Source organism: Malania oleifera, chromosome 2, assembly GCF_029873635.1.
Source record: "Malania oleifera isolate guangnan ecotype guangnan chromosome 2, ASM2987363v1, whole genome shotgun sequence".
NCBI lineage: Eukaryota > Viridiplantae > Streptophyta > Magnoliopsida > Santalales > Ximeniaceae > Malania > Malania oleifera.
Window position 1 is genome coordinate 129,229,666 of NC_080418.1, and position 144,179 is coordinate 129,373,844.

A 144,179-nucleotide genomic window follows, 5' to 3' on the forward strand; every position below is an offset into this window, starting at 1 on the left:
TGGTCGAGATCAGCGCATCATTTCTTCGAACTGTGCTTGCCTGTTCAAAATTGCGGCGAGCATGGCATCAACGGTGGAGACCTTGTCTTTCAAACTATGGTTCTTTGTCAAGACGTTAGACAACATGTATTTCAAACTCTAGTTGTCCACTGTGACATTAGACACCGTGTCTTTCAATTGCTGGTTCTCCATTTCCATCGTATGCATCCGCTGAACCATCTCATCCACTTGAGATTCGGCGTCTTGACGCGCTCGTTCCATCTCAGCACGAGTTGCCGCACCCATCGAAGATGATGCTATTGAGGCGATGTATCCACTTCCAAGACCTTTCACCCAAGCCCCCGCTCGTTCTCCAAGCACTTGAGCGGTTATTTGGTAATTTGTCATTTGCTGGCTCCTCTCTGCAATAGGTGCATCCCTCAACTCGACCATCCTCGCTTATTTTCAGTCATGAAAATGATAAAAAAGAAGAAATAAGAATAGAATTTTGATGTTTTGAATCAAATTATAAATTAAATATTTTCTTTGACTTACATGCTTGCCCTACGCACCGTCGCACCACTCCCCCAATCGCCTTTGGTGCGTTCTCTGATAAAGATCCGAAAGCGGCTCCTCTATGCCAGTCTAGGGATCACGCTACATTATCATGTAAAACATCATTAATATTAATTCAGGTAATGGTCAGATAGTCTAATTTATAACAATTACCTTTCAATGATTTACGAATAATTTTGACCCACCGCAATGCGTCATAGGGAGTTTGCTGCGGTTGCAACATTTTTTTTTTCACATATAGCCTACAAAAAAGATGTAATCACTTCTTATTAGCCATATCAAAGCTTAAAGTAGTTATTATAATACAAACACATCACCTGATAGTGTGGATCGCGGAAATGGTAACACACCACCTCCCAATCCTCTTGAGATATCTTAACATATGGGTGGGTTTTTGCTTGATCTCCCTTCGCAGGAAAATGTTCGCGCATTTTCGCACGATAGGTCTTAAATTTATTGCACAGTTGGACACCCACCTCCCTCCTCACTTGGTTTGCATGGAGAATGTCCATATTGAACTTATCCTGCATAGGCAATACAGTTAGTATGTTAGACAGTTATTTGGATAATATATAAAGTAAAAAAAAAAGGTTTAGGATTACTTACCAAGATGTGTATGTAAAGAACCATGCATTGCACCTCAGTCACCTGCGGCTAGGTGAAGGCGGTGACTGGAGCATATTATCGGTATATAATGCCGAGCTCTCATGTCCACGCTGGGCACCAATCATCACGTGGGGCCGTGAAGTCCGGAGGAATGTCGATCCAAATGCGTTGCCCTGTTCTCTCCAGGTGTTTCTTAAGCGTTGTGTTCTTCGCTACACCACGACCTGACCTGACCGTGGATGTCGATGCTAAAAGAAAAGTTAAATTAAAAATAATATTTTAATCATACACGTGAATAACCATCAATAGTTTACATCGAAATAAATTAATTGTAACCTTACCAACGCTGCTCATCATGGTAGGCAACTCACCTTGTGTGTCATCCCGAGCTGAGCTATCCATGTCTGGTCGAGGTGCCGATGACTCAGACAATGATGGTGCTGCATCAGGACTGACGGTCTCCACCGGTCTTGAGGACATCGGATCATCTTCATGCGATATAGTCGAGAGTCTGGAAGGAAGTCGGTCACGACGTCCTCTTAGTGTCATGTCTTCAAAATATTAGACAAGTAAATATAAGAAGTACGAATATTATATGGATGCATAATAAAGTAAATGGTGTTAATTACATTCTCATAATGGTGTTGATTACATTCTTATAATGTTTACGACGCATGCATCGTGAATCCTAAAATCAACAACCTTCCGTCTAAAGGGTACGAATCTTATCCCATTCTGGAATGTTGCATTTACATTGCAATCAATTGTTCAAATTCCTTCATCATAGTCATTAAAAATTTCCAAAGCATCTTCGTATGGCTCTCAAAGTACACGAGATGGGGGAGGTGAAAATGTTGCTAGTTTTTCATCACTAACAAATTGTCACGACGCCCCACTATGCACCTAGAGAGCACAAGTAGAGACGCACTCGAAATATATAATGACAATGAACAAAGGGTGAACAATGACAACAATGTAAATACAACTTTCTAAACTGTTCACATTGGACAATTCAAGAATGGTTGAAATACAAACATTACTAATCATAAATAAAACAAATAATTAACACGTTTAATTGATTATTAGTCTCCATAGTATGACTAATAATCTATTGAATTTTAACAATTGATTTGTCTCACATGTACGATTAGGCATGAATGTATAATAACCATTACTGAACGGGTCTAAGCTTCAATGAACACATGAAATGACAGTAATTAATTTGGCATTTTACTTCACATGACATTTAATTCTTATCTTTTCACTAGTCTTTTATACATTGTCGTTCTGAAGATTTATTGCAATCAATTTTAAAATAAATTATTGTCATTAAATATAACAACCTACAACAAAAGAACAGCACTACAACTTGTTTAGCTCATCTCATACACAAACATCAGCTCAGATACATCTTTACCATTTAAATTTTGCAATGATTGTTTTTCAAAATAACCTTAAATGAGATTGCATTTCTTATATCGCATCATTTCTTATCACACTAAATGGGCAATTTTTCAAAATTATGGACATAGTTTCATCTTTTGACCTTGATTTCCAACAAGTAATAGCTATTTGTGGTTCTGAGAACATTACTCATCTCTTTTGGTGCTTATACAGTTATATACTTCAACATCTACTATCTCATATTTTGGAAAAGTTTTTAACAAAATTTGGGCAGCATACTGACTGTAAAGTGAACATTTCCAAAAAAAAATTCACCTAAAAAAGAGTTTATATATAAGAGCATGCGAGAATCCTGAATTTACTATTAGCATGCAATACACAAATCTGCATCAACCATGTAGAAGACATATTCACAACCAGTATGACAAATCAATCCAATATTTCACAAAAGATGCAATATAATTTCAATAAGAGCATAAAGTCTTAACACAACACTTATATGGTAAGCAATACACTAATAAGAAAAGAATATACATTCAAATGGTGAAATTTAAGATTAGTTATTCCTTCCCAAAGGTGTCTCAGAATTAACATTTCTTAACTAAAATATAAAAATAATTTGTATTCTTTTATTTTAATTTCACTTCATCTAACCTAATAGCAACTTTTCAAAGGGTAGAATCAAATAATCAAGGGCTGCCAAAATTGTTGTGAAATTTCAAATATCATTTCTGCATACTGTCTATTAAATGCATTAATTCATATAAATAAATAAAAATGTATTTCTTTAATAAAGTTTTTTTGAATAGTACAATGTAATTTCATAAGACATATATTATGTGAATAGGTAAAAATTGTAACATATAGTTACATAAAATCTAGGTAGGGTTGGGTAGTCAGCATGTTGAAAAGTTGTAAGATCTTCAACATGCCAAAATATATAATATTGAAACTTACATGATTACAGTATTGGGTTGAACTCAAAATCAAGAAGTGTAGAAAAGAATAAACTAATGAAACCATTTCCTTTTTTATGTTTAATCCAAATCCAAACAATAAGAAGATTTGAAACTCTCGAGCTATTGTAAGATCTTAATAGTCATGGTAGCTCCAAAAAATAATAATGATATAATCTAACAACTCACCGAAGTTATCACAAACCTTAATTCAATGAAACAAAAAGGTTTTCTATAAAATCTATACGAAATGACAAGAGAGCATTGATTCTTTACTTAATTTAAAGCAAGTCAAGTTTCCAAACATTTCCAAGTGCCATTGGCAAATAAAAATAATAGCATACAAAATTGTTGTGCAAATATGTGCTAAATTCCTTGTTGTGCTAGCTGGTTTTCCTACGAGCAAAGGCATAAAATTGGTGCACCATGTGTTGATCAAGGTTTTAAAATTTTGATTTAGACTAAAATTTGATGGGTGGAGAGGAACGCTCAGTCACGGGTTGTGATTGAAACTCAGTGAGAAACAGTTGCAGGATAAACACTATCAATTTATTTCAAAACTGAATTACAGAGGAATCAAAACACTTGCTCACTGGCTATTACTCTCTCTACACACCACATATAATACATTACATACACACGCACACCTATTTATAGCAAATTGTGAATCAAATAATCCACAATTGTGGGAGTAAATCTTCAACGGAGTTGGGCTGGTAGGTGGAGTAGGTTGCCTACCGACTCTAGAAAAATTAACAGTGGTGGGTTGCTGGCCATCTCCAGTCAAGTTTACTATTTCAACATCCCCCCTTAAAATTAACTCTCCTAACTTCGTCATTCTAAGCATTGTCTTCAGTCTTGCAAAAATATCATGCTTGAGTGGCTTCGTGAAAATATCAGCAATCTGATCATACGTTGTCACGACCTGCTCATTTTCCACATATTTTTTTTTTTGATAATATCAATAGCACATTTCCCATATTCCAGTTCAACAGGTCACCATCCACCAGGACCCGTGGGTACCGGGGATATATCAAAACATACAGCAGAAGCCCTAGCAGCAAAAAACATACAATAATGTACATCTCAATACCATATAATACAATAAACTAGAGTTGCTATAGTCCACAGTATTTCCATATATACATCCCAAAAATAAGACCTAGGGACATTTCCCCAAAACTCTAACTATCCCTACAAAACTTACCCTTCAAAAAGGGTAGATACACAACACTAGCTCAGCGGGGCTTTTCCCGCTCTTCTATCTGGGGCTCTTGAAAAGTTTATAGGATTTAAGGGTGAGACACCTCTCAGTAAGGGAAATAAACTAATACTAGTGTGTGGCAACATGCATATTCTGTGTTCTACATATATCATATATCACTTATTCAGTATTGTTTATCAAATCTGGGAAAAACATATGTATATCAAAACATGGCAGAACATACTGCATTTCATAAGCATATCTCATCTCATATCATAATAATAATAACATAAAAACAATCCTGGTAGGTTAGTTGGCTGTTGTCATGTATTACCCCCACATAACTGGGTTGTGTGGTCCGAAAGCGGGACCTGATAATGGTTGGCCAACCACTGCCAAGTCAAACAGTAGTTTGTAGGTCCGATGGGTCTGCTAGACCTAGTTCGTACACCAGGGGCGATCAACACACTTCTTATAAATCATATCGACCATCCAATCTCACACCACTCCGTACAGCGGCGTTAACACAAATATCATGATCATGAAGACCATGGACACATAGCAACGGTACCATGCAAGTGCTAGCCTAGACCAAGCCAACCAAGTTATGATATTATATAACATATTCTAAAACGGTGATACATGGATAACTCATATCATTAATTTTCACATCAATCATATCATTTTGCATATATACGTGTATCATGAAAATCATCGGCCCGTACGCTGGTATTACACATTTTATCATAGCTTGGCTCGTATGCCTGCAAAACATAGCACGACCTGTACGCTGGAAAATCACAGTCACATAGCACGGCCCATACGCCGAAAAACATAGCACAGCTCGTACGCTAGAAAATCACAGTCACATAGCACGGCCCGTACGCCGGCAAACATAACACAGCCCTTACGCTGGCAAATCAAATCACATAACACGGCTCGTACGCTGGCAAACATAGCACAACCCGTATTCTGGCAAATCAAATCACATAGCACGGTCCGTACGCCGGCAAACATACCATAAAAATCTCAGCCTGTACGCCAGTTTTCCATCATAAAATCCATATCATCCACATTCCCAGAAAACAGTATTTCACAACATTTTTACTCATGCCACACAAATGTATTTTCACATATTCAACATACGATTATTTTCACAGTATTTTGCAAATATAAATCATATATATAAATATTTTTATTTTTCCTGAAACCAGATGCTATATATACCTATACATGCATTTTCTCAAAACGAAACTAGCTTAATTTATCCCCTTACCTGACTATTGAGAAAGCCCCTAAAACAATCTGGTCTACCCACCGTAGGATTTCCTGACCAATACCCTGAAAACAAAAACTGCCAGTATTAAACTTTAGTATTTTCATGCGTACATCATTTCTTATAACTATCAAGAGGCCAAATTTGGCTTAAAAAGCCTTACCTCAACTCTGGGATGATTCCCAACTTCGTTTTCCCAACAATCTGCTCTGGCAAACTCGTAAAGAACTTCACCAGGAGCATCGTGGTAGCTTCAAATCTTTGATCCGGCGAGAAATGAGCCCAAAATCGAAGAGAGAGAGAGGGAGAAAACCGAAGAGGAGAGAGAGGGAGAAGAGTTGGCTTCTTAGAGAAGCTTAAAAATCCGGATTTCCATATTTATAAAACAGGGGATTTCGTCGACGAGACACGTCACCTCGTCGACGAGTCCTTCATTAAATTCATCGACAAGACCCTCTATTCGTCGACGAAATTCAGGCTGCCCCATAACCTCTCTCGGTATTTTCTCGTCGACGAAGCCCTGTATTCGTCGATGAATTTTCTTATGCACTCGTCAACGAGGCCCTGTATTCATCGACGAGTCCTGGCAATTTCCTCGTAATTATGGTTATCCCCCAAAATGCATTGTCGTTGACGAACACTTCGCGTTCGTCGACAAAGTCGACTGTCTCCTTCTGTTTTTGTTCCTATTTTCTCTCCCTCTTAATTATTCAAATTCCATTTTTATTCGGGTTGTCACATTCTCCCCTCATAAAATTTCATTCTCGAAATTTACTATTCACGTAATTTATCATCCCTTAGGCCAAATGGTCTACTCATTTTATTACTTACCCTCACTTATGGCGGAGGAATACCGCGGTTACATTTTGAGTCTAGGGAGATTACATATACAAAAGAAAACCATTCTCCCAAAACTAAAATACTACACTAATTATACCATTACATGTACCTGCAAAAGAAAAACTACCTAACTACTTACATATTATCCAATCAAACTTCTTGAAATAAATGTGGATACCTCTGTCTCATCTGCTCCTTGGACACCCACGAAGCCTCCTCTACCGCATAACTCCTCCATAAGAATTTTACTTGAGGAATTTTCTTGTTACGTAAGTCTTGTACTTTCCTATCCAGAATCTGTACTGGTACCTCCTCATACACCAGTGAATCATTAAGCTCTAACTCATCATAACTGATGACATGAGAAGGGTTGGGGACGTATTTCCTCAACATAGCAACATGGAATACGTCGTGGATCCTGGACAACACAGGCGACAAAGCTAGCCTGTAGGCTATCGGCCCCACTTTATCTAGAATCTCAAATGGACCGATAAACCTAGGACTAAGTTTACCCTTCTTCCCAAATCGTATAACCTCTTTCATCGGAGCTATCTTCAGAAATACGTGATCACCCACGTCAAACTCTAAATTTCTGCGGCGATGGTTGGCATAACTCTTCTGTCGACTCTGAGCTACACTGATCCTGTCTCTGATGAGCCGAACCTTATCACGCGCCTGTTGTACCAACTTTGGCCCCATAACTCGCCGCTCACCCACTTCATCCCAAAATAAAGGAGATCGACATCTCCTACCATACAAAGCCTCAAATGGTGTCATGCCAATGCTGGACTGATAACTGTTATTATACGCAAAATCTACTAGTGGTATGAACTGAGTCCAACTACCCCCAAAATCTAGTACATATGCTCGGAGCATATCCTCTAGTATCTGTATCGTCCTCTCAGTATGCCCGTATGATTAAGGATGGAATGCCGTACTAAATGATAATTGAGACCCCATAGCCTCCTGCAAGCTCCTCCAAAATTGTGACGTGAATCATGGGTTTCGATCTGACACAATAGATACAGGCACCCCATGAGAACGAACTATCTCCTGAATGTAAATCTCAACTAAACGGCTGAGGGAGTAGTTGATCTTGATAGGAATCAAGTGGGCAGTCTTCATCAAATGGTCAACAATCACCCAGATGATATTCTGGCCATGTAATGCCGTCGGCAGTCCTGACACAAAGTCCATAGATATATAATCCCACTTCCACTCTAGGATAAATAAAGGCTGCAACTGCCCTGCCGGCCTCTGGTGCTCAGCTTTTACCTGCTGGCACGTCAAACACTGGGCTACATACTCGGCGATCTCTCTTTTCATACCACTCCACCAGTACGACTCTCGCAGATCTCTGTACATCTTTGTACTACCAGGATGAACTGTATACAAAGATCTGTGAGCTTCCTCTAAAATAGTCTTCCTGATCTCAGTATTAGCAGGAACGCATAATCTAGAATAGAACCACAAAGCTCCGTCGTCTGCAATACTGAAATCCTCCCCCTGACCCATATGTACCCTGTCTATCACCTCTACTAATTCTGGGTCTTCCTTCTTGTGGCTTTAATTCTTTCTTGCAGGGTAGGCTGTACTACTAGGCTGGCAATACACACTGGGAGATCACTTTCCACCAACTCTATGCCGAGTCTCTCCAGATCCATCATGATTGGATGCTGGATCTCCATAGCCGCCAACACTAGTTCCTTGAATTTCCTGCTTAAAGCATCAGCTACCACGTTTGCTTTTCCCGGGTGATAACTGATGGTACAATCAAAATCCTTAATCAGCTCCAACCATCTTTTCTGCCTCATATTCAGTTCCTTTTGCGTGAAGAAATACTTTAAGCTCTTGTGGTCAGAGAAAATCTCACACTGCTCGCCGTACAGGTAATGCCTCCAAATCGTTAGTGCGTGTACCACTGCAGCCAATTCAAGATCATGTGTACGGTAGTTCTTTTCATATTCTTTCAACTACCTGGATGCATATGCCACTACCCTGCCATGCTGCATCAATACACAGCCAAGTCCTTTCAAGGATGCATCACTGTAGATAGTATAACCTTCACCCCCAGATGGGATGATCAATACAGGCGCTGTGACTAATCTCTACTTCGGCTCCTGAAAACTCTGCTCATAGCTGTTGTCCCACTCAAATTTAGAATTCTTCTTCGTCAGTCATGTCAAAGGTCCGGACAAAGCTGAGAATCCCTCAACGAAACGGCGGTAATATCCAGCTAGCCCTAAGAAAATCCTGATCTCCTAGACATTTCTCGGTTTAGCCCAATTCACTACTGCCTCAATCTTGCTAGGATCCACAGAAATACCATCTCCATATATAACATGCCCCAAGAACACGACCTTCTCAAGCCAAAATTCACATTTACTGAACTTGGCGTACAACTTCTTTTCATGAAGTATTTGCAAAACCTGCCTCAAGTACGTCTCATGCTCCTCATAGTTTCTCGAATAGACCAGTACATCATCAATAAAAACAACAACAAACTGGTTTAGGTATCAGTGGAAGACTTTGTTCATCAAGTCCATAAATATTGCAGGAACATTCGTCAGACCAAATGGCATAACAAGAAACTCGTAATGCCCGTACCTGGTCCTGAAGGCCGTCTTCGAGACGTCTTCTGCTTTCACTTTCACCTAATGGTATCCGAATCTGAGGTCAATCTTCGAATACACCTGTGTATCTTGGAGCTGGTCAAACAAATCGTCAATATGGGGTAGAGGATACTTGTTCTTGATTGTCACTTTATTAATCTCTCTATAGTCTATACACATCCTCATAGTCTCGTCTTTCTTCTTCACAAATAAAACTGAAGCTCCCCACAGAGATACACTGGATCGTATGAAGCCCTTATCAAGTAGATCTTGCAACTGATTCTTCAATTCTGCCAATTCTATTGGTGCCATCCGATAAGGTACTTTAGAAATCGGCGTCATACCGGAAGGTAGATCAATAGAAAAATCTACCTCACGGTCGGGTGGCAAGCCTGGTAACTCATCCGAAAAAACATCTGCAAACTCCTTTACTACAGGCATGCTAGCAAGCTTCAGTTCATTCTCTAACATCTCCTTCACAACAGCCACAAACCTTTGACACCCACTCAGCAGTAGTCTCCTAGCCTGAATAACTGAAACTAGTTGAGGCGGGGATTGCACTCGCGACCTTACAAACTTGAATTTTGCTTCCCCCAGAGATCTGAATATCACCTCTCGTGCTCGGCAATCTATGCTGGCAAAATTAGTTGCTAGCAAATCCATGCCAGATATAACATCAAACTCGTGCATGTCTAGCACTATCAGATTAGCAGACAAAATCTTTCCTTGAATATCAACTGGACAATCCCAAAGTACCCTACTACATCTCACTATCGACCCAGTCGGTGTAGATACCAACAATTCAACATCTAATAATCGCGTTTCAGCCCCATATAATTTAACACACCCTGATGACATGAACGAGTGTGTAGCTCTAGAATCAAACAAAGCAATAACTTTAAAAGAAAGCATAATAACCATACCTGTCACCATGTCACCTGACGTCTTAGCCTCACCCGGCGTCAGAGTAAACACCCTGGCTGGAACCGTATTCCTCTGTTGGCCCCCACGTGGTGCCTGATAACCTTCTTGATATGGTCTAGGAGCGGGAACTGCATTTGATGGGGTAGGGCAGTCTCGTACCATGTGCCCCGATCTACTGCAGCGATAGCACACCGGAGCTGCATTTGGTGGGGTAGGACAATCTCGCACTATATGCCCCGATCTACCGCAGCGATAGCACACTACACCACCAGCTCGACACTCTCCCCAGTGCCTCCTACCATAAGTTTGACAGACTGGAGGACCCTGCCCTGTCTGCACCTCACGTCCTCCCGTATCCTATTTTCGTCCTCTACCATAATTTCCTCTCCTCCATTGGCCTGGTCTATGACCCTGCTGGTAGCCCGTAGATGCAGATCTCTTCCTCTATCCCTACTCCTCTGCATCAAGAAGCTCACCAATCTCTGCCAAAGCCGCCCTATCCACTAACTTAGCAAAGTCCTGAATCCGCAGCACCACCACCTGCTTGAATATATTCCGTCTTAAACCTCTCTCAAACTGCCTCGCCTTCTTTACTTCATTAGGAACAATATAAGGGGCGAAATGAGAGAGCTCGATAAAACGTGCTGCATACTACTGGACGGATAACTGTCTCTGCTTCAGACTCAGAAACTCTTCTACTTTAGCCTCCCTGACAGTAGCTGGAAAATACCTATCAAAGAACAAATTTTTAAACTAATCCCATGTCATGGCTATCGGAGTCACCCTTTGCTGCTCCAGCAGTCTCACTGCAGTCCACCACCTCTTAGCCTCTCCTGTCAGTCTATAGGTGGCAAAGAGAACCCTTTGTTCCTCAGTACACTGTAGTACAACCAAGATCTTCTCAATCTCCTGCATCCAGTTCTCAGCGGCTACAAGATCAACTCCACCTGAGAACGCTGGAGGATTCATCTTTGTGAACTTTTCTATGGTGCACCCATGGCCTACAGATGGTCCACTCAGCTCCCTCGAACTCCTAGCGATCTTAGCCATAACTTGCTGAGCCACGCTACGTACTATCGCGTTAGAGTCGGTCCCAGCTGCACCTGATGGTCTTGCCCCATCACTGCCACTCACATGGGCACTATTTCCTTCTGGATCCATCCTGGAAAATAGCAGTTGCAACTCAGTAATCCTATCCTCATAATTTACTCACCTATCCTCACCACTTATCTCAACACTTCTAACTCATTTCTAATCCCCAGTTCTACATTCTAGGAACACATCCCGACAATAGCTTACTATGGTTTTCCTGAAATCGTCACCCCAAGAAAAACACAGAAACTACCACGGAAGTCCTGCCTCTAGACTGTAGAACAAAACCTCAAATCATTTCCTAAACTCTGGTATTGTTTCCACTGCATTCTAAAGTCTACAGAACCTAGCAACCTAGGCTTTGATACCAAATTGTCACGACCTGCTCATTTTCCACATATTTTTTTTTTGATAATATCAATAGCACATTTCCCATATTCTAGTTCAGCAGGTCACCATACACCTGGACCCATGGGTACCAGGGATATATCAGAACATACAGCAGAAGCCCTAGCAGCAGAAAACATACAATAATGTACATCTCAATATCATATAATACAATAAACCAGAGTTGCTATAGTCCATAGTATTTCCATATATACATCCCAAAAATAAGAGCTAGGGACATTTCCCTAAAACTCTAACTGTCCCTACAAAACTTACCCTTCAAAAAGGGTAGATATATAGCACTAGCTCAGCGGGGCTTTTCCCGCTCTTCTATCTGGGGCTCCTGAAAAGTTTATAAGATTTAGGGGTGAGACACCTCTCAGTAAGAAAAATAAACTAATACTAGTGTGTGGCAACATGAGTATTCTGTGTTCTACATATATCATATATCACTTATTCAGTACTGTTTATCAAATCTGGGAAAAACATATGTATATCAAAACATGACAGAATATACTGCATTTCATAAGCATATCTCATCTCATATCATAATAATAATAATATAAAAACAATCCTAGTAGGTTAGTTGGCTGTTGTCATGTATTACCCTCACATGATTGGGTTGTGTGACCCGAAGGCGGGACCTAACAATGATTGGCCGACCACTGCCAAGTCAAACAGTAGTCTGTAGGTCCGATGGGTCTGCCAGACCAGGTTCGTACACTAGGGGCGATCAACACACTTCTTATAAACCACATCGACCATCCAATCTCACACCACTCCGTACAGCGGCGTTAACACAAATATCATGATCACGAAGACCATGGACACATAGCAACGGTACCGTGCAAGTGCTAGCCTAGACCAAGCCAACTAGGTTCTGATATCATATAACATATTCTAAAACGATATAATATGGGTATCTCATATAATTAATTTTCACATCAATCATATCATTTTGCATATATACATGTATCATGAAAATCATTGGCCCGTACGCCGGTATTACACATTTTATCATAGCTTGGCTCGTACGCCGGCAAAACATAGCACAGCCTGTACGCTGGCAAATCACAGTCACATAACACGGCCCGTACGCCGGTAAACATAGCACAACCCGTATGTTGGAAAATCACAGTCACATAGCACGGCTCGTACGCCGGCAAACATAGCACAGCCCGTACGCTAGCAAATCAAATCACATAGCATGACCTATACGCCGGCAAATATAGCATAAAAATCTCGACCCGTATGCCGGTTTTCCATCATAAAATCCATATCATCCACATTCCCAGAAAATAGCATTTCATAACATTTTTACTCATGGCACACAAATGTATTTTCACATATTCAACATACGATTATTTTCACAGTATTTTGCAAATATAAATCATATATATAAATATATTTATTTTTGCTAAAACCAAATGCTATATATACCTATACATGCATTTTCTCAAAATGAAACTAGCTTAATTTATCCCCTTACCTGACTACTGAGAAAGCCCCCAAAACAATCTGGTCTACCCCCCCGTAGGATTTCCTGATCAATACCCTGAAAATGAAAACTGCCTGTATTAAACTTTAGTATTTTCATGCATACATAATTTCTTATAACTACCCTGAGGTCAAATTTGGCTTAAAAAGCCTTACCTCAACTCTGGGATGATTCCTAACTTCGTTTTCCCAATGATCCGCTTAGGCAAACTCGTAGAGAACTTTACCAGAAGCGTCGTGGTAGCTTCAAATCTTCGATCCGGCGAGAAACGAGCCTAAAATCGAAGAGAGAGAGGGAGAAAACCGAAGAGGAGAGAGAGGGAGAAGAGTTGGCTTCTTAAAGAAGCTTAAAAATTTGGATTTCCATATTTATAAAACAAGGGATTTCGTTGATGAGACATGTCACCTCGTCGACGAGTCCTTCATTAAATTCGTCGACGAGACCCTGTATTCGTCAACGAAATTCAGGCTACCCCAGAACCTCTCTCGGTATTTTCTCATCGACGAAGCCCTGTGTTCATCGATGAATTTTCTTATGCACTCATCGACAAGGCCTTGTATTCGTTGATGAGTCTTGGCAATTTCCTCGTAATTATGGTTATCCCCCAAAATGCATTGTCGTTGACGAACGCTTTGCGTTCGTCGACGAAGTCGATTGTTTCCTTCTCTTTTTGTTCTTATTTTCTCTTCCTCTTAATTATTCAAATTCCATTTTTATTTGGGTTGTCACATACGTTCTACTAGATATCAACTCCACTTCTTTATTTTTGACATGCTTCCTGATAAAATAATATCGAGTATCAATATGTTTGCTTCTTTCATGGTAAACTGGATTTTTCACAAGTGCAATCGCTGATTGGTTGTCGATGTAGAATTCTGTGGGGTTATCTTGAAGAAATCCCAGATACTTCAATACATTCCTAATCCATATACCATGACAAATAGCTGATCTGGCAGCAACATACTCAGCTTCACATGATGACAACGTTACGATGGGTTGCTTCTTTGAAGACCATGTAAACGCTGTATCTCCCATGAAAAATGTGAATCCCGTCGTGCTTTTTCTTTCATCAAGATCTTTTCCCCAATCGCTATCTGAATAGCCGATAAGTTTGCAATCACCTCTTGATGAATAGAACATACCATCAGTGATGGTACCCTTGACATATCGGAGTATCCTTTTCACTGCATTCAGGTGGGACTAGTTAGGAGTCTCCATGTATCTGCTGACAAGTCCAACTCCATAGAGTATATCTGGTTTGGTGCACGTCATATACCTCAAGCTTCCAACCAGACTCTTGAAATAGATGGGGTCAACATCTCCTTCCTCATTCTTTCTTAATTCCAATCCCGTTTCAACCGAAGTTGTCACAGGGTTGCATTTGTCCATCCCAAACTTCTTTAGTACTTCTTTTGCATAGTGGCTCTGGGAGATGAAAATTCTCTTCTCGCTTTGCACAACTTCTATGCCAAGGAAGTGAGCCATCTGGCCAATATCTGTAATTTCGAATTCTTTGACCATGCTCCTCTTGAAAGAGGCAAACATTTCTGGATTATTGCCGGTAAAGATAAGATCATCAACATATAGGCAGGCAATTAGCATGCTTCCATCTGTCTCCATCTTCATGTATAACGCATGCTCGTAGGGACACTTCTCAAATCCATTTTTCTAGAAGTAGTCATCAATCCTCATATTCCACGCACGAGGTGCCTGCTTCAAGCCATAGAGTGCTTTCTTCAACTTGTACACTTTATCTTCTTTTTCCTTCTTTACATATCCAGGTGGTTGATCGATATAAATCTCTTCTTCCAGAAAACTGTTCAAAAATGCTGATTTCACGTCCAGCTGGTAAATCTTCCATCCATTTTGTGCTGAAAGTGAAATTAGTAATTTGATGGTTTCAAGCCTGGAAACTGGGGCAAAGATTTCTCCATAATCAATCACTTCTTTCTGCTTGTAACCTTTGGCGACAAGTCTTGCTTTGTATCTCTGAACTTCTCCTTGTGGCCCTTTGGGAGATTTGTCAATTCCCAAGTCTTGTTCTTCTCGATGGATTGCATCTTCTCATCCATCGCTTTTCTCCATTTGTCTTCTTCATTAGCTTCCTCAAAACTAACCGGGTCGCTGGTCAATAACAGACAGTATAGAGTAACATACTCTTCTATTGGTTCTGTAGTTTCATACAGGTCAGCTAGATTTCGAGCTCCTCTAGGTCTCATGTCTGAGATTTCATGCTCTATTGGTAATGGAGCTTCATTCCTCTGTGATGAATTATGTGGAGGTGTCTGCAGATCCGGAACTTGTGACTTGATAACCACTTCTCTTGTCTATGTAGGTTATTCTCCTTCAAGTGTCAATTCCGCATCTTTGGAACATTCAGCCTGGTCCCATTTTCAGGATTCATTTTCTTCAAAAATGACATCCTAACTGTGAAATACTTTCTTGTTGATGTGATTGTAGAGTTGATATCCCATGGTGCTATCTCCGTATCTAACAAGGATACACTTATCTCCTTTATCATCTTGCTTTGTACTTCTTGCTTCTGAGATCTTGTCGTAGGCTGTGGAGCCAAACACCCTAAGATGACTCACACTGGGCTTGTGAGTACTCCAGGCTTCATATGGTGTTTTGTATCAAGACTCTTTGTAGGACACTGATTGAGCATATATACTGCTCATGACACTGCTTCTGCCCAAAAACTCTTAGGCACATTCTTATCCTTTAACATGCTTCTGGCTATGTTAAGGATTGTGCAGTTCTTCCTTTCGGCTACACCATTCAACAGGGGAGTGTAAGTCGGTGTCAACTGTATTTGAATCCCTTGTTGCCTAAGGAATTTCAGGAAAGTTTCGTCTTTGTACTCTCCTCCTTAGTCTGACCGGAGTGACTTGATGCGGTAGCCACTCTATTTCTCCATAAGAGCTTTGAACTCTTTGAACTTGTCGAACACCTCTGACTTCCTTTTCAGGAAGTAGACTCAGGTCTTCCTGCTATAGTTGTCGATGAAGGTGAGGAAGTATCGATTCTGTCCATTTGAAAATGGTCTTAGTGGACCACACACGTCTGTGTGTATTAGCTGAAGTGGCACGGTAGATCTCTAGTCGGCTTGTTTTCCAAAGCTGTTTCTGTGTTGCTTGCTCAGAATACAACTTTCACATATTACATTTGGATGGTGGATATTGGGTAAGCCTTTCACCATCTTCTTGCTTCCCAATTGTTTCAAACATTCAAAATTTAGATGTCTATACCTTAGATGCCATAGCTAGTCTTTGTTTCTGTTGATAGCGCTTAAACACCTTGGTGTATCAAGTTGGATGGTGAGCGGAAACATTTGATTTTTTGCCATTTGAACTCGAGTAACAAGCTTTACGCAAGCGTCTATTATCACCGTCTGCTTATAACTAAGGTTAATTCGGTAGCCTCTCTCCACAAGCTATCCGAGACTCAAGATGTTAGTCTTCATATTTGGTACATAATAGACGTTGGAGATGTAAGCATGATCTTCGGACTTCTGTTTGATCAAAACATCTCCTCTCCCTTGGACTGGGATTTTAGAATTATCGCCAAAAGTGATCTCCCCTTGAACTTTCTCATCAAGTTCAAAGAATAGGTTCTTTCTGCCAGTCATATGTTTGCTGGCTCTAGAATCAAGGTACCAAACTCTTTGGTCCTGGGGAGTTAAATTGTGTGCCATCAACATTAACGACTCTCTATCTGTATGTTCAGTTTCGACAAGGTTAGCCTCCTCGCTAACCTTTTCTTGTTGTCATCCCTAACACTCATTGTTATAGTGTCCGTACTTATAACAGTTGTAGCATTGAATGTTTCTTTTGTCTACGTTTCAGCGGTTATTGTATCCCTCTCTTCTTCCTTGTCCTCTACCTCGTGGGACGTAGTTTTGTTGATTGCGTCCTTCTTTAGTGGGATCTCTTCCGGCTTTGCCACCTCCTCTAGAGTTAAAATTTCCATAATTTCTTCCATGGGTAATTTCTTCCATGGGTTCCTCGATCTTGTCCTCTTCCTTGTTGTGACGTCCCCCCTTTGTTATATCTATCTGTAGTGAGGGACAACTTCATTTGGAGGGCTTGCTCCAGTGCTTTATCATCACTTCTTTTGTTGACTTTCTGCTCATGGGCTTGGAGTGAGCCCACAAGTTCTTCTACGGACATGGTTTCCGAATCTTTTGTTTCTTCCAAGGTCACAGCTATATAATCATATTTGGATCTAGAGATCGCACAATTTTCTCACAAATTCTCTCGTCATTGAGAGTCTCTCCATTTTTTCTCAATTGATTTGATACTACCATAACTCGTGTATAGTAGTCAGCAATAGATTAAGTAGATTTCATTTTTAGAGATTCGAACTCACCTTGCAATGTTTGAAGACGAATCTTCTTCACTTTGTTTGCACCTTTGTATGTTCGATGGAGAGAGTTCCAAACTTCTTTGGATGTCTTGGCAGAGGCGATGATTTTGAACGTGGCCTCATCAAGGCCTTGGTAGATTATGGACTTCGCCTTACAATCCTTCTTTCGATTGGCTTGCAAGGTCGTTCTTTGAGCATCCGACATAGTTATTTCGACTTCTTTTGATGGGCTTCTGTACCCATCTTCAACAATATCCATAACATCTTGAGCACCTAGAAGGACTCTCATTTGAATAGACCAATTGTCATAATTCTCCCGGGTCAATTTTGAAATGATCACTTGGGTAGCACCGTTCGCCATTGATTTTAATATATAAAGCAGAGAGATGGGGATTGATTTTGGCAAATTCCACCAATGTGTTCAGAAGGTTGAAAAATTTTAGGAACTGGTTTTGGGTTGCAAAGAACCGGTCCAAAAATCACTGAATTGGCTATAGGAATTTCAGGTGGTTTTTAAACAAGCTGGTTTAACTTAACGACCGTGTTAATGACGTTAATTCTCACCTTAGGACCACGTGGCAGCTTCTGCGCATGCCGCCTGTCAGCGGCTGGACGCGAGTCGGAATACGGGTTGGGTCGCGTGGACAGAGCCGGTTGCGGGTCACTGAGCCAGGTCACCGATTGAGTTTCAGGTCGGGTCTGCCAACCGGGCGAGGAAGACGCGTGCGGGGCACGTGTCACCGGCACCAGAGTTTTCGTCGGGGCGTGCGGCGTGTGGTAAAAACGTTGAAACCGTCGTGGGCACGTGTGGGTGCGTGTAGTGTTTTCCAGAGTCCATTTGAGACGTGGTTTTCACCGTTGGAATCGTCTCGACGTGAATTTCACAATGGTAGGCTCAATTTTGGACTTTGAGCAACTTCAATTCTAAGAGAAAAATTAATTTTTTTCTTTGTTCATCTCTATTTGGCAGATTTCAGTGTTCCTAAACGCTCTGATACCACTAATGGGTGGAGAAGAACGCTGAGTCATTGGTTGTGACTGAAACTCAGTGAGAAACAGTTGCAGGATAAACAATATCAATTTATTTCAAAACTGAATTACAGAGGAATCAAAACACTCGCTCACTGGCTATTACTCTCTTTACACACCACATATAATACATTACATACACACTTATTTATAGCAAATTGTAAATCAAATAATCAATAATTGTGGGACTAAATCTTCAACGGAGTTGGGTTGGTAGGTGGAGTAGGTTGCCTACCGACTCCAGAAAAATCAACAGCGGTGTTCTATCGACCATCTCCAGTTAAGTTTACTATTTCAACAAAATTTGGAGTCTTCAAAAGTAACTCCTACCTATACATTTATATTAGTGTATTCTATTCTTTGCATGCTACAAAAAGCCAAATGCAATGTGAGATCTTCATATCCACCTTGTTTTGCTACGGCCGGTAAGCATAATCAACATGCTGGGGAAATTGTTATTTTGCTCTTACTAACTCAAGTAAGCACACCATCATTAGAATTTACATTCAAATTTATGCTTTTGGTAATTCATAGTGATCATTACTCATAAAGTTACGAGCCGGTTTTCTATTTTTTCTCTCTCTCTTTTTTTTTTTTCAAATTGGGAACGATAAAAAAAAATGGTACAAGTAAAATAAAAATCATGAGAATTTAAAATATAAATGAAATGAATCACATGATTTTATGATCATGTGAATGAGGAGGCTTCAAAATGCCAATCCTTAATTCTAAAAAATTTTCACATTTTAAAAATTTAAAGTCGGTTTATCGTTGGTTAAGATTTCAAATTCTACAATTCTATTGTTCTATTATTATTAAGTTGTATTTTTAAAAAAATAATAAAAGAAATCTTATACTTCTTTGAATTGTGGAATTTTCTAAATTTAAAATTTCTTAACTAAATTTAGATTCATTGAAGACTTAAATCTCTAAATCCAATTGATTGTTTAGATATACATACTTATTTTAATAAAAATTAATTTCAATATATAGAAATTTAGTTTTTAAATGTTTAATTAAACATTGGTTATGGAAACTAAATCTTAAATGCTTAAAATTTAAGTTAATTGTAATTCAAAATCTTAATAGATTTAAAATTTAAATATTTTAGTTGTATTTATCACAAAATTTAATTATGAAAATTTTAAATTTTGAAAGTTTTAAAATTTAAATATCTTAATCGTATTTATTCAAAAAACAAATTTATGGATATTTTAGAATTCGAAACATTTACCCCTCCAAATCTTTTAAAATTTAAATCTTTAATTGTATTTATTTATAAATTATTATGAAAACTTTTAAATCTTGAAATTTAAACCGCAGAAAATCAACACTTCAAAGAATCTCGAGCCTCCATCATGGGAACCAATTTTGATCCTCATCAGCTACAGACATTGCAGCAACAAGAGTGGGCCTTCAAAACTGCATGAACCAGCATGCAGTAATGGTGACCAGCTTCAGATATTGCAGCAGCCCCCAAGAAATCCAACCCAAAAACACACCACCGCTACTGCCACTTAGAGAACTGGGAAAACCTCAAGATTAACCAGCATCAAGCTGCAGGAAAAGCAGCAAAGAGTGAGAAACTTCAGGTCTGACAGAACCAGCACACTGCTCATAACACCAGCTTCAGAAACCTTAACACCTCCAAGCACTCTAACCCATTATCAGAATATAACAATACAGCATCTCACAACTTCAGATCTGACAGAACCAGCACACTGCTCATAACACCAGCTTCAGAAACCTTAACCCCTCCAAGCACTCTAACCCATTATCAGAATATTACAATACAGCATCTTACAACTTCAGATCTGACAGAACCAGCACACTGCTCATAACACCAGCTTCAGAAACCTTAACACCTCCAAGCACTCTGACCCATTATCAGAATATAACAATACAGCATCTTACAACTTCAGTTGAGAAGTTAAAAGATAAACTGCACCATCAAAAGCATCACTGCATCTTCAGAACTGCACGAGGAAACTCCGACATCACAGGAAAAAGCACACTGCACTACAGCTTCAGACAACTGACTTCAATCTTGCAAATTTTGCTTAGTCTAACAAAGGTTGACTGATTTTTTGTGTTTGTGCTAATTTATCTTCTTTTTTTTCTTTCTTTTTTTTTCCTTTTTTTTTTATTACATAAAAACTCCAGCTACCAACAAGCCTTTCGGATCCTCTGATGCAGCATCAAACCTACAGATTAGCATCCTCCCCCTGAGTCTCGTTGATCAGGAAAGTCCGAAATGCGGACACGACTTTCGTGCATCAGTTGGACATTCGGCCAACCTGATCCCGAGACACATTTTCATTATCATCAATGGTCTCCGTTGGCTCACAGAGTAAATTCTCACCATCTAAAGGTACCGCTGGTTCTGTGAGTGTATCTACTTGAAATTAAACCTTCGATGCTCCTTCTTACGTGCTAATGTCTTTCCACTGTACCATGCTTGTGGGGGCAATTTATCTTTTTCTTTTCATTGGGTTTTGCAACTTTATTTTGACTAGTTTGTAGTTATAACAAAAGTTTTTCATGTTGTGCTTATTAGGTGTTCCTTAAAATGCTAATTTAAGTTTGCAACTCTATAATTAAATCACAAAATGTAATTATATAATTAGATATGTCTTAAAATTTTTTTATTATATTTTTTGTACATTTCAGAAACTTTCCTTAATCCCAAATTCGATTTAAATCTTAAGGAGATATTTGGTCCGTGACATCTTTTAAGATTTCTAGAAATGTGTTTATGTCATCTTATTTTCTCATTTGTTTGAACATGAGAATTTAACATGATGGGCATCTCCACATTCCTTAGAATGAAATGATTCCCATGAAGCATGTGGGTTGTATTCTCACCTAAGTTTCATGAGAATCCCATTCCAATTGAAATCCTACTTTTTTTACTAAATTATCATCACTATATTGACTTTCAGACGACAATGCCCTTTCAATCTAATATAATCACATTTTATTATTATGTTTGATATATTTAAAATTAGCTAGTATAAAGGTTAATTATTATCAATTAGAAAAAACAAATATAAATATTAATTAAAGATATAATTTAAAAAAAAATGCTTATTAAAAGTGTGAATATTTATGTTAATTAACATTTTAATTGACATTTGCAATTTATTAAATAAAAGCACATATTTATGATCTTAACAAAATTTAGTATAATTGTTAATATTTAGATAATATAGTAGTCCTCAATTATTTCGGTTTATAAATTATTAATTGTTAAATGTTTTAAATTTATAATTGCTAAAAATTTTAAGATATGAATTTAATTATGTACATATTTTTAGGAGCTTTTGGGTTGAAAAATATAAATTTTCTTCATATATTAATTATACATGTGTTAAGGATATAATAATCATTTTCTTAAAATATTTGTCACGATTATCTTATTAAACCAAACATAAAAATGAAATCCTATGTACATCCCTCGAAATCTTGCAACATGAATTAGACAAAAAGATTTTCATAAGTCAATCTTCCTATTTTCAAAAATAAGATTCCAAAGAATGTTTTTTCATGAGAATATTTTTGATATCGTGAACTATTAGAAAAATATATGTTTTTTCATAAGAATATTTTATATATCGTGAATTATTAGAGAAAGATACACTTTCCATCTTAACAAAATATACTTTTCATTTTTCTCTTTTCATTTTTTCTATTTTCTTATGTATATAAATATGTAATATTCAATCATGGAAAAGTCCTTCATTCATAATTTAACATGGTATCATAGCTCTAGGTTTTTTAATGTATTTTTCCTCTTTTTCTTTGCAGCCGTCGCCGTCCACTCAAGCCCTACGTACGTCTAGTTGTTTCCGGCAGCAGCAGACTGCAGCAACGGCCGTCGCCACCCCGAACTCCATTGCCAGTAGCCAATCTGTGAGCTCCTGCTTTCGGGTCGTCTTCCCCGATGAAGAGCAGCAGCAGGAGTTCTCTCTTCCAAACCCGACGACATCTTAGACACCAATCTCCCACTCAGTTTTCCATATTCTTCGGCATAGCTCAATTCATCCTCTCCGGCGTTAGTCGTCTTCGGCTGTCCCGTTTTCGGCATCAGCAGCGTTCATCTTCTCCGGCGCGTCTTCGGCGATTGTCTGACTGTCTGTTAGTTTATCCTGCAGCTCTTAGATTTCTCTCTCTTTATCTCAGTCGTCTCCTGCACATCTTAGATTTGAAGGCACGCAGTTCGCTTTCATTCGTCCGTCTGCCTCTCTTATTCTCTCTCAGTCTCTCTCCGTCTAGACCGTCTCTCAACTCTCACTCTCTGTCTTCACGAGATCGCCGAGAAGTTCGCTAGTCGCCTTCTCAGTTCTCGTCTCTGCCCTCTGCGCAGGCAACGCGCGGCTGTGCCAACCTCTGTGGCTCTGCCTCCCACTCCTGTCCGACTCTACCTCTTCGGTTAAAAAGAAAAAAAAAAATCTTCGCCGAACCGTCAAATATTCGGTTCTCCATGGATATCACATTTGGTTTGGGTTTGGGGAGCCCAAAAATCGCACTTTACGACTTCTAAGTTTCCAGCATCTCCGGTGTTCATTGGTTCATCATCTCTTAGTCTTTCGGCTATTCTCAATTCCCGACGTCGTCTTCGTCCTCTGCAACCAGCTACTCCGGCCGTCTTCTCCGACAATCCCGTATTAGTTTAGTTCTCCGGCGTCATCATCTCAATCCAGCAAAGTCTCATCTCAGTTGACTCTCTCAGTCCGGCGAAGCAATAGTCAGTGCAGCAGATCTCTAGCCTTTGGCTCTCTCTCATCTCTCGGCTACAAGTTCTTCCGATGAGGTTTTCAAATGAAGGTTTACTTTTGGCCACCGATCAGATTTCAAAAGTGGCATGGTTGGCCGAAGTCAGTAACGTGGTTAACCAAATCTCTCGAGTTGGCGAGATTTTTTACCGAGGCTGAGTTATTTTTTATTAAACTTAATTTAACATTTTCAAAAATACCCATTGAATCCTAAACGGTTATAGTATATATATATATATACTACTTTATTTGTTCTGATTAGAAAGAGATTAGCAAACATCATTAGTAAAAATCATCTGAATTTTAAAACACCTATTTTTCCCATACAAGTTTAAAAATCCTACTCTTACACATTCCTCTTGCAAAATATTTTTGGTGAGAGTATCTAGAGATCATCCATACTATAAGCTTACATTCTCATTTGATATTCTTTGATTGATATTGATTTTTATTGAAAGTAAGCTTGAGTTTTCTTTTGTGATTTAATTCATAAGTCTTCTTCTTTGAGAAAACTCTCTAGGACTTATGAGTCTTGCATTCTTGTTGCAAGATTTAAGGGCTTGTATTGTGCTATTGTGAAAAACATTTTTTTTAACAAGCTAAATCCAAATATCTCTCTTGTTAGGAATATACGAACAAATTCCCGAAACCTCGCAGAGTGGCAAAGATGCAGAGAGAGAGAGAGAGAGAGAGCTCCACGGTCCAACTCTTCACGGAGAAGTGACTCTGAGAGAGAGAGAGAGGAGGAGGAAGATGAGGGTTTGAAAGCCACGGCCGGCCTCTCTAGAACAGCAGAAGTGACTCCAGAAGAGTTGGACCGTGGAGCTCTCTCTCTCTCTCTCTCTCTCTCGGATACAACCACTCCAACCCTAATCACCCAAAAGCACCCTTTTTATATGTTGCGCCTAGGGTTTCGTTCCGAATGGGACTAAGCCTTAGGATAGAAATCTCTAATTAAACAGAGGTCAGGTCGTCATCCAAATTAAGACACAACTAGGCTCCACAAAAGCCCAACAAATCTCCCACTTGGAGATTAGTTCAATCACCAATATCAACTGCAATCCTCCTGAAAAATAATCCCTCATCCTTGCAACTCAACCTCCTCTCCTTAAGCTAGAAGACCAACTGAAGCTGCACACAGCTTCAGTTTCTCAATAGTAACACCCTTAGTCAACATGTCTGCTGGGTTCTTAGATCCACATATCTTTTCAAGTATTACCAGCTTATCTTCAACAAGGTAACGGATAAAGTGGTATTTTGTTTGTATGTGTTTCGACTTTGAATGAAAAGCCGAATTTTTGGCAAGAAAAATTGCACTCTGACTGTCACTGTGTAGAATGCCCGTCTTCTGCTTCTTACCTAGTTCCTCTAAGAAACCATGTAGCCAAATCATCTCCTTTCCAGCTTCAGTTGCTGCAACATACTCAGCTTCTGTAGTAGACAAAGTAACAATCTTTTGCAAATTAGAAGCCCAAGATATAGCTGTACCACCCAAAGTAAATACAAATCTAATAGTACTCTTTCTACTATCATTATCACCAGCAAAATCAGCGTCTACATAACCCTGCAGTTTCAAACTTGCACCAGTAAAGTAAAGACATGTATCTGATGAACTCCTCAAATATCTCAGAATCCACTTTACTGCCTCCCAATGCTACTTTCCTGGCCTACTCATGAATCTACTCACGACTCCCACTGCATGTGCAATGTCTGGCCTTGTACACACCATAGCATACATCAAGCTGCCAATAGCTGAAGCATAGGGCACCTTGCTCATATGGTCCCTTTCTTTTTCTGTCTTCGGTGACTGTTCCTTGCTTAGTTTGAAATGACTCCCCAAGGGTGTGCTCACTGGTTTAGATTCATTCATGTTGAATCTGCTGAGAATTTTCTTCACATACTCTGACTGTGAAAGCTTCAATGTACCAGTAGCCTTGTCTCTAATAATTTTCATTCCAAGGATTTGCTTTGCAGCTCTCAAATCCTTCATTGCAAACTGTTCTGACAATTGCTTCTTCAGATTATTAATCTCCTCAATGCTAGACTCTGCAATAAGCATATCATCTACATATAGCAGTAAAATGATATAAGAATTATCAAAGAACTTAACATAACAACAGTGATCAGCTTCACATCTCTTGAACTCAATTTTATGCATAAAGCTATCAAACTTCTTATACCACTGTCTTGGAGCTTGTTTTAGACCATACAAGCTCTTTTTCAGTTTGCAAACTAAATTCTCTTGTCCCTTTACAATGAACCCTTCTGGCTGAATCATGTAGATGTCTTCCTCCAAGTCACCGTGAAGGAATGCCGTTTTCACATCTAACTGCTCAAGATGTAGATTTTCTGCAGCCACCATTTCCAGTACAGTCTAATTGTTGATATCTTCACAACTAGAGAAAATATTTCTGTAAAGTCAATGCCTTCCTTTTGCTGAAACCCTTTGACAACTAATCTGGCTTTGTAGCGCTTGCTACCATCATGTTCGTTCTTTATTCTGTATACCCACTTGTTATGCAGAGCCTTCTTCCCTACTGGCAATTCAGTTAGTTCCCATGTCTGATTCCCTAACAAGGAGTCCATCTCACCCTTCATGGCTAACTCCCACTTGCTTGAACTCTTGTCCTGCAAGGCTTCATCATAACACTCTAACTCACCACCATCAGTTAGCAGAAGATAATTTAAAGCAGGTGAATAACGCTGTGGAGGTCTAGTGGTCCTGGAAGATCTACGGACCGCAGCTACAGGTGTAATTTGAATTTCCTGCAATTCTACATTCTCCCTATTATCTTCACCCCTTTCCTGGACAGTATTTTCAGTCAACTCATCTAAGTTAATAAACTCAGAATTTTTCTGATCTATCGCTGTGACATCTGACACTACAGTTGACCTATCCTTGTACATAACCTGTTCGTTAAATATCACATTTCTACTTCTGATGATTTTCCTGTTTTGTTCATCCCAAAACCGATAGCCAAATTTCTCATCACCATAGCCAATGAAATAGCATATTTTGGACTTTGCATTAAGTTTACTACGAGCATCAGAATCAACATAAACATAAGAAACACAACCAAAAACTTTTAAGTAAGAAAAATTTACCTCTTTATCACTCCAAACCTCTTCAGGAAGTCTAAACTCCATGGGAACTGAAGGTCCTCGGTTTATCAGATAAGCTGCAGTACTGACAGCATCAGCCCAAAAATTTTTTGGTAATCCAGCATGTAGCCTCATACTCCTGGCACGCTCGTTGAGAGTTCTGTTCATGGGCTCAGCCACACCATTCTGCTGTGGTGTCCCAGGAATGGTCTTTTCCATTTTGATTCCATGTGCAGCACAATACTCTCTGAACCCTCCATCTATGTACTCTCCTCCGTTGTCCGACCTCAAACACTTTACTTTCAAACCTGTCTCAGTCTCAACCATAGCCTTCCACTTCTTAAAAGTTTCAAATACATCATATTTATTTCTCAGAAAATAAACCCATACCTTTTTGGTTGAGTCATCAATAAAAGTAACGTAGTACCTTGAACCCCCAAGAGATGCAATAGGAGAAGGACCCTATAAATCTGTGTGCACTAACTCCAATCTTTCAGCCTTCGGTGTTCTGTCACTTTTCAAGAAACTCACCCTTTTCTGCTTTCCTAAGATGCAGCTTTCACACAATTCAAAATCAACAGACTTCAATTCCGGCAGTTTCCCTTTTGACAGCAGCATCTTCATCCCCTTCTCACTCATGTGACCAAGTCTGCGGTGCCATAAGCTTGTATCAGTATTTGCTTCAGCAACTGCAATTGTATCTCTTGGACTTGACGTCATGTATAAAGTACCAGATTTCTTTCCACGAGCCAATACTCTGGCTCCCTTTGTAACCTTCCAAGTGCCACCAGCAAACAACATCGCATGCCCTTCATCATCAAGCTGTCCGACAGAAATCAAATTCCTTCTCAGGTCAGGAATATGTCGTACCTTCTCTAGTAACCAAACAGACCCATTTGGCAGTGACATCCGGACGTTTCCCATACCCACAACATCCAAGGCTGTACCATCAGCCAAATATACCTTACCAAAATCTCCTGCTACATAATTCTGTATGATTTCATGGTGTGAAGTAGTATGAAATGAAGCTCTTGAGTCCAAAACCCAATCATCAAGTGGACTGTCTACTGCAAGAAGTAGTGCATCCTGTACCTCTTCTGTTACAGCATTAGCGGAATCATCCTCACTCTTCTTCTTAAGACTTTTGCATTGTCTCCTAAAGTGACCTGTTTTCCCGCAATTCCAGCATTGTCCATTTTGGCCAGGTTTGGACTTACTTCTGTTTCGATTATAGTTTCTAGATTTTGATCTACCCCGATCTGAATTTCGATCATTACCTCTGCCTCTGGTCTCAAGATTTAGGGCAGAGCCGGATCCTGAGGTTTCGCCTGCATCTCTTCTGCGAATCTCCTCAGCCAGAATTAAATCCCGTATATCATTATACTTCAGTTTTTCCTTTCCAGTAGAATTGCTTACTGCCATCCTCATTGCCTCCCAACTGTTTGGCAACGAAGCCAAAACGATCAGTGCACGAATCTCATCATCAAAATCAATTTCTACCGACGATAATTGATTTGTGATAGTATTGAACTCATTCAGATGTTGTGCTACAGATGCGTTTTTTGTCATCTTTAAATTAAATAATTTCTTCATCAGATGTACCTTGTTATTTGCTGATGGTTTTTCATACATACCAGATAGAGCCTTCATCAAATCTGCTGTAGTTTTCTCCTTCACGACGTTGTGTGCAACAGACCTGGACAGAGTTAATCTTATAACTCCCAGTACCTGTCTGTCAAGGAGTGTCCATTCCTCGTCCTTCATAGTAGCAGGTTTTTCTCCTAGAAGCAGTAGATGTAACTTCTTCCCATAGAGATAATCTTTGATCTGCATCCTCCAGAATCCAAAGTCTGTGCCGTCAAACTTTTCTATTCCAGACGCCCTTCCTACTTCCTCTGCCATTGCTCCCACTCGAACCTAACCCTAGGCTCTAATACTAGTTGTTAGGAATATATGAACAAATTCCCAAAACCTCGCAGAGTAGCAAAGATGCAGAGAGAGAGAGAGAGAGAGAGAGAGCTCCACGGTTGTCTTGGGGGTTCAAGGTACTACCGTGGAGCTCTCTCTCTCTCTCTCTCTCTGCATCTTTGCTACTCTGCGAGGTTTCGGGAATTTGTTCGTATATTCCTAACATCTCATACTTATTTGAAAAATTATTTTTGAGATATTTGTTTGTGTTATTGAGATATTTGAGTTTGCAACTTGTGATTGGTATATATATTCATATCTTGACTCAAAGATTCATTCATAACTCACTCTCACATATTACTAGATATATTGATATTATCTTGAGAGTAGTTATATTAAACTTCATAGAGCTTATAAATCCTATCATATTGAAGTGCATTGATTATATTGGTATATACTTACTTATTGGAAAAGTATTGAAATTGTACACAAAATTTATATTGCTTATCTGTTGTATTCCAAGCGTGGCCTAAGGGAGTGTTGATCTCGTTTGTAAGGATTGTTTGTAAAGATTGGGATCAACCCTGTTAATCAGACCTGGGGTTTTCCTTACCTAGTAAGGAAAGGGTGTTGTATTCGGTATCACTTCACCTGGTAAGCGAGCATTAGTGGAATCGTCTTACTTGTGAGCTTGAGGTGGGGATGTAGGTAGTATTGGTCGAACATCGATATCATATCGTGTGTTCCCTTATTTTCTGCACTTCAATTTCCTTACATGTATGCTATTATTTATTATCTTGATTATTTTACATACATGGTTTGAATTGTTGAGAAATACTGAGATTGATTTATTTGTTTAAATATTTGCTTAGTAGTTTTTTTTGTGGAATTGGGAAAAGCTTAGATTGACCGTAGGGTGTGTTTTACTGCTGTTGGCTTAGCTAAACTTATAAATAATTTTTCAATTTCCAATTCACCCCCTCTTGGGGTTACACCAAAGTCGAGAGAGAGTCGTGAATGTTTCAAAAAAAAAATATAAGACTTCCCCACTTTGGTCTCATACCAAACCAATTTTTTCGTGTTCTTACATATAGGTTCTCTGTTGTCTAAAACCATCAACAGTTTCCCTAAGCTCCCTGAAACCGTCGACGATTTGGTCTTGTACCAAACCAAAGTTATTATTATTATTTTTTGGGTCCTTACAAAGTGAACGTTCAACCTTAGTTCGTGATATTGTCACTTGGATGCATAGAGGGAGAGGTATGAAGATAGCACAATATATTGGGAATCACCTCTAGTGTTGCCAAAGGGGTGTTGAGTTCTTCCATATTTACTAGAAGATTAGTACAACTTTTAGACGGCCCAACGTACATCCTTCAACTTTACTAATGGTAAATTTTGTCCATATGCTTAAGAAAAATGAGATCTTTAGGAACTAGACATCTCCCTCATTTTTGACTCAAAATTTTATTGTGCCAAATTGAAAAACTCCTTATATGACTTATTGGGTAACATTATATCAAGTACACAGATAAAAAATGATGCAGAGTTGAAATTTGTTTTAGTCCAAGGGATACTGCATTACCTTAGGATGATGAAAATAAAATAATATTTGAGCGTAGGCACAAAAGTGGTTGAAGTAGTAGTTTTAGGATATGCTAAATTTAGAGGAAAGAAAATGATCATGAAAGGATTAACATTGAGGGATTTAGATCTTTAGTATGCTCAAGCTTGATACCTTTTTTACCTCATACTTTTTCTCCACTTCGGCCACAAATCTCAATCCTAGTATTGACTTGGACCCAACCCATTTTCTTTTGAGCATCATCATAACCAAAATCAATTAACCACAAGTTCTTTCTTTTTCTTTGTATGCATCTTCATGCGTTCTAGCCAAGATGATGCAACATTTCTTTTTAGGAGCTAATGCCTTGGCGAAATCATCTTTCGATTGAAACAATCATTTCTTGAGTATTTTTTTCCCCATAATCACTTATTTTTGTATCATTTCTTAATCTTGGCCAACAAGGCCAAGGATACTCATTCATGTCATTTCATTTGCATGCCTAAAGTGGTGATTTAATCTACTTATTTTTGGTAAGAGGATGGAATTGGAGGCCTTTAAAGGGCAGCCCAATGCATAAAGCTCCTGCATATGTGGGGTCAAGAGAAAGGGCGGACCACAATAGGTCTTTGGCCATAATGGTTGATCCAGCAGTAGTCTTGGTTTTCTATGGTGTTGGATTCTTTCTTAGCCTCCCAAGACAGTGGACCTTCCATCTTGGACCAAGCATTCAATTAGCATTACTAATTTGATGTACTAACTAATTGCACTAGGATAAGCTAAAACTGAAAGGACTTTCCTCATTTTGATAAGCAACAATAAGACTTGTTCCCAAAACAAGTAATCAGATTACTCAGCAATATGAACTTTTGTTTTTCACTTTCAAATCAATCGCAACACCAATGAGCATGAATTAAAGAATACACAAACAAATACACATATAATCCAAGAAAATGGAAACCCTACCTTATAGTAAAAGAGAGAGAGAAAGAGAGAGAGAGATGGCGAGATGGCTAGAAGCATCTTAACAGGCTTCATAGACGTACAAGGCATACTTCTCATCCTTCTCGATGGATCCCGTGATCTTTGGTTGCATCACTCAATGAAAATGCTATGTGTCTTCGAGCTACGTAATAAATTGTTCCACCTCTCCCTTGGCACGCCCCTTGCTCACTCAAAGCAAAGGAGTCCCTCCTTCATTACAACCTCATCCTTGTTTTATGTCTACACATGTATTTGTGTGGGATGCTACAAGAAGGAGGAGATTGGAATTAATAGGGGTAGGCCAAATGAGAACTAGTAAAATTGAAATTAACTAAGTGGTCAAAGTCTTTGGTTCGATCATATATAAATATAACTTGATTAAATACGTTTATCCGAATGCAATCAGAGTTGGATGATAAATTTTGAGAATTTTGTACCAAACCAACAAGTGTAAAACCTTAATTGAATTGATTTAATTTGATTCAACAATTGGTTAAAACCGAATAAATTAAATAATTGTTGGCCTTATATCAACTAGAGGTCACTCAACGATTTGGAATGAGGTCCTTACTTAAATGAAATAACACAAATAAGGCTCAAGTATATAACGATATTGGTTGAGTTAAAAGGCTAATAAACCATATCAAAGTCGTGGTACAAAGACAAGATAGGAGGTAAATTTATTACTTGTAGTACTTAACATCACGTTGTTCCCTAAATCACTTAAGCACTTCCACTTTTAGGTTCACATTTTATTTGCGTAAGTGGCTTTAAAGGCTTTAATAGAAAGCTTTCCACTTCCTATTAGGCAATGGTAGGGAGACTCCTTGTCAACTAGCTCTTGATCGAAAACCTTTTTACTATGAACTGACTTCTTGTACCTCTAATATGGTTCAAAGAAGACTTACTCTAGCTTAACAAGGTTGATTTGCAACAAGGGCATTGTCCAATTCTTGGCCTCTTTTATCATCCTTAAAGCAATTCAATTACAGATTGAATGGTCACAACCCTTGCCATGCTTCCACATCATGTTAGGAGACCCAATCAAGCGGAAAGAAAGGATTGGTCAATTCAAGAACTCAAGACAAATAGCTGTGTACATGATAAACTAGTTTTTGTAGAGAAGCATTTGGTTCATTGTATATTCTAACATTTCCATGAGTATGATTTCTATGACATTCCATTCTCATGCTTGTTTTAGGACAAGAGTCAAACATGGTAGCAATCTCACATTTCTTAGAAATAACAATTTTTTACAAAACATGCAAGTCGCATGTTTGATTTTTCCTGATTAGTTAATTTATGATCCGTTTGTGACTTAAAGGAACAAACACATGAAATTACCAAAAAGATAAAAAATTTTAAAAATGGTTCATAAGAAAGAATGTAAGAACTAAAGTCGCATGAATTCACAAAGACTTCATGCAAAAAAAGAAATACAGAAGTAGTTCTAATAATTCAATAGTATTTAATTCATATAGTATTATTACTTAGGAGTCGAAATTATTAGTTATCTAAATGTTAGCAATTGAACAATTAAGCCATAATTCATCGATTAATTGTATCATTAATCATTTTTTTTCTTTTTTCTTTTTTCTTTTTTGTGCGGGGAATTTATCATGAATTCATTGATTTATGCCGCTTCTGTTGTTATTATTGCTCGATTGGCCACAGTGAAGAAAAAACATATAAAAATGCATTTTTTAATGTTATCTATTTTCTAGCTTTCAACTTTTTTTGAAAAAATTGAAAACTAGATTTTATAGTTTTTAATTATTTTGATGGTCTATTATCCAACATTTGATTAACCAAAAAATTATTTTTTAAAGATTAAATGATTCATTTTATTCACTTTTGAATTAAAACAAGAATAAAATGTTAAACTTAATTAAAATAAAAATATACATAAATTTTTCCAAAAATTATAATAAATCCAATACAATATATTTTTACTAATTTTCAATCGTCATGTCAATAAGAATTTTATTATTGTAAAGTAAAATTTGAATTGGAGTTTATTTCATCAACCCATTGCTTGGCTTATGTTCAACAAATAATTCATTCAAAAATTTGGAGGCAGTATTATTGTCTTTCCCGATAGTTTAGTCGTGTAATTCCGTAACACAAAGGTTCAGCTATTGATTAAACTTATTGGAGGGAGTGCAATCTTAAAAGTGCATCTTAGCTTGGAATTTGGATCATAATAATAAGGGTTGCTTTCCATTTCTATTCTTTGCCCACCCTAATAATTAATTCATTGCAATAATTTTCAATCCCTCTCCCCCTTTCTATGTGTCCACATTTTGAAGCGATGACTGCAAATGGCATAGGGGGGCACGGTTGAAATTGAAATGAGGTAAACTTCAATCCTTTACTTAAAATTATTAACACAAAAAAATCACATAAACAAAATTATTAACGTATGCTTTAATTTTCACAGAGCAACTTTTAAGACTCATGTTGTTGTCATCTTAAACAAAAACCAAATACACTTAAGATATTTTAAAGTACCAAATCGTGCAAATTAAAGCACACATTAATAATTTTGCTTTTATCACACTTCAAAAATTCTATAATTTAATAATTTTGATTTACATATTATTAAAACTCATAAAATATTTTAATAGAGTACTTCAATATGACAAACACTCATATAATTTTTACATTTTTACTCAGCTTATAATATATTATAAGTGAAATTATTAATTAAACATTTTTACACATAATTGTGTGTTTTAATATTTTTTTGTAATTGCCATTTATTTTATTAGAGAGAACATTTTCGCATGGGATCAAGTCTCACATTTGGCTGTGTTCTAAATAAATATATATCTTAAATTCTAATAATGTCGGACATTTTTATAGGATAAAATTGTAAGACCAGCAAACCAAAACCGCAACCTACTAAACTCCAATGGCCCAAAAATAAGAAGAAAATTGGTATTAAAGTAATAACCATTGCACATACAATTCAACTATAAACTGGCACCCTGGCTGGAGGAAGAGGAGGGCTATGGAAGAAAATTATTTTTCAACTTTTGGAGGAGACTACATTCCTATAAATTATAGTTTTATCATTACAAAAATAAATTACCATCATTAACAAAATAATTTTTTTACTTTAAAAACTTCTCATGAAATTAGAAAAATGAATGCTTCATTTCCAAACCATACCCCCCCCCCTCCCACCACCCTTTTTAAAAGCACCCAATGTTTCAGTGGGAGAAGAGCCACCATCCTATTTGACTCATCACATAACCCATGATTCTTTGGCAAATCTATTCGGAGGAATGAACAGAGTTGTCCAAGCAAATTGGTTTCAATACTTGAATGGAAAGAAGGGATTGGGTTCCCGCTCAAACTTGAAAAATACTATGGACAAAAAATATCAAAAATTCACATTCCCATGTTAGGTCTAGATGTTTCAACATACTTAAATGGAAAGAAGGGCCTAGGATTCCACGAAAACACTAAGAAAAGAAAATTATCAAAAATTCCCGTTCTCAAGTCAGGTTACCAAGAATAAATGGAAAATAAATAAATAAATAAATTAAAAATCCATCAAATATTTGATCAAAATTTTAATTCGACTCATCATCAATATTTATTTATTTATATATTTATTCATACTAAAACAAACCTAAATTTTCAAAAATATTTAATATAGAAAAAATACAATGAAAAATATGTTCCCTCCTTTTCCTTTTGTTTCCTTTCTTTACTTTTTCAAAACATGCACCTAATGAAAACATAGGCCCCCAAAATACAACGAAAAATATGTTTCTTCCTTTTCGTTTTGTTTCCTTTCTTTACTTTTTCAAAACATGCCATTGACACCTAATGAAAACATAACACCCCCCCCCCCCCTTTTTCTCTCTGAACTGGCAAAAAAATTGATGAAATGGAGATGATACTATAAAAATTATTTGGGCAACCTATGAAAAAGAAATTAAATAAGAACGGTACAAGGTATTGAAATGTTCAAAATTACATAAATGGAAGTCAATTTAAGTGAATAAAAAGTATATGTAATTATAATAATTTTTTGTAATATTGAAAGAAACTATAGGTTTTGAGCTTTAAAATTCAGGAATAGGATTTAAACTTGTAATAATTTGAACAAAATGCAAAACAAAGTCAAATTAGAATTTTTCCTAAATCCATACAAATCTATAGATAAGACTTAAAAATTCATGTTCTCAAACGTGGGTAGGGGGAAAAAACCTAGCATAGACCTTTAGAAACTCCAAATCAATAGGTTTTTAACAGTTCCAAAAGAGCTAAATGCTAATCTTTTAAAAATTAAAAATGAAGCATGTTACACCCAGCTTTACTTTTGTTCAAAGAAGAGTTCACCCTGAAAATGAGGGAAACAGACTCTTATGAAAATGAGGGAAACAGACTCTTACTCTTTAACAGAATAAGAATAAGCCTCTCAAAAGCCAAAGAGAGATCGTATATTGAGGTTAATGGCATGGACCACTCACAATTAAGGGTGATAAATGTGGAAGGCAGCAGCATACCTTGTAGGGCAGGAGAAAAATTGCCTGCTCCCAGGAGATGCAGAATTTCAAAAGTGATCAGCACCATCCTTTGCACCGTGACAGCCAGCCCCACCTTTAAAACCAAATGTTGAGCGTGGCTGAAATATTATGAGTTGCTAAATGCCTTCTTAAGACCGACTACAACTTGCTCATCCACTTGATGATTGCTGCAATTGACTAAACCCTAAGTTTTCTTGTTGGCAACATGGGGCAAAATTTCCACGTAAGCACAAAAAGTACGACATTGCTGCAATTGACTAAAGCCTATGCCTTTTCGTGTTGGAAACAAGGGGGTAAAATTTCTCCAGAAGTACAAAAATTGGACAAAATGGTATACTCCTTAATGCCAAAGGCAATATCTCTTCGAGGCTTAAAAAAACACCTTCCAGTCAAAATTTCTTCCCCATAATTTTTTTTTCGTAGAGAGCGCTATTTTTCAAAAGTTGTGCCCATGAAATTGTTTAATCAATGTAGAAAATTCACATATCAAAGAATGCCAAAGCTATTTGGACCCAGGTAAATATTTTCTTTTCAAAATTCAAAGGAAGGTTTATCTTTTCAGAGCAGGAAAAAGTGCATCTACAAAATCCATATGATGCATTTTCTGAAACAATTATTCTTAGTGGAAAGAAGTAACAGCCGAAAGGGAGAAGCAAAAAGAACAAAGCTCTTGCAATCTGCAATATGCAAACAGTCAGCATTAAATAATAAATTACCTGCAGTACCATTTGGGTGAGAGATCCCAAGAAACCTAGCAAAACAATTGTCACAGCAGTTGATGATGATGGCAGATTAAAAAACAGCAGGCAACACACTAACAGTGATGGGCTTCAGCACTTAAAAATGAAACATGACAGTGTTTTCCTAATCCATACCACTGTCAGAGACCCGATGAGTCAAGGATAATTTTCAGAGAATTATGGAAGGCCGAAAAAGTATAGCAAACATTAAATAAAATATAATAATCCTCATGGAATTAAAATGCCATAAATCATGCCACGAACAATGTCATGCAAAAAAAAACCACCAGAAAAATATAATAGAAGTGCAATGGGTAATACAATGATAGGTTTATATAGAATATAGAAAAGTGCAGTTGATTAAACCACAAAACACTGGGGCACGATACTCTCTGCTTGAAAACTCTAGCTGCTCCCCACACTTTTCGAAAAAGAAAATATTGGAATCCAAAATACTACATTGTTTTGAAAACAAGTGAAGGGCAAAAGTACTTAAATAGAAATGAGTACAGGTTTAGATTCTGGTCTTTATGGTAGTAGGCAAACAGTAGCTTTTCAATAGAAAGATAAAGATGTCGTTTGCAAGAGTGCCTTGAACTTCAGAAGAATCACCAGAGTCCAAAACTAAAAGATTGATGCATCTATGAGGAATCTGCACAATGAATAGGCAATAAATAAAAAACTAATTTCAAAAATGAAAAGTTTCCACCAGAAAACAGATATGACAACAGAAGCCAAAACGCCATACCTTGAGTAATTCAAAAGTTAAATTTTGAGCAAACAATTCCTCTGAATTTTACCAACTAAGGTGCAAATGGAAATGCTTAGTAAAAATGAGAAATTCAATAACATAATTAGTAGGATGTTTATAAAAGGGAGCATAAAGGATAAATTTTAAAATAAAATATGAACTCTGCAAGAAACCAGATCTAACCTAATGTGTCAAAACATGTCTCCAAAATATACTTTTTAAAAGCACTACGATGCATCCTTAACCTTACTGGAAAAAGAGTCAGATGTACTCAAAAAAAAAAAAATGCAAATGTAAAAATTCTTTACTATTGCAAGGAAATCATAATACACACAAGTGACCCTTAATTGGACATTCCAAGTCATCAGGCAGATACATATAAATGGAGGCCAATAAGCAACATGGTGACTTTTTATACAGAAATGTATCCATACCATACATAAAAGTGCAAATATGTTGTGTAGGTAAGACATTCTATCCAACAAAAAATGTTCTTAGTTTTAGCATTGTTTATACAGAAATACCCTTCCCTGAAACCAACCTAAATACAATATTGACAAATATATCTGTACTTCTACAGTTTGCACAAATTCAGAGATAGACAGGCTTACCCGTAAGTAATATATTGTAATTAAAAAAAATCCTTACCATTTAAACTTATCTACACAAAAATATCCTTGTGCAGGAATAGAACTATACTAAGCGCATCATTATTATTAACTAAAAAAATGTGTTCCTTTTTTAGTTTGTTTAAACCAAAATATTTTCATACGATCATATCCTAAGTACAATATAATATTTAACAAAAATATAAGTTATACATCTGTTTGTAAGAATGTCCTAATATTTTTGATAAAAAAAACATATATTCACTTTTTAGGTTTGTTTATGGAAGAATATAATAATGTAAGCATAAGTACGAAAACCATCAAATTAAAGTCTCATTTTCATCCACTAAATTTTTAAAAATGAGGCAACACTAAACTGTAAAAAGATCTCAGCATTACAAAACCTGGTTCAAACTAACAATTTGCAAAAATGAGTACATGCATCTCAAATGATACAGCTAGTTTCCCAAACCAAGGGAAACAGACCAGCAGCCCCCAAGCCACGGCATGTTCCTGTACTTCTATTCATTTTCACCCTGCTCCATATTTGCATAAAATTTTCATTCCTCCATAAAATAGGACAAAACATAGTAATGATGTGAATTATTTTCAATAAGTAGAACACAGTATTGCTATCCACAAAAAAATAACAAAACACACAGATATTATTAAATATACCGGATACTCACCTAGTGACCCATGTAAGGCGGTCCGCCCTGCGGAGGCCTGCCAACATTAGCTTGCCCCATTTGGGGGTTCTGGTACCCACCCTGCATTCCAGGCTGGGTTCCATAGCTTGCGCCAGCTTGATTTCCGTACCCACCCTGCATTCCATGTCCAGCCACCGGAGGTGCATTCTGGTTCACTGCCCCACCAAGACCTCCAAGCAAATTTGTGATTCCCAACCCAGCTCCCTGAGTTGCAAGCAGTGCGGTCAAGGCCTGTCCAAGAGCTGGGTTCAGGCCCTGTGCAGCTGCAGCCGCTGCTGCAACTCCTGGATTGAACCCCTGCCCAGGAGCTGAGGGAGCCATCAAATGCCCTGGTCCAGACGCGCCTGATGATGAATACTTACCCTTCTCCTTCCTCGGAGGATGATGTGGCTGATAATACTGATTATGATGATGATGATGAAAAGGTTTGCTCTGCTTTGGGCCATCGATGGCCTTCTGACAATGCAGTGTATGTCCTTCGAAGGTCTTGTGTGGCTCTTCAAGTGCCTTCTTTGAACTCTCGACCGACCTGTACACAAAAAGTGCAAATCCCTTCGGCTTCCCAGTCTGCTTGTCAAGCCCCAGCGGGCCCTCCTCAATCTCCCCATATTTAGCAAAGAACTCAAGTAGTTTCCTCGGATCGATATCAGCTGACACGTTGCTCACAAAAATCTTCCTCTGTGTGTACTCTGACACGGGCGGTGCAACAGGGGGCGGGGCAGGTACAGGTCCTGCAGATGCCAATTGACATGAAGTCATCCGACTCCCAATCTTCTTCTGCGGCTGCTTCAAAGCTTTACGGGCTCCACTCCGGTGCTTGAACAGAATAAAAGCATAGCCCTTAGATTTGCCCGACACCTTATCGCACACTGCCTTACAGTCCTCGATGGGACCATATTTGGCGAACACACTGGTTAGGGTTTCATTCGTGGTGTCCCAACCAAGACCGTGCACAAAGATCTTGCGGTGAGCTGGATCGGCGTCAGCAAGTTTGCGGACATTCTCGACAAAATCAGGGTACTTCTCAACAGCTTCTCGGATGAGAAGGACAAGCTGCTCCTTAGTGAAGGGCTCGACAAGCCTATCAAAAGGCTCGTCCTCTAAATCTTCCTCACCACCGTCTTCTTCCTCTGCCGCGTTTTGCTCTCCGTTAGCTTCGGGTGGGGCGGGATCGGACGAAACAGCGTTGTTGGGCGCGTTTACTGTTTCGTTAGATGCGTTTAGGATTTGTTCGCCTTCGTCATCCTCTTCCTCTTCTTCTTCTTCTTCATCATCGTTTTGTTCTTGGTCTGCTTGCTCCTGGACTCCTTGCTCTCCTTGGGGTTCATCTTCGACCATGCTCTGGTCTTGTTCCTGTTTCTCTGGCTCATCTTCCTGGATTGGTATGAAGTCGATCTGGTCTGGTTCCTGAAGCTGCTGCTGTTGTTCTTGCTCTACTTGTTCTTGAGCTTCTTCTTGTGGTAGCAGTTGCTGCTGTTGGGTTTCTGATTCGGGGCCTTTTGATGGTTCGGGTTCAGAAGATCTGAGCTTTCGCTTCTTCGCCATGGCGGGGATTAGGGTTTTTTTCGGGGTGGCTGGAGGCTAGGGTTTCGAACAAGCAAGCTCCCCAACCTTTACCACAGACGCAAATGATGAGACGGGATCACCCACTCACCGTTCCTCTTGCATTTATAGCTCGTGATTTCTAAGGGTCGGACTGGGCTTTGCTTGTTCTCATGATTGGGCCGGGTAAATAAAAACCCGGCCCAACTTTATTCTATTTATTTATTTATTTATTCATTTATTACAATTATTGTTATTGTTTTAACTTGGGGGGACACCCAAGGCTCTGCCTTACACCAAATCAAGAAATTAACAAAGGATAAATCTAGTAAGGAAGATCTTCCGCGTAATAACTCTACAAAAGACGATCATAATACATGAAAAAACCAATTCAGAAGAGATAGAAAGAAATCAACAAACAAAAAAGTAAGTAGACTTGAGCCATTGAATCATGACTATACTCTGACCCTTATCGTCCAACCTAAGAGCAGATAATTAATGGTTATTGATAGATTTTTAATAATAAAAAAATATTAGGAGCATTATTTTTTCTAATTTTGTTCATATCCTATGTGTATGATAAAATCACTTAAATATTTTATTAAAGCATAAATATAAGATATCTATTTTAGATAATTATAAAATTTTGTATGCTATTATTTTTTATTTTTAAAATTTATGAATAATGATTAAATAAATAATTTACTTTTTTTTATAAATAATATTTAGAGATCTATTGTAAAGTATGTGTATCAATAGTAAGGGATGTAGGACTCATAGTTCCAAAGATGGAACATATATTTTACCAAACTTCTTGTTTGATTTTTTTAAGGGTCATATAATGTACATTTTTTACAATTTGTGAATAAAAATATTGTTATAATATTTATAATTTAAAGCATAGACAAATTGTAAACATTTTCTTTGCTATCTTTTATATTATATCTCACTGGATAATTGTGTAACTCAATGTGACTAAATGATCTCCAAATAAATTACCATATATATATATATGTTGCGTCATTGATTAATGGTGTGTACAGTAGAACGTATAACATAGTGAATGAAAAATAAAAAAAATTAAATTGATCAATTTAAGATAGCTTATGAAATAAACATAAAACTAATATTTGTGTAAAACCCACGTGTTTATAAATGTATTTCCTTTTTGAAAAAGTTAAATAAATAATTATCTTAAATTGAGCAAACCATTATGATGAATATATTGTTTATTGTATAATAATTTTGGTTGATTCTCATAATTTTATTTTATTTTTACTTGAAAAGTATCAAAATCTCAATATTAGTATTTTAGAGGCTGACAAGTCTTGTTTTGCTTATTTATAATTTGCATAAGTCAACATTAATATTAATAATTTTAAAAAGTAAGGGCAGGTTTGATTCCTTCGGGTGGTAAGAACGACTTGTAACTTTGGTGACCTTAAGGTCATAAGTTCGATTCCCTCTTAAGGCATTACGCCAGTGAATTACCTTAGGTTCGTCTCACTCCCTTGGGTTTGGTACTACACTATAGTATCTAAAATGACGCAATGGTGGCTAGAGTCTTTGGGTTATCAAAAAGAATTTGAAGAAGGTGAGACACACATTCGTGTGAGAGAAGAATGGTGTTTGGGGAACCAAAGAGGCAAAAATTAGGGTTTTTCGTGAGTTTTAGGTTTTAAATGCTCGCGGTTCGGTCGACTGACCTTCACACTTCGATCGCCTGAATTGTCTAGAATGTAAAAACACTTATTACAGTGGATGTTCGGTCGACTAAACAAGGGCATTCAGTCACCCGAATGTCCTAAAATTTGCAATCACTTAAATTTAGCTCGGAATACTGAAGTTATTAAGCTAATTCTTCTCAACCAACTTCCTTAACATGTAATAAGCCTAATTTGCTTCAAAATTTCTCATTTTTTATCTAAAATCATTCAATTTGTAAACCTCCATATAAGATCTCCATTTTACTAAAGAAGAGCAATATTATGATTGGCTAAGGTCTAAATGGTTTTTCAACTTAGTTGAATTAAATCCTTGTGCAACCAATGTAGATTTGTTAAGGCCAACAATACTATTCTAATATTCATCTAGTTCCAATACTTACATGATCAATAGGCTTAGGAACTAATGCCCACAATTGTCTTAATCATCTTCATCTTTGATTTGCACATGGAAATTTTCTAGGTTCTAAGAGTGTAGAATAATTATTTATGATTTAAAGTGAAGAGCCAATAGTTGCCTTATGTAGAGATTTACCAAGTGTTCGACACAAAGTTGAGGGCTGAATCGGAAGTGTAGACTTTTATAAAAAAAATAGGCATAATATTTTCATGCTTATGGATTAAGCATGGTAAGCATGTTCTAATCATTTAGGCAATGAGCATTTAGGAGTATATGAATTTTTCTTGATCAATGCTCTTGTATTAACAATGACTAAGGAAACTTTTTTTGTAGATCGAGTATAGATAAATATATTGAAATTAGAATAGCGTTTCAAAGAGGGGGGTGAATTGGTTAAAAAAAATTTAATTTCTTTTTAACTTCTTACTTGTTTTAATGCAACAATAAGAATGTAAATAAATTAATCAACTTATGATCACAACCAAATCACACCACAAAGTACTGAAAATTTTAAAACACAATCCAATCAACTAAAATATGAAAATCAATCAATCATTCAAGAATTTTATGCTTTTTGGTAGCAGCACTATAGTTATTTGCAAACCCTGCTTTGGATGGAATTTTATTGCGTTTCTCTTAATCAAGATTTCCGCAAATTAACCAACGTACTCCCTTGTGGGTTTCTGCAAACGGTTAATTGAAATGTACTTTCTAAAATCAAGAGTCTTCTTTGAATTTTGATTTTAAGCCTTGCAACCTACACTTAGCATACACAAGAATATATGGTGCAGAAAATAAAAAAAGTATGGATGAGAAGAACACCAAGATTTATGAGGTTCGGCTTATCCCTAGCCTACGTCCTCACCTTTGGTCAATTTCATCAAAGGATTCCACTAAGTATGCTCCTTTATGGGCGGAACAAGCCTTTTACAATATTCCCTCTTTTTTAGGAAGAAAAACCTCTCCAAGTGATCAACCCCCGCTTGGTACAACGATCCAAATCAGCTTTGAACCGTTAATAATACAACGAGAAGGCTACTAGAATCTGAGTACAATGAAACTCTCAAAACAGAGTAGAGTTGTACAAGTAAGAACACAAAATATACTTCAATCAAATAATAATAAAGAAAGTATGAAGCTCAAGTATAGAGATCACCAACGGTTCGTTAAGTGATTGAGAAAACTCAGTGTAAGAACTGCAGTTTGATGATTCAGTAGTGATTTCAGTAGTTATCTCCCATATGGAGTGGGAGCAATAGAGAACTTTGAGAGAGATTGTAACCTTAAATGCCAAAGTGTTGTGTGATTACTTTGTTATAAAATTCTTGGGATTAAAGGAGTGCTTATAGGCATTTTAGGATTAGTTTCCTTGTTCCCCAAGTAACTTATAGTGTCCACCAAGTTTTTATAACGTTCATAATTGAAAAACCAAAATTTGAAAATTTCTCATTTAAGTTTAAAAAATCAAATCTCGTGGAGTCAGTCGACTGGATAGGCGACTAAGTAGTATATTTCCACAAGATCAGTCGGTTGGACAGGCGGCTGACACCATTTTGTTTGCTAGAAATTAACCTGAATAATTGTCAGTCGATAGGCTTGTCACTGTTCAAAATTGGTTAGTCGGCTGGGCACTGTCAGTCTGCTGAGTGATTTCAGTTCATTGTGTCAGTCGGTTGGGCAGTTAACTTAGCTGTTGATTTTTTGTCAGTTGGCTGAGTAAACCTAGTGTATTTCTAGTCAGTCGGCTGACCAGTCTTCTTTCTGGTTTTTCATTTTTGGTTTTCAAATTTAGTTTTGCTCTATTGCTTTGATCTTTCATATAACATTTTTTGGGGTTTAAAATAGGTCTCTAAGTTAATGTATTTCCGCTAAAGAGCTTCATATTTCTAAATTATATTTGATTTAGAGTACTTACAAACAACTTTACTGATTATGATTTTTAAGTACTAAATCTTCAAGTCTCTTGATGTTCATCTTGACTTCAAGTCCCTCTAGGTCTTTAAGCTTTTTCATTTTTCTTTTAATGCTTAAATACTCGGTGAAGCTTTCACTTGATTTGGCTTTGATTTCCAGCTTGCTTCCATGACAAACATGAGTGTAGAGTTATGTAATCCTGAAATAAAGTTACTCAACAACACATGTTAACACATCTTCATTTGTTATCATCAAAACAAGATTGAATAGAAAACTCTTGGATCTGAAGCATCCCCATAAGTCTGTGGATGTCCTTCCTTGGACCCTTCTTGAACCTCCGAGCCTTCTCATACTCGTTCGAGACCAAATATAGCGCGAAACTAGATAGCTTAATATATCTGGAGGCATATCTCTGCGCTGTCAGGGTTCCCTACATCAGGCTCGAGAATTCATCAACCTTTGCATCACGAGTGGAAGCTGGGAAGTATCTTTTGAAGAATACCTCCTTAAAACGGTTCCATGTCATACCAGATGGATCTGCCTCTCAAGCAGAATCACCACCGTCCACCATATCTCCGCTTCTCCTGCCAGCTGAAAGCTAGAATAGAGAACCTTCTGTTGGCTAGTATAGTACAAAACTTCCAATATCTTCTTTGTCTTCTGTACCCAAATCTCCGCTACCATCGGATTGGGTCCTCCCATAAACGTCGGAGGGTGCATACAGGTGAACCTCTCTATAGTACAACACGTAGCCTTAGGAGAGTGCTCACGTCTCCTAACATTCCGCCCGATCTCCCGCACAACCTGCCTCGTCAAACCCTGAAGCACGGAAGGAGACTCATCATTCGCAGTCCACTTGGAACCACTATCCAAGTTCATATCCTTGGGCTCCATTCTGAAAGTAAGATAGGAATAAGTTAGAATTCCTATATCGTACACAATTAACACAATCATTGAAACCTAATCATGTTAACTACGACTCTCACGGGTCCAGGTCTGTCCTTCCACACCAACACGAAACCATCAATGGTTTGCCGTGATTTTACCAAAATCGTTATTCCAGGAAAAACACAGAACACCGCCAATGAGTCCCCGTCTAGCAACAAAACAACCCTTGACCTACTCTACCCATTTCCTACATCCTATACTCTGGTATGTACACATAGCTACGACTAACCAAGTCTACAAGACCTAATAACCTGGTTTAGCTCTAATACCAAGCTGTCATGCCCCGAACCCACAAATGGGTCCTAGGTGTGAATATAGTAACCTAACTTGTCATTGTATCAATTAAAAACATACATGATACTATACTGAATGAGGGTTCGACCCCGTGGGGTACACGTAACCCTATACACAATTCCATATATGTCCATACTCATCAAATACGCAGCGGAACTGTTCATTCTATACATATATCATACCATACCAGAGTCTAAACAAAACAAGAAATATACATCCCAAAATACAATACATACTTCGGGTGTCTACAAAACCCAAAACTGACAACCCGATTACAAAACTCGTACCTACTTAGGTACTAAACGCAGCTAATTGACACCCCCGCTTCCGGAAGCTAAGATGCTAGTTTCGGTTACCTGAAGGACCTGAAAAACATTTGCATATTTGGGGTGAGACACCTCTCAATAAGGAAGAAAGCAGGTTATATTAGTGTGTGGTATACTAGTGTTATTTCGATGTAGAACATAACACAATACGATACAATTCAATATAGTTCAATAAAGTTCCAGTATTTTTCACAATCCAGTTCCAGTACATACGATACCCAAAGATACGGTCAGTGTCGTCACACTAAGCACACAATTACCTTGTGATAACTGAAGCCTCATAGCGATAACGTTGCCAATATAAGCACCCAATAACCTGTGATAACCAAAACCTCACAGCGATACCGTTGCAACTACGGTTTAGCGCACACCCATCGGTGACCAGCCGAAAAGAACAGGTGATATTTCACACTGTCGGATATAGAGTCGGACACTCTTACCCACGGTAATTAGCTGAGACATGGCGTCAGCATATGGTAATTAGCAACCACTAGCTAATTCAGCGTACGGTAATTAGTCGCCACTAGCTGATTTACAAAAACTTGAAACAATTTTGAACTCATGTCATACTCATTAGTGTACGGTAATTAGCCGCCCCTAACTGTTTTTACAAAATCTAGAACATTTTACATACAACAGTTCATTCCACACGTATTTGGTATACAGCAAATCATATCGTTTTCAGTTCAAGAATACAGTTTAATAAAAATATAGGTATGGTCATCTTAATACTACTGTTTTAATACAACATACGATTTCCCAAACAAAATAGAGATGATACCCGAAACCCCCAAATTTTTTCAAAAATTGTAACCCAAAAATCCCGCATTTTCACCTGATATATTTCCCCAAATAAGTAACCAAAACATACATACGATCGTAAACTACAGGTTTACTGATCCTGATTTTAAAAATTAACTGATATAAATAGAATCCCCTTACCTTTTCCCAAATATCAAACTACAAACTCTACGGCTCCAAAACTACGAACTAAGACACCAAAACCTAAACAACCAAGAACAATACTTCCTTACAATTCTTACTACTACACATATTCCGAAACGAAATTGAAATCAGACCCTTACCTCAATTTTGGGTCAAAACTCAAAAATCCTCGAAACGACTTTTCGATCCACCAAAAACGTAGATATTCCTCCCCTGATCCACGTAGTAACGTCAGATTGTTGAATCAGGCGATGAACAGCGAAGAATCAAAGAGAGAGAGAGGTTTCGCTGGTTCTAAAGAAAGAGAGAGAGTGTGTGTGTTTGAGGTTTCTTAGCAACTAAGCAAAGCAATAGGATATTTATAACCCCGTTGACCCACCCAATCTCTTCGATGAGATGGCCTTTGTCGACGAATGGTCCATATATTTCGCCGACGAACCGGCTCCTTCGGCGACTAACTCTATTTCGATATTTTACAACGTGTTCGGTATCTCTTTGTCGATGAGGCTTTGAATTTCGGCGACGAAGAGTATGAGGACCTTCGTTGACGAGAACAACGACTTCATTGATGAAGCCTGCAAAATTTACCTTTTTACACCTTTTTCATTTATTCAATCTACATACCTTAGGTCGAGTTCTTACAACCTCCTCTCCTTGCAATTTCGTCCTCGAAATTTGCAATGTAATGACCTGCTTAATATACTGGGTTTTTATTTTATTTTATTTTAATACTAGGATAGTCTACATGCTCTGATACCATATTGGGGGGTAAACTCAATCATTAACCTAAGCAGCAAGAAGCAGAATTCAAATAAACATAACCATATGTAAATATATATATATATATATATATATATATATATATATATATACACACACAATACCAGAGTACTAACATGTTTCCCAAAATATACACATATATCTATTCCCAAAAATACCCTCAACTATGCTGGGATATACAAAAATCCTCCACAATACTCACTTCACTGACAGGGCACTACTGAAGCCCCTCTATCTGCGAGCCTGGTCTGCTCGCCTACCTGGATTACCTGAAAAATGATTCAACACTGGGATGAGCCAACGCTCAGTAAGACGAAATATGCTATTACTAGTGTGTGGTAAATGAGTTATAATATTATGAAAATTTGTTTTCATATAATCATGTATAACTGGATATGTAAGTACAATACAAGTAATAAAATGCACCACCCTTCCCATGTTGCTTAACATAACAGTGTTGTTGGTTACTATTCAAAATACTTCTAATGTACATAAGTTTATTCTCCGTATCTGTAAATCTGTATATACGTAATAGTAACTGAAAACTTTCCCTATGGATAATTGTGTGTCATGATTTAACTCCTCATGACAGGGTTGTGCGGCTCGTAGGCGGGATCTATACTGGCTGGCCGACAAGGGTAAATCACTATACTCCATTGGTCTGATCTGCCCACCTCAACCCATATCTAATGGGGAGCTTGTCCACGTCAAGGGCCTAGGTGATCGACCTACTACCACGTATTATCTAAATAGGTGGTTCCACTCATAACATAACATAATATCTGTAGCAACGGTACCGTGCTCTGTAACTGCATAGTCTAACAGGGTCTGATATTATATAATATATCTCTATATAGCACTATCTGACTTACCATGATTCTGAAATAACTGTAATAACCATGATGTTGCATAAATTGTAACTGTAATTCATACGTCATAATACTGAGAACTGTATAATCATAACACTAATAACTGCATAATCATAGTATTGAAATTTGTATTATCATGGTACTGAGATTCGTATAATCATGGTACTAAAATTCGTATAATCATGGTATGAAATTCGTATAATCATGGTATTAAATTTGTAAAATCATGGTACTGAAATTCATAAAATATATCTCCATACTATATTCATATTCTCAAGCCACTCCAAACTTTAATACATAATTTTCACAATTTAATAAACTGTATAATATTTTAAAAATACATAGCATAGCATATTTCCCTTACCTGACTATTGGAAAGCCCCTATGGTTTACTGGCCTAACACCCGCAGGGCCTCCTAGGTAACACCCTAAAAACAACATTTTCCAAAATAGAATATCAGTATTTCTTCGCCTACATCATTTCCTATAACTGTCAGAAGGCCAAAAATGGACTAAAAGGACATACCTTGAATTTGGGATGAAATCCAACTTTGTTTCACCAATGATCCGCTTCGGCAGACTTGCAAAGAACTTCGCCAGGAGCGTCGTGGTGGCTTCGGATCGTCGATCCAGCAACTGGCGGGGCTGATATCGAAGAGAGAAGGGAGAGGGACCGTAGGAGAGAGAGAGGGCACTGAAAATATGATAAAAATCCGAGTTTTCACTATTTATAGGGCCAGATTCGTCGACGAGACACGTTACCTCGTCGACGAGTCCTTCATTAAATTCGTTGATGAACCTTACCCTTCGTCGACGAAATTCAGAGCAGCCCAAAACCTTCGCTCGGTATTTTCTCGTCGACGAATCCCTGTATTTGTCAATGAACCCTGGAAATTCTTAAAATTTTATTCTCCAACTCCTTCCGTTCCTGTTCCAATTTTTCTCCCTCTTATCATTTAAATACTATTATTTTTCGAGTCACTACATGCAATCTCTCATTTACCTACTCAACTACATACCCAAACGCATACCCGACTCTAGGAAGAGCTAGCGGTCACCCACATTGACATAGCAGCCTCGTCTCAAATACATACATACCCTCACTTATGGCGGAGGAATATCGTGGTTACACACATACACTGTCTCGGGAGCTCACAATATTACAAAACTCTCCCAGAGACTAACCACATAATACTACTACAATAACAGAGTATTACATACATATATACATACATACATACATACATACCCATACCAACCCTGCTATCAAAACTACTACTCAGAACAACTGTGAATATTACTGGCTTATTTCCATCTCTAACTCCAAAGAAGCTTCCTCAACCGCGTGATTTTGCTACAGTACCTTCATTAATGGTATCTCCTTGGTACATAGCTTCTGAACTTTACAGTTCAGAATCTAAACGTGTAACGACCTGCTTAATTAACTGATTTTTTTTTTAATTTTTTTTTTATACTATGATAATCTACATGCTCTGATACCATACTGGGATAAACCTAACCATAAACCTAAGCAGCTAGAAGTAGAAACTGAATAAACACATCCATATGTAAATATATACAATAACATACCATACAATACCAGAGTGCTACATGTTTCCCAAAATATACACATACCATTGTTCCCAAAAAACCCTCAACTAGCTAGGGTATACAAAATCATTCCCAAAAACATACTTACTCTCCATTGATAGGGCACTACTGATGCCCCTCTATCTGCGAGTCTGGTCTGCTCACCTACCTGGATCACCTGAAAAATGATTCAACACTGGAATGAGCCAACGCTAAGTAAGACGAAATATGCTATTACTAGTGTGTGGCAAATGAGCTACAGTATCATGAAAATCTGTTTTCGTAATATCATGTATAACTAGATACGTAAGTACAATATAAGCAATAAAATACACCACCCCTTTTTCCATGTTGCTTAACATAACAGTGTTGTAGGTTACTATTCAAAATACTACTAGTGTACAAAAGTTATTCCCTGTTTCTGTAAATATGTATATACGTAATAGTAACTGAAAATGTTCCCTGTGGATATCTGTGTATCATGACTTACCCCCTCATGACAAGGTTGTATGGCCCGTAAATGGGATTTACCCTGGCTGGCCAATTAGGAATAAATCACTATACTCCATCGGTCGATCTGCCCACCTCAACCCTTATCTGATGGGGAGCTTCCTCGTCAAGGGCCTAGGTGATCAACCTACCTCGTATTATCTAAATAGGTGGTTGCACTCATAATGTAACATAATATCTATAGCAACGGTATCGTGCTCTGTAACTACATAGTCCAACAGGGTCTGATACTATATAATGTATTTCTATATACAACTATCTAATTTACCATGATTCTGGAATAATCGAAATAACCATGATGCTGCATAAACTGTACTGTAGTTCATACGTCGTAATACTGAGAACTGTATAATCATAACACTGAAACTACATAATTATAATACTGATATTCATATAATCATGGTATTGAGATTCATAAAATCATGGTACTGAAATATCGTAAAATCAGAATACTGAAATATCGTAAAACATATTTTCGTACTCTATTCATATTCACAAGCCACACGATACTGTAATACATAATTTTCATCATTTAATAATATGTATAATATTTTAAAAATACATAGCATAGCATATTTTTCTTACCTGACTACTGGAAAGCCTCTATGGTATACTAGACTAACACCTGCAGGGCCTCCTACAAAACACCCTGAAAACAATATTTTCCAGAACATAATATTAGTATTTTCTCCACCTACATCATTTCTTATAACTACCATAAGATCAAAAATAGGCTAAAAGGTCTTACCCTGAATTTGGGATGAAATCCCACTCAATCCCACCGACGATTCGCCCTAGCAAACTTGAAGAGAATTCTTCCAGGAGCGTCATGGTGGCTTCAAATCGTCGATCCGGCGACTAACGGGGCCAAAATCAAAGAAAGAAGGGAGAAAGAGATGTAGAAGAGAGAGAGGAGCGCAGAAAGTGAATAAAAATAGAATTTTTAGCTATTTATAGGGCCAGATTCGCCAACGAGACACGTCACCTCGTCAACGAGTCCTTCATTAAATTTGTCGACGAGACCCTGTATTCGTCGATGAAATTCAAAGCGGCCCATTCCTTGCTCGGTATTTTCTTATCGACGAATCCCTTTATTCGTCAATGAATTTTCTTATGCACTTGTTGACGAACCCCTATATTCGTCGACGAAATCCAGGCATTTTCCTTGAAATTATTATTACCCCTCGCGTTCGTCGACAAAGTCTACGACCTCCTTCTATTTCTGTTTCTATTTCTCTCCCTCTTATTATTTAAATACTATTATTTTTCGGGTCACTATATTCTCCCCTCCTTATCAAATTTCATCCTCGAAATTTACTATCTGTGTCTCTATCTATACTTCCATCATTCAGTAAAGAAAAGGGTCTACTTATTTTATTACCTGCCCTCACTTATGGCGGAGGAATACCGTGGTTACATGGGTAGTTCTGGGAGATTACAACCATAAAAGAAAATTTCTCCCAAAACCAAAATACTCCCTAACCTATACTCTACATTACAATTACACTGAACTCAACAAAATATAATTACTATCTTAGCATATACATCAATACTATGATTCATCAAATAAATAGGGATATTTTCGTCTGATTTCATCTTAAAGCTCCCATAAGGCTTCTTCAATTGCGTGGTTTCTCCATAGAACTTTCACTAGTGGTATTTTCTTATTGCGCAATTCTTGTTCCTTCCTATCCAAAATCTGTATTGGAGCTTCTTCATATGCTAAAGCCTCACCGACTTCCAATTCTGCATGGCTGATGATATGGGAAGGATCTGGGACATATTTTCTTAACATAGAAACATGAAATACGTCATGAACCCGACATAGAGAAGGCGGCAAAGCCAGCCAATAGGCTACTGACCCAATCTTCTCAAGTATCTCAAAAGGGCCAATAAACCTAGGGCTCAACTTACCATTCTTCCCAAATCTCAAGATACCTTTCAGTGGAGTTATTCTCAGAAATACATGATCACCTACTCCGAATTCTAGTTTCCGGCAGCGAGTATCTGCATAACTTTTCTGTCGACTCTGCGCTGCATTGATCCTATCTCGAATAAGTCGGACTTTATCACATGCTTGCTGAATTATCTCTGGACCCAAAACTCGCCTTTTGCCTACTTCATCCTAGAAAAGAGGAGATTGACATCTCCTACCATACAATGCCTCGTAGGGTGCCATGCCGATGCTAGACTGATAATTGTTATTATAAGCAAATTAAACTAGCGGTAAAAACTAAATCCAGCTACCTCCAAAGTCTAACACACATGCACAAAGCATATCTTCCAATACCTGGATGGTTCTCTCAGTCAGACCATCGGTTTGAGGGTGAAAAGCTGTGCTGAATGTTAGCTGAGTCCCTAGTGCCTCCTGCAAACTCCTCTAGAATCGTGATGTAAAACGTGGATCACGGTTCGAGACTATGGATACCGGCACTCCATGGGATTGAATAATTTCCTGTATATATATCTCTGCTAACCTATTTATAGGGTAGCTGACCTTAATAGGCAAAAAATGCGATGTCTTTGTCAATCTATCTACCATCACCCAGATGACATTCTGTCCATGCAATGCCGGCGGCAGCCTAGTAACAAAATCCATGGACACGTGGTCCCATTTCCACTCAGGAATGAAAAGTGACTGCAACTGACTAGCCAGCCTCTGGTGCTCAGCCTTAACCTGTTGGCACGTCAAATACCGTCGCACAAATTCTGCTATCTCTCTCTTCATGCCACTCCACCAGAAATAATCTCGCAGATCCCTATACATTTTTGTACTGTCAGGATGAACAGTGTATAAAAACCTGTGTGCCTCCTCCAGAATTGTTCTCCTGATGTTATCATCTGCAGGCACACACAATCTAGTGCGAAATCTCAGAGCCCTATCATTAGAAATACTGAACTCTTCCCCCTGACCATCCTGTACTCTAGCTATCACCTCTACTAACTCTGGATCATCTCTCTGAGAAGTTTTAATCTTTTCATATAATGTGGGTTGTACAACCAAACTGAGGATCATCCTCCACTAATTCCACACCAAGTCTCTCTAAGTCCATCTGAATCGGATGCTGAACTATCACTGCTAACTGTGTTGTGTCTCCTGATTTACGACTTAGAGCATCGACCACCATATTTGCTTTACCTGAGTGGTAACTGATGGTGCAGTTGTAATCTTTAATGAGTTCCAACCACCTCCTCTGTCGCATGTTCAACTCTTTTTGAGTAAAGATGTATTTTAGGCTTTTATGATCAGAAAATATCTCACACCTCTCACCATAAAGGTAATGCCTCCAGATCTTCAGTGCATGTACAACCGTAGCTGATTCTAGATCGTGAGTAGGGTAGTTCTTCTCATATTCTTTCAACTGCCTGGACGCATACGCCACCACCCTACCTTGCTGCATCAGCACACAATCGAGGCCTTTCAAGGACGCGTCACTGTAGATTCCTCCTGATGGAATCGTCAGAACTGGTGCAGTGACGAGCCGCTGCTTTAATTCTTGGAAGCTCTGCTCGCATTCTTCATCCCACACAAATCTGGCATTTTTTCTAGTCAACCGCGTGAGAGGACCTGACAAGGCTAAAAAACCCTCAATAAAACGACGGTAATAACCTGCCAGTCTTAAGAAGCTCCTGACTTCCTGCACATTTCTCGGCCTAGACCAGTTTACCACCGCATCAATCTTGCTGGGATCCATTTCTATACCGTCTCCTGAGATCACATGGCCTAGAAATGTCACCTTCTCAAGCTAGAACTCACACTTGCTAAACTTAGCATAAAGCTTCTCCTCCCTGAGAGTCTGCAACACCTACCTCAAATGCACCTCATGCTCCTTAAAACTCCTCGAGTACAACAGTATATTATCGATGAAAACTACTACAAACTGATCTAGATACTGGTGAAAAACTCTGTTCATCAAGTCCATGAACACCGTTGGGGCATTCATCAAACCAAAAGGCATAACGAGAAATTCATAGTGCGCGTACATAGTCCTGAAGGCTGTCTTTGTGACGTCCTCTACTTTTACTCTCACTTGATGATACCCGGATTTGAGGTCAATCTTGGAATATACCCGTGTACCCTAGAGCTGATCAAACAAATCGTCTATACAGGGTAGAGGATATTTATTCTTGATAATAACTTTGTTTATCTCCCTGTAATCAATGCACATCCTCATGGACCCATCTTTATTCTTTACGAACAACACTGGAGCTCCCCATGGCAATACACTAGGTCGTATAAACCTCTTGTTCAACAAATCCTGCAACTGCTCCTTTAATTCTCCCAATTCAACTGGAGCCATACAATACGGGACCCTAGAGATTGGTGCAGTCCCTCGAGGTAAATCTATAGCAAAATCTACCTCACGCACAGGAGGCAACCCTCGTAGCTCCTCTAGAAAAACATCTAGAAATTCTCATACTATTGGAGCGCTATCAATCTTCAATTCATCTTCAGATACTTCTTTCACAAATGCTATAAATCCCTGACCTCCATCCAGGAGTAATCTGTCTGCCTGCACGACGGATACTAGTTGTGTTGGAGCACGTACCCGTGAACCAACGAATCTGAATTCCTGCTCTCCAGGAGGTCTGAAAATTACTTCTTTCTGGAAACAATCAATGCTGGCGTGATTGGCAGCCAACCAGTCCATGCCCAGTATTATATCGAACCCACACATCTCAAACACAATAAGATCTGCTGGTAGCACCTTCCCCTGAATTTCTATCGGATAACCTCTAAGTATCCTTTGACATTTGATCACTGATCCCGATGGCGTAGCTACCGACAGTGCTATATCTAATGACTAGGTCTCATTCTCAGATAATTTAACATAAGATACAGAAATGAAAAAATAAGTAGCACCTGAGTCAAAAAGAACAATAAGTGGATGTGATAAAAGAGTAAATGTACCTGTCATCACATCCGTAGCAGCCTCTACATCACTTATCGTCAGAGCATATACTCGTGCTGGGGCCGCATTTCTCGGCTGGCCACCCCGGGGCGCTTGGTATCATTCCCGAGCTGCCTGATGTCCTCCCTGATAGGGTCTGGGAGCTGGGACCTGGTTTGGATGAACTGGGCATTCACATATCACGTGACCGGGTCTCCCACAACGATAATTACACCTCTGCCTACCCGACACTCTCCCAAATGATGTCTCCCGCAAGTCTGACACACTGGGTAAGTCGGCGCACCCTGGTTCCCACGAGGTCCTGCCATTTGCCTCTGGTCTCCCCTATCGTGACCATCTCTCCATAGACCCCTACTGGAGCCAACTTGAAAACCCTGAGGCGCAGGCCTTTTCCTCTGACTCTGAGCTGCTACACCCCTCTGAATACCACTCTCAATTATCGCAGCTCTATCTACAACCTCTGTGAATGTCTAAGTCCAGAAACCAATCACCTGCTCAAATAGATTCTGCCTCAGTCCCTCTTCAAACTTCCTCATCTTTTTCTCTTCATCAGGTGCTAGATGTGGAGCAAAACGCGACAACTCGACAAACCGAGCCGCGTACTGGGATACAGTCATCTGCCTCTGTACCAAATGCAGAAACTTTGCTGCTTTTGCACTCCAAATGATAACAGGGAAATACCGCTCAAAGAACAGATCCTTGAATCGGTTGCACGTCATCGGAACTGGAACAGGCCTCTACTCCTCTGTCAGTTATGCTGCTCTCCACCAGCGCTTCGCCTCCCCCGTCAGCTTAAATGTGGCAAATGCTACCTTCTGCTCATCCGTACATGGAAGCACTGCCAACATCTCCTCGATATCCTGGACCCAATTCTCAACTACAATCTGGTCATCACCTCCAGTAAAGGATGGGGGCTTCATACACGTAAACTGCTCAATTGAACAGCCACGCTCCCCAGAACTCCTGGCCATCTCAGCCATCACCTGTTGAGTGACACTGTGTAGTACAACATCTGTATCTCCTCCACCTATGCTAGAAGGTCCTGGCCTGTCCTCCCCAGCATTCGTGCCACTACTTCCTGGGTCCATCCTAAAAACAAAGAACATACTTAAGCACTTTATCTCCTATATGGACTGTAGACACCCCATTTTTACCCAGGCCCAATATTATTATCATTATTTTTAATATTATTATTATTTTGCTATTATTATTATTTTTATTACTATTATTATTATTATTATTAGTGTTTTTTTTTATCTTTATTTTATTATGTTATTATTATTATTATTATTATTATTATTATTTTTATTATTATTATTTTTTATTATTGTTATTAAATATTTTTTAAAAATATTATTATTATCACTTTATTATCTTGCTATTGTTATTATTATTATATTACTATTATTATTATTTTATTATCTTTGTTATTTTATTTTAAAATTTCATTTATTATTATTTTATTATCATTTTACTATTATCATATTTACTATTATTATTATTATTATTTATTTTATTTTCATTATTATTATCATTATTATTGTATATATTGTTACCATAAAAGTTGAAGAGAATAAAAATGAAAAAGGAAAAGAAAAGAAGGATTTTTTTTTAGGGTTGCAAATTTTATAAAAAGGGGGCTGCACAGCGCACAGCCGGGGGGCGCACACAGAACTTCTTCTTCTTCTCTTTCCACAGCGCACGGGGAGGCCAGCCTCCATCTCCACCTTCCAGCAGTACCCCTGCCGCACCACACCGCAGCCCCATCGCTCACTCCCGTTGTCTCTGGCCACGCACAGAAACCACCATAGTCCACCCTTTGTTCCCTGTCACTACCACCGCCTGCCTGCACAGCTTCCACCCAAGAACCACTCCAGGCGGCAACACACACACATACACACACAGCATAATGGAGAAGGAGGCAATTGCTGACGGAGCCAACAGATCACTGTGAGCACCAGCAGCGGCCACCAGATCTCCGTAGCGGCTCCTAGCACGTTGTCGCCGTCGCCGTCGTCTACGCCTCTCACTGCCTGCTCCAACCACGTCCAGCCCGTGCCCAGCAACCTCCTCGCACGCCATTACCATCTCAGGCTCGCCGGCTACCGTCACCGTCTGCAGTGCTCCGGTCATCCATCCTGACGGCCCAGCAGCACGAGCACTACACCAGAACCTCTGCAGCGGTCTCCGCACAGCAGCTCCTCGGCCTTCCTCCACACCCACGCACAGCGACACCAGCAGACCACCAGGCCTATCCTCGGCTCCTGCCAGCAACTCCCCACCAGTTCCGGCGTTCTTCCGTCACGACCTTAGCCCCCACTGTAAGTACTTCTTTCTGCATGCCGGCCACAGCACACACATATGCATGGCTTGATCTTTTGTGTTTTTCTTTTTTGTTTATTTTATTTTGTTGAAAAATTTGTAAACGAGAATATACAGTTATGTTAGATAGGCCATGAGAGATGCAAGTTTCCAATTTTGTTTCTTTTAATAATAATAATAATGTTGGCAGTGAAGAGATAGGTAGTAAGTGTTAACTGTAAATATTAATTGATTTATCATCACATATTTGGGTTTTGGTTGTTATTGGTAGTGTTTTAATATTTAAAATTTAGGTTTAAAGTTTCATTGTCTTTATTGTGTATATTACTTAATATTATTGTCGTAGGTTTTGGATTATATCATTTAATTTTTATTTTTTTATTTTTTTTATTTATTTTTTTTCATAGCTATTGTTGTATATTTGTTTAAAGTACTTATATTATCGTTGTATTTTTTTTGTAATCATTGTAATATACTTATTTTTATTGTTACATATTATTTAGGGTGTTTGTTTTATTGTGTAGACATTATTTAGGCTTTTTGATGTATTTAGGATATTTATCATGATTATTGTTTATGGGATATTTAAGGATTTTGTGTATTATTGTTTATTATTTAGGATTGTAATATTTACGTATGTTCATAATTCTTGATTATTTACATTATTTTCACGATATTATCATTTAAGGTTTTGGTTATTGTTTTATGTTAGGGTTTTGACTATTGTACGTTATTAGGGTTTTGAGTGGTTTTATCTGTCTCTATATTGTTATTGTCTATTAATTTTAGGGATTAATTGTTTCCATATAACTTGTGTATTAGTTTTAGGATAGATACGTTTCCATATTATTATCACATTGTAACTTTAGGAATTGTTACGTTTCCAAATTATTAGTACATATCTTTTAGGATTTTTGATTTATTTCCATTTTATTGCACGTTTTACTTTTTAGGGTTTGATTATTTCCAGGTCATTGTATATTTATTTTTAGGTTTGTCTAAATGCTATAATTTCGTCTCATTTGTTTCCATGTTTGTTTATATTCAACTTTTAGGGTTTGACCTATTGTCATATTTCCTTTATTGTTAATATTAGAGTGTTGTTAGTGTTATGTCAAAATCTTGATTATTTATAATTAGGGCTTTTGCCTGTATTTGTTAGGATATGTTATTATTATATTGTATAGTTATTTAAATTATGATGTATATGTATTATTAGTCTAGTAGTATTATTATGGTATAATATTTATGTGTTATGGTATATTTAAATATTAAAGTGGTATTATAATATTGTATTGGTATTTATGTGTTATTAATATTGTGAGATATACATGTGTTATTATTATAGTAGTATTGTTATTATAGGTAATGTATTATCATTATAATATATTAGGGCTATTATTATCACATATTTCTGGAATTTTCAACTATATCTTATGTTTATATTTCGTATTGTAGTATCTTAATATTCTAGTATTACTATTTTTTTTATTAAGTTTAAATTATTATATCTATTATCCAAAACCTCCAAAACTAGTATTTTCATATTTAGGAAAGCCCATAAAATTTCTAAAATTTGGGAGTGCATTTGATAAAGTATTTTTGATTTTTAATCCCTATGATTTTATTACGGGGGTATGAGCCTTTGGGCATCACGTACCCTAAGCTCTGAGGGAATATATGTATATATTTATTTATTTATTTATTTTTCCTATGTATTTATAAACTCATAAAAAGGAGTAATTTAAAGACTTATTAGATTAAATTAGGGATAATTTCAAATTAATTAGGTACCGTTCGTAAGAACGGGCGCGTAGGGGGTGCTCGTACCTTCCCCTCGCGTAACCGAACTCTCGAGCCTAACTCTGGTAATGTAGACCTATTTTACCCCTAACGGGGTAGTTATCACGTGTTCTAACCACACTAAAGGTTAGTGGCGACTCCGACTCCCAACATTTTTCCTAAAAATTTTAAAATGATTTTAATTTCGCCGCCCGGGGCACACGCGCTCCCGGGACGTCGCGACATGGACCTATCTTGTACCAACTCAAAATTAATTACCTTCCATAACCTTAACTCAATATCCAATTCTGTCACCTATACACACGACCCGACAATAGTTTACTATGGTTTTCCTAGAATCGTCACCCCAGGAAAAACACAGAAACTACTACGAAAATCTTGTACCCATACACAGAACAAACCCCAAGTCCTTTTCCTATACTCTGGTATTGCTTCTGCAGCACTCTATAGTCTACATAACCTAGCAAACCTAGGCTTTGATACCAAACTGTAACGACCTGCTTAAGTCTACGGCCTCCTTCTGTTTCTGTTTCTATTTCTCTCCCTCTTATTATTTAAATACTATTATTTTTTAGGCCACTACAAAACGGGTATCTCTTCATACGCCAAAGCATCCCCAATCTCTAAGGACTCGTAACTAATCACATGCAACGAATCCAGCACATACCTCCTCAACATGGATACGTAAAATACATCATGGATCCTCGAGAGCGCTAGGGGTAGTGCAATCCTATAGGCTACTGGACCCACTCATTCCAGTACCTTGAATGGTCCGATATACCTTGGGCTCAGCTTGCCTTTCTTCCCGAATCTCATCACTCCTTTCATCGGTGCGATTCTCAGAAATATCTTACCCCCTACCTTAAATTCCAACTCACGACGGCGAACATCCACGTAACTCTTCTGCCAACTCTGAGCTGATTTAATCCTATCCCTGATCAAACCAACCTTCTTAAAAGCCTGCTGTATGAGTTCAGGTCCCAATACCTTCCGTTCGCTAACCTTATCTCAAACAGTGCCATCTCGATACTAGCCTGGAAGCTGTTGTTATAGGAAAATTCCACTAATGGTAGAAACTGAATCCAACTACCACACAAGTCTAATACACAAGCCCATAACATATCCTCCAAGATCTATATCGTCTTCTCTGACTATCCATTAGTCTGGGGGTGGAACGCTGTACTGAATGTAAGCTTTGTCCCCAGTGCCTCCTATAAGCTCTTCTAAAATCAAGAAGTAAACCTCGGGTCTCAATCTGAAACAATGGACACCGGTACCCCCATGTATTAATTTAGGTGTAATCCCAAGAGGGGGGTGAATTGGTTTTTTTTTTTAAACCTTTAATATTATTTACTACTTAATCCCTATTTTATCTTTAATCAATGAATTGCAGAGGTTTGACACTGATTCAAATTATTGTCTCAATGAATTTTATTTTACTCAATTAATTATCAAGTGCGTGTGGGATTATTCAACATACACACACGCAAGACAAGTAATGAAATGCGTTGCGGAAATTAAAAGGAGTAAAGGAAGAGAGAAGGCAAACACGGTTTTTTACGAGGTTCGGACAACCCGGCCTACATCTTCGCCTTGAGTTACTCACTCAGGGATTCCACTAAATCCCTACTCCTTTAACCGGGATGGAGCTTCCCTTACATCCACTGCTTACAAGAAGCACAACTTCCTCCTCATGCGGTTCATAACCCGAACCGTGATTATAATATAGAATTTCAAATCTGCAAAACAATTCAATGTTGTTTCTTCCAAAGCTAGTGAGTACAATTGAAATCCTAATACATATCCATATGATAAAACTTGAAGCTCAGTATGTATGTAACGATATCATCGTTATATGAATGATATGCTTCACACAATTTCCCTTTTATCAAATCTCCCAAAATAATGGAATAAGTAAAAGCTTTGGAGAAATTAAGATTCTAGTTCAACTTATTAGATGCATGAATACCAAGCGTGATCTTATTAAAAAAATTTGTCTGGAATATAGTAAAGATCTAAATCAATAAGTTTTCTTCCAAGTATCCAAACACATTATGTTCTTTGTAATATGCAAATATATGTATATATATGATATGAGTTCCAAAGATCAACAAACCTAATATAATATTTTTTCAAAAAATATCCTTCAATAATATATATAGTTATGAACACTAAGGATATTTCATCAAGTGGTTTTGTAATATCGAAAATATCAAGTCTTTAACTGAATACACACTTGAATCAAAACTGTTTAACCAATGGCGAAAACTTTTCTCAAATAGTGATCTTGTTAAAACAATTTAATATAAGCACACTCAAAATCAATCTCTCAACTAATATCCAATAATGAATTTTGAGATGAAAAACTCTTTGAGAATAAATATTAACAAGCAAATCGATTTACCAAACCTCAATACCAAAATGAAAGCACAACGATTGCTAGATTGCCTTTTGAAGATCAAGATAGCCTTAGCTCAGATTTGACGTATAAACTTTGAAATCCCAAGCAAAAATTCCAGCAGTGTGATCAAAGTTCTCCCAAGTTGTGCTAAAACGTACAATATATACTCAATCATATGCCAAAGGTCATTTCTCTTAGGGGCACTAGGGTTTAGATATTTATTATATAGGTAACCTTGCCCTTAGGATGATTTCTAACCGTTGGATCAACTTGATCATGGAAATAACTCCAAATATATTCTCCAAATAAATGCATGTCGACCACATATTGATATTAACTTAATATGCCTTACTGAGAAGTATCTCACCCTAATATACAAATTATCTTTTCAGGACCATCTCGAAGTCGAGTTTAGCGAATTCCAGGGCGGGTCGATAGCCAGTTAGATTTTTGTGAGTGTCAGTAAGAACCCTTTACTGTATTTAAGTTGGGTTTGAAGCCCTACGAATGTAATATGGGTATATGGATTGAGTTAGTTTTGGTATTGTACTATGATTTGTATTAAGAGTATCGGAAGACTCTGATGTATATTAGTATCATAGAACTCTGGTATAGATTATGGAGACTATTTTATTTATTTTCGCTACAATTATATTATCGATTATGGTATTAGGTGCACAGACGTCACTAAAGTAGCACCCCGGGCCCACGTGGCGGGTCGGGCCATTACAATTAGTGTCTTGAGATAATGATATCTTTTGTTTATTCAATATCTAACACGCTAAATTTATTAGTGATGACTGATTTTTTCATTCTTGAATATCTTTCAATTTTGATTAAACATTAAATGTAACGCCCTGAACCCAAAAACCTAGTTTGGTGCGTTATACCTAATTAACCGTGCTTTGTGTCGCCCCGAACCCGCCTTGTGGGACCCGAGTGTCATGTCATTCATTTTCCTATACCTGTTATTCCTTAAATAATTATGCAGCGGAAAACATAACTACAATCCTTAATCAGAATAATACTAGAGTTTTCTACAACTATCTACATTCCAACATAAATCATACATCCACCTGTATCCACATATATATACATAACTCAAAAAACATAAACCACAACTTCCAATATTCACATTCATCCATTTCTTAGATGACTTAAAACATAAAACATAAATTTATACAACCCAAAATATCATCAAGTTTATACCTTTTTACTTCCTTTCTCTAACTAAAAAATGCTATATTAATCTCGAGCTCTTTAAGCTCAATCTCGTGGAGGTCCTGAAAAAGAATAATTTGTATTCGGGTCAGACACATCTCAGTAAGGGAGGAAACAATATATTAAAAACAGTGTGTGGCCAACATGAGATTATAATCAACATAATATTCAACATTTGTAGATCTTTATCATAATTTCGGAAATCATTTTCTGAACCTAATCAATCACATGCAAGATATTTTACCCACGAGAAAAACCTAAGGATCGGGGTGATTACCCGCCCATACAAGTAGCACCCCTCTGCTCTAATACTTTAGGCAACCTGAAGATCACAACTGAAGCATACCAAGGCACTCACCTTACTTAGTAAGCCCTCGAGTAAAGAAGTAATCTCGTACTCACACCGTTCATCCAAAGGTTTACCAGCGAAGGCTCCCGAGGATAGGGAAATCTACCCGACCATACAAGTAATTTCCCTCTGCCCTAGTACATTATGCAGCCTACTGCTACACTTGATACTAACCAGGGCACTCGCCTTTCTCAACAACTCCTCAGACGAAGAGTTTGCCCCGCCCATATAAATACATATCATAAATACACATCTTTTCATATTCTCAATAGTTCATATTACGTAGTTCACTTTCATAGTTCACATTACATAAAACTTATATAAAGTCCACTTTGTGTGGATCTCATGTAAAGTCCAAGCTACGTGGATCTCATGTAAAGTCCACATCATGTGGGTCTCATGTAAAGTCCACATTACATGGGTCTTATGTAAAGTCCACATGACGTAGGTCTCATGTAAAGTCCACATTACGTGGGTCTCATGTAAAGTCCACATCACGTGGGTCTCATGTCATATATATCATCTGTAATTGTAATGCCCCGAACCCTTAAACCCGGGTCCAGTGCGTTATACCTGATAATCCATAAATCCATAATATACATACACAGCGGAAAACATAAACGTAATCTCCATAAACATAGTTCTATAATACCAACATTCCATAATACCAGAGTTTGCTATATCTTATCTAGAAATCCATAAATTTATCCATCACCTGTATTTTCCATAGATACATACATCTCCAACACATTTCAGTATATTCACAACCATTCATCCCTTAACATTTTTAAAACATAACGATATAAAATATAAAACATAAATATTTACAACCAAACTGTCATCAACATATACCCTGTTTCTAAATATTCCTCAAAAATACTAAAATACCCTCAGGCTCCCTAAGACCGACCTCGAGGATGTCTTGAAAAAGAAACATTCATATTCGAGTGAGACACATCTCAATAAGGAAAGAAACATACATATTAAAACAAAGTGTGGCCAACATGAGGTAAATAGATATCATTTTAATAACATTTGGAAAAACATTAACGTAACATTAAAAACATTCTCTGAATCTAATCAAACACATGCAAAGGTTTAACTCATGAGATTCCCAAGGATAGGGGTGATTACCCGCCCATACAAGTAGCACCCCTCTGCTCTGATACATAGGTAACCCTAAGGTCATAATTAAAGCATACCAAGGCACTCACTTTACTCAGTAAGCCCTCAAGTGTTAACTCAATCTCGTACTCACGCATTCAATAATAGTTTACCGACAAAGGAACTAAGGATAGGTAAATCTACCAGCCCATACAAGTAGGTTCCCTCTGCCCTAGTGCGTTATGCAGCTACTACCACATCTGAAGCTACTAGTGCACTTGTCTTACTCAGCAAGCCCTCAGGCGAAGAGTATGCCTCACCCAATCGTAACATGTTTTACATACATAGATACTTCTAATATCATAATACATTATTCTTTCCATAGTTATTCAATCATTCACATTCTTTCATGTTCATAACTTAACATTTCATTACATTTCACTTTAAGTGACTCTTTCCCATTTGTATCATTCATATTTCACATTTCATTTCATTACATTGTCATTCCTTGTCATTTCATTTCATAACATTTTCATTTCATTCCTTTGTACTACAACTGCTCTTTATTCGTCATCAGTTAGTCCACATAGAAATGCACTAGAATCTGCTAACCCGGCTTTCAGCTGTCGTACCTTTACATGGTTGCATTTAACATACACAGGTAACATTGTCCATATCATATTTTATTCGTAATACTTTACTTGCTTATCCTGCATCTCATACATTTAACATATATTTGCATAGAATCTCATGCCACACAATTTAATAGTAAACTTCATATACATTTCTTACAAAATAAGTCAACCCGTAATTAACATTTATATACTAAAAATATATTTCATTTCTTACTTAATTCCTCAAAAAATCTCTTTCACTTTCATTCGTTTACTTTCACATATACTTAACTATATAAACAATCTTAGACTCAGAAAACATAAATTTCATGGCTGGCATTTTAAACCCACTTAAAAACATATATACATAAATAACACATAATTCATTTTAATTCATGAAAACCTGATCTAATATATATAGTTCCCCTTACCTAACTTTCGAGCTATGTTGATAGGATCCCCGAACTGATACCCACAGTGTTTACTTGGACCCTGAATCCAAAAATCCTAATTTAATTAAAATAAATTCTAACTAACTCAAATCTTAAGGAAAACACTTATTTACAACTTCTTAGGCTTCAAATAACATTATTCATTAAGGAAATCCCAAAATAATTCACTTACCCTAATTTTGGGATGTTTCCCAAATCCCTCAATCCAACGATCAACTCCTACAACCTTACAAAGAGCGATCCTACGAACCTCGTGGCGGTTCCGGATCGTTAAACTTTGTCAAATCCGGCCAGAGATTGAAGAGAGAAGGTGGTAAAACCATTTTAGAGAGAGAGAGTTCGCGAGTTTTTACGCTGAAAATGAAAACATCCTATTTATAGACAGGGCTTCGTCAACGAGACACGTCGATTCGTCGACGAGGCCCTATAGAGTCTTCGTCGATGAGAAGATACCTTCGTCGACAAAATTCACGGTTTCCAAAATTCTCTCTCAGGATTCCTTTGTCGATGAGGAGCAGACTTCATCGACGATCTTAGAAGGACACTCGTCGATGAAGACAGGACATTCGTCGATGAGACCTACTTTTCTTTTGAAAAATTCTTCCTTTTCCTCTTTTTATCCATTAATCTATTTCATTCATTATATTTTCTAATTATTTAATTTCTGGGTCATTACATTCTCCCCTCCTTAATAAATTTCGTCCTCAAAATTTTACTATATAATCATCCTTTTACATTACTTGAATTCATTTGCTAACTACCATCATAAGAATTCAACATATATCTCTTCATATAAATCATTCAATCATTATTCATTAAATTAAATCATCTCATACTTGCTTCTCTGATGGCATCCTCCTCAGCTTAAAGTGTGTACAGTCGGGGTGGACCCCCTCTTCCAAGTGGTATCTGCTGCTTTCCCCTATCTTGATTCTGAGCAGCTACCATAGGCAATGGTTCTCAGCAATCTTTCCTGTGGTGCCTAGCTTACCGCATCTAAAGCAATTCGGAGTGCCATATCAGCATTCGCCCCTATGCCCTTTATTACACTTAAGGTACAGAGCCTACCATTTCCTTTCCTTTCCTTGCTGATCCCTAACTAGCCTCAGACTGAAAACTAGACGGTATAGGTCTTTTCTTCTGCTCTGAAGGCTCAGTGCTGCCCTGGATACTCTTCTCCAACACCAAGGCCTTATCAACTAATTCTGAAAACTTCTGAACCTGAAACTCAACCACCAGCTCGTAGATTCTGCACCTCACAAATTTCTCAAATTTCCTAACTTTCCTTACTTCATTTGGGACCAGAATTGGAGCAAAACGTGACAGTTCCACAAATTTAGCCACATACTCCATAACCGTCATATCCCCCTGGGTCAAATTAGTAAACTCCTCAATCTTCTCCTCTCTGACAGATGAAGGAAAGTACCTGTCAAAGAATAGCTCCTTAAATCTCTCCTAGGTAAGAGCTATCTTTACGACCCTCTGATCCTCTAACAGTTTCGCAGAAAGCCACCAGCGCTTCGCCTCCCTTGTCATTTTGAAGGCAGCATAACAGACCTTCTGCTCGTCCGTGCAGTCGAGTACAGTCATAATCTCCTCTATCTCCTATACCCAATTCTCTACTACCACAAGATCAAGTTCTCCTGTAAAGGCTAGAGGGTTTATCCTCATAAATTCTTTAATGCTGCAGCCCTGTCCTGCTGGTGGACAGTTCTATTCTTTTGGATCCTTTTTCATCTCTACTTTAACTTGATGAACGATATCCCGCAGCACCTTAGAGGTATCTATCTCTTCTTCACTAGAGGTCACTGAGTCCTCCCTTCCTTCAGCCTCTACATTCTCATCTCCAGAATCCATCCTGAAAATAGGACAGAGAAGAGATAAGATTTCCATATCATAATTTCAAATATTATAATCATTAACTTAAATTTAATAAAAATCCAAAATCTCCATATAAGGACCAGTCTCACAATTCAGAAACAAAAACATCGAAGGTTTACTGTGGCTTTTCTGAGGCCGTCGACTGCTTTAGAAAAATCACAGGAAATCGTCGACGTATTTTGCCTCTAAATTACAAAACACAATCCTATACTTCCCTACACCAAACCTATTTCTCAACACCTAACCTACTCATCTCCTATTCTCATCCTAACTTATTCATATAATCTAGTATAAATCATTTCCTAAATTCTCAAAATTCCGAAATCATTGCACTGATACCAAAATACAACGCCCCGAACCCTTAAACCCAAGTCCGGTGTGTTATACTTGATAATCCATAAATCCATAATATACATACGCAGCGGAAAACATAAACGTAATCTCCATAAACATAGTTCTATAATACCAACATTCCATAATACCAGAGTTTGCTATATCCTATCCAGAAATCCATAAATTCATCCATCACCTGCATTTTCAATAAATACATACATCTCCAACACATTTCAGTATATTCACAACCATTCATCCCTTAACATTCTTAAAACATAACGATATAAAATATAAAACATAAATATTTACAACCAAACTGTCATCAACATATACCCTGTTTCTAAATATTCCTCAAAAATCCTAAAATACCCTCGAGCTCGACCGACCTCAAGGATGTCTTGAAAAAGAAACATTCATATTTAGGTGAGGCACATTTCAATAAGGGAAGAAACATACATATTAAAACAATGTGTGGTCAACATGAGGTAAATAGATATCATTTTAATAATATTTGGAAAAACATTAACGTAACACTGAAAACATTCTCTGAATCTAATCAAACACATGCAAAGGTTTAACCCACGAGATTCCCAAGGATAGGGGTAATTACTCACCCATACAAGTAGCACTCCTCTACTCTGATACATAGGTAACCCTAAGATCACAACTAAAGCATACCAGGGCACTCACCTTACTCAGTAAGCCCTCAAGTGTTAACTTAATCTCGTACTCACACATTCAACAATAGTTTACCGGCAAAGGCCCTAAGGATAAGGAAATCTACCCGCCCATACAAGTAGGTTCCCTCCGCCTTAGTGCGTTATGCAGCTACTGTCACATCTAAAGCTACTAGTGCACTTGCCTTACTCAGCAAGCCCTCAGGTGAAGAGTATGTCTCGCCTAATCGTAACATATTTTATATACATAGATACTTCTGATATCATAATACATCATTCTTTCCATCGTTATTCAATCATTCATATTCTTTCATGTTCATAACTTAACATTTCATTGCGTTTCACTTTAAGTGACTCTTTCCCATTTGTATCATTCACATTTCATATTTCACATTTCACTTCATCGCATTGTTATTCCTTGTCATTTTATTTCATAACATTTTCATTTCATTCCTTTGTACTACAGCCGCTCTTTAGCCATCATCAGTTAGTCCACATAGAAATGCGATAGAATTTGCTACAGTTAGTCCATATAGAAATGCGCTAAAATCTGCTAACCCGGCTTTCAGCTGTCGTACCTTTACATGGTTGCATTTAACATACACATGCAACATTATCCATATCATATTTTATTCGTAATACTTTACTTGCTTATCCTGCATCTTATACATTTAACATATATTTGCATAGAATCTCATGTCGCACAATTTAACAGTAAACTTCATATACATTTCTTACAAAATAAGCCAACCCGTAATTAACATTTATATACTGAAAATATATTTCATTTCTTACTTAATTCCTCAGAAAATCTCTTCACTTTCATTCGTTTACTTTCACATATACTTAACTATATAAACAATCCTAGGCTCAGAAAACATAAATTTCATGGCTGGTATTTTGAACCCACATAAAAACATATATACATAAATAAAACATAATTCATTTTAATTCATGAAAACCTTATCTAATATATATATTTCCCCCTTACCTGACTTTCGAGCTACGCTGATAGGATCCCCGAACTGATACCAACAGCGTTTACGTGGACCCTCAATCCAAAAAATCCTAATTTAATTAAAATAAATTCTAACTAACTCAAATCTTAAGCAAAACACTTATTTACAACTTCTTAGGCTTCAAATAACATTATTCATTAAGGAAATCCCAAAATAATTCACTTACCCTAATTTTGGGATGTTTCACAAACCCCTCAATCCAACGATCAGCTCCTACAACCATACAGAGAACGATCCTACGAACCTTGTGGCGGTTTTGGATCGTCAAACTGGGTCAAATCCGGCCCAAGATCGAATAGAGAAGGTGGTAAAACCGTTTTAGGGAGAAAGAGAGGAGAGAGAGAGTTTGCAAGTTTTTACGCTGAAAATGAAGAACAACCTATTTATAGACAAGGCTTCGTCGACGAGACACGTTGATTCATCGATGAGGTGCTATAGAGTCTTCGTTAACGAGAAGATACCTTCGTCGGCGAAATTCAAGGTTTCCAAAATTCTCTCTCACGATTCCTTCATTGACGAGGAGCAGACTTCATTAACGAGCTTAGAAGGACACTTGTCGACGAAGACAGGACATTTGTCGACAAGACCTACTTTTCTTTTTAAAAATTCTTCCTTTTCCTCTTTTTATCCATTAATCTATTTCATTCATTATATTTTCTAATTATTTAATTTCCGGGTCATTACAGTAACAGTTCACATTGCATGGATCTCGTGTAAAGTCCACATCATGTGGATCTCATGTCATATAAAACAATACACATGCAATACATATTTTTATCACATTTCAGTATTCCTAACATCTCATACATATAATATAATTCCACAAAAAATTCTATTTTACTCATACCATGCCATTTTGCAATAAAATTCATATATATATTTCCCGTAAAATAAGCCAATCTACATTTAACATTTATATACTAAAAATATACCTTTCATTTCTTACATAATTATCTTGAAAAATATTTCACTTTCATCAGTCCATTTTTCACAAATGCATATCTAATAAAATAACCCTAGGCTCAGAAATTATAATTTAAATATATATATATATATATATATTTTGTATGAGTTTAAAATGCCAACCGTTTAAATTATGATTTCTGATATATATATATATATATATAAAATCCATTTTTATCAGTTTAATTTATAAAATTCTGGTTTAATATATATATTCCCCCTTACTTGTTTTCTTGAATTATGCCAACAGGAATCCCCAAAAGATGTCTGTGACGCTCACCCGAACCCTAGTTCAAAAACCCTAATTTAATTAAATAAACCTCAATTAAACTACTATTTCTACATTTTTTCAACTTATAAACCTTAAATAAACCTTTAAAAACTCAAAACTGAGAATCCTAACCCTTACCTCAACTTAAGAGCATTTCCCAAAAAGCTCAATTTAGAAAACTGTTCTGCTAGATGTATAGAGAATCTTCCCTAGAACACCATAGAGGTCTCTGATCGTTGATTCGGGCTGAATCCAAGCCAGAAAGTTAGAGAGAAGGCAAAGGGGCGTATAGAGTAAGAAACAAACAGGGGAAAATGTAATTTCTTCGCCAAGAAGTTTCCCCAAACCCTTTTATACTCGACTTTGCCACGTGGCCTCGTCGACGAGTAAAGAGTATTCGTTGACGAGTCACAGAAGGAACTTCGTCGATGAGGAGATTCATTCATCGACGAGTCTTAAAATTTGAAAATTTCTCATTCGGGATCTTTTCGTCGACGAGGAACTGAACTTTTTCAACAATCTTTAGTAGAACACTCGTCGACGAGGACATGAAACTCGTCGACGAGATCTACTGTTCCCTTCTTTCAAAATTTTCCCTTTTCCCCTTATTCCTTATTTATCGTTTCCATCTATTATTTTCCTAATTATTTAATCATTAAAATTTTTTGAGTCATTGCATTAAAGTTTCAAGATGAGTTTAGGATTAGACAAAGTATGCTATACTTTAAATATTTAAACTTTAGCATACATAAATAATTTAGAATTATTCTTTAACTTTCTCATATTAACTTGATTCTCTAAAGTCCTTAGTACCGTAGATTCATATACTAAGATTTTGACATTTCAAACATTATCCACTATCAGAGCATTATATTGTCATTACTAAACCTCTTCATTTAGACATGGTTGATTCGACTTAATCCCTAATGGATGACTAATTCTAAGATCTAAGAAAAAATTGAGGATTATGTAGTTCGTTTTGGTACCCATTCTTTCTTAGGTTTCAAGGGTTTAACACTAGATGTTTCCTTGACTCTCCAAACCTTTTTGGTTTCCACACCTTTTCTTATGAACGGGCAATCAAATTTGATATGACCCTTATTTTTGCATAAGAAACGAGTAGTGTGAGTATAAGCATTATTTAATGAAGTGCTAGCATAGAATTTCGACTCTTTTACAAAGTATCCCATAGAGAGATTCTTCTTTTTCTTGTTCTCTTCGCCATTGAAACTGATGCCTTCTTTATCCAATGTCATCTTTGAGAACTCACTAGCTTATCAAAGTTTTCTTTTCCACACGTAAAGTTATAGATTGTCTTAGCATAGTCTTCAACCTTACTTTTTAAGCTAGTGATCTTCAAATCCTTCTCATTTTCTAGAGTAGCTTGAGATTTTAAGTTTTCTAGCTCTTTTGTCACCTTTTCAATCTTATTCTCTAATCTAATAATTTTTAAGTCCTTTTCCTTTTCAACCATGGTATGAGATTCTAAATCTTTCACTAAAACTTCATTCTCATTATTCAATGAAGTGTTTCGTTTGGACATCTTAACTAGAATCTTATGAGCCTTAAATAATTCTCTTTGTAGTTCCTCATAAGATGACATGCTTTCATCATTAGATTCATCATAAGAATCATTACATGAATCATTAAATGAGTTCAAAGAAGAACTTTGTTCATCATCGTCGCTCCATGCCATAAAGCAGACATTCGCAACCTCTTGGTCGCTTGATTCGCTCTTTGAACTACTTGAGCTTGAATTATCCCAAATAATGGCCTTCATAGCCTTTTTATTCTTCTTCTTAGTTTCCCTTTTAAGTAGTAGACACTCTGGTTTATAATGGCCAACCTCTTTGTAGTTGTAGCAAGTAGGCGGTTCTACTTTTGATTCTCTTCTTGTTGACTCTCCTTTATCCATCTTGGAGTCCTAGAATTTTCATATAAATTTCTTGTTCTTCTTAAAGAACTTTTTAATTCTTTTGGTCATAAAGGCTATGTCATTTACATCCATCTCTTCTTCATTTTCATCACTTTAGCTTTCCTTGGAAGCTTTGAGTGCGATGGATTTCTTGGCTTTAGGGTTTTCACTTGCTCTTTCATTAATAGTCATCTCATACGTGAGAAGTGACCCGATAAGCTCGTTTAGAGTCATTGCCTTCAAATTCCTACCTTCAGCTATGGCTGTAGCCTTAGGTTCCCATATGGATGAGAGTCCTCTGAGAATTTTCCTAATCATTTCATAGGTGGGATAATTCTTTCCGAAGGCATTGAGAGAGTTTATAATATGAGTGAACCTAGTGTACATACTAGAGATAGATTCATTAGGGTTCATTCTAAAGGCTTCATACTTACTAGTAAGCATGTATATACTACTATCCCTAACGTTTACGGTTCTTTCATAAGTTATTTCTAACTTCTCCTAAATTTATTTAGCACTTTTATAGCCCATTATCCTACTAAATTCATTTGCGTCTAATGCACAATAAAGTGCATTCATGGCACTTGAGTTAATTTGCATTAACTTCATGCCAGCTTCACTCATCTCACTTTCACCCTTAGGAACTTCTTTATTATCAGTGAATTTTCTAGGCACGTAATTTCCTTGGACAATAACTCTCCATGGCCTCCAATCCATGGTTTGTATAAAAATTCTCATCCTTTGTATCCAAAAGGTGTAGTTAACACCGCAAAATATTGGAGGTCTTGTGGAGGATTGACCTTCACCAAACGGGGACACATCTAAGTGTTCCATTTAGATATTTATGCAACTACTTATTAGGATTTGTTGCAACTAGGCTCTGATACCAATTGAAAGTCGAGGTGTGATCCCAAGAGGGGGGTGAATTGGGTTTTTTAAAATTTTCATGCAGAAGTTTAATCTATCTTATTCCTTTTTTAACAAGTGATCTAAATACTTTAATAATCATAGAAGTATTTTTAGCAAACAACTATACCAATATGGATATTCCTAAATATGAAAGAGCCTAAACTAAGATTTCAATATGTAATCAACTACACACTATTGACAATGCTCACAACAGGACAATATTAAAAAAATATGCTCAGCCACAAGATAGTTAAAGATTTAAATTGAATAGGAGATAAACCAACACAATAATATTCCAGTAGATTAAATCAAAATTATATTCATAACTACAACAGAGTTTAATTAATAAGAGTATTCACAGCATTCACAACATTAACAAATCAAAGTAAATATGCTTGGAAAATAAAGAAGATAAGGGAGAGAGTGAGACTTTATTTTTTACAAGGTTCGGCAATCGTGCCTATTTCCTTGCCTCAAGCAACGAGCTATGAGGATTCACTAGTCCTCCCTTAAATAGGTGGAGACACCTCTCTCCTTCAGTAGACGGAGAAACCTCTCGAGCGAAAACAATCCTTCCGCTTGTCAACAACTCAATCATAGAGTCGTCAATTTACACAAGGAAATCAAGAACTGATTTTGTACAAAAAGAACTCTCTAACCAGAGTAGATTCGTATACAATAAGCACTCTACAATACTCTCAGAAGATATTTGCCAAGAATCTCAAAGAGATAGGTTAAGGTATTCTGATTTTGAAAAGCTTGTACGCTTGAAAGAACACTCAGAACTAGGTTTCAGCAAGAATGGCGATTCTGATGATTGATCAATGTAAATCGTGTATATGGGTGTCCAAAATACATATAGGGTTAGCTATTTATAAGTAGGTTTTAACTATAGCCATTTTTTGTGTTTTGGCAACTTAATATTTGAGAATAAAAAAGATTTTCAGTCGTTTGCGAAACTTATCGCAGTGCTTTGGTCGATTAAACTGTATGTTTGGTCGCCCGAACCAATTAAAATATGGATTTCCAAATTGGCGATAGTCATTCGATAGATTGAAATCTGAGTTTGGTCACCCGAACACATTTGGTTGACTGAATCTGAGGTTTGGTCGCTCGAACCAACTATGTCTAGAATTTTAACAATGGCAGTAGTTATTGGGTCGACTGAACCTGAGGTTCGGTTGCCCGAACTCTTTGGAACCAGACCAGTTGTTTAGACTTCTGCATTCGATCGACTAAGCATGATGCCTCAGGCGCCCAAACATCCTAAAGTTCAAATTTCTTTATATTTTGATTCCAAAAATGATTTTGATCTTTTGAAATAATATTTGAACTTTGTAAAAAAAATATATATTTTTTAAGATTTTAAAAGGTATCTAAGGTCCAAATGAATAACCTAAGAGCTTCATAACAAAAACCAACATAAGATGTACTTATATGAATTCCTATAGTACAATACACATAAATACTCTTAATATTAACAGGAAAGTTTCATAAAGAGTTCATAAGACAAGTTATGTTACATGAATCATAATGTTGGGTAACTAAGAAACAATATATTCAAAAAGTAAAAGTTACTGAAATAAGAATACTAATGTGGATGAGTAGTATAACTTTAAAAGAGAAATAAAAGAATAAACGTGTCCGCAGTAAGTTAAACATAGCATTTGTAGAGGATAAGACAAGGGTCAAGTGGCTTATATGGTTTAACTCTTGAAGTTCTCTAGGAACATGTAACTTGTATAGGTTTAGTCAAATTCTTTGATGTTTTCGGTTAATAGGAATAGGTTACAACTTTGTTTTGATGATTATGTTGTTCTTGAGAATGTCATGGATTGATCATTTCTCTATCATTTAATATTGTGCACACAAATGTAATTCATATTTATGGCAATATTATAAATCGTTGTATTGAGGCATGTCGACTTAGCCTCATTTTGGTGTGTTTTGAGACATTTCAATCTTAGTCTCAACGACTTTCTTTGAAGTTTAAGCATCTTAGGTAAATGCTTGGACTATTATGGACACATTTTGATCCCATCTCATTTTATTGAGTTTCGATACCTTTTGATGTTAGTCATGATGAGCTTCTTCGAAACTTAAACTTTTAGGGAAGATGCTTTGACCATCTACAAAAACATTCTTAGTGATAATATTTGACCAAGTAATTTTGCACCACACCTACATATTGTATATGATGATCATGAAATTGTCTGATTTAACATGTATGAAATCAATATCCTTCTGATTAAGACATACATTATTTCATTTCAGACCCATTGTAAATAATACATTATTGTTCCTTGTTATAACCACGTGTAATTTAATTGAGATAAGTAATTTTGTTAAAATTTTTCCTATTTGATCCAAGAGACATGAAATTTTGTGTACCAACACCATGTACATTGCATTGCCATAACTAACTTAAATGTTGAAAAAATTTTAAAGGTGACTTGGAGCCTCTCAAGTGGTATTTTATTGAAGGTCTTATGTAGAAAATGATTGTTGGTGTTGAAGTCAAATTTATATGAGAATTCATTCCATTAAAAAAAAAAATAGTGAATTCTAATCCTTTTGCCCTTATTTGGCAACACTAAGAAAAAAGTTCTTACAACACTCATCACTTAAAATAAATGTTCATTAGACTTTTCTATGATAATTTTGTTCTCAAATCGTTTAAACTCATACAATCTCTAATAAAAATTTATGGTCAAATGGTTCAAGTTTTTTTTTAAATAATAATAATAATAATAATAATAATAAGGAGTCATTTGGTATCACTATCAAAAATTAGAGAAAGGAAAACCAAAAACGAAAACCAAATACCAGAAACAGAAATTAAAAACTAAAGGCCAACAACCTGCTTGGTTAATATTTATAAAACTAATACAAATTTAAAACTTAATTAAAAAAAAAGCTCATTTTCATTTTAAATCAAATAATATTATAAAAATATAATTAAAGTAATAAAATTACAAATAATACATATTTAAAAAAAATACTATAATAAAAATAAAATTTATTATAATTATTTTACTTTCAAAATTTACTTTACAATAAAAAAAATTATTAGCCATGATAATGGAAAAATAGTAAAAATATTTTGTAATTGGTTTTATTATTATTTTTCAAATTTTATGTATATTTTTATTTTAATTATATTTAAATTCATATAATCATTTAATTTTAATTTTAAAGTGTTTAAAATGAATACTTTTATCCAAGAAAATTATTTTTGAATATTAAAGTTTTTGGCAATAGGTTGCCAAGACAACTGAAAATCATAAAATATGATTTTCAATTTTTTGACAAACAATTGAAATTCTTATTCACACAAACCATTTTCTAAAGAGCAAAGAACTCGAAGATATTTTGGGCTACTTAGCATAAAAATAGAAAACTAATATAAACAAATGCATTTTCATAATCTGTTTCTTTAGTGTAGAGCAACAGAAACAGAAAATAGAAAACAACAATGATACCAAATAAGCCCTAAAGATCAACTGTGAAACTAGATATGAATTAGAGATAATAGGTGTTATTGTGGTGTTAATAATATAGTATGATCAATCAAACTTCATAATATAAAAGGGGAATTTGCTCTTTTGATGCATTTTTCAACAAAGATACAAAGTATCATAGAGATGAAAAATGTTGTTTGTGATTGGTATGAGCCCATGTGCAAGCTGTGACAATAGATTGATTTATATGAGATCCACATTCTATCCACTTACCAAGTTAGTGAAAGCAGACAAACCAGCTTCTGCTAATTATGCATTAACCAACAAACACGTTTGCTGATAATATTACCTTTTCTTTTTTGGTTAAATTTATCATCACAAATATATATATATAAAATATAAACGGAGAGGGTTAAATCATTTCTCGATTCAATTTGGTTCAAAATTTTAAATTTTTTCAATCATTCAGACACCTTTGATCTTATCCATTTTGTAAACCTAAACTTCCTTATCATCTTTCCTCCCCTTTTCTCAATTTTCTCTTGTATGCTATCACGTGTAATTTTTTCTATTTTTTTTTTTTATATCAAAATTCCAACTAATACGACTGGATTGACTTGGTTGGGTCGATTTTGGAACCAACCCATCAAGGTTGATGCTTGATCGGTTCTAAGACTGACCTTATTAGGAACCAGAATTTGCTCCTCAAAATACAGCTTGCAACTACTTTTGATCCAACCCAGACCAATTCGGACTGGCTCCCAGACTCTATGCTCACCCCCTAACTGGGGTGCGGACAGACCCAGCCAAATCTTTGCAAGGCGCCACACAACGGAGCAGCCTCTTGGCCCCAACAAAGACAGTGGTGTGCTACTAATTAGGCTCATACTGGAAACAAAACAAAAACCATTAGCATCTCTCTGAGAAATCTGTTTCTCAGGGTGGAGGGGGTGCCTAGAAACGGTGCAGCACAACCCAAACCCTTCTTCGTTGTTCTTGCAACGTGTGAATAAGGATACCAGGTTGATGACAATTCTGAAATTGTTAAAATGCTGGAAGATTGGCTTCTCATTTTATTATGGAGCATTATGATTGTAAGAACACAGGGCTTAATCACTAGAATGATCTTGCTTCCTTCTCTAAATTTGTTTTCCAGCAACACAACCCATGCCTAAGCATATAAACATGGCATATGAGACTCCTGTATAAAAATACCAAATGGTAAGGATCGTTATTAATGTACATAAAATCAACCCTAATAGAAGATGGGAGAAGCACGTCACCACATGAGCAACGAGCAGCCGCAGCAGCAGCAAAGAGTCCCAAAGCAGCTGCCACAGAGACCCCATGGAGGCCGTAATATTCTACAAAACTTCCACAGGGATAGCACGTCAGAAAGAGGCTGAACTTGTTCTTCGCAGCTGGTACTTTGGCTCTGGCGACGAGTCATATGGCAACATCTCCTCCAGCTCCTACAAAAAAGAAATAAAATAAAAAATAAATAAATAAGGAAAGAAAAGGAGGTGAGTAGAAAATGGTCTAGGTAAGAAATATTCTTCTATTAATGAGAAACTGAAAGTAGCAGAAAATAAATAAATAAATAAAGAAAAGTACAAATGAATTTATAGAGGAATGAGATACGAAATAAAATCTAGACAGTATGTTCTTCACCCCTTTTCGAGTGGGAGGCATTCAAATATGGATATGCCATTGATGACTGTGAAATTCTCATCCACACCAAGGTTGTAAAATATAGTAAACGGTTAAAATAACCTCTAGCAGAAATCTAGAATGGTACACACTGATACTAGCATGCAACCACCATTTTGGACTCAAGAAATTTAACATATAGATAAATATCAATTGAAAAAACTGCATTCGCCATATTGACTGGTGTTTGGCTGGCACTGATTGGAATTGACAATGACATTAAGAGTATGGTGTTATCATAATGGTTTAAGACCAATACAGTCTGCACTAGCCAGTACAAAACAGTATTTACAACATTGATCCACATGCACCAGTTCAACCCCTCTGAACAATGGCTAAAGTGGATACTTATTTCTGAAAAGTTTTAAATGATCAATGCAATCTAACCAAAACAGAGGGAGAAAAAGATGATAACAATATTAACGGGCAATGTAGAAGGACATGTTGGACAGAACAAATCAAGGAGGCTTAGGAGCACAATTACAACCCTAAAATATGAAACCTGAAATCTCATACTCACGAAGTATGGGAAACAGGAGATGAGAAAAAGAGGAATATCTCTACAGGAAGGTAAAAGGGCATCGGAACATTCTTAAAAGAAGTTGAAAATCTCACATATTGTCAAACTAAACAGTTGAACATGATTCACTTTGGCCACACAAATTTCAAGCATTCTCAACAAAGGCAATATACTGTTGCACGTGGAAAGCAAACTAGTATAAATTGAGAGGGATGGCAATCATAAGCAATATTTCTAGCAAGATTAGAGCAACTAACAAAAGCCAGTTGTGTATGGAATGTGCTCAAAAGACAAAACCATCAAAATATCCACTCATTCAAATATTTGATTACGAAGCTAGGAGTTCAATAGCTCACAATCAGATGGGCTAGTTATCTGAAAGGGTAGATTTCTAAGCAAAAGAATTTCCTTACTAAACTGTAATCAGCTGGCTCCCATCAACCACTGTCCAGATCCTTAGTTTCCAATTTGCACAAAAACTAACAAATCTTCAGAGACAATAATATCCTTTAGAGGTAGAATTGTGCTTTGAGTTTTGACTTCAAAGTGCAATGTCCCTAATTCTCATAAAAGAATTGAATGTGATTGATTTATGTTAAATACATATAGATCTTTTAGGCTAATTAACATTCCATATTTTCAAACATAAAAAAAGAAGAGAATTTGAAGCTTTCTACAAGCAAAGTGTCACGGACCCCCAAGTTAACTCAATTAAGGGGCTGCGCGGCATTCATCGAGGCTCTCCCTCGACAGAGTCAGCCAACAACTACATGTTCAAACCTGCAGTCATGAGCACCAGGGAGGTTTCGAAAGCCACTCGTAATCATGAAATTATTAGTTCCAACAATAATGAATCATGAAGGCAAGAGACATTCATACTCAATGATAAGTGGAACTATTTGTTTTATTCAATTAATAGGGCAACCATGCAATTCATCAACCAAGTAATTCGACATCCAGTATAAAATCCCTAGCAAATACAGGTGAAGCCATCTCTCCTCCCCATTTAACCCCCACTACATTGTCAACCCCTAACACTCCCCCGCTCACTTTATCGACGTCCTCGTTGATTGGCTGTAAGAAGTCTCCCCACTATTGTTGTGGGCGACCTTCGTTGTTGACTACTGCAAGGATCTCCCCTACATCTTTGGTCTCTTTCCTCTATACGTCTCACCCACCGTGCAAGGTAACTACAACTGCTGAGTTATAATGAGCTGAAAAGGGACTCTTGTTGGTTGTATTTTGGGCATTGAAATAGAACTGAGCAATTATCAGATAATTGCACCCACTTCTTCTAATTAGCATCTCTCAACTCATCAAAGGCTTCCTGGTCCTTCTCTATTAACTGGCCAGAGCGTGCAACATTCACCCTGCCTACCCTTTTAGCTCTTGGCATGACACCTTGTCTACTTTCCTGGGTGCTTAGCGTGAACCATTACCCTTTCTCTGCAAGGTTTAACTAGCCAGAGCGTGCAGCATTCACCCTGCCTACCCATTAACGCTTGGCGCAACACCCTACCTACCTCTCCCAGACGCTTGGCGTGGCACCCTGCCTACTTTCCTAGGTGCTTGGCATGAACCATTACCCTTTCTCTGCCATACTAACTTACCAGAGAGTGCAGCGTTCACCCTGCCTACCCTTTAGTGCTTGGCGTGACACCCTACCTATTTTCCTGGGTGCTTGGCGTGAACCATTACCCTTTCTCTGCCATGCTGACTTACCAAAGCATGCAGCATTCACCCTGCCTACCCTTTGGCACTTGTGACACCTTGCCTACCCCTCCTAGGCACTTGGCGTGGCACCCTGCCTACTCTCATGGGTGCTTGGTGTGAACCATTACCCTCTCTCTGTAGTCTACTGGAAGTCCTCCGACCATTTACCCACCAAATTGTCATGGATTCTTTAACATTCTCTACACAACAAAAAAAAACAAGAATTTCAGTTAACTCGCTTGGGATGTAAGGGATGGCATCACGCCCTCACTATGTTTCAGCCTATTCTCAAGGCTTCCAATTGCCCAATACTCTCCTCTAGCAGACCTCAAGCTCTATTGGTCTCTTTCTCCCATGAGATGGAAGAGATGGCATCATGCCCTCAATGTGTTTCAGCCTATTCTCAAGGCTTCCAACTGCTCCATACCAGGGATTTTATACATGGAATGAATTACTCAAGTTCCACAATTCTATTCTCAAAATCAGCTACACTCTAGAGGTCTCCTCTAGTGTTTTCTCTAGCGGCCTCAAAACTCTATTGGCACGCCTTTCTCTTTTGTCACTCTTGCCTCACATGTTTCAACATGTTCTATCTTTACAAATATTTTAAGTTCCAATTTCACCACTCATGGTGCTCTCTCACACACTGTGCTCTGATACCAACTGTCACGGACCCCCAAGTTAAACTCAATTACGGGACCGCGCACCATTCATCGAGGCTCTCCTTCAACAGAGTCAGCCAACAACTACACGTTCAAACCTACAGTCATGAGCACCAAAGAGGTTTCGAAAGCCACTCATAATCATGAAAATATTAGTTCCAACAATAATAAAAGACAAGAGACATTCATACTCAATGATAAGTGGATCTATTTGTTTTATTCAATTAATAGGACAACCATACAAGTCATCATCCAAGTAATTCGACATCCAGTATAAAATCCCTGGCGAATACAAGTGAAGCCGTCTCTCCTCCCCATTTAACCCCCACTACATTATCAACCCCTAACACAAAGCATCTTGTAATACAGAGTGCAGAAGCAACAACTGTTTTTAAAGAAGTATTTTATCTTGAATGCATTGAAATTGCAGTAAAAGCATTTCTTGATGAATTTGTCATGAAATAAGATGTTCCCAAGATAACAATAATGAATGATCATCAAGCAATTTATTAATGATGGCTGAAAAGCAGTTTAACCTGATTAACTATGCAGACCAGTTAAGTTGCACCACTTCCAAAAGGAGTAGGGGAGAGTGGATGCTCAGACATGTGATCACGACAGCAATGTTATTGACCAAAATTATCAATTGAAACATAAAGCATTACAAAACAAATGAAAGTTATTTCACCAACAGACTTTAAAAAAAACAAAATTTTAAGACCATGATTCGGACTTCTATAACTCAAAAATGCATTCAAGTTATTGATTCTAACTCTCTTTCCAGAACAGCTAGTCATCAAAATCGTAATAAATAATCATAATAATCATATTATAGTGAAATTTGCCAATGAATAAAAGCTTGGATTATAAGATCCCAAATTGAAAAAAATGCTATCAACCATTCTGCAGAAGTACTGAACAGCAAGTGAAAAGAAGTATGGCTAGAAATAAGTAACAGGAACAACCACAAACGTGCGCTAGACACAAACTAACTAAAAGACAAAAAGAAAAAAAATGATGGCAGCAACAAGAACAACAATTTTTACAAAGATTCACCAGAATTGCATGAATTCCTAAGTGAAGACAACCAACAAAAAAACCATTTGAGGATGGTGGACCTATAATAATATGGATTCTCCCACTAAAGCACTAACCACACCAAAATGGTATCACAACCAATGTTTTAAAGGCATAATTGAGATGTACCTCAAGGCAAGGCATGTCAAAAAAGCATCAAGGTTCAATAAGATGAGCAAAACTGCAGAATATGAATGCATTTCAAAATGAACCATAAACCTTATATAAAAAAGGTACACCTTCAGTACTTTGCTTGGTGAGGCATATGCATTTTGGGCATTTCAATTTTAAGTTGGGCTCAGTTGATTGCAGTCAATTGCCCTAAACCCATGATTATTAGACGCAGAAAACATATTAAGTCTACATTTATTCTCTTCTCCAAAAGTCTTTGATGAAGAGTTCTGGTCTGAAACCCTTCAGCAAAGAGAACATCCGAAACTTCTCCATCTAAAAATGCTTTAATAAACATTTGAATAGTGCTGTATCGGATTCAGATTCTTTTAGTTTTCATTGTGGAACTTGTTTCTCAAGTAAATTATCTTCTTCCAATCAGTGTTTCCCCCCACTTCACTGAATGGAGTTCAGTTGTCGCCAAACTCTCTGCCCTCATCTGCGAACACACAAATCTAAGGCAGGTTCTTTTATGCAACTAGTTTTTTTCTATAAATTTATTGTGATTTTACCATCCTTGAAATGGCCCTTTATTTCCTACAAATTTTGCAATTATGCTTGGCTACTGTGAAATTAAAATTTGAAAATTTTTCATTATTTGGGACATGAGGAAATGAAATTTCCACTCAACCACGCCCATTTAAACAACTAGGCTCTTAGATGAGACAGGCTTTTCATTTTTTGGGGAATCAAAACAATGTGTAACATTAGATTCGAACTTTTTGTTCTTTTATTTTTTTCTCAAGTTTGTAAACTTACAAGTCAAATTTTATTTTCCCTTAATTTGAAATTTTCTTAATATTTCCTATTGTGATTTTTTCCCTCAATGTCCTGAGGCATATCAGGTTATGCCTCATATTAGTCACATCATCAGGAGAAAAATGCCTCACCTTCACCCTTTCCTGCTAATTATATTGATGCAAAAACACAAAAAAAAAAAAAAAAACAAAACAAAAAACAAAACAAAAACAAAAATAAAAACTAAATGAAACAAAACAAAAAAAGAGCAGCCCTAAAACCAAAAGCTCAAGTAGTTTAGAAGTTATATGATTTTTTTTTTTTTTTTTGTAATTTCCTAATTTATTGTGATTGTTAAATCGCCATTAGTCCTAAAAGTCTAACTTGTTATAGGTTGTTAGCCAAAAGTGTATACCAAACAGTGAATAACACCCATTAAGTTGAATGAGATAACCTAAGAAGGCAAAAGTAACAAAAATTGAACCCAGGACTTCCTAGCACCTATGGCTTTGAAGCCTTTTTGTCGGGGTAAAATAAGAAGAACATATAAGCTCAAGGGGAACAATAAAAACATATAGAGTCTTGAACTAGCTATGCCAAAACAGAAAAACGAAAAAAAAAAAAACAAACTCCCAAGACCTATTAGAAAGTTAGAAACCATAGATCCTGCCAGGTACATCAAAAAGTGTTCTGAATTACTGTCTCCAAATTTAAGGCAATGTCGCTGAATAAGAGTGACTTTCTAACCTTCCATATGTAGAAAACCATGCAACTCAGGTAATTTTAATTTTGGTAGCAGATTGCCCATTACCAAGAGTTGAGAACCATTGAATCTCCTCCATCCAACTTGAAACAGTCCTGGAAAAGCTAATTCCTTTGAAAACCCTGGCAGTAGATCCATGTTGAAAACCAGCAGTCAAAAAAGAGGAGATTCCAGCTTTCATTGCACTGCTTGCAAAGAATACAAGTCTGACAGACAGTTTTTCCCCATTTAGGCACTATCTAGAGTAGCAAGCCAGTTAAGGATCACAGGCCAGCAGATAAAAGCATGCCTTGGGTTGTTGAGCTTGAACCAAATAGCAGACTACCAATTTTCTTCAGGTGAGAAAGCTCTTAGCTAATTCCAGGCAGAGGAGGAGGAGTATTTTCCAGAAGAAGAATATCCCAATTGATTTTTTCTTCTGAATTATAATCAGGAGTCCTGTTATCTGATTTTTAATTTTAGTAATCCTGGAAGTAAACCTCCTTAGCCATGTCCAACCTTGACTATTAATATTCTCTATAACTTTTGCAGAAAGAGGAAGCCCAAATTCTGCTGATATATCTTTGGCCAAACTGCTAAAAAGCTAAGAGAGCGCCAATTGTCACGGAATAGGAAAGTATTCATCCCATTCCCAATAACATGCTTAATACACCAATATGCAGACTCTCTATCTTTAGGGATGTTCCTCCATGTCCAAGCACTATTTGGAGGAGGTTTAATTGCCCAAATGGACTTGCCCTTTAGCTTATGAGCAAAACCCATTTAACCCAAAAAGGTTTAAAGGTAAGAACAAATTAACTATAGAAGAATAAACGCAGAAATCGCATTCCATTAAGAAATTAACTTAATGCTTAAAACCCCCTCATTTAAAGGCTTGAAAACTTTATTCCAGCCTACTTCATATCCCAATGAATTCCAGTCATTACTCTTCTAAAGGAAGGATTTCAATTTCTAACAGGAAATAACAGATCAGGAAGGGACAAAAATGAACACAAATATCCCTGAATACTTAAAAGGACAGACTAAATCAGTTGAGTGTACCTGTATGAGAGCAATACTGATAGGTCCAATTATAAATCTTTCCTGTGATCTTCTCAGAGAGCAAACTACAATCATCTTTGCTGATTTTTTTATTGTAACAAGAGGCCAAGCCAAATATTTCACAGGAAGGGAGCTAATTGAAGTTCCCAGAACTTGGGAGAAGCTGTCTTTGTCTAAATCAGTCATAATTGAGCAAAACAACACAGATTTGGCTAGGTTACACTGAAGGCCTGAAAGTATGTAAGATAGATCAAGTCCATATTAATGCATTGGCACACTCAAAATCTCCATGAGCTAATATGAGCAAATCATCTGCAAAAAAGATGTTTGAGATGCCAATAGATTTGCACTTTCTGTGAAATTTAAATCTACCACGCATAGCAGCAGTTTGAAGAATCCTGGTGAGGACTTCCAGTCTTCCACTACAAGAACAAAAATAGAAGTTGAGACAGGATCCCCATTCCTAACCCCTTTCCTTCATTGAAAAAGACCTTCTAAAGATCCATTAATAGAGACAGAATTGAGGAGATACATTCTTTGATCCAGTTGACAAAAACAGGAGTCTTTGTAACTTTCAGAATCTTGAAAATAGAAACTACTGTATGAGTTGGGAGGCAGTGATCCCAACTCATACTGCCAAAAAGCGACACTGGCTCCATACTGGTAGTTGGTTATGGACTTGAAAATTTTGTGATTTTTTTTTTAGGACGCCTCCTTTTGGGGCGCAAGTCCCATTCAATGGAGACAAAATATTAACAAAGACAACTTTCAAAGCTAGCTTAGGGGTCCCAAAATTAAGGTATAGTTGTGAAGTAGCTCACAAGCAAGGATAATATTGTCTTGAATAGTTCTTCCCTTAATGAGGGCAGCTTGGTTTGGACTTTATGAATGAAGGAAGATGGTTTTGGGATCTGTTTACCAGAATTTTGGAAATACACTTCGTAAAAAATATTGCTGCAGGTGATGGGACTGATATCAGCAGGGGTTAAAGGGCTTTTTTTAGGACACAAGCACCAACATAGTAGCATTGACCTGTTCTAGGAGCTTAGAGTCATTAACAAAGGATAAGATAGCTTCGGTGAGATCTTTTCCAAGCATTGGCCAATAGAATTTGTAGCATAAAATAGCATTATGAGGGATTTGTTGTCCGAGAAGGAGAAGATTACTTTCATGATCTCCTCTTTAGATATGGGCCCACCAAGAATTGGCTTATCGTGATCAAACCAGCCAAAATTAAGATCATTCAGAAAATATTGACAACAAGAGATTGTTGCATCACTTTTATCCCCCAAAGCTTCTGATAACAAGAGATAAGCTCATTCTTTGTCCTCAGTGTCGTCAATTTTCTTACCTTCAGAGTCGTTCAAATACCTAGACTGGGATCTGGTTTTCCTGGCTTTAACAGATAGCAGAAAGAATTATTCTTGTCATCAAGTTGAAAGAAGGAAATCTTAGATTTCTGTTTCAAAAAGCACTCTTCAGCTTTGAGCAGGCAGCAGTAGATACATTGTGGGGATTCTAGTCATGTAAAGGAGTAGCATAGCAGCGCCATTTCATCCTTTGCTTGCTTTAATCTATTTGTAACATCAGAGAAGTATCTCTTATTAAAACCTCTTAGAGTATTTTTCAGTCTTTTCAACTTCTGACAGAACATACATTGGAGTACCTTGAAAAATCAGAGATAACCAGTCTTCTTTAACAGTTTCTAAGAACTGAGGTTGAAATGTCCAAAAATTTAGAAACTAAATGGGAAACGGGTACTCACATTTAGGCTATCAGTTGTGATACTGACCATTGCTGGACAGTGGTCTGAAACTCCAGGGTACAGAAAATAAACTTTGAGGTGAGGGAAAGCCAGATTGCAGCATTGATTAGTAAGGACTCTGTCCAATTTTCTTGAGAATAGCGAGATTCTCTCTTATTAGATGAGGTGAACAGGGTACCCTAGAAAGTCCTCTAAGCAGGAATTAATTAAAAAATCTCCATATTCTTCCATGCCAGCCTTGCGAGAGGCTAAAACAGTACTGCTACTCATAGAAATCCTTGATTGTATTAAAGTCTACAATGAGGAGCCAGGAAGAATTATCAACTTTCTTGGAAACAGAAAGGAGAGAATTCCAAAGGTACTTTCTTTCATGCATATCTTTTGAGGCATATATAAATGAAATTCAGAAAGTACGGAACTCAAAAAGAGACCTCAAGAGAACTATTCTGAACAGAAATCATCACATCAATTACATTGCAGAGACTAAGCTCATAGCAAACCCAGATTCTGCCTTGAGAGCTTTGACTGCTGTAGGTGTGATTAAAAGACTAATGGTTTTTGAATTCGATGAAAAAATACGACTAAAACATCTGCCTTGATCTGGTTTAACAGATTCTCAACATATTAAAGGCTGGTCTAGTTGTGGAAAACATTTCCCATTTTCCATTTTCAGCTTTTTAAAGAATCATAAAAATTTCAGCTTATTTTTGAGTTTTCCAAGACTCATAATAAAAGAGTAGAGAATGAAGAGTTTGTTTAGATGTATAAAACAAATTTAGATTTTTTTATTTCTAGATTTCAAAAAAATTACAAAAAAAAAAAAGGTAACCTTTTTTTTTCAATTTTCCAAAAATTATACAAGGGGCATTTGGGCTCATGGATTTCAGGGTCTGGATTTGGATTTGTGTGAATATGAAAGAAATTCAATACAAAATCCATACAAATCAATGTCCAAGATCCAAATTCCATGCTCTCATATGCAAAGTAAGAAGTCAAAAATCTATAAAATAGTAACAAAGATGTTTTCCAACTTTTCTATATAAACTTCAAAAATTGGAAAAGAAGGGTGGCCTTTTTGTAATTAATTGAAAATTCCAAATGAAAAATAAAGCTATTTTCACAAGCAAATAGTGCCAAAACTCTCCTTTTTTTTCGTTCATTTATTCTACACAAATATTGTAAATTTAAAAAATTAGCTAACGTTTTTTGTAATTTTTTGAAACTTAAATGAAAATGACAACTATTTTCCACAAGTGAACCTAAGATTTCTTGAGGAAATGAGATTAGCAACATCCTTCTGTTTATAGGGGTTAACCCCTAATGTTCCAATTTGCTAATTTTTGGAAAAATCATGAGGAAACTTTTTCAATCTTGTTTATCTCGAGCTTAGCTTGATTTCTTGGGGGTCTCCGCCACCTCTTGATCTTTTTGGCCCCAGAGATAATACCACTGGAGTGGGCATCACTTTGTTTATTGTCCTCCTTGCCTTTCTGTCCCTTGGAAGAACTGGCATGCCCATCATCAGCATCTCCTCCCTTAATATTCAGGCAAATAGGTTCAGCAACACAGAATGAATACCATCATTATCACCAGGACGGTTTTCAGCATCAGCCAGAATACTCTTTGCTTTTATAGTAGTTTTGCCACCACTAGATCTGGTTTTACTCTGTTTATTGCCATTCTCACCTTTCTGACTAGAACTGGTTTGCCCATCATTAACATTTTTCCTTAACATTCAGGCAAAAAGATTTAGTAACAACAGGATTTATATCATCATTAGCATCAAGATAGTTTTCAATACCAGTCAATATACTCTTGCTTCTCCATTTGTCCTTTAAGATCCATTACGTCCATAGGCTTATTACCATCAACAGGCCTATTCTTACTAATATCATGGATAGGAACATTTTGGCACTGATAGGAAGTTTTCTGTCGGCAAGAGAAGATCAGTTCTCCTTCTCCTTGTTAACTGCAGACGCTGCATTATAATTGGGTGACTCCAGATCCTCCAAATCATTCTTTTTATAGCAAAAGAAATTTCTTAATAGGGAAAGAATTTATGAGGGAGAATAATAAATCTCCCAAAATAAATCAGGTTCAAACCAGGAAGAAAAAAAACTAAAACAACAAAAATCAAGCCAACCAGTTCCTCCAATCCCTATTGCAATCCTGAAAACTAGCTTCCCTAAAAACTCCAAACCTTAAATGGCATAATGAAGCCAAATACTGGATCTTTTCCCACACCAATGACAAACTTAATTTCCACCCAAAAAAAATCCGAGCGTTACATACAAACCATAAACCTCTATAATATTGCATGCTTTCTACACTTCCACAAAGCTGTGTTATCCTTCCTTCTTCCACGGACTGCAAATCATTATCCTTTTCCTCCTGATCACAGAAGACTCATCATCCTCGAGGACTGCAAAAGGGTTATTTGATATGAGCTCCTCATTGTCCTGAACTTTCTAAATCCACTGTTTTTTATTCTTGCAAATTTTTGCATCGTTCCCTACACAGTGATTTATATTTCCATTTTAAATCAAAAATAAATTTCCAAAATGCTTACACCTTAACATATTGATGCTTATTTGCACAGTCCAAAACCTATCTTTGCTGGACGGCAAGCATTAACCTACTCATCTAGTTTCTTGCTCATCAACCAAGTTCTTTGTTGAATAACAATTAAACAAACACTTTCTTCCAAGGAAACCAGCTAACTAAAACTTAAACCATATCTATGAAAATAGAAATCATCCAAAAAATATATAATTTCAGGCAAAATTTGAACAGTTTTTATTAGTACACAAAATCCAAGTGTGTATGTTTACGCACAGCTTCTCTCAACCTCATTGGGCAAAAATAATTGGGCTTTGAATTGAGCATCCAAATTGGAATTGATCAGCAGAATCCTCTTTGTTGTCTGGCATGGTTCTGAATCCAGAATCGTGGTTCCATGGCCAGTTCCACGGAATTGAGTCATAACTAAAAAAAGACATTTATAATCGAGAGGAGGGGCGACTTACAAATTAAAACTCACCACAACAAACCACTACCAATCACAGTGAGCCGGTGACCATTGTTGCAGACTGATGCCAACCATCATTGCCGACCACAATCACTGATGACCATTGCTGATGTCCATGATCAACCACTACAACTGACAACCACTAACAATTGCCCCTGTTGAACACCACTGCCACCAACCACAGTCACCACCTTCAATCGTGTACTAGAGACTGCTGGCCATCATAGCCACCAACATAAATCCGAGACTACAGATTCAAAACTGTTGATCTTTGTGCTAATCAAATGCCCAAATTATAAAAGATTAGCATTCCTTCACAAATCCCAAATATCAAATTAACTTTTTGAGTTCGGAACAACACTTCAGACTTGGAGCATAGAAATTACAGCCCTGGCTCCCCAAACAAATAAATGCCCTCCACGCAAATAAATTGGAGAGATGCATTTCAAGCAACTGCCTCCTGCCCCCGCCCCCCAAAAAAGAAAAAGAAAAAAAAATACCCACCACCCACCAAACAGGATTGGATTTTTTGGGGGGGGGGGGGGGGAGGCTGATCAGAGATAATCCCTGAAAAATCTTAGGAAAATGCTCCTCTACTCAATTTTCAAAGACAAAACCAATTGATTCTTGAGAGAGTAGAAATTTCTCTAAAGTCAGACCAAGTGAAAGGAACACCCCACACCCTGGTGGCCGCAGAAGGTGGGGGAGTGTGCTGGGGAGGCTGCAGGAGCACAAGAAAATGGGGGAAAAGTTATGAAGAAAAAAACAAGCCCTATCCAGAATTTTATCTTAAAGAGATTGGGGGAATCAAAAACAATAAAATATTCAGCCAAGGGGCCTATCTTTTGGATTCTAAACAACAGTAAAAAATGATCCCTTCCAGAAAATTATTTCAATAAACCTGGATGACCTCATGGACCATCATAAAACCCTAATAAATTAAAAGGCAAATCCTAATACTGGATTGACTATGATAAATACCTAATCAATTAAAAAACAAATCCTAATCCTAAAAATAGGTTTAATCACAACCGTCCAAGATAATTTAAAAGAAGAATTGAAAAAAGACAGAAAACCTCTTAAAACTACAATAATGTGAACATTAGCGTAAACAGTGTCATGCTAAGTAATTGTTTTAGCACAACGAACAGTAACTTGGAATTTTTTTGCATCAAAGAGATGATTGATAAGGGCATTACATTAATAAATTCTAGGCAAACTATCATCAAGACATTTTCAGAATTCCATATTGAAGTCATATTAGGAACCATAGAATGTCTCTTTCCTGCCCATAAACTGATAAACCCCATCAAAAGACTATCAAAGACCATCCTCAAGAATTTTTTTAATTAATATAATGGAAGTTTACTCAGAGGAAGAGAAAGAAAGTACAAACTAAAGAGGAGTTGTCCTCAAGGCTATGACCAAAAAAAAAAAAAGAAACAAAATCAAAACAACTCGGTACAAGTTCAAAAACCCTTCTTGAAATCCTTCCCATCATAATTTGTGGAGCATTTTAAATTCTACAGTTCTCCCCAAGACCAGCCAAGCTCAAACCCATTTTATCTAAAAGCCCTTGGGCCTGAATGTCCTCATTCAACTCTTGCTTCACATACATGGGTGCTGGTAAAAAGGCCATTCCCCTTAATATTATCCTTTTCCTTCCAGGTCTGACCAGAATCGTTGCCATTACTATCTCCATCATCGTTAAAAAAGGCAACCCTGTCCAAATCCACACTAGGAGCTTCTGACACATGATACTCCAAAGATAAATCCAAATTATAACCATATTGAACTTGAATGTTTTCCAATAATGAACCATCATCATACCCAAATTTTCTATCAATCTCATTCGCCTCTGACTCAGCTCCACTTTTTTTTATTTAAAGCCCTATCACCGCCAGCACAATTCATATCCCAAACCCAGTCACTGAATTAGGCTTACACTACACAAGCAAAAAGCTACCATCACATTTTTTCTTGAGAAACTTCTAGAATTCTGCTCCAGATCCTTGTTTTGTTTCCTAAAAATTTTATGCAAATCATTACCTACCCTGTCAATGACACTCCCTGAAACTTTTGATCACTATCCCATTAAAATCCTCCATTTCATTCTCATGTAAAAACACATGTCCTCTCTACTAAGAAACTTTATATAACCTTCTGTTTTGAACATTCTTAAATGCATAATTCACACCAATATGATAACCTCACCTTCCCTTCTGCCTTTTGAAACCTTTACTACATTTTTATCATAATTCACAATAAACTGCAATGTCTTCAGTTCTTAACCTCTCTTGTGATACCACAAATTCCCAATCAAACATTGGTTGTGGAGGTAAGATTCGGGTGGCTAATAAGCTTGGGCGAGCCTGCTACCAAGCAACTTGGCAGCTAATTAACCAGCCTAAAAGTTCTTGTTCTAGTGAATTTGACCCAGGGCACTATAAATGCTATCAAAGCAAAGTGGATCCTTGAGACACTAGAAGGCTAGGCTTGAGAAAAGGGCTTATGATGTGGCGCAACACATAATTAAGCAGAGATTGTCATGCCTTCAGTTCCTAATCCCAAGCTTGTTCTAAAGAGAAGATTTGTTTGACTTATAAGCTTGGGCAAGCCGATAATCAAACGACTTGGCTTAAGCATTTTGGGTTAGCTACCTGGCACAAAAGTTTTTATGCTAGTAGGTTTGGCATTAGTATCAGAACAATCAAGCAATACTCTCCTCATTGTTACCCACATGGGAGTAAAAACATGTAGCACAAAAGCACATTACATAGTGACTAAAGGCATATAATGTGAGGAATGTCATGTAATTGAGTGGGGGGAGGTTTGATACCCACAATTCCCAATCTCACATTTGTTATCAAGGAAAGATTCATGTGAGTTACAAGATTGGGCAAGCCTACAAACAAGCATCTTGCTTAAGCACTTTTCTAATCATTGACTACCCCAAAAGTTATTAGGCTAGTGGGTTTGGATAAGGTTTTCCAAATGGTATCAAATCAATTGATTATACTTCGCTCTTTTGATACCTACGTGGGCAGTTGGACATGTATCACAATGGGATGTTACCTATGGGGAGCTGGATGCAAGAGTAGTCCAGATCCTTCTCCCACTTAGGTTAACCTAATCCCGCATTGGATGTAAATTAAATATTTGCCTAAGTTATAAGCTTGGGATAGCCTTTTACCAAGCAACTTGGCTGTAGTTGACCACGCCAAAAAAGTTCTTAGAATAGTGGATTTGGCTCAGGGAGTCATAAAATTATACCCACACAGGGAATTAAGACATGAGGCACGGAGGTGTGTAACCCCATAGGAACCTAGACAGTGGGAAGCAAAGAAATATGTGTGCTATTCAAGTGAGGGAGAACCTAGATCAGTGGCATGTTACTATGATATGGTGCAATGAGAACATCGCATAATTGTGGGGTGATGTAGGACGAGAAACTAGAAACTAGTTGGACCAATTCAATTCTATTTGGAGGCTAACTCTAAATAAAAAGGCCAAGAGATAAGCCCAAATGCATATGATTTAATTAGTTTTTAGAGTTGCATCATGCAAGGGTTTGTTCATAAATAGGTGCTTCTTAGGGTTTGTTTGTAAGTGCTTTCTTAAATTTCTTGTATATTGGTACATGTAATACTATTAAGGAGGTCAGTTATTTGGCAATGAATTTCCCTCTCAAACACCTCTCTACATCCCAAATTCATCTTCGTTTTCTTCTTCCTCCCTCCTCTCTTCACTCTCTTTTGTCATACCATATCAATGGGAGGAAATGATGAACCCATTTCACAATCCAATATTGACAAAGAAACCAAGATTTGCGCGATTCATAAGCTTGGGCATGCCTACCACCATAACCATTTATGGCTAGTAGAACAGTCCAAAAGTTCTTCAATTGGTAGGTTTGACTTGGGGTGTCCAATCCTTTTTCCCCACAGCTCGTATATTCCTCTCTTCTATTCTTTTCTATCTCTTCAAACAAACTAAAGGCCATCTTTTGAAAGCCTTCAAATGAAACATAAAAATATAATCAGTCTTTTCATAACTCCTATGTGCACACCTAGTTATGAAACTAATAGTACCCATTATCAGCAACCGAAGCATCAAAGGCTCAATTAGGGAGCAATCCATCATGGGCATCCCAATCAAGTTCCTCAGAACCCACCATTCCCCTAACATTCAAGTCAACGAAGGGAAAGGATTGATCCTCTCTAGCTGCAAGACAAACATCCTTTGTGTTTTCACTAATTCAGAACAATTAGGATGCCCAAAGGCTCGTAACAAAACAATAATACCACCCCCATTGAACCAACATAGATTGATACTCAAGTAGTCAAGACCTATCCATCCAACAAAATACAATGTGGGACTCTATAGACCAAAAGTTTGAAGAACTCAATGAATAATTTGCACCTCCTGAGCTTGATGAGCACCCTATAGTGGAGATGCCACCCAGTGGATCTCCATATTCCATAGGGCTGGCCTGAGGTACACTCCCCACTACTCAAGTTTGTGCAGCTCCGAAAAGTCAAGGCCCTAGACCTTCTAACATACCTACTTGGAACCAATCTAGAGTCTAGGTTTAGAAAAAGCATTCTTGGTGAGATTGAGCAGCACTTTAATAGAGTAATTCTAGGCATATTCCACACCTACTAGGGTCTGATCAAGGATTTTGGAGATATCACTAATGGGGTTAAGACTAAGGCCCACTTGGGACAATGGTCAATGATATGACCACTGGCATGACAAAAATCATTCTTAAGAACTCAAAACCTGAGGAGATAACCAAAAGGTAGCTTGGGTTAACAAAACCACTTTACAGTTTACAACCACCAAGAGGAGTTTATTACCCATCTAATTAGGAGACTATGGATGAGGTTTATTGTGATGGGCCATCTATGAACATGGGTCATGTCTTGTTTGGTTATAATAATTATATGATATGAATGTAACCAACCCTTGTAGGGAAACAACTTGTTTAGGCACAATGGAAAAACATAGTTTTCAAACATACCAAGTGCTAACTTAAGGACTCTAGAAATAGAAAATAAAATCAAATCAGCCCCACAAGTTCAATTAGGAAGGGAATCCATATCCTAGATCACAGAGCATTCAAAAAATAGGAGTTTAAACAATGAGCACATGATAGTCATCGTCCTATGGAGGTCAAAGATCTTACATGTGAGTGTATATTGATGCATGAGATTTGTCATCCAAGTTTTTAGAAGTTGTCCAAGATGAGCTCCTTTGTGAGTTGCCACCCACGACCCATTAGAAATATGTAACATGCCATAGATTTGGTTCCAAGATCTAGTTAACTAATTTTCCCCACAAGTTGACATAAAAAGGAGTGCGCTAAATTGAATAGGAAATTATGAAAGCTTTTAGGAAAGTAGTAGAGCTTTTGGGAAAGTAGGAGAGCTTTTAAATAGAGGCTTTGTGAGGCATAGCCTTAATCCATAAACCGTGTCAGTCCTTTTGACACAAAAGGAAGATGGATCTTATAGGTTGTATTGCAGAGCCATTAATAAGAGCCCCATCAAGTATAAGTTCCACACACCTAGGCTTCATGTCATAACTGATATTTGGTTCACTCTAGTTGGTTCTCCTAGATTTGTAACCATGTGTTAGAATTAGGTCATGGTACGAGTGAAAATTGCATTCAAGACCTAGGATGGTTTATTCAGGGAGTTAGTCATGCATTTTGGACTTCTGAATGCCCTTGGCACCTTTATGAGGGTTAAGAAATTTCTTGCAAGCATTTATAGGAAAATTCCCCATTGTCTCTTCTGATTACATTCTACTCCATGGTAGGACCACGGGTTTCTTCAGTTGTCACTCTAAGGGAAGCTAAGTTGTACACAAACCTCTAGAAGTGCCCTTGTTCACAATCTAGTGTTCTCTTCCTAAGCTTTCTGATTTCTAGACATAGTATCACAACTAACAAGATTAGAGCCACTAGGGAGTGGCTTGAGCCATAACTATTTCTGAGGTTTGTAGCTTTTACACAGCTTAAATAACTTTTGTAGACGATATATTAGGGGATTTAGCACCATTATAGATCACATCACTAATTGACTTAAGAAAACTGATTTTGATTTGACATGCAACTAGGAGAGATTTAACATAATGTTAAATCTTTAAGTTTTACTTTTGTTACCACCAAGGTGGGTATGGATGGAGTTTTGAGTCGGGTCACTTATTGCAATCTTTAGTCAGAGACTTTATGTGGTGAAAATACAACACAAAGGTCATTGGACTTTAGAACTTGAAGGATGAGTATTCTACTTGTCCTAATTGGTGGCTTATCTCGACTTTCTCATCCATAAGGAGGAGCTTGGTTATTGAGAATAGGGTACCTAATGGCCTCAATGATGAACACCTAGGTCATTGGACTTTAGAACTTGAAGGATGAGTATTCTACTTGTCCTAATTGGTGGATCATCTCAACTTTCTCATCCATAAGGGGGAGCTTAGTTCATGAAAAATCAAGTGAAGTTTCATAGAATCTTGAATTCCTATAATCAAATTACCATCCATTTATGATTCCTGTGTTTAGTTCGCTAGTTATACTACTAACAAATTCCTTGGCATATAACATTCCTAGGTTTGCTTTAACCCAACATTCCTAGAAATAATACAAAATTTCAAATTAGTCGTCAATTTCATCCTAAAGGGGTAAATAGGGGCTCGCTCAATCTCCAGTGACAATCTTATCATTCAGCAATCTCACTCGAATCTCCAACCCCAATTATTCAATCCCCATTTATGAACACAGCCTATGCACGTCCTCTGCTGTCAATCCCTTTGCAGCTCACCCCTCACAGGCTCCCACCACCACCTCGCAACAGCCACTTCCCAGGAGCAGCTTCTCAAGTCCTATGCCATCATGCTACCAATCAAATCTTGGTTGCAGCACCCCTACCCCAAGTGCCTCATTTCTGTGATCACTCATCAACAAAACCTTGACCTATTGAAAATAAGATCCACATAGATGATTTGTATAAGATTTGCTGTTTTTCACTTATTTTCATTAATTCATTTCCTTGTTCGAGCTTTAAAAATAAAAGAAAAAGGAAGAAGAAGAATAAATAGGAAATGAGATTCAAAAAACCCAAATCCCTAAATTGATCAATCAATATTAAATTAAGCAGCATATTGACATTAATCTAGTGCATTGATGTTGTAATTGCATTGTGCAGTCTTACTAACCCTAACTGCAACTCTCAACTCCTTATGGCCCAACCATTAATAATTAATGAAGAATCATCAACAAGCTCAGCCATTACAAATCCTCCTTTGAAGTCCCAATTGGAAGTAATCTACATCAACATAACTCCAACACGCACAAGAGTGGAAGGGATGCGGTTCACAATAGCCACATAGGCGCCAACGAGTTCGAGAAGGCCAAATACAGAAGCATCTTATTCAATTAGTAATGCAAGAAATAATTGAGGGGGTCAGGGGTTCTAGCATACTTACGAAATTTTCAATAAGGAATGAGAGCAGCTTGGTCATTTTTGTTCCCCTAATGCATTACCTCATTTCTAAGAAGTTATGATACCACCTATTATATAATAATAAGATTCCCACAAAATAAGGGCAAATGATATAATTGGCAATATGATATGGTTGGAATGTTCTATTTTATTTGTGAACCAAAAATGTGTGTATTCATATTACTGGAATTTTGAATTTCTAGCACTCACATCCTGTGAACCAAATACCCCTAAAAGTTACCCATTCACAAGAACTAGATTACACATTCCCCGCACTTCTTTTAGGGATTTCCTAGTTTGGGAGTAGCATGCAAGAGGGTTAATTGGTAATTTGACAAGATTGTTACATATAGGTTATATCCCCTACTTTGAAGTGAGATATAGCTAAGGTATAAGTGTTGTACTCGTCAATTAGCTAATTTAGGACACGTAGTCCCAACTGCTCGTCTTTATACCCATTTTACTTAGCAACGCATGCATTGGAGAGACTTGAGTATGGACTTTGTTCTTGCACTACCTAAAACAGCTTGAGGAAATGTAAATTGATTCACTAAAACAGACATTTCGTTCCATGTGGTAAAACCTTTGAAGCATCAAATGTGCCCAAGTTGTTCTTCTAAGGAGGTTGTCAAACAACATGGTTTGTCTAGTTCTCAAGTTTCATCCCGAAACTAATAGTCAAACTCATGTTGTTAATTGCAGTTTGGCTGATCAACTTAGGTGTATTGTAGGAGAAAAACAAGCAATTAGGACTTACCGTAGACTACTCCTGAGTTTGCTTATAACAAATCTATGAATAGGCACACCAGTAATAAGCATGTATTAAGCAATAAACTTCATGCACCCATTGACCTTGTGCCTTTTACAACCTAATGCTTGTATTTCTGAGCTTGTTTGTCAAATCCATGAGTTGTTTGTTAAGATAAGGCAAAAATTTATCACAAGCAATATGGATTGTAGACTTTTGTCAACATCGTGGATAAATGATAATTGTTTGCACCCAACCTATCCCACAAATTCCTTCAAGAAACCACATGCCCATGCCATTGGCATATTCTCCATTGTTAGAAAACCTAGTTCTAATAAATGCATGATTTTCCTTATCACATGAACATTAGCCATGTGTGTTTGGTGTGGAGGATTTGATGTCACACTGAGGCACTAGCCTTGTCTTCTTAAGCTCATGGAAGTTTTGCAATCCCTTGAAGCACCACTCATTCCCCTACCACTAAATGAGATGAGGTTAAGCCTATTTTGCATAATGAGTTAGTTTATTGGCTCTTCTCTAGGAGATTTTCGTCAATATTAGGTCTGATGGAGACACCAACCTACATCAAATGCTCCTTGGCTTACTTGCGGGTCATATTATGTTAGAGTGGTACAAGTCAAACTCTCCAAAGTTGAATTCCTTTTGTCCAGGGAAGTATTGCAGAGGACTACCATTTATGCCGCCCATTTGACACACAAATTTCAGGCATAAGCTTAGGTAGTTAGGAATTATGTATTGATTTGGAAACTATGTTTGTTTAGTAACTGTTTTTTTCCTTTAGGGGCTGTTCTATTAATACATGTATTACTTTAGGGTATTTTCGTTTTTTCTCCCCTCTCTGCCCCTCTCTACTGTCCTACATCACCTCACTTTCTAATCATGCTTCCCATGCCCAAGCTGGATATATGCTTTACAAGGGTCAAAACTCTAGGACCCCAATCCTTAATAAACTCCATATAAATGCATAAAATTACCACTTTGGTCAAAATTTTTAGAATTGACCAACGTCAAATTTATAAGTGCATAATTTTTAAAATTATTAATTACATAACATTTGCATTCTTACAAGATGTCAAAATTGGTGGTGCACACCGAGATTGACCACAAAGACACATAGCAGGGTCTTCAATCCCTATCTTGGGATGTTCTAGAGAATCTTGGTTTAGTATACCAACGCTCTACCCTTTCCCTAAGCTGCTCAAGTGCCTGCCCGTTTCATTGTGACACATGTTTCCTTTTATGTTCTCACCCTAACCATGTGTCATGACCTCATCCACTCAACAATTTATCATTTTTCATTAATTGAGATGTGACATGGCAATTCTTTGTTAGAGGATGACATCTCACATCTTCTTGCCTTCCCCTTTTAAATATCTCCAATTATTCTTGATGGGGGATCTTCCAGTTTCCTTTTATTTTCTCCACCTTAACCATGTGACATGGCATTCTCTTGTCAGAGATTGGCATGTCACACCTTTTTGCCTCACTTTTTTGCCTTCTTCTTAGAGGATGCATATCTCTCTCTCCCCCACCTAATCTTTCTCCTCTCACATTAGTTTGGGGAGTCCCTTAAGCCATAAGTTCATAACACCTTCACGTGCCAAAATCCACACTTGAGCTTCATGGGAATTGCCTCTCTCCCTTCCCCTCTTCCTATTCCCATCAGTTCAGGGAATTCCTTTAGCGATTAGAACACCTTCACCTACCATAGTTCACGCTTGAGCTTTTTGGGAATTGCCTAGCCTCTCGGCCCTCGCCAAAGTCTTTGGCTCCTATTACTTGTGTGCAACAAAACTCTCCTCCCTTCTCAAGAACCCTTTCCCCACTCCCCAAATAGGCTACCTTTTAACCCCAAAACCTACACCCAGCTTTCCTTCCAGCCCAAATACAAGCCCTTTTTTAGGCCCATTTTTTTAGGTAAAGTATAATTGGAATTTACATCAAACACAGCTCACCATTCCACATCCCTAGCTTTTTTTCTAGCAACACTCACAAAGGATCCTGTATGTTCACAGGCTTCATCTTCATTACTATTTAGGCTCCAAGCAACCTACTTCTGCAAAGTTCATCTCTCCCCCACCCCCCTTTTTACTCTTCCCTAAACTCTCATCGAAGGAGAGAGAAGAAGCCAATTTATAGCCACAGTTAAGGCAAAATCCAACGAACAACAAACACTGCAGAAACCATTCAATCCAGCTCTCTGTCTTTCCCGCAACACAGCAACAGACTCTCTACCTTCCTTGAACCTTCAATATAAATCAAGAAGATCCAGCCCACCCAACTCTTTAAAGATGATAGATTTTGTCCACCATTCTTTTGACTCAAAACCTTTTGAAAAGGTCACATTTTTTTTTTTATAGAAAAAGAAGAATTATATTCATAGATTAAGAATTTACAACCTGGAGAATAAGACATCTCCTTAGCAAAGGCTGGAAAAATCCAAACAAAAAAACAGATAAAAATCGAAAACTAAAAAGAACCCAAACATCAAATCTGCAACCCCAACATCAAAATTATGGTGTTATTCCTCGCCTTTTTTGAACTCATGGATTGTGAACCTTCTCCGATTAGAACTCAGCCTAAGCCTTCAAAAGCCACTTGACTGCATTGATATCCAAATAATTTGACATTGACCTTTCTTTGACCAGAAATCAGCCCAAGCCTTCAAAAACCACTTTACCTCATCCTCTCATTGACATCCAAAAATATCAAAGTTCTTTCTCCTGTACTCTCATTCTGAGAAGATCCTTAGCTTGTCCTCCCAGCACAAAGTCAAAACAATTTCCATCCTGTAGCCACAAATCTACAAGCTCTGGATGCCATCCAAAAAGGTCCTCATTTATATTTCTTGTCACCTTTTTCTTCCAAACCCAAAGGTTTTTCAACAAAAACTTTCTCCCTCTGCAAGCCTACCATCATAACCTCCATCATGAATGGGCAGAGGTCGACTCCAGAGTATCTCTTTTGTGAAGCTATTCCTAAATCCCTTATGTGTTGCACCTAGGGTAAATCCAATGTACAGCCGCCACTGCAAACTTCTTTCAACTGATCCCCTAAATGGAAAGAACATATATATACTTATGAGCTGCTAGAAGCCTAGAATGCTCTTAATTCTAAAATGACCCAGACCCCAAATATAAAAACCTCACAAAGTTGAAACTTTGGCTTGGCTACAAGAATTAATGGTACTAAAGGCCATACATAAAGGTGCAACAAAATAACAAAGCCCTACTGCTACAAAAAAACACCCACAAGTAAAAACTACAACTCCTGTCTATAAAATCTAGAAGTTACCGAAGTGCTCTAAATTCTTGAAAATCTCAACAAAAAAAAAAATAATAATGAGGCAAAGAAATTTGTTTTGGCTAACAAAATAAGCTTAAAAGTTAGAATCAATAGTAAATGGCAAGAGTACAAAGGGTCCCAAGCTGAGCCCATGTCAAATTCAAACCATAATTCTAGAATTCTATAGCTCCTACACTTGGTCGCTTTTTAACCTCTGTTCTACTCAGCACCCTCCTTCCCTTTTTCACTCTCTGCATAAATGTATCTACGGGAAGGGGGGAAATTATGGTAATTACAATGAGAAGCCCACCCTCTAAGTAGATACAAATACTGTTAATCTGAATCATTTGAACAACCTAGTATTCTCCAAATGGAACTCAATCTCTGTGAGAATTGCTTCTTTAGTGTTCTACAATTTCATTTAAATTTTTGGATTTTAAAAGCTTATTTTAGGTTCTTTCTTGACATCTTAATACAGTACTTTATCAATCCTTTGCAAGGCCTACTTCGTGTCAAATTGATGTACATCTTGATGAAAGAATCACACAACAATAGAGAAAAGCCCAGCATATCCAATTTAGAATCTAGATAACTTCAACCAGATGCACAACTGGTGTGAGCTGCAAGCATCTTTTCAGATTTTGTGGTTTGAGCTTGGATTGGCCTCCTGGGAACTTCAGTTGTAGACTTAATCAAAGTTAACTGTCCCTAGTTCATAAGGGGATTTCAAATTCCAAATGACAAAGCTCATCAAATTTCCCAATCAGCCTTCTGTAGTCCTACCAAATTAACGTTGTTCTTTTTTCTGTAGTTTATTCAACAGGGAGGTACAGATCCCTGCCAGATGCCAATGTGCCTCATCCTCTATTTTCAATGACTCCTATTTGAAGTTGATATCAAAAATTAAATATTGTATACTGGCCCAAATTTCAAAATAAAACAAATTTGCTAAAAAGCCTCCTTTGGTGCTCAAAAATTCAATACTTGTTTTTGAAAATGAAAAAAGTTGTATTATGCAAATTTTGTAATTGAAACTGTGCTTGGATAATTAAATTTGAGATTAATTTCTGAAAATGAGAAAAAATCATGCTTTGGATAATCCCAAAACTTCCATTTTGTGGTGCGTCAGTGGCAGCAGTGGCAGCAGTAGAAGGTGGATGGCAGCTGTGAGGGAAGAGGAGGAAGGTGAAACATGGCAGATGAGGAGAAAGAATTGAGGCTTTTGGATGGCACACAAATTGATAAAAAAAAAACTGCATTTTTAGAACTCAAAAAACAGGTGTGCTTTTGGGACACAATCCAAAAATTAGTTTTGTAAAAAATGACTTATCAAACACATTTTTCATGCATTTCTTCTATCCTCTGTTTTTGGACACAAAAAATTATATCCAAAATTAAACTATACAGACTAAAAAAATCAAAGTAAACTAATTTTGATAGATGAGGGCAGCTAATTTGACAAATTTATGTAGTGGAACTACAAAACTACAGTTTTGAGCTAAGATAATCATTTGGTATGGGAACATCGTGGAACTAAGCTAATAAATGTCATATATTTTTTTGGAAAAAAAAAATAGAAAGGCAGAAGGACCTTTCAACTTTCAAAACTATAAGATAAATGACAGCTCAAAGTATGGGATTATTCTACATTCACGAATAGGTGGAACAGGGTTTGGTTTTTAGGGTTAATGGAAGGTGGAATAGGTTCTGGATTTATTTTTATTTTATTTTTTTTATAACAAAAGAAGAGATTTAATTAGAAAGAGAAGAATTTACAAAGAGGAGAATAAGACATCTCCCAAAAAAATTCTGGAAAAATCCAGAGAAGGAAAGAAACTAAAAACACCAAAAAAGAAAAACCTTAAATATCAAAGCAAAATATTCCTCCAGTCTCACTGAATTTCCAAAAAACTAGCTCCCTTAAAGCAACCAGAGCCAATGAACCATAATGAAGCTAAATAATGAATCTTCCCCCAAACCAGCTGTCCACACAATTTTATCCCAGATTAAATCTGTGCATTTCACTCCAACCATAAAACCCCCCAGCCCTGCAAAAATTCCAAACTTCCACAGAGCAGTCATACCCTTTTCCCTTTCGAAAGAACTGTTACAGGTTATTTATGTCTTTTAGTATTATTATTAAATGTTTATGTTAATTAGTGAGAGTTAGTAAGGGTATTATTGTCAGTAGAATGTATTTGATTTGATTTATAAATAAAGGGAGAGACCTATCTTCAAGTTAGGTCATTCATTTAATCAAAATCTCAACACGGTATCAGAGCGTGATCCAACCTAAACCCTGTCATACTCAGTCGTAGCCAGAAAACACCTTCCCATCACTGCCCTTCTCAGATCCACATCCACCCTTCATTATTTCACAAAACCAACCATACAGCCAAAAACAAAACCCTCTAAAGCCTACCCCACAAAACCCCATATACGGCAAGTGTCCAACACGCCTCCACGTGCCGGCCAAATGCCGGCAGTGCCAACCCCACGCATTGGCGCGTGAGAGAGTTTCCAGCCACCTTTTTCTTTTTCTTTTTCTTTTTCTTTTCCCTCTGCCATGTTCTGATTCCTTCTCTAGACTATATTATCAAGCCATTGGGCATGTTTTTGGCTCAAAGATCAACAACCTTTTTCGACCATGCACTCATGGTAATCCGTTAGTTGTTCGATGTTCGTAAAGGCTTCTTTGAGTTTCTTGGAACAACAGCAGTGTTTTTAAGTTAAGTTGTGAGGTTTTGGCAGTGTTACATCAGTTGGTAAGTCGTTCAACGCAGTTTGTGATTGTCCCAATTAGTTTTGATTGTTCTTCTTGTTTGACATTCGTGTGGCTGCAAGTTTGTGAGTGTTGGGATGGAGTCTATGAATCCCAAAAATATGTTTCCTTCATCGTTGCACAGATAACAACTCAAAAGTTGGACAGAAAGAATTCTGTTCAATGGTCTTAAGCTGTTCGGCTTATTAGTTGGACTAGGAAAATCTAACCACTTGCTCCAACCTAATCCTTATGATGAGAAGAGAAAATAAGTGTAGATTCAAGAAGATGCCTTGATTGTTTCCTTCTTGTGGAATTTTATGGAGCCACAAATTGCACAGATGTGCATGATCTAGAGATTTGGGATATGTCAAGCTTCTATACTCTAATAACATTACACGTACGTATGATTTATCTCAAGAGTACTTTCAATTAGAACAAGGAGATTGAAACATAGCAGGTTATTTTGGAGAGAAGAAACGTATTCATGAGGAGCTTAACGTCGTGCAACCTATAACCATGAATGTTCATGAGATGCAAAAGCAGAGAGAGCAGATGTAGACCTGGCAAAGTGGATCGGGTCAGATAATCCATAGCGGATTAGGTGGATTATCGGGTGAGAATATTACAATCCATATCTGGCTCATTTAAGTTGCGGATTTATGGCAGTTTAGATCGGATAATCAGTGGCAGATGGCCGATAATCCGTCATTCTCATCCCTAATATAATTTTTTTTACCATCCAATGAACAATTTATTTTATAACACAATAACCGAAGTTGTTTTAAAAAATATAATTTGGTAATATATTAAACATTTAATAACTAATCACAAAATTATAATTTTTTTCATTTTTCAAAGCATAAATTTAGAAACTTTTATTTTGATAACAAAAAAATTGAGCATTTGGACTTGAGTTTGAATGTGAGATAGAGTAGAGTGTGAGACTAGACCTTGGCCAATAAAGCTTATGCTAATTGATTTGATGTTTAATAAGCATGAGCATATCGGATTATCAATGAATTTAAACATTAGTTAGTGGATAAAGGGAATCCATTGGATAAAATCCTAAATCCGCTAACTGACTCATTTAGAGGCAGATAAAAAAGTTCAAACCATATTCGACTCATTTAATATGCGGATCGGATTCAGTTCGGATTTACAGATTTTTATCCATTTTGCCAGGTCTAAGCAGATGACAGATCTTTGGGTTCTAGCGAGCTTGCAACCCTGTTTGAGGCAAAGTCTAGTCCTTGATACTTAGTAGTGCAAAGTTACCATCATTTTCTAACGTTTATTCTCGTGTCCTTTGTGCTTCCTTTAGCGCACATTCTCTTGCTCTCGCGTCTAGCTCTGGAAGGACAGCCTTTGCTAGAAAGGGTGATTCTAGTTCTCTACCAAACAAGTGCAAAAGTTATTGAGGTGGTTCGAGTGGTCGTGGTGGTAGAGATGGACGAGGTAGAGGCACTCCTCGCAAGTGCACTCATTGTGGACAAAATAATCATACAACAGAGCAGTGTTGGGATCTCCATGGTTAGACCTTCACATGTTGCCAATGCAGCCACCATAGACTTCACACCTTTGGGGGCAGCCAATGCAGCCACCACCGACTCCACAGGGGGGGGCAACGTATCGTATCCATGTCAGCGGAAGAGTATTCCAAGTTCCAGCAATATCAAACGTCACAACAAGCTTCTCTTCCCATTGCATCTCTTGCCCAAACAGGTAATCCCACAATATGTCTGTCATCCAATACTTGTTGTCCTAGTCCTTGGGTCATAGACTCTGCAGCACCAATCATATCACAGGTATATCTAATTTCTTCTCTACTCTTCAGTATCCTACGAATTTACCTTGTGTTACTCTTGTTAATGGATCCACCACTACAGTCAAGGGAATTGGGACTGTAAATCCCACTTCTTCTATTTCGCTTCCTTCGGCTTTGTATATTCCCAAGTTTCCTTCAATCTTATGTCCGTTAGCAAGATCACTAAATCCGTGAATTGTTCTATAACATTCTTCCTTGATTTTGTGGCTATTTAGGATTTGAAGACAAGGAAGACGATTGGCGTACGGCGTAAAGCTAGTGGACTTTATCACTTTGAGCCACTATCTACTTCTACCGCCTACATTGCTGCTGCCACACTTTTTCAAATTCATTGTAGTCTGTCATCATTCACTAGAAAAGTTAAAACTCCTTGTTCCTGATTTGAGTTTTCTAGTCTAGATTGTGAGTCTTGTCAGTTGGAAAAGCACCATCATGTCCCTTTCGCTTCCCAAGTCAATAAACAAGCTACAAGCCCTTTCATGTTATTCTATTCTGAAGTTTGGGGTCCTAGTAGAGTTGTGTCCAAGTTGGGTTTCCAGTACTTTGTAACCTTTGTGGATGATTATTCAAGAATGACTTGGCTATATTTAATAAAAGATCGTTCTAAAATAAAGACTCAATTTGGTCTGATGGTTCAAATAATTGGAAGTGATAATTCTAAAGAGTGTTTCAATTCACAATTCACTACTTATATGACTCAGTTTGGTATTGTCCATCAATCATCCTGTGCCCACACTCCTCAACAAAATGGTGTTGCAGAGAGGAAAAAATAGACATATCCTTGAAATCACTCACACCTTACTTTATCAAATGCATGTACTTAAAATGTTCTGGAATGATGTTGTACTTACTACTTGCTATCTAATCAACAGGATGTCATCCTCTATTCTTAATGGTAAAATTTCCTACTCCATTCTCTTTCCTAATTCACCTTTATTTTCCCTCCCTCCTCGTATGTTCAAGTGTGTCTTTTTTTCATCAACTAACTCCTAGGGTGGATAAATTGGATCCTCATGCTATAAAATGTGTCTTTCTAGGCTACTCATATACTCAAAACGGATATTGTTGTTATAGTCCTATGTTGCATCACTTCTTTGTTTCTGCAGATGTTACCTTCTTTGAGTCTACACCCAGTCCCTAAGTGCTTCTAAGCTCAATTAGTCTCTTCTCTGCCTAATCTTCCATATTCTACTTTGTTGTCCTTGCCCAACCATCATCTAGGTCTCCATGTAGTTTGAGTCCTTCTCATCATATCGATCATCCTAATTTGCAGGTGTATTCACGATGGCAACTCCAAGGAAGAGAGTCCACTCTAGCTTCTACTACCACGCCTTTGGTTTCCTCGTTTGATGATCATATTTCCCCTGATGTTGATCCTCCCATTGTTCTTCGGAAAGGTAAACGAACATGTACCAGCATCCCATTTCCAATTATGTTTGTTACGACTTCTTATCACCCTCCTATTATTGTTTTGTTATTGCTTTATCATCTACTACCCTTCCTAAATCTATTCAAAAGCCTTAGCCCACTCTAGGTGAAGGAATGATATGGTTGAAGAGATGAAATGCTTTACAAGACAATGGCACTTGGGACTTGGTATATCTTCCTCCTGACAAACCTCTAGTTGGTTGTCGCTGGGTACACACCGTGAAAGTCAACCCTGATGGTTCTGTGGCTTGTCTAAAGGCTCACCTTGTTGCTAAAGGGTATACTCAGCTGTATGTTTTGGATTATTATGACACCATTTCTCCAGTTGCCAAACTTACATCTGTACATTTGTTCATCTCCTTGGCTACTACTCGTCACTGGCCTCTATATCAGTCAGATGTGAAAAATGTCTTCTTGCATGGTGATCTTCAGGAGGAGGTCTACATGGAGCAACCACCTAGGTATGTTGCTCAAGGGGAATCAAGCTTAGTGTGTAAGCTCAAAAAGGCACTATATGGCTTAAAACAGTCTCCCAGAGCATGGTTTGGACATTTCTGTGTTGTAGTACTTGAGTTTGGTCTTCGTCGGTGTGCAACAGATCATTTTGTGTTTTATCGTCATACTTCATCAAGTAGGATCCTTCATAAAGTGGATGATATTGTTATTACAGGTGGTGATGACAAAGGTATTCAGAGTCTCAAACTTTTTCTACAGACTAATTTTCAAACCAAATATTTGGGGCCATTGAAATAATTCTTGGGTATAGAAGCATTCAGATCTCATATGGAACTATTTTGTCACAAAGGAAGTATTTTCTTGATCTGTTGGATGAAATTAGATTGTTAGGATCCAAACCGGCTAATACACCTATGGATCCTAACAGCAAGTTCCTGCCAAATATGGGTGATTTGCTACTTAATCCTGGACAATATCGAAGACTTGTCGGAAAGTTGAATTATCTCATAGTCACTCGGTCAAATATATCTTTTGCAACAAGTGTTGTGAGCCAATTTCTAGATTCTCCAAGGACAAGTCATTGGGACGTAGTAATTCGCATCTTGAGATATCTCAAAGGTGCACTATGTAAAGGTTTTTTATATCATGATCAAGGTCACACTTATATTCATGGATATAAAAAATGCAAATTGGTCGGGTCGCCTTCCGACAAAAGATCCATAACTGGGTACTATATCTTGGTTGGTGGTAATTTGGTTTCTTGGAAGAGTAATAAACAGACTGTGGTGGCCAAGTCAAGTGTTGAATCAGAATATAAAGCTATAGCTCACACTACTTGTGAATTTATTTGGTTGAAGAACATGTTGGAAAAATTGGGTTTTTCACATTCTCATCCCATAAAGTTGTTGTGTGATAACCAAGTTGCTCTTCATATTGCCTCCAACCCGATCTTTTATGAGCGGAGAAACACATCAAAGTTGATTGCTATTTTGTTCGGGAGAAACTTGGGTGGAAGCTCATTACTACCACTTATGTGAAGTCTAATATGTAGCTTGCTGATTTGTTTACCAAAGCTTTGGGGGATGTTCATGTTAAATTTATTTGTAACAAGCTAGGAGCATATGACATTTATGCTCCAGCTTGAGGGGGAGTGTCAGAGGTTATTTATGTCTTTTAGTATTATAATTAAGTGTGTTAGTATGTTAATTAGTGAGAGTTAAGTTAATGACAACATTATTGTCATTAGAATGTATTGGATTTGTATATTAAATAGAGGGAGGGGCCTACCTTCAAGTTAGGTCATTCATTTAATCAATATCTCAACAAGAACAAATGAGGAACCGACTCAGAATTGAAATAACAAAGAACATCTGGAGATAAGGTCTTCAAAGATCTCCTAATTTGCAATAGATTATTAGTATTGATTCCATTAAGCAATGTCACCAAATGAAAGGCTTAATCTTGGGGGAGCTTTAGCCTTTCAAATACGTGAAAATAGTGGATAACAAGAGTTGGAATGGATCAAAAACTCAAAAAAAGGTTTACGAGAATCAACCCCCGAAGGATCCAAAGCCTATGACCGAGTATCCCGATATGAAGAAAGATGACTATTATTCAATAACAACCACAAGGAGTAAAGTTCCCTCATCTCTCTATATTTAGAGATCTTCTAAAATGAAAGTTTCAAGAAACTAAAGGGCTACCTAAATTGACCACAAAAAAAAAAAAAAATCATACTATCTTGCCCTAAGCTCAATTGGAAGATGCGAGGAAAAGAGGTGGATAGAACATCATTCCCCAACCATGGATCTTTCCAAAAATGAATCCGGGAACCCCTCCCCACAACAAAACTAATGTGAGGAGTGAATAAGGGATAAATTTGAGAAATAGATTTCCATGGGCTCTCCTAAGAACATCACACACTAACAGTGGCATCCCACTTATTCACATCCAACCCATGCTTACGTTTAATCACTTTATGCCAAAGGGAGTGATCTTCTAAGAGAAAATGCCATATCCATTTAGCTAGGAGAGCAATGTTTTTAGACACCAAATTTGCAAGACCCAGCCTTCCCTCCTTTTAAGACCTGCAGACCTCTTCCCATCTAACAAAATGATCTTGAAAACCCCAACTCCTAACCATTAGAAATCTCTCATTATTTTCTCAATCTTATTCATAATCCGCACTAGAATTTTAAAAATTGACAAATAACATAAGGGAACTCCAAATAAACAAGCCTAGATAAGGGTAATTCTGCCCCCAAGGGAAAAAAATTTCCCCTTCCAACCATCCAAACTCTTGACCACTTTTCCACCACGAATTCCAAAAATCCATGGATCTGGGATTGCCCCTAAATGGACCCCTAAATAAGTTAAAAACCACTCTAAAAGACGAGGATACCCAAAATACATTTGAAAGAAGGCCTATGATCCTCTGGAAATAAGATAGTATTATCCACAAATTGAAGGTGAGAAACCACCACACCCACTCTCCCCGCTTTCAACCTTTCACCAACCCCTGATCCACAACCCTATCCACCATTCTACTCAACATATCAGCTACAAAGACAAACAGGAACGATGAGAGCAGGTCTCATTGTATAATGCCTCTAGAAGCCTTAAACCAAGACCTAGGTTCCCCATTCACAACAACAAAGAACCATGCATTGGATAAACAACCCCTTAACCACTAGCCCCACCGCTCACCAAGACCCTTTCTCACAAAAATATTGTCCAAACAAGTCCAATTAACTCTATCACAAGCCTTCTCAAAATCCAATTTGAATATTATCCCTTCCTCTTCCTCCTTCGAATACCCTCCATCACCTTATTGGCCACCAAAATGGTGTCCATTATTTGTTTGCCCCCCACAAAAGCACTCTGAGCTATTGAAATGGTCTAATGAAGCACTGCACTCAGCCTATTAGCTAGAACTTTGGTGATAATCTAATAAAACACATAATACTAGGCTAATAGGTCCATAGTCCTCTACCTTGATAGACCTACATTTCTTAGGCACTAAGGTAATAAAAGTAGAGTTAATGCTCTTACTCAAAATCCCATTCCCATAATTGAAAGCCTTTAAGCAAATCATCCTTAATACTATCCCAGCAATCTTGGGAAAAAAAAAAAAAGATTAAAACCATCCAGACCCAAAGCGTTATCCCTATCCATCCCAAAAACTACCCCCTTCACCTCCTCCTCCTCCTCCTTAAAAGGTCTCTTAAGCCAAAGCATTGATCTCTAGAGATGGGATTCCACTCTAGACTGTCAACCATCTGTCTGCAACCTTCTTTTTCTGAATAAAGATTATTGAAGAAATTAGAGATCTCAGAAGCTATTCTATTAGGGTCATTAATAATTCTCCCTCCTCGAACCTCCAACTCTCTAATCAAAATTTTCCTCATCTTATCATTAGCTAACCTATGGAAGAAGCCAATATTACAATCTCCTTCTCGAATCCATTTAAATTTGGTCTTTTGTCTCCAACTCTTCACTTCCTTAAAGATCACCTCTTCCATATCATTTAAAAAATTAAATAAAAGGCCTTTTGGCCTCCTCACTATCCAAAAGTTAGTCTCCTCTTCTTTCCAATCCAAAAAATCCAAATCACCTAAGATACTAGCTTTTCTAATTCTAACATCCCCAAGCACCTCTTTATTCCAAATTTTCAGATTCTCCTTCTAACGTTTCAACTTCCTTATAATCCTAAACCCTTCCAAACTCCTCCCTATGCCCTCTTCAACAAAATCCTCACTAAGGACTTAAAAGAAGCATGGTCCAGCCACATATTCTCAAACCTAAAAGGAGTTGGACCCCATGAAAACCTGCTTGATTCCAACATAATAAGGAAATGATCAGAAGTAGATCTCGAGAGAACAGTTTGAGTAAGGTTGGGGAATTCGTCCTCCCAGTCACTACAAAACATAAATTTATCCAATTTATTAGCCATCCCTCTACCAACACCATGGACCAAGTAAAAGAAGTGTTGCTTAAAAGAAGCTCTCTCAAGCCACACTACTTGACAAGCGAATCAAATTGCTACCCACTAGCATTACAACTGCCCCGCCCGACCCCTCCTTCTCATCTCCCCCACAAACCTAACTGCATTAAAATCCCCTCCACTAACCACCTAGGAGAGCAAAACCCAAAAAATGTAATACAACTCATCTCATCCTAAAAAGCACTCCTAAGAGTTTGTCTAGGAGAACCATACACAAAGGAATCCACCATTGGCCCCTCCCTTACACTTCAACAAGAACAAAAAAGGCAAGGAACCCAACCAAATAATCCACTTTAAAGATAGATCGAGAGTCCCAAATAACTAGAAAGAACATTGCTAATGGCACCTCGGGAAGGTAAGAAGTCTCATTCCCTACAATGGCCACCCCAAATGCTAATAATAATCCCTTCATCAATCGTCTTTAGTTTAGTTTCCTGAATCAAAAAAATGTCCAAGGAGTAGTCTTAGACAGCACTTCTTTTATCAGACTTCTTTTCCTCACACTCCCTAGACCTCTCACATTCTGACTGACAATCCTCATACCTTAACCCACTTTCAACTCTCTCAGTCCCCAACCCCCCCCCCCCCCCAAATTAATTAATGGAGAAAACCAAATTTCTTAATTCTTTTTTAACTTTCTTCTTCCTCCTCTCTTAGGTTCTAAGGCTCAAACCCAACCTCACCTCCTTTCCTACAAAGTCTACTAGTTTCAGGCCTAGTTCTTCTAGGAGTTTGTGCGAGTCCATCAAGTCTCTATCACCTCCCTCAGAGCTAAACTCACAACCCTCTCCCCTACAAGAACCCTCCCTTTGGCATAGACCATTAGAAATAAGATGATGCTGAGTAGTAAGGGGAAGGATACCAATACTAGTTCTAGAGGGACCCGAATCCCTCAAAGAAGCGCCTTCCTTCCCAACATTTAACCCCCCCCCCCCATCCAAGGAAGAAACATCCAAGTTATCGACATCAAGAAGATTATCATTGAAGGCAATCAAATGATATGAAAAATGATTAATAAAGTCCTTACCTGTCTGTATACAACGAAGAACCCCATGTTGACTAGCATTATCCATTTGTAATAAGGTATTGCCATTCAGATCCACATCTTCAATTGCACCTTCAAATAATTGAAATAGCCAGTTCTCTTCATCAAGTTCAGCCTCAGCCCTCATCTGATCAGCTAAAGTAAAATCTGAGGAATATCGGCTTTGAATAATCCAGCCTCTTCAGGATCTCCACTAAAACCTTCAAATCTCTGAACCAGCCCTTCCTTTTCGAAATCAGCTCTCAACTGGTCCACCAAAAGCAGCTCCTTCTCCGATTTACATGTACTGTCCATCTCCTCTTCTAAATCATATATTAAATCATCCTTTGTTTTCCCTTTAGATGTTGAGTTCATCCTCACTAATGGAGCTATAGATGGCAGCGCAACTAGGTTGTAAAGGACATCTTGCATCTTGCTACTCATAAAAGCTTCTTCAGTAATACCCTCTGCCCCTGGTTCTTCTAGATCCAAACTGTCCTTTCACCCACCCACCCACCCCCCAACAACCAAATTGATTTGATCTCAATTGCCCTTCTCTGCCTCTGTCACTGACCTTAATTGCTGTTATTCTGAATTCGGACCCTCTGCAGCATTTGGTCCCTTCCTTTTAATGACCCACACAGCCTTGGTTTTCTTCTGCCCAAAAAAATTAGACTTTTGAAGTGCTGCCATGTCTGCAACCATCCCTGTTGGCTAGGGGTGTACAAAAATTACCGAAAAACCAAAAACCAGACCAAAACCAAACAGTTTAACATTTTGGTTCGGTTTCTCGATCTTGGTTTTTGGTTTCGGTTTTAGTTTTACAAAAAACTCATTTTCAGCTTCGGTTTGACAACAAAACCAAACCAAAAAAACCCAAAAACCGATTACTTATATTTATTTTAATTTCTATATTTACAGTATATTATTACTGATTTTCAAACTGGATTTTATACTAATTAACATTATATATTAGTCTCAAGAATTGATATTGTTAAGATGGATAGAAAATGTTGAGGAAGGGAGGGAAGTTTTTTATACAAAAGAGGGGAGTCCTTAGAGTTTCCTACTTTCCAATGTGGGACAAGCAAATAGTGCACAGCAGGAGACCTGGAGAAGGCTTGATCATGAGTGTTGGCTTTGGGAAGTGAGACAAATTTGTCCCACATCAGCTGAGGGTTGAAGGGACAACCCTTCCACCCTTTAAACATACTCAAGTAAAACAACTCCTAACTATGTGTACACAGCCTTTGAAGGCTGCGCCTAGGCTGCACTGTTGGCAATTGGCCCTTGCCAAATTCTTAATTTTTTTTTAGTTGGGCTTGCCTTAATAGCTGGACCCAGTGCTCTCCACTGGGCCTTAATAAAATGTTTAGACCATGCCCTCCTACTTGGGCTTTTCTTAAATTAAAATTTTTATATCACTTAAAAACTGATATTTAATCAGCCTGAACCGATAGTAGTCGGTTTTCAGTTTTTTTAAAACCGTCGGTTTTCGGTGCGGTTTCAATTTGTAAAATAAAAAACTGACAAAATTGGTTCAGTTTTCGATTTTGGGCAAAACCAAGACAAATAAAACCAATTACACCCCTAATGTTGGCCCCATGGAAGACTCCTCACCCTCATTTGTACAAGGGGATAGGGTTGGTAATACTTGCATGGCCTCTCGAACCACTTTGGTAATGAGTTATCTTCATTACCTCTTCCTTTCTCATCACCAGTGCACATCTGGCCATGTCTGCATAAGAGAAGTAAGATGATAACCTCTAAAACATGCTAGTCCTCTCCTTTACCTCCTCAACTCTCTAAATGGTCGAAGACCCGCAGTTAAAACATCTCCATCTACACTGTTTGGATTGGGTCTGTCACTTGACAGCTCAGATAATCCCATAAGGCACAAAGGAAATCCCCCAACCTTTTTTCCCGGTCACCTTCTAGAATTCGTATGTCGTAGAAAATCTTGCTATTGGCCTTCGTCAATCGTAAGAATCTTCCCCTACCATTTTCAAGGACCTTTACCAACACACTACTCTCAGCCTTATGGTACAAAATTCCACCGCAGCTCACTGCACCCCCTTCATTGGCTGCACGTAACATCCCCATCAACTTCATTACCCACACAAGTTCCTCCTTAGCCAAGACGATGAAGAAGACAAGCTTACCTGCATATTCAATGATGCAAAAATTCAACGCATCCAGTCAAGTTATAGTAATCACCTTCTTTCAGTTTTAAAAGTGGCGTGTTCACCCATTTCCACTTCAATCCCTCATGAGACTGGCAATGCAGTCAGCCGCCAAGAGGGAGAAGGTGAAAAGAAAAGGCTACCTCAAATCAAATACTAGAGCTGTCGAGGTAGATGACGAAAATCCCACATCGTCGTCTGAGTCACGGAGCATAAAGATGCCTGTTATTGGGAACCGGGGGTAGGTCGTCCTAGGTTCTGAAGTTCAAAAGTGTATTCACCAAAATGGTTTGAAGTGAGAGGAGCTTCAGGCTTAGATAGAGGAGCTTCAACCTTTAGGGCTCGACACAAAAAGAGTACGGGTATGGGCGCAGCATCAACGTTTCAAATGGGGACACTGGTCCATAGAGACGACCTTGTTTCATGGTGTTTGCAGGAGGTTCGAAGATCAGGAGACATAGACAACCTTATTACGTGGTGACGGCAGGAGATTTGAAGAGCAGATGATGATAGCAAAGAAAGAATTTATGAAGATGAAAAATTTTTGTTGCAGGATAAGAGAAGGGATTAAGGAAGGAGGTTGATGAGAGTGTCGCCATGCTTAAGAGCTCAAAGCATCAGGATGCTAAGGAGAAGGGAACGACATATCACCTTCATCAGATGAGCATTTCTCTTTTTTTCTATTTTTTTTCAGCTTGTGGATTCATTTTAGGTTCTGGAATTTACAGATTAGAATATGGATTGATGCTTGAATGAGAAAAACACATGTTAATTGTTAAGATTTTGGAAATAGGAATTAGGAAGATCAGGAAAGGTTATGGAATTTGTATACCGAAACAGGGATGCAATAGAATATTGGCCAAAGCTTGAATGAGAAAAGAAAATTTATTCATTGAAATTCTAGAGAATGGGTTTATGAAAAGTGAAAAAAGGATAGATCTAAGGACGGGTGCAATGATATATTAGTTGAGACATGAACGAGAAAAAGAAAAGTTTTTATCAACTGTTAAGTTTAGAGCTTAGAGCTTGACAATGGAAAAGGTTAGGGACTTCTGAATGAGGGTTTTTAAGTGGTCAAATAATGTTGAATATAAAATAAATGTGAGAAGATAAATCTTAGAGTCTCATTGAGGGCTTGAGGCCTTCTAGGAGTCTCATGTAGAAGAAACTAATAGAGACTCAATATAAAACTATGCCAAAACTAGCACAAAAAAATTATACATCAATAGTGTGCAATTTTGCTTGCAAGCTTTGCTAACATAAAAGGCCATAAGGCCAAGTATCCAAGAAAGTCTTCTTAGATAGGAAAAAACTTTTCAAACTCCAATTTAACAAAGAAAAGGACATTAAAAAGAGTATTCATAACTAAACAACTAAGAATTTGAAAACCAAGCAACCTAAAAACTTGAATGCCATGCAATCTAAATATTTAAATTCCTAAAATGCCCTTGGAATGGAATTTTGAATTTCCAAATCCCTAGGATACTAAAACCTAAACTCATCTATACCACCAAAAATATAATATTAACATGTGAAACTCTGGTGGAAGCAAGTTGGGTTTAAATTTTCCCTTTAGATGTCAAAACAAGCTTAAGTGATAGGAAAAGAAGCTAACCTTGAATATGTTAACCATAGCGTTCACCACCAAACTATGGCCAAAAACAGCCTATAGTAATGCAACTTACAAGCTTGCCCTATAACAGTTCTTCTAAAACATGAGTTTACACAAGCTAGATACCAATGGCATAATGGTGACTAATCATGAAACGAAAAATCTATTGTATTCTGATAGGAAGTCAGCATTAATTCATTTAAAATATTTAACCCTCACAATCACAGCCCTACTTTTCAGTAAATTGCAAGAGAAAACAACAACAAACCAAGCCTTAAGTCCCATTAGGTAGGGTTAGCTACATGAATCCTTTTCCGCCAATTTACACGATCATGGACAATTTCCTCCAAAATTTCAGAACTATTAAATCCTTACTTACTATCTCATTCCAAGTTAATTTAGATCTACCCCTACCCCTTCTACCACCCCTTACTGTAACTAACTCACTTCTCACTAGTGCACTATTTGGCCTACGCTACAAAATGTTCAAACCATCTAAGTCACCACTCCCTTATCTTATCTTCTACAAGAGCTACATCTAACTTACCGCGAATATGTTCTTTCCATAATTTATCTTTTAACATTATACCACTTATCCAACTTAGCATTCTCATTTCGGCAACTTTTACTTTTTGGGTATATTGTTTCTTAGTTGTCCAACATTCTAATCCATATAGCATAGCAGGTTGCATAGTCATCCTATAAAACTTTCTTGTTAATTTGAAGGGTATTCCATGCTCACATAGCACATCTCCATTTTACCCAACCTACTTTAACTCTATGCATCAAATCTTCTTCAATTTCTCCTTCAACTTCTAAAATATATCCAAGGCGTCAAAATCTATTAGTGCTATTAATTTCTTGACCATCAAGTTTAATCTTTCCTCCAATATTCCTCCTACTCTGACTCAAATTACATTTCACATATTCTGTCTTATTTCTACTTATAAATATCCTCTAGAATTTCTCACATCTCTAGAATGTGAAATTTCTCATCTCGTATGTCTTTAATGATGTGACCCCATTAAATCATCTATAGATGCTTCGAGATTGTAAAAAGTCCAATTTCTTGTGGTTGTCAATGTGTCAAATGGTGTGAACCCATTAAAAGGTACTTTAAACTCATCGGCAAAAGGTACCTAAAAAACTTGTGCAACGTGGGAAGGTTTTCAAAGAATGAAAGAGCATAGAAGAAACAGATAAGGAACTAAAAGAGAGAGAAGGTGAACTTTCAATTCCTGCAATGTCTTCCAAAGGGGTTGCATTTGTTGTAGAATGTCATAATTAGGAATTGATGCACAAAGAGATTAATTATTCAAAAAATAACTAGCTGATATTTAACAAATATTGATACGAAATCATGATTATCCAAAGTTCTAAACTACACATGCTACAAGGACACACAGAATATGACAGATCCAAGATGCTAATTGATTAAGAATGACACTATTAGAACTCCAATCAGCCTGCTCAATTGGAAATAATTGTCAAGATGCAATCATTACACGTGTTTTGATTAGAGCTTGTTTCTCATGCATTATTAATTCAACAAAAACAAAGTGCTCATAGAATTAGAAGGAATATCAGTGAATAAAAGAAGACATGTAAACAAAGTAAAAATAAAAAACTTTGTTAATTAAAAAAAATGGATGCTTAACACGGAAGGGCAGGTTGTTCCCTACCTTCTCTTTCCTAAGCTTTATATTCTCCTCTTCCAAATGCGAAACCTTGCTCACCAGCTCATTATGGTAAGCCTGCACATTACCACATGAAAATGTTTATGAGGTTATAGGTAAATGAAGGGGAGCGCAAAAACTGTAATTAGTTTCCAAAACTAGGTTGTATGTAAACCAGGGGGGTGGGGGGATTGTGATTAATATCCAAAAAAGACAAGCAAACACACTCAAAGACCTGCCTGTTTTCTAGCTCGTGAACGGGCAGCAGATTCCCTGTTCTTGATTTTTCTTCTTAGCCTCCTTTCAACGGTTTTCTCAAGCGTATCTGGGGTATCTCTTTTCCGCCCCAACAATGGTGCATCCAATTGTGTGCCAATTGAAGGGGACTGCAACAATCCCATTTGTCGTGGAAAACCTTGTGGGGTCATTGCACTAGCTGTATCCAAACCTTCAGCAAAAACTGCTGCTTTTACCAAGAAATCCTCCAAAGTCATTTCGCCAAGAGTCGTTTCTCTTTCTTGACCTTTCATCTCTACACTACCCTTCTTTTGCTGTCCTTGTTGGATATCCCTCCACACCTCGTCAACTGTCTTCTCGCTTAGTGCCCTAGCCAATGATAGGCTGGCTTGTCGCTGCAGAGATGCAGGTGAAGTGTTGTCAACATCCATTGTCATGGCTGGATTCACTCCTGCTGACCATACATTTTTAAGAACCTCGTCAAGGTTCATGCTACCCAATGGTTTCCCCAAGCCTGCCAATTGATTTTCAACTTCATCAAGGGTGAGGTTATACCATGAATTTTGCCTTGTCAATGGCTGAACATGAGATTGTTGGCCACCCCCTTGTATACCCATTGTCTGAATCCCCATTCACGAATTTTCGAGCTTGACAAACCTATCATCATCATTGTTGTCACATTCAAGAATCAAAATAATGCAGCATTAACTGCAAAACAAGCAGAACCTAAAAAAGTTCAATAGCCTAATACCTAATAATGGAAATTCTGGTCAGAAGTGTGTGTGTGTGTGTGTGTGTGTGTGTGTGAGAGAGAGAGAGAGAGAGAGAGAGAGAACCTCCTCCTGTAACAAACTCTTATCCACCCTTTATTGATTATCAATTCCATAATTCAAAGCAAGGATGCTAGGGGGAAAAAAAATGGCCACGGAGATTTTCAACTTAAAAACAACCGAAACAAGAGGATGGTGTCCGCAGACAAAAATTATATAAAATGTAGATAATTAAAGACGGAGAGCATAACAAGAAACGCACAAACGCTCACTAAAACAATCCCAGTTGCCCAGATCAACAGCAAAACAAGCCTAAAACTCATTAAATTCATACGCAAATAATAACAAGTCCAAGCCATCTCGCATGAAACAAAGAACGACAATCAGCCCAGAGGACAAAAGAAAACAAACCCACAAATCATTCCACAAAACATCGCACATAAAATGATGGACAAGCCACTTCATGCTTCAGCAACGAAATTCTATTCTTTGTTTCCCCCAAATAAAAAAAAAAAAAAAAAAAAAAGAGCAGGACTGGAGAAAGGAAAAATCAAAACTCTGTAATCAAGAACAGAAAAAAACAAAGAGGACAAATCAAGCCCACCTGGCTTGGGATCTGATCTGAAACGAGAAAAAGAGAGGGCTTTGTGGGCAGTGATGTTACATCTGGAATCCACGTACCCAGAAGGCGCGCAGGCGTGACGCAGATGGTGGGGGTGGCGACTTGCTGAGTGCTGAGGTGAAACTTTTTTGCTCAAAATAACCTCATTTATTTATTTGTAAGGAATGGAAATAATAAATCATCCAATTCTCATTATTTTATTTTCCTTCTTAATTTGAATTGAAATAGTGTAAGATGTGCAAGGTTAAAATAACAAAATAACAAATAATACATCTTAAAAAAATTATTATAATGAAAATAAATTTTATTATAATTATTTTACTTAACCATTTGACTTTCGAAATCCACTTTACAACAAAAAGTGTATTGGATCTAACAATTGAAAAATAATAAAAGTATTTTGTAGTTGACTTAATTATTATTTTTTAAAATTTATATATATTTTCTTTTAATTAAATTTGAATTCATGTGATCATTTAATTTTGACTTTAATTTAATAATGTGTAAAATAAATAATTATTCCTAAGTAAATCATTTTATTAAAATTTATAACAACTGATCGTCAAAACAACTGAAACACATAAAATCTTATTTTCATTTTTTGACAGACAGACGAAAACGACGAAAATCGACAACAAGATAAAAAATTGATAACATAAACAAATGTATTTTTATAATTTGTTTCTTCACTGTAAAGAAAAAATAAAACAGAAACATAAAAAAACAACAATACCAAATAGGCCTTTAGTTATTCAAAAAGATGAAAGTTACAGTATACTTAATATTTCTTAAGAGTAACTTGTTTTTTGTTGTTTAGATTTTGTATGGTTAAATTTTCAAAATAAATTGTTCATGATCATGTAAATGGGCAAAACAAATATTAATTAATTTTAAATGTGAATTAGTTTTATAAATATTAATCAAACAGATTGCTAGTTTTAGTTTTTAGTTTCTATTTTTGGTTTTTGATTTTTATTTCTAATTTTTGTTTCTCTAATTTTTTACAGTGATACCAAACTAGTACCTTAGTATATTGTTGTTGTGTTGTTGTTGTTGTTCATTTTTCACAATTTGGATTGATTGAATAATGCTAGTCTTGGATGAAGAAAGGTGATTTGACATAGGGCTTGGTCCCCTTCGTTCTAAAGTTTATAACAAGTAGATATCAATAGTATCCATAGAGCATATTGATATAATACAAGTGATGGGAACTCAAAATATTAACTTTTTGAATTCTATCCCGTTTTAATAATGACAAATCACAAACATCTCATTTGTGCGTTAAGTATATGAACAGATTTATGTTTCAGAAAGCACAAATAGTTGATACAAAGTGGAAGACATGAGGCACTCAAAGTTAATATCATTTGCCACATTCCATGCTATATTGAAGAACAAGAGCTTGACGACATGTATTTTTCAATTATAATGCATTTTAGGGCTTCAATTGTACATGCATATCTCATTTAATCTAATGTGAAACTCATTAATGACCTTAAACAGACCTTAGGATCTCAAGTTTTCAAAGAAAACTTTTTTATTAAACGTGATAAACAAATACAAAAGGTTTGAAATAAGTTTGAAATTGAAAACGGTTGAAAATCTAAAAAACATAAGGGGTTCAGTCGACCGGATATAAAGTCTGGTCGACCAAAGTTCATCCTTGTATGATCCGGTTGACCGGATCATTGGTCAGTTGACCGAATCGCGCTAAAATGGGAAATCGCCTTGGGTTCAATCGACCAAAACTCTCGGGTTCAGGCATATTCTGAGCATTAAACTGTCATAAATTTTGAAGTTAAATATTACTTTAATGCCACAACGATCACATAACGGTTATATCTTACTTTGCCTATAAATACCAAGTTTAACACTTGGAAAACACTATTGACATATCAGTAAATACTTTTGAATCATTTGAGCGTATTTTATATCAGTAAATACTTTTGAATCATTTGAGCATATTTTATACTCTTCTCTCAAAATCAAAAGTTCTCGTACTTTCTTTATTTGCAAAAGTCCATTTGTGAGAAAATCATTTCCTACTATATTGACCTTCATTCATATCTTTTGAGAGTGCATTAGAAAAGTAACACCCCAACCTAGGTCTGTCAGGGAGCACTGCATCTCTCCTCCTCCACCTGGACCAGACAACAAAGGGGTCGGGGTTTATCGGATTAATGACTGGCCCCATAAACCAACACGTGTCTTTTTTAGTGTATTTTGTCCTCTCTCACATACTTCCTGAGAAAATTTTTCAGAAAGTGACCCATCCCAAGATTACTCTAAGCTAAACGCGCTTAATCGTAAAGTTCTTATAGGAAGACTCCCGAAAAGAAAGGTGCACCTTGTTGATATGGGTAGTAACATCTAATCCTAACCATTTTGTAACGCCCCAACCTGGGTCTATCAGGGATCACTGCATCTCTCATCGTCCACCTGGACCAGACAACAGGGGGCGGGCCTTATCGAACTAATGACTAGCCCTACGGATGTGTTTTGTTTTCACTCACACACTTCATGAGAAAACTTCCCAGAAAGTCACCCATCTTAAGATTACTCAAAGTCAAACACGCTCAACCGTGGAGTTCTTATGAGAAGGCTCTCGAAAAGAAAGGTACACCTTGTTGATATGGGTAGTAGCATCTAATCTTTTTTTAAGTTTTTCTTCCATGGGGTATCACATTCTCCCCCACTTACGGAGCGCAACGTCCTCGTTGCGAACCTACATTTCAAAACCTAGATGAAGTGAATCTCATTACATTTCTGGCGAGGTAATCGCTCTGATACCATTTTGTAACGCCCCAACCTGGGTCTGCCAGGGAGCCTTATGTCTCTTCTCCTCCACCTCGACCAGACAACTGGGGGGTCGAGGCTTATCAGACTAATGACTAGCCCTACAGACCAACACGTTATCTCGTAAAGGAGCATTTATTGTACACAAACCTTATTTCCATTCGGTATTATTGTAGTTTGGGTTTGAACTGTGCGGAGTGAAGGTATATCGCTTAGAGAGGAATCTCCGCAGAGAAGGCGTGTTGTAACAAGTATCTACGGCCGAGTGAAGGAGTGTTGTATGAGGTAGCTTCGCCTTGGTTGAAGAAGTTGATAGTGAAAATTATTAAGTGGTTATCTCGAGGTAAGGATGTAGGTGGAAATTGCCGAACCTTGTAAATCTCAGTGTCGTCTTCTCTAACCCTGCACTCTTTAAATTTTCGCATGTGTATAGTTATATTGTTATTATTGTGATTGTTGCACGTGCTTTTTGTTAGCCTTGGTGGCTACACTATCATGTTTTATATGTTTTGATGATATTAACCTATATGTTGTTCCTAGTGCTTCCATCTTTGCAAATTATGTTTAGTACAGGTTTCAGTGACGAATACATGAAGTACTAGATCAAAGGCAAAGATCGGACCGAGTTGACGTCAAAAATGAAAGATCAAAAGGACACTCACTCGGAAGGACTTAAGCACACCAAAGGAAGCTTAATGTTGTATTTTATGTAATGGGTGTGTGTTTGAAGTAGACCATTTTGTAACTCTCGTGGGTGTGTTTCTTACATGATTTATAAGTAAGAGTTAAGCAAATGCATGCATACTATGACACGCGAGTAAATAGGATTTCACCCAAAGTCACAAACTCAACTTTAATAGTTTTCAAAGTTAAAATAAAAAAGTTTGTCAAAAAAATCCTAAAGTCAAAATATGTTTTCAAATGGACAAGATTTTAACAATTTAATTTTAAGAACATTTTTATATTTAGTCCCAGTTATGTCAAAGCGAGCTTTATGTCCTAAGGACTCAAAAAAGTCAAATATATTTTCATAAAGGACATACTAAGCATATAAGAAATCGAAACAAATTTTTAGACGTGTTTTCATAAATAAGATATCTTATATTAAAAAGAAATTTTGTAAGTACAAGTTTCTAAATTATATTAGTGTTATAATATTTTACAAACTTAGTTCTGGTTGGGTTTAAAATCTCAAATGTACAACCTTGAGTCCTAAACACCCTTCGATATTTGAGACATAACTTTTGCTAGAAAACTCCAAAAAGGACGATCTTAGTACCCCTGGAAAGCTAAGACAAAATCTCACAACTTTCGAGTTGATGACTTTTTTTCATTTAGGGCACTTGTCGACGAGTGGGGGCCACTAGTAGACGAGTTGCAAGCATAATGTTAACGATTGCTGGCTGAGTGTGACTAGTCGACGAGAGCAGGGGACTCGTCAACGATCGGCCTCGTGCCCAGCGCCATAACGATTAGAAAACAGTTAGTTCTCAAGAAAATCACATGAGATTCACTTCCTAATGGTTACTTAACATTCATATTGGCTCTTTGGCTATAAATACGAGTTATTAGACTTGTTTATACATGGTTTTGCTGATTTATACAAGTCCATAGTGAAAAATATCATTTGGCTAGGGTTATGATCAATAATATCAAAACTAATTGGTTCTTCTAACTTTTCTTTTGATTTACTTGATTCGCCTTTTTCATAAGTACTGTTATACTTAATTTCAGTAAGGTTTTCAAGGTTATGATCAATCCTTGTAGATTGAGTTGCTATTGACCTAAGCATTTAATTTGTATAATTATTTTGACTAATTATTTGATCAATTTCTCCTTTCCCTTTTGCTTCTTTAAAGGGTGAGGCTAAGATTTCTATTCCTTTATAGCTGAACTTAATTGAATTTTCTGGCGGATGGATGGATTTGACAAAGTAATTATCAGTGGTTTTCCAATTTTTTGTTGGATCTTGAATAACATTAATTTCTTGTCTCTCTTTAACAAACTTAAAGAAAGGGATATTTTCTTTTAACTGATTCATTTTTTTAAACCATTATGTCTTAATTTGTTCTCTTTCTTCATGGTTATATTTTTTGATAAATAATTTTCTATTTTTCTCATTGAGTTCATGATAATAATCTCTTTTAATTAATTTCATATCTGGTATAAAGTCTATATTAATAACCATAATGTTTTTTCTATGACTTTCTTCATAAAGATTTTCTCTTTGTTCTTCCGTAAGGATTTGTGATTCTGTTGGAGAATTTGATTCAGGTATTTCTTGATAATAGCCTTGAGGTATTTCAGGGCCAAAATCAACACCTTTAAGCTTAAGATTTGGTTCAACGTAAGTGTATAGACTTGAAATACTCTTTCTTCCTAAGTCAATTGGTTGTCTAGAAGTTTGTCCTAGACTTTGGCTTCTTGTGAGTAAAGGTTGCAAGTTAATTTTAACATTCCCTTCTTGATCTTGAATAATTCTTGTAGCAGTAGTTTTCTGCTTTTCTGGAATAATTCGATGATCTGTTTCATTAAGGTTTGAGAATTCCCACTCTCCCCCAGCCTGAATCTCATTCCATAGAAGTTTCTTGGGATGAGAGGCACAGGATTTTCTGTTATAATTGGCTTGTAACATAAGGGTTTCTCCTTTTTCACTTGTTTGGATTGAATTTGGTAATATTGTTGAGGTTGTTGCCTTATAATAGATTTGATAAATAAGTTCAAAATTTGAACTTCTTGAGTCCATATCACAACCTTTCGTTTGAATATCTAATGTTAATAATTTGTATAATGATTCATCATTAAGATTGGCTCTAATATTTGGATAACATTCAAAGTAAATAGGTCCTTCTGCAATATTTGATTCTAACATGCCTAATAGGGAGTCATTGAATTCATGATGTCTAGCATCACGAAGAACAACACAAACTGGTTTATTAAGTCCTGCCCTTGTTAAGGGAAATAGTCCTACTTGGACCATTCCGATATGAAGTCTATCGTATTTTGATCTAAGTGATTCTAAGTCTTCAATGCTAAAGAGTCTCTTTTGTTGTCTTGCTTCACAGGTTGTTAACGAAATTGATTTATTGATAATTTTGATAAAATAATTATACAAATCAAATGCTTAGGTCAATAGCAGTTCAATCTACAAGGATTGAAGAGCAACTTGAAAACCTTACTGAAATTAAGTATAACAGTACTTATGAAAAAGGCGAATCAAGTAAATCAAAAGAAAAGTTAGAAGAACCAATTAGTTTTGATATTATTGATCATAACCTTAAGAATTTTAACTTTGACAAACAAAATGAACTGCTTATCAAAAGAATTGATGAATTAGTTGGTCAAACCTCAAATCTTAAAATTAATATAATATCTAAGGAAGCAGCAATTAACGCTCTTGAGTCAAATTTTACGGAAGAAAGTTTTAACCTTAACAAAATCAAAGACTGGAAAAGTCAAAGCCAAAGAACTTATTATAAAAAGCCAACTCCACCAAGTCTTTTATCAGAAGAATCAAATGACCTTCTTCCTCAAAGAAATTTCCAAGGAAATGAAATTCATGAATGGAGAATTGATGGTCTTACTGAATATCAGCTTCATTCTTTTTTACATCAAATGGCTATGGCAGCCACTGCATACAGATTACATTCAAACAGAGCTAGTGAGACTCAAATTGTTTCACTACTTTCCCATCGTTTTACTGGAACACTTAGAGAATGGTGGGATCATTATCTTACTCCTTTTGAAAAAAGACAAATATAAGAATCAAAGAAAATTAAGGAAGAAAATGGAACTACTACTCAAGAAAGTGATGCTGTTGCAGCACTGATTTGGTCAATCTTTAGACAATTCATTGGTGAACAGAATAACCAACATGAGAAGAATAGTGTTATTCTTCTTAACCTTACTTGTCCAAAATTATCAGATTTCCAATGGTACAAAGACATCTTTATTGCCAAAGTTATGAGTAGACCAGATGGAAGGTCTGGATTTTGGAAAGAAAAATTTATTAGTGGATTACCAAAACTCTTTGCTCAAAGAGTTAGAGACCGTGTTAAAGAAACTTTAGGAACAAATTATGAATCAATCACTTACGGACAAATTGTTTGTACAATTAATCATGAAGGTCTCAAATTATGTAATGAGCTTAAAATGCAATCTCAGATGAAATCTGAATTCAAAAGAAACAAAGGTGAACTTGGAGATTTTTGTGCTCAGTATGGGTATGAAAAGATTCAAGCACCTTCAAGAAAACACTCAAAGAAAATTCACAAAAAATACAAACTGTCCAAAAAATATTATAAAAATTATGATAAAAGGTACTATAAGAAGAAAAAGAATAGAAGATCTGAAGAATCTTCTAAACATCAAAAAGAAAAGCAAAAGAATCAAAAAACATGTTTCAAATGCGGAAAGAAAGGACATTATGCAAGAGACTGCAGAGTCAAACAAGAAATTAAAGAACTTAACATTGGGAAAAAATTAAAAAGACAAATGCTCAACTTAATCATCAATAGTGATTCAGAGGAATCAGAAACTTCTTATTCCAAATCATCTTCTGAAAAAGAATTTATAAATGAAATTATGACAAGTTCTGAATCTCTTAGTCAAAATACCTCCTCAAATGAATCTTGTCAAGAAGACTTAGGATTTTGTTCTTGCAACAAGTGTTCAAAATCTGTCAATGTTATTTCAAAGACAAATGAAATTATTCTTGAAATGATTGAACATATTCAAGAACCAGAAATTAAGAATAAGTATTTACAAAAGTTAAAAAAGAATTTAGAAAAAGATAAACTTCCCAAAATCGAAGAAGGTTATAATATTGAAGAAATATTTAATAGGTTTAAAGAAAAAGAAACATTACCAAAAGAAAATATTACCATCCAAGATTTGCAAAGAGAAGTTAATCAAACTAAAGAAGAAATTAAGAAATTAAAAGAACAAAGAGAAGAAGTTAGACAAGAAATGATTCAATTGAACTCAAAATTAGACAAAATTAATAAGGGAAAAGAGAAAATCAGTTCAGATGATGAAGATGATTTTCAGATAAATCAAAGATTTCTTCATTATTTGTCAAAAGTTAATATTCATAAATGGTACTCAGAAGTTAAGATTGTTATTAACAAAGATTTTGTCCTTAAAGGATGTGCTCTTTTGGACACAGGAGCAGATCTTAACTGCATTCAAGAAGGACTTATTCCTACTTGCTATTACGAAAAAAATAAAGTACAACTTTTTAGTGCAACAAATTCTACGCTTAAAATACAATACAAAATTACTAATGCTCATATTTGTAAAGATAACATTTGTCTCAAAACTACATTCGTACTTGTCAAAAATATGCAACAAGAAATTATACTTGGGACACCTTTCTTTACAATGATATACCCTTTTACGGTCAACGAAAGAGGAGTATTTACTTCAATAGGTAATCAAGATATTACGTTTGAATTTATTGACAAAATGCATGAAAAGGAGATTAATACTCTCAAAGATTTAGGAATTAGCAAAATAAATCTTATTCAAAATAAACAAAAACATATTAAATCTTTATCAAGAGAAATTTACCATAAAAAAATTGAAGAACAAATAAAAAACCCAAAAATTAAAAACAAATTGACTTATTCAAAGAAAAACTTGAACAAGAAGTATGTTCTGATCTCCCGAATGCCTTTTGGGATAGAAAGAAACATTTAATCAAATTACCTTATGTCAAGGATTTTAATGAAGAAAAGATACCTACAAAAGTAAGACCAATTCAAATGAATAAAGATTTACTCGAATACTGTAAAAAAGAAATCCAAGAATTACTCAATAAAGGATTAATTCGGAAAAGTAAATCCCCTTGGAGCTGTGCTGCTTTCTATGTTCAAAATCAAGCCGAGATAGAAAGAGGAGCCCCAAGACTTGTTATTAATTACAAACCCTTAAACAAAGCCTTACAATGGATTAGGTATCCGATACCTAATAAAAGAGATTTACTCAATAGACTTAATACATCTGTAATCTATTCAAAATTTGACATGAAATCAGGATTTTGGTAAATACAAATCACTGAAGAAGATAAGTACAAAACAGCATTCACTGTACCGTTCGGACATTACGAATGGAATGTAATGCCTTTTGGACTTAAGAACGCCCCTTCTGAATTTCAAAACATTATGAATGATATCTTTAACAAATATACCAATTTTACCATTGTGTATATTGATGATGTGTTGGTTTATTCAGAATCCTTAAGTCAACATTTTAAGCATCTTAACATTTTCTATAATATTGTTAAGAAAAATGGTTTGGTTGTTTCTAAACCAAAGATTAAGTTATTCCAAACCAACATAAGATTTTTAGGACATCAAATTTATCAAAATAAAATCACCCCTATTCAAAGATCATTAGAATTCGCCGACAAATTCCCAAATGAAATTACCAATAAAAATCAATTACAAAGATTCTTAGGATGTCTTAATTACGTAGCAGACTTTATTCCAAAGATAAGAATTTTAGTAAAACCCTTATTCAAAAGGCTTAAGAAAAATCCTCCAAATTGGAATGAAGAATGCACCCAAATTGTTATCAAAGTAAAAAATTTAGTAAGAACTTTACCATGCCTCAGTCTTCCTGACCCAAATGCATTTATGATAGTCGAAACTGATGCCTCTAATGAAGGATTTGGAGGTATACTTAAACAGAGAGTTGATTCTCAAGAAACCTTAGTAAGATTCCATTCAGGAGCTTGGTCAGGCCCTCAAGTTAATTACTCCACCATTAAAAAAGAAATGCTTTCAATTGTTTTATGCATTCAAAAGTTTCAAGATGATTTAATTAACAAATAATTTTTACTCCGAATTGATTGTGCCAGTGCAAAAAATATTATCGAAAAGGATGTCAAGAATCTTGTTTCAAAACAAATTTTGGCAAGATGGCAAGCAATTCTTTCGGTTTTTGATTTTAAAATCGAATTTATTCATGGAACTTCAAACTCGATTCCAGATTTCTTAACAAGAGAGTTCTTACAGGGGAATCATGGCCAAAAGACAAACAGCGAGTGACCTTTACTCAAAAGTTGCCTCTTCTTCAAAAGCTCCAGAAAGAATCCCTTTATCAAACCGTTATTCACCTCTTGAGAGACCCTCAAAGCCTCAAACCCCTAGTTATAAAGACATTACGGAAGGAAAAGTCATTTCTCCTAAACCCTCTTCTTCAAAAGACTCTCCAAAGGGTTAGTTTACAAAAAACATTTATAAAGATCTTTTTCCCATTGAAGAAGAATGGGAAGCAGCTCAACCATTCGAAGTTATCAAAAGATGTTTCTTCCGAGGATGTCATTTTGACACTCCTGACATTATCAAAGACAGAAGATTTTTCGAGTTGATCCTTATTGAAACAAATTCTGTTATTATTGACCACACTTATGATTTTCAAGATCCACAAAAGATAAATTTTTCAAAAATAAAAATTATCAAGGTTATTTCTCCTTCTGCCTGGGGACAACCTCCTCGTTCATCAAAAGATTTTAAAGGAATTTTTATTCCTCAGACTTATGATTATAAAGATTACCAAAATGCTTGGTACTTTGTTTTCTACATAAGGAATTTTACTCATTCCTGGTTTATTCATTTTGATCAAAAAATTATTAAAACTTTCCCAAAATGGTTTCTTACTTGGTTTTCCTTCTTTGGAGCCGAAGCTGGAATTTTCCCAAAAGATATCGTATTTATAGCCAAAGAGCCAATATGAATGTTAAGTAACCATTGGGAAGTGAATCTCATGTGATTTTCTTGAGAACTAACTGTTTTCTAACCGTCATGGCGCCGGGCACGAGGCCGATCGTTGACGAGTCCCCTGCTCTCGTCGACTAGTCACACTCAGCCAGCAATCGTTAACTTGTTTATACATGGTTTTGCTGATTTATACAAGTCCATAGTGAAAAATATCATTTTATTCAAAATCTAGCACTTTGCATTTTAGTTTCTCATTCCAAGGGCTCAATCTCTCTTGCTCACTTATCTTGTTTGAATAATTCTTTGAGAGAGTAGTGTGAGATTTGATTGAATTTGATATCAACTCATTGTGAAGAGCATTGCTTTGTATTATCCATCATCTTGTAAAAGGTTCTTTGTGAACTGTCGTTGGTGAAGGTTATTTGTTAACTGAAGGCTCTTTGTAAGCGCAGTAGGAATTTGTTCCCGAGTGTAGGTTTGGTACCCAAGTTGTAAGGTTTCCTCCGCCAGTGAAGGAGTATCTTAGTGGAAGGTGGAATCCTTGGTTTGGTGCTAAGACGTGGACATGGGCTTGATGTCGAACCACGTTAAAATATCATTGTTAAGCTTCCTTTTCCTTCACTCTTTAATTTATGTTTTGTGTTTGATTTTTAATATACATTGTGATATAATTGCTTGCAATCTTATCAAGAGTTTATTTTGTAGAGAATGCTCAAATACACGAAAAGAGTCCATTCACCCCCCCTTTGGACTCTACACTCTTGAGTGGACGATTAATACTTTTGGTTCAAATTTGATAAATACTGTGAATTGGTTAAATAATTGTTAAATTGTTTGACCTAAGCGTTTAAATATCCAATTCACCCCCTATTGGGATTTCACCAAAACTAACACAAAAAATGGAGAGAAGATAATGAGAATTAAGGAGGGAATGAAAGAAAATAAGAAGGAAGAAAAATAAGAAGCAGAAAGAAGACGAAGCAATAAGACATAATGGACATAAGAAGATAGACAAAATTAGAAGACAAATAAGAGAATAACGGAGAAGAAGTAGAAAAGGAACCTATGGGAGAGATAGACAAAGATGGGGGAATAACAGCAATATGATTTCAAAATGATTAATTATACAATAACTTATATATCCAACACTTATAACACTACCACCACTCACACATATTACAAAATAACCCCAATTAAATACATAACTACAAAATACCAAATATACTTATAAATAATACAAAGAGGTCCTAGTACAAACACTATTTCCTAAACCTTTTTAAACTATATGTTTAAAATATATGTGCTGGATGGGCCCCTAATAGGATGCAGATGGTCCTCCATTACACTCCCGTAACTAAAAGGAACTTTGTTATGAAGAGTGGGATTGCAAACATGACTCCTGTTAACCAAGAGTGTTATCACAAACAATATTCTCCACAAGTCATGTAGCATTTGACTTGGGACAACCTATTAGTATACCAAGTAACGACGAAATCCACCAAATTTCATGAACTCATCATCCAAGATAGACTCCATTGTTTCTTACGATTGAGAAATAAAGGGAGGGTGAGGAGCTGTTAAACTTACATTAACACCATATGGCAAACAAAAAGGCTTAAAGGTGTCTTGGTAAGGCATAAAATCATCCACAATAAAAATTGGATTAATGGTCATATGAGTAGGCAAATAAAGTGAGTATGCATTAGGTCTAAGATTCTTAAGGATAGGAAAAAGGGCCGATTACACAAGCATAGAGCTTTTTAAATTAATTTATAGGGTAGCATTAGGTCTTACGCAAACCATGACACTATCACCTACGAGTTTATAATCCATGTTACTTTAGCAAGTTTTTCCTAACCTCAACATGCAACTATGATTATATAAACAAAAAGACTCGTTAGGTTCAGAAATACAAGCATTTAATGGCAAAGCAACAAGATCAATAAGTGCACAAGGTTTGTAACAGAATACACACTCAAAAACACCTTTATATATGAATCTGATCACAAAATTATTATGAGCAAAAATGTGCAATTTGATGACTTATCTAAAGACAATTTAGCTACATGAGATGCATCGTAATACTTATCACATGGGATTAAGCGTGAAGAAATTGTCAATAACGACGAATATGGAATAATATCCTCGAGCTATTTTGGGAAGTCTAAGAACAAAATCCGTACTTAGGTCTCTCTGACGTATGTGTAGAAATGGCAAAGCGGTACAAATGCTAGTATTTTGTCGCTTAGATTTGGTTAATTGATAGTTGTGATACTGACACACTATTCTAGCAACATCCTCTTTAAGGAAGCCCAATAAAACCCATCATCAACTAAGGAAATGGTTTTATCCATTTCCAAGTGACCAACTGACTTTTTGCATGCAACTCCTAAACTAAATATCTTTAAAAGAAGTATGAAGAATGCATAACCTAGTACCCCTGAACAAATATCCTTTGTGGATGATGAAATCTACAAAATCTCTACGATGACCCTCACTCACCTCCAAAAAATATAAGGCCATAATCAGGACAAGTAGAGTACTCATTATTTAAACATTCAAACCCAATGAACTAAACTCTCAAAATATGGAGAATAATTACTACACTACGAAGGCAATCAACACTTTGTTTACGACACTAGAATGACGATTAAGAACAAAGGTATACTTGTTAGGAGCTCTACCCAACCAACAAGCTTCTCACCCAACTTCTTATATGAGCTTAGATATAGCAAAACAAGGTGGTCAGAGAGTACAAACTCTTGGGGTAACAAGTAGTATTGCCAATATTGGAGGGATCTCCCTATGGTATAGAACTTTTTTATCAAACCCCACCTATAGCTAGCTTTGAGGCATCACACGCCACCTCAATTATTATATTGAAGTTTGAGTGCCTAAATTCTTCAATCATCTTTTATTTGACCTCCATAAAAGCCATGACAGTTGATGGGGTGGGTCTAATGAAACTCTCATTTCTTCAAACACACTGTAATAATAGTCATGATGGTGCAAAAAATGCCCTATGAATCGCCTATATAAGGTAGTGAGGCCTTAAAAACTACCTCAATAACAATCATAGGCAATCATAGGCCCATGCCACTTTTTAATAGCTCTAACATTTTCTAGACAATGGTTATTCCCCACGTGGAGTATTTAAAGTTTTGGTTGAGAAAGTAGTTTGAATCTTGATTAAAAAAATATTTATAAAATAGTACAATATTTAAATTAAATAGTTATTGGTCCATTTTTAATCCATCAATTGAACCAGTGGCATAGTGACTTAGTATTTCTGTTGGGTTTTAGCGAAATTAGATATAATAACGTTGCTTTTAAATACAAGTACACAAATACAAGTATACAAACATTGAAAGATACAGAAATAGAAAATTTATAAATTTGAAAAAAGATAAATATATATTGCAAATAACCATTGATTATCTAATAAGAAAAAACTTAAATTTATTAAGGTTCATATGTGTTGAAGGATAATAATAATATTATAAAAATCAAAATCATGAGCCAAACATCCAATCCTCAATTGTTTTGAAATGGATGATAAGAGCTTAGATCTTCATTTAAATTTGAAGCTTCCTTTATCATTTCATATATACACCTTGTAAAATTTTGTTGGCCCTATTTTACTAATAAAGTACGATTAAAAAATTACAAGCTCCAAATGTACAAATCTAAATAAAAGAAACGCTAAAAGTGCCTATTTGATACAAATGTAAAAATTTTTATGTGTTTCCTTTTTATGACTTAAGTATCGTAGAAGATGTCCTACGTCGTTTTAGGTTATTTTTACATTCTAGTTACTAGATCATAAAAAATGTATTATTTTAAGCAAATAGTAACATAGTATTAATATTACTATAAAAACTTAGAAGAAGTAAGAAACATTTGTAATGAAAATGAAATTTTGATTCGTTTCAAGTTGGTTACAATAACACTAACATAGTGTTTGGAAATTTAAAACATAAACCTTTAAATTTAGATTCTTGACTAAATTTTTAAAATTATAATATAAAATCAAAATACATAATTGATATTATTCCAATAATAACGAGATAAGTAAGAGACAATTATTTACAATTTAATTTATCATGTTTCATTTTAGTTAAATAATATTAACTTTAGAACTCGAAATTTTGACATTAACTTGTACAGAAAAAATAATATAAATTCAAAACTTAAAATCATGCTTTAAAATGCAATTAAAAGTTTATTTAGTCAATTGTTTATCTTTCAATAATATTCATTTGGTTTTCATAAATTATTATACTCCATACAACAACAACAACAACAAAACCAAGCCTTAGTTCCATTAAGTGGGGTCGGCTATATGAATCATTTTCCGCCAATTTATGCGATCATGGACCATTTCTTTTGATAGATTCAAAGATATTAAATCCTTACTCACTATCTCCTCCCAAGTTATTTTAGATCTACCCCTACCCCTTCTACTGCCCCCCACAGTAACTAAGTCACTCTTCCTCACAGGTGCACTATAAGGCCTACGTTGCAAGTGTCCATACCATCTGAGTCGTCATTCCCTTATCTTATCTTCAATAGGAGCTACACCTAACTTACCACGAATATGTTCATTCCCTAATTTATCTTTCAATGTTATACCACTCATCCATCTAAGCATCCTCATCTCAGCAACTTTTACTTTTTGGATATTATGTTTCTTCGTTGCTCAACATTCTGATCCATATAGCATAGCTAGTCTTATAGTTGTCCTATAAAACTTCCCTTTCAATTTTAAGCGTATTCTACGATCACATAGAACACTTGAAGAACTTCTCCATTTTACCTAACCTGCTTTAACTCTATGCATTACATCATCTTCAATTTCTCCTTCAGCTTGCATAATAGATCCAAGGTATCAAAATCTACAAGTGCTATTTATTTCTTCATCATCAAGTTTAACTTTGTCTCCAATATTCCTCCTACCATTACTAAAATTACATTTCATATATTCTGTTTTATTTCTACTTATCTTAAAGCCTCTAAATTCCAAAGCTTCTCTCCATAATTCTAACGCAGCCTCTACTCCATCCCTAGTTTCGTCAATTAATACAATATCATCTTCAAACAACATACACTATGAAACCTTAGTTTGAATACTCTTAGTCAATTGGTCCATCACTAAAGTAAAAAGACAAGGACTCAAAGCAGATCCTTGATGTACACCTATGGTAATTGGAAATTCTCTAGTTTCTGCATCTATAGTCTTTACACTAGTCATTACTCTATCGTACATATCCTTAATGACATCGGAATACCTACAACATACACCCTTTTTTTCTAAAATCTACCATAGAACTTCCCTAGGTATCCTATCATATGCTTTCTCAAGGTCAATAAATATCATATGCAAGTCCCTCTTCTTTTCCCTAAACTTTTCCATTAATCTTTTTAAAAGATAAATAGCTTCTGTGGTAGATCTCCCAGGCATAAAACCAAATTGATTTTCTGAGATCTTCGTTTCTAACCTTAATCTTTGTTCAACTACTCTTTCCCATAGTTTCATCGTATGACTCATAAGTTTAATTCCACGATAGTTATTACAATTTTGAATATCTCATTTATTTTTGTATATAAGTATTAAAATGTTTTTCCTCCATTCATCTGACATTTTCTTAGTTTTTACAATTGTATTAAATAAATTAGTTAACCATATAATTCCGTTATCACCCAAGCATTTCCAAACTTCACTTGGGATGTTATCTGGTCCCATAGCTTTCCCAATTTTCATTTTTTTTAGTGCAAACTTAACTTCGTTAACTCTAATTTTTCGAATAAATCTTATATTTTTAGTCTTTTCCTCATTTGACAATTTTAAATTTAAGTCTTCTATTTGGTTTTCGTTAAACAACTTACTAAAGTAACTTTGCCATCTTTCTTTAATATCTTCATCCTTAACCAAGACAATATCATCCTCACTTTTTACATTTTACATTTCCTAAGTCCTTATTCTTCATTTCTCTAGCTTTAGCAAGTTTAAATATATCTCTTTCCCCTTCTTTTGTACCTAATCTATCATACAAACTATTAAATAATCTATATTTAGCTTCACTAACGGTCCTTTTTGCATCTTTTCTTGCCTCCTTATATTTTTCAAAGTTATCGCTGTTTCTACATTTTTGCCACGTTTCTACTAAAATTTAATAATAATTAAAGTTTATATGTATATTTTTTGGTGATAAAGCATGATCATTTTATTTTATTTTAATATCAATTTATAATTCATTATTAATCACTTTCTTAAAAGGAGTCGTGATCGAACGAAAGAAGAGAGGTTTACTTCATTAAGTCTAATAGAGGTGTAAATTAGTAAGGTTTACTTATGAGTTTTTTAAACTCGATCGTGCCTTAACTCGACGTGATTCTATTCAAGTTCGAATTACTCAAATATTTTAATGAGTTGAGTTAAAACTGAATACTAATACTCGGATCAAGTTTAAAGTTTAATTAAATTTTATTATTTTTTATATTATATATATATATGATATGATATATGTTTTATAGATACATTGAAGATAATATGTATATTATGTATATTTATATATTTAATATTAATTTATAATTAAATCGAACTTAATTAAGTTTTGATTTTAAATTTAATAGTTATAAAATTGGAGTTTTTCCCGTTTTATTATTATTTTAAAATAAAATATTAAACAATACTCAATTTGGGAAAAAATTTCCTAGTTTAATGCTTACGTAATCTCGCAGCACCAAGTTGCAGGATTTAAACGTGCAGTATTTCTCGTGGTGATACGTGGCAAGGTGGGAAGTAAATCTCGTAGGACCAAGCTGCGATATTTTTTCCAGAGATGAACCATGGGTTGACGCGTGACAAATCTTACAGTTTGGTCATGCGAAATTTGTTTCGCCCATTCAAATGTCATTTCTCCTTCAATTTTCTTCACGAACAAAGCGGGGAGAGCGAGAGACCAAAGACCGGAGACGTGTTGCAGCAGAGCAGGGGGCAAAGGGCAGAGGCCGGACGATTGCAAGTTACCGTTGCTGGCTTACCATTGCTCGTGAACGTTGAGGAGGAAGCTATAAAAGGAGGAGATGGGGTAAGTTCATTTTGAAACCCTATGCTCATTTATTTTTGAATTGAAATTTATATTTTTGATTGATAAAATTGTTAGTGTGACTAATAAAATCGTTAGTGTGGTACATAAATTAATACGTATCACCTTCAATTTGTTGATCGAAGGCATCATTTGGAAACATCTAAATTTGAGGAGGTATGTATTTGACTTCCTGTAATACCTTAACCCCAAAAGATCTAGGACATTTACTTTTTACCATTGATTTACAACGAAAGTAAATAAACTCAATTATTATTAAACCAGAACGTTAATTAACCGTATTACAATAATATATTTTCAAAAGAAGAAAAATTACACAATAGATAATCATCTGACATCATACTAATATTTTTAATAAATTTTTTTTTTCTATCCCCACCGGCATGCTTACTATGCCTGATTTCCAATATGCCCTTTAGAGTCATCTGAAATGTAAAATACGATTGAGCTGAGACGATGCTCAGTAAGTAAATAAGATTATTATTAGTGTGTGGCCAAAATGAGCTTTTAAAATTTCGTAAAACAATATTTAATACTATAACTTCAAAACTACTTCTAAAATAAATGTAAATTTAAAATTTTCTGCATAAAACTTTTACATTAACTATAACAGTAAAATTTAATAACCATATACTGTGACTGTTAAATTAAACTTTTAACTTTAAAACTGTAAAAATATTTAATTATATACTTATATATACTTTTCCTTATACGTTTCCTTTAGATCGTCATTTAAGCACAAGAATGATCATTTTCATATAAACATATATTTTTCTTTCAAATCATCAATAAGAGGTACACGTAATTAAATGTGTATAAACATATATTGTAAAACCAGCCTTAAGTCTGTCAGCCGTATGTCATGTTTACCCCCATGACTGGGTTGTGCGGTCCGAAGATTGGACTTAGCTGGCTGACCGACTAAACTAAATCTATGTACATACTCATTAAGTAAGATTTTCCTTATTAAGTCCTAGTCCGGAATCAGGTGTGCACTCACGAAAAATCCACTAACATATAAAATCACTCTGTAAACAGTATGGGTGCATCTGCAACTTTGAACTTCCTTTGCCATAAGAGGTTTTAAAATCATCTTATTATAATTTATGCAATTTAAAATAATATCGTGAAAATCTCATATTTACTCATATTTTCATGAAACATGCAACATAGAAATAAACTCATGGCACACAATTTTTATGTTATATATATATATATATTTGAATAGCAAGAAATGCTAAAAATTATCCGAGTGGATTAGAACATTTATTAACCCAAAAATAAATGCAAGAATAGTAAAGATTGAAACTGCTATAAGATATACGTAAAAATAAACTCAGGGAAATTTTATGAAACTAAGTAACATAATTGAAATTCACTTACAAATAAACTCGGGTATAAATTTTAAATGAAAATCTAACATAATCAAATTTACTTACCTCTTCTTTTACCTTGTGCTACGAACACAATGAATATCTCTAAAAAATGAAATCGGAAAGAGTGGATAGGTGAGAATTTACTCAAAAATTTTCTTTCCACCACTAATTCTTTCACTCACTAGTCTTTCTCTTCCTTATAAATTTTTTATGAAAAATGAAGGTTGAGAACTTCCTATTTAGAGGAAAATTTGGGGGAAAAAAAATAGAATTTGTAAATGTGTGGGGAGAGAGATGAAATAATAATATTTTTTTAAATTAAAAAATGGGCATGGGATGGGTTTGGTATGGGTTAAGTATGGGATGGAGATGAGGATCATGTGGGGGAAATGGGAGTGCTTGTCGACACTCCCATTTAATTAATTTGCTTAATTAATTATTTATTTATTTAATTAAAATTTTTAATTTTTTTTAAATCATCATTATTATTATTGTTATTATTTTTAAGTTATGTTTTAGTATTTTTTTTTTTAAAGAATTAAATTCGAATTTCGAAAACTCATGTGGGCCCCACATGGTCTTGTGGGTACCACACAACTTTGAGACCCAAGTCGGTCTATAAGAACCCGAAATATGAAAAATGGGTTTAAATATTAAGAGAGGGGCAAAATTGGAAATTGCCGGGTCAAAGGGCTATAAAAGGAAATTTCCTTTGCTTCCTCATTAAGAAATCTCAAATCTCTCTCTCTAAACCTCTCCCTACTCCTTCTCTCTAGAATTCTTCGCCGATAGTTGACAGAATCGAAAAACGGAAGCTACCACGAGGATCGTGGAAGGATTCTCTACAACTTCTACGGATCGGAATCTCATTTCGGAGATTTTCGAGTTTCGGCGTAAAATTGAGGTAAGGCTCGGTTTTTAATTCTGATCCAGTAGATTTGTAGGTAACTGTCTTGTGAACATATTATGTGCTGTGATTTGTAGGTTTTGGAACTCGGTTCGCTATTTAGGGACCTTGGAGTTTGGGATTTGCTTATGGGGTTAAGGCAAGGGGAACTATGTTTATATTGGTTATTTTTTAAATCGGACTCGGTGGAACTGTGGTCCACAATCTTGTGTGTGTTTTGGCTACTCATTTGGGGGGATCTAACGAGGAAAACTATGGGTTTTTTATTATTATAGTTTTGGAAAAAAGGGGGCGACGGGCTGAATCCCGGGTTTTGTTGAAAATCGAGTATATCTGTGATTTATACTGTAATATTGGGATGGTCATGCCTTGACTTGTTTAAACTGTATTTTTTTGGAAAACCATGATTTAGATTACCAAATGAGTGTGGTTTGTTTGGTTATATGAGCATGCATGTGTGTGTGATATGTTGAAATGCTAGTAGGAATGCGGTTCCGAAATTGTTCCAGGTAGTGAGAGTGTCTGGCTCTATATCCGAGGGCGTGTATTTTACCGCTTGCCACGTGGGCAAGAGTGTCTGACTCTATATCCTAGGGCGTGAGCCTATTCCGGAAGATCAAGCCGAAGGGTGTGGATCCACCAGTTTAGCGCCGGTACGATGCCATGGGAGTCGGGAACTAGCCATTAGCCGGTGGCGCTGTGTTCGTGGGTTGGCTACGGGCCAACGCCGTATGTCACGGGCCGTCTTCATATAAATGACGACACTGAGGATTACTAATCATGTGTATGTATTGTGACGGGGCTGCGTATAAATGACTGTCGTATGTGTGCGTGTATGCATTGTGTAAATTAGTACTGGAATGCATTTAACTGCGTGTATGTTGTATCATGATAACACTCAAATGCCACAGACCGATATAACCTGTGTTCTTCCTTATTGAGAGGTATCTCACCCCTACTGTAAGTACATTTTTACAGGTCCTTGGAGTAACCGGAACTAGCGTCCTAGTGTAGAGAGCGTAGTGGCCGGTGTACTGCGTTAGCACTTGGGTAAGTGCTAGGACTGTAGTTTTGTTGGGTTGCCATTTTGGGTTGTATTTGGGCACCTATTGTACATTTTGATAGAGCTGTGTTTGGCTCATGTATTGACTCTATTACGGTACTACATATGTTGATATAGAAATACTTTTTCCGCCGCGTATATAATTATGATTGGATGTGTTTAGGGTGCCTGGGAACCCCATGGGGTTGGACCCTCATCCTTTGTACTGTATCTGTGATGATTTGTATGATACAGGGACATGTTAGGTTACTTTCTCACCTCGGGTCCCATTTTGGGGTTTGGGGCATGACAGCTTGGTATCAGAGTTAACCAGGTTACTTTATCTTGTAGACTTGGTTAGGCTTAGTTATGAGTACATACCAGAGTATAGGATGTGGATATGGGTAGAGTTGGTTGAGGGTTGTTTGGTTGCTAGACTGGGAATTATCGACGGTATTCCGTGTTTTTCCTAGGATGACGATTCCAGTAAAAGTAGGGTAGATCATTGATGACTTTCGTGTCGGTGTGATATGACAGACCTAGACCTGGCAGGAAGTAGTTAACGCGATTAGCGTAGATCATTGTGTTAGCTGTATGTGTTTTAGGGATACTGATAGATTCCTATTGTGTTGCATAATGGAGCCCAAGGATAATAACCTGGGAAGTGGCTATGAGGAGACCGCGAGTGATGAGTCTCCTTCTGTTCCTCAAGGTTTGACGAAACAAGTATTGCGAGAGATCGGGCGGAGTGTGAGGAGACGTGAGCACTCTCCTACTACTGTGGGGTGCACCATTGAGAGGTTCACACGCATGCATCCTCCGACGTTCTTTAGAGTACCTAACCTGATGACAACAAAGGACTGGATGGAAAATACCGAGAGGATCTTGGAGGTCCTGCACTGCACGGATAGGCAGCGAGTTCTTTATGCTGCCTTCCAGCTGTTTGGGGAGGTGAGTCGATGGTGGACTGCGGTGAATCTATTGGAGAAGGAGAGATCTGGTCCTAAGGAGATGACGTGGAGCCGATTCAAGGAGGTGTTCATTGACAGATACTTCTCGGCTTCCGTACGAGATGCGAAGCCAGATGAGTTTTCTGTGCTGACTCAGGGGAGTTTGACGTTGCATGGGTATGCGACTCGATACATAGAGCTGTCCCGCTTTGCACCATATATGATCTCGAGCGAGTATGAGAAGACTCGGAGGTTCGAGAAGGGTTTGAGGAAGGATATCCGTAGACTAGTGGGTATGCTTTAGATCTGCGAGTTCTCGGTGTTGATGGATAAAGCCATGGTGATTGAGACTGGTATCCAAGAGGACGAGGTGGATCAGGAATCCAGGAAATGGACGGTACCTTCTGGTTCTCAAACAGGATCTCGTCAGGGATCGTGGAAGAAGAGGAGCAAGGGCTCGGGTTACTGCCAGAATACCAAGCGCCAGGACTCTCAGATGAGCCAGACAGGTGGTCGTTGTACCAGATGTTACAGGTGGCACGAGGGAGAGTGCCGGTCATTTGGGGGTAGTTGCTACAACTGTGGCCAGCTAGGCCGCATGTCTCGTGATTGTCAAGCATTGAGATGAGACGTGCCTGTAGTTAGTGGGGACCGAGGGGGTAATCAGATAACTCGGGGAACTGCTCAGATGAATACAACTTCGCCAGAGTATACTCTCTTACTCCAGCGGATGCTGAGCATTCAGGTAACGTGGTGATGGGTACCTTATTATTGCTTTCGAATAAAGCTTCTGTTCTGTTTGATTCAGGTGCAACCCATTCTTTTGTATCTGTAAATTTTGTGGGATGGTGTGGGATTAAGACTCGAGACATGAATGAGGTATTATCTGTTACTATGCCATCTGGGAGTGTATCTTTCTGTAGGAAGATGTTGATAGACTGCCTAGTGGAAATTCAGGGAAAGCTCTTACCGATGAATCTTGTGGTAAACGACATGTCAGGGTTCGACGTCATTCTGGGGATGGACTGGTTGTTCTCCAGTTATGCTGTGATCGACTATCGTAGAGAAGTGGTAGTTTTCAGACCTCCTGGGGAGCAGGAGTACGAGTTCGTGGGATCATGTGTGTGTTCAACGCCACAGATTCTGTCGGAACTACAGGCGAGGAGGCTACTCTTGGACGAATGTCAGGGGTACTTAGCTTGTGTGGAGGAACCGCCGCGAGATAAGTTGAGACTCGAGGATATTCGGGTAGTCAGCGAATTCCCGGATGTGTTCCCAAATGATTTACCCGATTTACTTCCGGATCGTGAGGTGGAGTTTGCGATAGAGTTGCTGCCTGGTAAGGCTCCGATCTCTAAAGCTCCATATTAGATGGCTCCAACAGAACTTTGGGAGTTGAAGGAGCAGCTGCAGGAATTACTGGACAGGGGATTCATTCGACCTAGTGTTTCGCCCTGGGGAGCTCCAGATACTGTTTGTGAAGAAGACAGGTCGATGCAGATGTGCATTGATTACCGTAAGATTAACAAGGTAACTGTGAAGAATCGTTATCCTTTACCTCGTATAGATGATCTCTTTGACCAGTTGTAGGGGACGCAGGTCTTTTCGAAGATTGATTTGCGGTCAGGATATCATCAGGTGAGGGTTAGAGCGGAGATTGTTGCGAAGACGGCTTTCTGAACCAGATATGGCCACTACGAGTTCTTAGTCATGCCTTTTGGGTTGACGAATGCTCCGGTGGTGTTCATGGATTTGATGAATAGGGTTTTCCATGAGTACCTGGATCGGTTTGTGATGGTATTCATTGATGACATTCTAGTATACTCAAGGAGTATGGAAGAGCACGTGGAACATTTGAGGTTAGTATTACAGATTCTGAGGGAGAAGAAGTTGTATGCTAAGTTGAAGAAGTGTGAATTCTGGCTGAGTTAGATTGTGTTCTTAGGCCATGTGGTTACTGGGGATGGAATATCAGTTGATCCTAGCAAGATTGAAGTTGTGGTCGATTGGGTAAGCCCGAAGAATGTGTAGGAGGTTCGGA

The 144,179-nt window shown here is 36.9% G+C and overlaps 2 protein-coding genes across 13 annotated transcripts; both read right to left on the reverse strand.

Moving 5' to 3' along the window:
• Positions 1-36,680: 36,680 nt before the first annotated feature.
• LOC131149379 (UBP1-associated protein 2A-like) lies at positions 36,681-40,089 on the reverse strand. Its single transcript, XM_058099778.1, has 2 exons — positions 38,414-40,089; positions 36,681-37,017 (listed from the first exon to the last, which is right to left on the reverse strand). The coding sequence occupies exon 1, from the start codon at positions 39,977-39,979 to the stop codon at positions 38,414-38,416; it is 1,566 nt and encodes a 521-aa protein (XP_057955761.1). The 5' UTR covers positions 39,980-40,089; the 3' UTR covers positions 36,681-37,017.
• A 37,836-nt stretch (positions 40,090-77,925) lies between these two features.
• LOC131147780 (ABSCISIC ACID-INSENSITIVE 5-like protein 2) lies at positions 77,926-120,379 on the reverse strand. 12 transcript variants are annotated; one of them, XR_009134936.1, is made up of 5 exons: positions 120,217-120,358; positions 118,845-119,499; positions 118,612-118,683; positions 78,168-78,356; positions 77,926-78,085 (listed from the first exon to the last, which is right to left on the reverse strand). XR_009134936.1 is itself a non-coding variant. In XM_058097346.1 (4 exons), the coding sequence occupies exons 2-4, from the start codon at positions 119,472-119,474 to the stop codon at positions 78,276-78,278; spliced, it is 783 nt and encodes a 260-aa protein (XP_057953329.1). In that variant the 5' UTR covers positions 119,475-119,499; positions 120,217-120,379; the 3' UTR covers positions 77,926-78,275. The 12 variants fall into 12 exon arrangements, 7 of the variants coding, with proteins under 7 accessions (XP_057953329.1, XP_057953325.1, XP_057953331.1 ...); XR_009134939.1 differs by having other exon boundaries at positions 118,845-119,550; positions 120,217-120,356; XR_009134938.1 differs by having other exon boundaries at positions 120,024-120,229.
• Between the last annotated feature and the right edge of the window lie 23,800 nt (positions 120,380-144,179).

Bases quoted from the DNA above. Each gene is read 5' to 3' on its own strand.
- LOC131149379 (XM_058099778.1), bottom strand. From the start codon at position 39,979: ATGGCGAAGAAGCGAAAGCTCAGATCTTCTGAACCCGAACCATCAAAA.
- LOC131147780 (XM_058097346.1), bottom strand. From the start codon at position 119,474: ATGGGGATTCAGACAATGGGTATACAAGGGGGTGGCCAACAATCTCAT. The intron at 118,684-118,844 runs GCAGGTCTTTGA...GGTAATGTGCAG, and splicing joins GTTCACGAGCTAGAAAACAG to GCTTACCATAATGAGCTGGT. The intron at 78,357-118,611 runs GTAGGGAACAAC...TCTTTTTTGTAG, and splicing joins TAAAGCTTAGGAAAGAGAAG to GAGCTGGAGGAGATGTTGCC.